Source organism: Crotalus tigris, unplaced genomic scaffold, assembly GCF_016545835.1.
Source record: "Crotalus tigris isolate CLP2741 ecotype Arizona unplaced genomic scaffold, ASM1654583v1 scf7180000018011.1402602, whole genome shotgun sequence".
Taxonomy (NCBI): Eukaryota; Metazoa; Chordata; class Lepidosauria; order Squamata; family Viperidae; genus Crotalus; species Crotalus tigris.
Window position 1 is genome coordinate 96,935 of NW_024096774.1, and position 144,179 is coordinate 241,113.

The window sequence follows — 144,179 nt, forward strand, 5'->3', positions numbered from 1 at the left end:
CACACCAATCCAGCAGAGCCTGGCTCTGATCCCTTCCTCTGGCATGATTGATTTCACCACATTAAAAAAGATAAGGAAATATTCTTGCCAATTATTCCACAATAACTCATCCAAAGGACTGGAACTTGATTCCTCACTAATGTGTCCTCTTTCTCACTGAATTGAAACAATTCAATCTCCTCTTGAAGTGAAAACTCACATCAACACAATTAACTAACAGCACATGCTAAAAATTAAACTAAAAGATATTTACATTCTTTATTGTGTGCTGATTTAAAATCAAGATGGCTAACAGATTAATGATAGATTAAGAATAGATTAAGAAGCAAGAGCACATAAGGGAGATGCTTCTGGGGTATAGAACTCAGAGCAATGTATTCAAGACCTTTGCCAAATAAAGTAACAGTTCAGATGAAAGATTCCTTGTGCATCTTTCCAAGTAGAATTAAGAGTTCCAAGTATATTTCACCCTCCTATCTTCCTGCAAGTGCCTGAAGACCTGGCTCTCCCAATTGGCCTGGGACCAAATAGGGGAGTACACATCGCTGTAGGTGGTTGCTGGACTAACTAGCTGACCTCATCTCTCCCCTGTACTTCTTGCTGCCCCTCTGCTCATCTTTCATTTTCAGAAGGGCATTTAATAGGCTTCATGAAGCCAAAGAACTGAATACAGGAATACCTTAACCACTTTTAGTACAATATTGAATTACATGTGAGTCTTCCATTTTAAAAGAAAAATATAAACACACAGTTTTTCAAGAACTTGCAAGTTCTGCAAGTTTCAGGTTCTAGGTACATCATACAGTGTAAATTTGTTTCTGAAGATCAACACGAGTCTCCCTTAATAATCAATGGGGGGCTGCCTTCCTCCATGCCTCTTCCTCACTACATCATAGTACTTTTACAAAACTACCAGGTATTAATGCATTTATAAAAACAAGGAGGATGTTCATACCTTGCTCAGGCTCTGGGGAATTATAGATGATATATAGGTCAGACCCTCCCCCCACCTTGTCTTGTTAAAAGAAATCGGGAGGGGGGGAACAATAAATGTATTATTCAAAATGCTTAAACATACCTGTAAAAAATAAAAAAGGAAAAAAAAGCAAATTAAAAAAATTCCTCCAAAAAGATCTAACAGGCCATCCTGTAGCAGAAGCTGTTGAGCTGCTTGTGATAAGACTACAAAAAGGGAAGATACAGGTAGAGAATAAACAAGATTCAGCGAAGCTCCAAAAATCTTTATAAATACCGCCATTGGAAGGACGATCTTGAGTCAGGAAGGATTTATGCTCGGTGCAAGCTAATTATCATAATTGTCTGTGTAAGAGCTTCCAGAGTAACGATCCCCATAGCCTCCCTGATTTCTGCTGCCATAATAGTCTCTGGATCCACCATATCTGCCACTTCTGTTGTCATAATGGCCACCTCCATATCCACCGTCTCCTCTGGAAAATCCACGTCCATGCCCTCTGCCTCCAGAAGAGCCATGGGAAGATTTTCCAGCCTGATCAACTCTGATCTGACGTCCATCCACAGACTCTCCATTCATGGCTCGCATGGCATCCTTGGCATCTTCAGGATGGCAATAGGTAATAAAACCAAATCCTCTGGATTGTTGGGTCTCTCGGTCTTTCACCACAACCCCTCCTGCAATGTCACCATAGGGCGAGAACAACTGCTCCAAATTTTGTTCATTGGTGTCGAAACTGAGTCCTCCAATGAAGAGCTTTCCTTGTCTGGTTTGAGAGCAGAACAGCCCCCCTCTGCTCATCTTTTTAATTTTATATTTAATGTCATATTTCATTGTACTTTCATTGTTTAATTGTATTGTTTTATTACTTTACTATTTTTTCATATGTTTTATTAGTTTTTTATAATCTCCAGTGCCTAAAATATTTTCAGCAACGTATTGTCTAGGTTTCAATGTCTAGTTTACTAATATATATTAAGTTCTTTTCTCTCTACCTCATTTTTCTAGCCAATTATAAAAAGTATCCCATGTTCTAGAATAAACTGAATCTTCTTTATCTTTCATTTTCAATGTCAATCTATCCATTTCTGCATACTGTAAGATTTTTTTAATTAATACTTCCTCCACTGGTAGATCTTCATTTTTTCAATATTGAGCAAATACAATTCTTGCTGCAGTTAATATTTGTAAAATTAAATATATACACTCTTTCTCATAATTACCTACAATTATGCCTAACAAAAATAATTCTGGCTTAAACTCTATGTTTTTTCGTCATTTTCTCTAATCATGTAAGTAATCTTAACCAAAATCTTTTAGCTTTAGAGCATGTCCATCAAAGATGATAATAGGTGCCTGTTTTTTGTTTACATTTCCAACAATTATTTGATACATCTTTAAACATTTTTACTAGCCTCATAGGTGTTAAATGCCATCTATAAAACATTTTATATAAATTTTCTTTGTACGCTACTACTTTTGTTATTTTTGTTATTTTAATCTTTCCCAAAGGCTTTGCCATTTTTCTAGTTCTATGTTATGTCCAAAAGTTCTTTGTTTGTGTTAACATTGTTTCTTTAACTTGTTCCTCTTCCATCTTTAAGCTTAGCATATATTTATAAAGTTTCTTAATCAATTTTTTATCTGATGTCAGTAATATCTTATCAAATTCTGTCTGTTTATAGAACCCAGATATTTTAACATCTTTTTCATATCTTGTTTGAATTTGCAGATATGGCCACCATGATAAATCAATACCCTGTTCTTCTTGTTCTTATCTATTTTTTTAGTTTTCCTTCTTTATTCAAAATGTTTTTATAAGTCTCAATTTTGTCATAGTTTATTAAGTTTGGGTGAACAAACGCTTCCATTGTTGAAAGCCATCCAGGTATTTTCATATAGATTTTCGCTTTTATTTTTTCCCATTCTAGCAGAAGTGCGTTTCTTATGTAGTGATATTGAAAATACCTGTGAAATTTATTTTTCCCATACCATAGAAAGACATGCCATCCAAGTTGTAGGTCGTGTCCCTCTAAGTATAATAATCTTCTATCTCTAAGAGTTATCCACTCTTTTAGCCATGTTAGAATGGCTGCTTGATAATATAGACTCCAGTCTGGCAGTTCAAATCCTCCATTTTCTTTTGCTTCTTGAAGCATTTTCAATTTTATTCTAGCTTTTTTTCTTTCCAAATAAATTTCAATATTGATCTGTTTAGTTCATCAAAGAAGTTTTCCCCTACTTTTATAGCTATAGTTTGAAACAAAGAAAGTATTTTTGGTAGAATATTCATCTTCACTGTTGCTATTCTCCCTAGCACTGAAAGTTGTAGATTTTTCCATTTTTCCAAATCTAGTTTTATTTGTTTTAATAGTTTTATGTAATTATCTTCTTTTATTGTTGCTGTTAGATTCCCAGGTACTTGACTTTTTTGACTATTTGAAGACCTATTTTTTCTGATAGCTGATTTTTTTGTTTTTCTGTAACATTTTTGGTTAACATTTTGGTCTTTTCTCTGCTTATTTTCATACCTGCCAGTTCTCCGAATTCTTCTATCTTTTTCAGAAACTTAAAGCTTGTCTCAAGAGGTTCTTCTAGTACAGGGATGTCAAACTGCTGGCCTGCGGGCTGGACGCATCATCCGGAAGCCATGCCCACCCCATTGCCAGCAATGGCAAAACCATACTGATACGTTGCGCAACGTCCCGTGATGTTGCGAGTTTGACATGACTGTTTTAGTATAAAAATTAAATCATCTGCAAATGCTTGTTTTATATTTTTCATTTTTCATTTCTAGTCCTTTAATTTCCATATCTGATCTAATGTTTCTATTTAATACCTCCAATGTTAGTATGAATAGCAATGGAGATAGTGGACATCCTTGTCTTGTGCCTTTTTTAATATTAAAATTTTCTGTAAAATCTCCATTTATGATTACTTTTGGTTTTGTTTATAATAAATTGTTTATATTTCCCAAATTAGGAAAAATACAGTGCAAGTCCAACAAAGACATGTCCATGGCCAAAAACACAAATTCCACAAGCCAAAATCCACTTCCAAGCTCCACAAGGCAATGTCCAAAGTCCAGAAACAGAGTCAAAGGCAAAATTCTAAGGCAAGGTATATAGTGGCTGAACAAATGCACAATCTGAAATGGAAGAGTTGTTCTCAGTGTCACTGTTCTCCACTTGCAGGGATAAACAGTCCCTGGCGGGTACAATTCATTAGAACAGGCAAGGCTGCTTCCTTGCAGGTAACCTTGCAAACCTCTCTTGGCCTATGTGCCCTAGGACTCAGCGGAGGAGGCAGTTCCTCCTCATCCCTCCTCATTGGTTGCAGCTGTGCCCCTTCTCCAACGTCTGCTTCTGGCTGGTCTTCTGAGCCTCTTGGCTGCAGTTGTGTTTCTTCCTTCCTGTTGTCAGCCAGCTGCTTGTCCGATCAAAATTCCTGGCCTCTCCTCCTCTTTTTTTCCTATTCCCTCCTGGTTCAGAGACCCCGCCAGAGTCTTCCAGATGTTTTGCCACACCCTGCTCCCATGTTCCTGAAGCAGGCTGTTCCTCATTGTCTAAGCCCGCTTTAGGGGCATCCATGACAAAAACTTTGAAGGGATACTTTGTGTTGCTGCAAGTTTGTGCAAAGTAGCCTTATGAAGTTGCTCTCCAAGCAATGTGGTCCCGCATGACTGAGGCCTCCTGTGACAGTTCCAAAAGCTGAAAATAGAGGTTTTTATACATGCACAAGCAGAAACCCCTCCAGTTATTGAATGTGGCAGTTAGATCTACAATAGGATGCAGAAAACTTCAGCAAGGTAAAATGTATATCTCCTCTACCTCAAGTAATCTCTATCAAGTGAAACTTCTCATTGTGGTGAATTGCAGCCACCTCACAGACTTGAAACAAAAAGGACATCTAAAAAGGAACATAAAATGCCCGACTATTGTATGCATTCATCCTATTTTGACTGTCATTTAGGATTTAATACGGCTTTAAATTATCATCTAATTAGAGTTCAATTAAATTCACAATAACATAACTAGAAATCATGGTATGGTAGACTGTTATAAAAAACAGATGGCATGAAAATTAGTTTGGACATTCAGCACAGCAGTAACAAAACATGTAGACTCTGGAAAAGAGATTGTGTAATTTGGAAACCCTATGTGGATGTGGTTTTTAAAATCTGTTTATAGGTGCACACATAACTTAATCCATGCATTATGGGATACGTATCCACACAGAAGCCTCCTCAAATTGACTACTTTTTAAAGATTCGTAGCTGCTGGTGCTCCACCACCCTGATAGGAAGCATATTGATACTTACCCTAATGTCTGTTCCTGGGGGAAAACTAAATAAAACATCAGGCCAGATGTGGCCTTCTTGGGCCATTGTGGAATATTAAAATGATGGTGCATATAACTGAATTGCTGTTATTCAAATCTGATATATCCAAGGCAAAGTGAATGGAAAGAGCAAATTGCACAAAGTTCTAATATTTTAAAAAGCATTATAAATAGACCCATAAAGAAGGAATAGGTCAGAACCTCTTCAGTTATAAGCTTGCTGCTCAAATGAAGGAAAAACCCTGACCAGGAATTTGAGTGTGCCATGATAAAAAATATATATATCCAAAGTTTATGTATGTGCCAATGAAAATACTTCTTTTTTATTATTCTGAGGCATGCCCAAAAATACTTTATGGCACGGTTTTGTGAAAAGCAATGACATTTATTTCAGTTTGATGCTTAGACAATGTTTTCTTTGGAATTCAGACAAAGATGCTGAGAAATGTCCCTTATAGATTCCTGACAATACTGCTAGTTAAAACATAGTAAAAAGTTAAATCAGCAATGAATTCCCTAAATATATTGCTAATATAAGATACAAACACACACAAAACACCAAATATGGAAATATGAGTTAGTAAGAAGGGGAATGGATTACAAGAAATTCCTGTAATAGAATCAGAGAATAATTCTTCAATTATGTAGCTAAAGTTGTGTAAAGGACATCTGGGCACTAAGTCTTTCTACTCAATGAAGGAATCCAGATGAAGGTATCTCCAGCAAATGTCCTTCTAAACACATGAACATAAGGGGAACATATTTCCCATATCTTTTCTTTGGATTTTAATTGCTCTTTTTAAAAAATACATTTGCCAAATAACCAAGACATGTTAAGCAATGTTGGACAACTGTTTTTTCCCCCCCACAAACAGAATGCACCTAATTTTTTTTTTTTTTTTTTTTTATTGAAATTTTTCAAAAGTTTTACAAATAAAAATCCACCCCCCCCTCCCCAACCACCCCACCCCCCCCCGACTTCCCAGAAATGAATATAGGATTATTTAACAAATATTTTAAAAATAACATTTGCAATTTATAAAATAATTAATAATAATAATAAAAATCACAGTAATAATATATATAGAAATAATATACATAACATAAACTTTAAAATGAATAATATATACTAAAAAAGAAAAAAAATAAAAAATAAAAAGAGAAGAGAGAGAGAGAAAGAAGAAAGAAGAAAGTAGACGAAAAATAAAGCATATATATATATATAAAAAAAAATATATGAATAATAATACATTAAAAATGTATATATATAAAAAAGAAAAAGAAGAAAGAAAGAAAGAAAAAACAATCATTACAAATTATAAAAAGGCTAAATAATATTTTTCCATATCCAAATTATGTTGTATAAAATTTATCCATTTTTCCCATACCGCAAAAAATTTTTCTTGAGATTGCTCCTTTAAGAAAGCCGAAATCTTTGCCATTTCTGCCAAATACGAAACTTTATGAAACCATTCTTGTAAAGTAGGCAAAGATTCCTTCTTCCAATATTGTCCTATTAACAACCTAGCGGCTGTAATCAAATTTAACATCAATATAACCTCCTTAGCATCACAGTCAATAACAATACCTAGTAAAAATAATTGCGGAGTAAATTTTACCCTTCTTTTAAAAATTCTTTGAATATTCCACCATATCTTAATCCAAAAAGCTTTTATATGCTTACACGTCCACCAAATATGGTAATAGGTAGCATCCAAATATCCACATCTCCAGCATTTCGGCTGTAGATTAGGGTACATAATGGACATTTTCTTTGGGTCAAGGTGCCATCTATAAAACATCTTATAAAAATTCTCTCTTAAATTTTGCGCTTGTGTGAATTTAACATTTCTTATCCAAATAAGTTCCCAAGTATCCATTGAAATCGTTTCACCAATATTCTGTGCCCATTTAATCATACAATCTTTAACTAGTTCAAGTTCTGAATCTAATTCCACTAAAACCCCATAAACTCTCTTAATATGGGTTGGCCTTTGATCTCTTACTTGTTTTAAAAAAATTCCATCTTCTCTAAGCCAGCCCATTTTACAATCCATCTTCCATCTATCCACTATTTGTCTATATTGGAACCATGAATAAGTTAAGTTTTCATGTGTTAATTCTTCCAAAGATTTTAACTGCCAGTCTTGGCCATCCCATCTTAATAACTGTACGTAAGAGACCTTGTCCATATTTACCCCTTTCCTTATACCTTCTATGGCATGCCGAGGTATAGCCCATAATGGTATTTTGAAGTCACTTTTATAATACTTTCTCCACACTCTTAGCAAAGAGTTTCTTATAATATGAGACTTAAAAACCCAATCCACTTTTTTATTAAATATTAAATAGGCATGCCATCCAAAAAATAGGTCCCAGCCTTCCAAATGAAGTATTTCTGTATTTGTTAAATTCACCCAGTCGCTAATCAATGTCAATACTACAGCATCATAATACAATTTCATATTTGGTACCTTGAGTCCACCTCTCTCACGAAAATCTTGCATTATTTTAAGTTTCACCCTTGGTTTTTTCCCTGCCCAAACAAATTTATTAATACCTTTTTGCCATTCATCTAAATTACGTTCGTTCTTTAAGATAGGTAACATTTGGAACAAAAAAATAAACTTTGGCAGGACATTCATTTTAATAACTGCAATTCTGCCCATAAGGGATAACTGTAAATTATTCCAGTTTTTTAAATCCTTCTGTACCTCCATCCACAGCTTTTCATAATTATTTTTATACAATTTTACATTAGAAGCAGATAATGTAACCCCCAAATATTTTACCTTATCAACAATTTCAAAGTCTGTTAAGTTAACTAGAGCCTGTTTATCACCATTAGTCATGTTTTTAGCTAATATTTTGGTCTTATTATTATTAATTTTAAAGCCAGAAACACGTCCATATTGTTGAATCAATTGTAATAATTTCACCACCGAAGAAACAGGTTGAGACAAAGTAACAACCAAGTCATCTGCAAAGGCTCTTAATTTATATTCTTTTTTATTAATTTCTATTCCTTTTATTTCTTGAGACTCCCGAATTTTAATCAACAAAATTTCCAGTGTTAAAACAAACAATAACGGAGACAACGGGCATCCCTGTCTTGTTCCTTTTTCTATTACAAAAGCCTCTGACAAACCCCCATTTACAATAATTTGAGCAGTCTGTTTTTGATATATATTGGATAATACTTGTAATATATTTTGTCCAAAATTCATCTCCTTGATTAAACACAGCATAAACTGCCAATTCACTTGATCAAAGGCTTTTTCAGCATCCAAAAATATCAAGCCTGCAGAGACTTGGTTATTCTTTTCTAAATACTCTAATAAATTAATAATTTGTCTAACGTTATTCTTCATATACCTTCCAGTTATAAAACCCGATTGATCCCTATGTATAAACTGCTGCAAGATCCCCATAAGCCTGTTAGCTAAAATTTTTGCAAAAATTTTATAATCCACATTTAAAAGAGATATAGGCCTATAATTTTTAGGCAAAGTAAGATCTTGACTATCTTTTGGAATCAATGATATAAATGCATTACGCCAGGATGGAGGGATCTCTAACCCCTGTAATAAATTATTAAACAGTTCACACAACGGTTGGATCATCTCTTCTACTAAAGCTTTATAATAAATAGATGTCAACCCATCCGTACCCGGCGCTTTGCCCAATTTCAATTGTTTAATAGCTGTAACAATTTCTTCCTTAGTAATTAAACCGTTAATCTTTTTTTCCTGATCTTCTGTTAATTTAGGAAAGTTGACTTTGCCTAAATAATTATTTATATCTGTAATTTGAATATTGGTACCCTTATATAATTTTTGATAGTATTCTAAAAAAGATTTCTTAATCAATTCTTTCTGATAAACCAATTTACCATTATAATTTATTTTATCTATATTCCTCTGTTTCTGTTTTTTTCTTAACTGATAAGCCAACCATCTCCCTGGTTTATTAGCATTACAAAATGTATTTTGTTTCATAAATAGCAAATTAGTTGCAGCTTGATCAGCCATCAGCATGTTAAATTGTGTTTTTAACAATTTTAAAGCTCCTTTAATCTTTTCATCTAAGGGATTTGAAATTAAAAGTTTCTCTTTTAATTTAATCTCCTCTTCCAAGTCTTTCCGTTTCTGAATCTGTTTCTGTCTATGCAAATTATTCATTTTTATCAAAATACCACGCATAAAAGCTTTACTTGCATCCCAGACCATTGACATTGATGTTCCCTTGTTCATATTTAAAGTAAAATATTCCTTTAAACATTCCTTTAATTTATGAACATTTTTTTCTTGTTTAAATAAATTCTCATTCACCCTCCAGGATCTCCTATCTTCCTTCTCTACAAACAGTTCCATCCAAACTGGACTATGATCGGACAATGTCCTAGGAAAAATTTTTACATTCTTCACCCTGTTGTATAAATCTGTTGTGATCAAAAAGAAATCAATTCTTGAGAAAGATTGGTGTCTATCTGAGAAAAACGTAAAATCCTTTTCTTCTTGATTACGTTCACGCCAATAGTCTCTCAATTCCCAATCTTCTTTCATATCAAAAAAGGCTTTAGGTAATTTAGCCTGTTTAAAAAAGGTAGAAGAGCCTTTTTTGTCCATTTGTATATCTAAGACACCATTCCAGTCTCCCATTAAAATCACGGATCTATAGTCCAACAAAGTTATTTTCTGATGTAGTAACCTATAAAATTGCTCCTGTTGCTGGTTTGGTGCATACAACCCCACAATAAGAATTTTCTTGCCATATAAACCAAGTTCAAGCATAACATATCTTCCATAAGGATCTGATTCTAACAAGGTAGCAGATAAATTCTGTTTAACATAGATTACCACACCCCCTTTCTTCCCAGGGGCGGGAGATACAAAATGAGATCCCAAGCGAGGATTATTTAAATATTTTTGATCTTTAGCTGTAATATGAGTTTCTTGCAAGCAAATAATATCATTGTTGTGTTGTTTCAAATAGTGGTAAATTTTTTTTCTCTTTTGAGGAATGTTTAATCCATTAACATTCCAGGACAGGAGCTTTGCCATCTCCCTTGGCCTTCAGCCTGGAGAAGATCCGCTCAAATTCTGCTGCTGATGAATATGTAGCAGAGCTTTTGGGTCTTGCTCCTCCCACCGGCACTGAAGCAATTTGCTGAGTAGATTCTTCAATTTCTTTTTCTTTTTCTTTTTTCTGTTGTTCTTTTTCTTTACGTTTATGTGCTGCACGGGTCATTCTCTGTTCTTTAACCTCTGGTTGAGACATCCATACCACCTGTCCAGCAGTCATCATCCCTGTACCTTCAGATTTCTGTTCCATCTCTTTGTCACTCAAGACTTTATGCATCATGGGCAAAGGAGAGCCTGCTCCCAGGACCGTTTTATAAAATTCCTTAGCTTTAGCAACTGTATTAAGTCTATAACGTGTCCCCGCATGGCTCAAAACAATGCCCATCGGAATCTCCCATCTAAATGGCATTTGTCTTGCTTTAAGTTCATTTACTAAAAAAGCAAAATCTTTTCTGCTTCTTAAAATTTTAGGTGGAATTTCCTTTAAAATAATAATATCTTGGGCAGCAATCTGAAATCTTTTATTATAAAAAGTTTGTAGAATCTGATTTCGCAAAGACTTCTTAGCAAAATATATCACCACATCTCTAGGCAAATTCCTCTGTTTTGCAATCCAAGAATTAACTCTATAAATTCTTTCCACATCCCCACGTAACTCTTCTTTATCAATATTCAAAATAACAGCCAAGTCATTAATCACCATTTCCATCAAATCTTGAGTTTTATCTTCTTTCAGACCCCTTATTCTCAAAGCATATTCCATCTGTCTATACTGGAACATAAGAATATCATCTTGTGAAGTCTCCACTTTTTTCTCCATATCTTGAAATTTATAATCCAAAAGTTCAACTGTTTCTTCAATTTCCTCTACTCTGGAGTCCAGCTTCACAACCACTGAGGCCATTCCAGATAGAGCTAGAAGTATATCATCCCTCAAAATAGCATTATTCTGTTCTAAAAGCTCCTTCATCTCTTTCTTCATTTCCTCCTTAGTTTCAGATTTATTCTGATCCAAAAGTTGTTTCATTTCCTCCCTAAACTGTGAGACAGCACTTACCATTATTTCTTTAATGTCTTGTGCTGATGTGCCAGATGGGGGAGGTGAAGGTGGAGTAGATTTAGGTTGCTGCACTGAGGGTATTATTTTAAGTTGTTGTTGCACAGTAGAAGTAGCAGGAGAAGAAGTTACTTTAGAAGCTGCAGTAGCTGGTTGTCGTTTTGAAGCCATTTTAATTTATCTTCCTTTCTTCTTAAAAATACCAATAAAAATAAGTAATCCAAAAAAAAATTAAAAATAAGATAAAATAGAATAAGATAAGATCAATCTAAAAGTCCCCAAGAATAAAAAAGTAAAAAAAGTAAAAAAAAAGCAATATTAAACAACAATTCAGCCGATCCGTCTTTTAAAGGAAAAAAAAACTTTCAAAACGCCATTTTACTTTCACTCTCACTTTTCCGCCCAAAAAAAAAAGAGAAAGCTCAAAAAAATAAAAAAAAAATCAGCAGATACTAAATAAACTAAATAAACTAAAAAAAATAAAATAAAGCTAAACTATAAATAAAATCCTTTAAACAGTTCTGTCCGGTTTAAGATTACTCACGGTTTCTTTAAGTACGGAGATGGTAGCGGCGTCTCGCTTTGTTTCCGAAGAAACAAAGACAGCTGAGAGGCGGAGAAGGCAATGAACTCCGAGGGAACCCTCTTTCTACCCCCCTAAAAATAAAAATCCAGGGAGAGTTAAGAGGTTCTACCTCTATTCATGCGATCTCTACCCCTTCCCTTCGCCCGGGAAGGGGATTGCGAGCCGCGGGCCAGCTGATAAACGCTGTGCTCCGCGGATCTGACACCTTCTCAGGAGGACGGCTACAAAGTAGCCGCCATCTCCACCGCTTTGACCACCGGAAGTCCAGAATGCACCTAATTTAAGATGTAGCTTTGGCTTCAACCAGATATATAAAACTTTCTCTCTTGGCAGTATTCTGGAAGAATTTTTATGAGGCTAAAATGCATATTTGGTGTTATGAATCACTGTTTAGGAACTAATTCTTTCACTAGACACCTCTGTTTGTAAACTCATTATGAAAGATTTTTAATCCCAAATGAAGAGCAACGATAACAAGATAAATTATTAGTTCTCTACTTTGTGGCAGCCCCTGAGATATTGGAACACTGCTATCATGTCCCTCCTCATCCTTCCCTTCATTAAGCTAGACATACCCAGTTCCAGCAACCGTTCCTTATATGTTTTAGCCTCCAGTCCCCTAATAATCTTTGTTGCACTTCTCTGTACTCTTTCTAGAGTCTCAACGTCTTTTTTACATTGTGGTGACTAAAACTGGATGCAGTATTCCAAGTGTGGCCTAACCAAGGCATTGAAAAGTGATATTAATACTTTATGTGATCTTATTCTATCCCTCTGATAATGCAGCCTAACACTGTGTTGACTTTTTTGGCAGCTGCAGCACATTGCTGGCTCATATTTAAATGATTGTCCACTAGGATTCCAAGATCTCTCTCACTGTTACAACTATTGAGTAAGGTACCACCTATACTATACCTGTACATTTGGTTTTTTCTTGCCTAAATGTAGAACCTTACTTTTTTCACCATTGAATTTCATTCTGTTAGATAGTGTTCTGTTAGATCAGTGGTTCTCAGCCTGTGGGTCGGGACCCCATTTGGGGTCGAACGACCATTTCATGGGGGTCGCCAAACAAGGTGTCCGCCATTTTTTACCCCTTTTCTTTGGCCACACCCCTGGCACCCAGTGATGTATAAGTGGTTGGGGGTCAGCACAACATGGGGAACTGTATTATGGGGTCGTGGCATTAGAAAGGTTGAGAACCACTGTGTTAGATAGTGTTCAAGTCTGTACAGATCCTCCTGTATCTTAAGCCTATCTTCTGGAGTGTTGGCTATTTGTGCCAGCTTGGTGTCGTCTGCAAATTTGATGAGTTCCCCATCTATCCCCTTGTCCAAATAATTGATGAAGATGTTGAAGAGCACTGGGCCTAGAACAGAACCCTGGAGGACCCCACTACATACTTCTCTCCATGTAGTTGCGGTTCCATTGACGACCACAGGCTGAGTATGGCCGGTCAGCCAGCTACGAATCCATCTGGTGGTGATGCTGTCTAACCCACATTTTTCTATCTTATCAAATAGTAGGTTGTGATCTGTCAAATGCCCCATTGAAGTCCAAGTAAATTATATCCACAACATTCCTCTGGTCCACTAATTTTGTCTCTTGGTCAAAGAATGCAACAAGATTTGTCTGACATGATCTGTTTTTGACAAACCCATGTTGGCTTTTAGTAATGACTTTGTTTGCCTGTAGGTGTTCGCTGATTCGTTGTTTGATTATCTTTTCCAGAATCTTCCCAGATATCGAGGCCAGGCTGATAGATCTATAGTTTCCTGGATCTAGTTTTCCTCCTTTTTTGAAGATGGGAATTACATCAGCTTTTTTCCAGTCCTTTGGTAGTTCCACAGTGCTCCAGGATCTTTGAAAAATATAATTTAGTGGTTCTGAGATCACATCTGCCAGTTCCTTGAGAACCTTGAGGTGGAATCCATCTGGTCCTGGTGATTTGAACTCACCTAGGCTGGATAGGTGCTCACTTACCATTTTCTTGCCTACCTTAACTTGTATTTCTAATCTGTTTTTTGTAGTACTGTTTTTGATAGATTGGACTGTTTTTTTCCCTTTGTGTAAAGACAGATGCAAAAAACGAGTTAAATAGTTCTGCTTTCTCCCTGTTGCTTGTCACCTTCTTGCCACGTTTACCCACCAATGGGCCAATCATTTCCTTAACTTTTGTCTTGGTTTTTTACATGTTGAAAGAAGCTTTTTTTTGTTATTTTTGACTTTGGTTGCAAGCCTTAGTTCATTTTGAGCCTTACTTTCCTCACTTTATCTTTACAGGCTCGGGCTATTTGCTGATATTCTGTCTTAGTTATGTGCCCCTCTTTCCACTTTCTATACTTGTCGCTTTTATCTTTCAATTTATCAGAAAGTTCTTTGTGCAGCCATGCTGGTTTCTTTTGAGAGCTGTTATTTTTCTTCTTTGTTGGTATTATGCTAGACTGGGCTTTTATTATCTCACTTTTCAAAATTTCCCAAGCTTCTTGAGTTGTTTTCCCCTTGAAGATTCTCATTTATGGAATCCTTCCCAAGCCCTCTCTAAGTTTATTGAAATTAGCTCTTTTAAAGTCCAAGACTCTAGTTTGACTGTGTTCTATTGCTTGTGCTTCCATAATTTTGAATTCCAATATTGCATGATCACTTCCCCCCAAGGTTCCTATGGCTTCATCACCTTCTATCATTTCATCTCTGTTAGTGAGAATTAGATCCAATATGGCTAATTCCCTAGTTCCCTTCTCTACTTTTTGGGAGACAAAGTTGTCTGCTAGGTCAGGAATCTATTTGATCTTCCACTTGGTGCAGAGTTTGTCTCCAGTTGATGTCAGGGTAATTAAAGTCCCCCATTGCTATTGTGATGTGCTTCCTACACACCTTAGTTAGCTGACTAGCAAAAAGTTCATCTATTTCTTCTGTTTGGTTGGGTGGCCTATAGTATACATATTTATATAATGCTTATTTAATGGATGCTTATATTAGAGTTGAATAATAAATTTTATTTTTCAGAAGAAGTATTGTATATAGTCCAATTATTGGAGTCATTTACTTGCATCTATTTTAAAACATAAATTAATGCAAACCTAATGTGTAAAGGCTTCCAGTAGCAAAAAAAAACCATAATAAATTCCAACATTTTGTTTTAAATATGATTATAATGGGTAAGAAGACTCATGTTCTGATCAGGATTTGCCCTTTATTTACCTTTACAAATCTTCCAGAAAATTGTTAAAGCATAAAAGATATCTCACTTTGACTCTTAGAAGTGACTTCCTGAAACATCTTTAAAGAAAAAAAAACTGCAAGGCTTCCCAATGCATGTGAATGTGATTAGAAATATAATCACATAATGTGTGCAATAAAACAGCAAAATATAGAATTACTCTTTTCTGGTGTTTACTATTATTATAAGTAGCATCACTGATAATACAATTTATAAAAATTTATATAATGCTTTCAAGTGTTTGACTTTTTTTTCTCCAAAACATAACCCTATGTAAAGCCAGCTTTACTTATGGTGCTCTATCTCAAATATTCTTATACTCACATAAAAGTTTCTGCATATCTCAGCTGATTTATTTTCTTACTGAAAAGAAGATTCAGTATTGCAAATTTTGATAGTGGCTTGTGATTTCCATCTTGTGGATAAAAGATAGCATGCAGATAATATTTCAGTCTTTTGTTGTAATGTTCAAAAATAGAATTATTGAATTTCATGGAAAATCAAATGGTTGGAAGCCATAATGATGGCCATTAGTTGGGTGTGCTAATTTTGAATATTTGTAAGGTTTGAGAAAACAATCCTTTCGTCAGATTGTAATGCTTCATTTGAAGGCAAGGAAAAAAAATCTTGATGAAGTTTGTACACTAAAGCTCTACTATTCTACCAACTCTTACAATATTAGACAATACAGTATAAACAGTAGAGACCTTCAAGTATCTGGGTTCTATAATCTCCTAAGATTTGAAATGGACACCTAAACATTAGAACCATCATTAAAAAGGCACAACAAAGAATGTTCTTCCTGCATCAATTCAGAAAGTTCAGACTGCCCCCAGGAGTTGTTAATACATTTCTACAGAGGCGTTATTGAAGCTGTCATTTCTACTTCTGTAATTGTCTAGTTTGGTACAGTAACCAAACATGACAAGTACAGACTTCAACAGATAGTTTGGATTGCAGAAAACACCAATTGCAAGCATGTCTTCCATTGAGGAACTGTATACTGCAGGCAGTGGTGGGATTCAGCCAGTTCGCACCACTTTGGCAGAACCGGTTTTTTGTTGCCCAGCCCAGAATGGACTTCTGGAAGCAATATCCACACAGAGAACCAGTTGTTCACATATCTGAATCCCACCACTGCTGTAGGGGTCAGAAAGAAGGCTGAGAAAATATCCACAGACCCCTCACATCCTGGGCATAAAATGTTTCAACTCCTCCCCTCAAGATGTGGCTATAGGGCATTACATGGCAAAATATCTAGACAGGGACAGTTTTTTTTCCTTTTGCCATTACTTGCTGAACCCCTAATTCCCACAGTACTGTTTTATATCTAAGAATATTTATCGATGTAATATGGCTGCTTGCTATTATCCATTTGGTATCTTATGATTACATATTTGTTGTTGTATATATGCTGAGAGCTTATGCACTGGAGAAAAATTCCTCGTGTATTCAATCATACTTAGCCAATAAAGTTTTCTATTCTATTCTGTTCTGTTCTGTTCTACCCCGTTCTGCCCCATTCCGCTCCATTCCACTCCATTCTATTCGCCAGTGTATGTGTTTGTGTGCTTGTTTAAAATAACTGCTGGAAATCAAGTGAATGAAAAGTCTGACAGAGATTTATCTCTGCTCTTTTTTCAATCATGCTGTATTTGGGGGGGGGAAGGGATATAAAAATAAAATAAAAGATTCTTCCAATACTCTTGCAAAACACATTTTATGTTATTTATTTATTAAATTTTTATGTTACCCATCTCTCCTATAAGGCCACTCTAGGCAGCTTACAGATTATGCTTCATCACACAGTCAGCCAAATGTAGAGACTGGATTTGGCATTTTTATCCACCTATTGAGTTCTTTCCAAAGACGTGGGATAGGCAGATGTTCATGTTTGATGGTATTAGAGGTATTATCACAGGATGTAAGCTGTTATGGGTAAAGCTGCCTTTTACAATTGATTAATGATGAATTTGTCAGTGCTGATGGTGTTCAAGTGGTGCTCCAGTTGTTTTGAGATTACACCCAAAATTATCATTATTATCATTATTACAGATTATTATTTATTATCCAGGAATTTTCATCTAAACATAAATATGCTTTTTGTATACTTCATAATTCATTTTTTTCATGCTTTCATTTGATTCATCTCCTTCCCTTCCTTTGGCTCTTTGGGAGAGGGTTCTCCTCTTAATTTCTTCTGCTCTACCCATTTCTTATGGCCTGAAAAAAAGGTGTGCCAGCTGCACTTGGAAATCTTTTTTTTAATGACACCCCTGTCCCCTTTTTTTTTTTTTGCAGTGCTTATGTTGTGTTGCATCTATAGAGATATGGGTCCAAAAGCATGGACTTGTCAAGGCTGCAAGATAGTAAGAGCCAGACAGCGACATTGACTGTAAATAGAAAGAGCCATTTAAGGTGACCATCTAGCAGTTTAGAAGCATGCAAATGTGAGTAGATAGGTGGGTATCACTTCAGCTGGAAGGTAACAGAGTTCCATGCACCATGGTGTATAGTCATGCTGGCCACATGACCATGAAAATGTCTTCAGACAGCAGTGGCTCCCTTGTATAAGAAATGGAGATGAGCACTGTCCCCTTATGTCAGAAACAACTGGACAGGGGAAACATTTACTTTTACCTTCATTAAGGGTACAGGTAGACAAAACAGAAAAAAGGAGGGGGGGGAGCTTACAATCTAGATCAGGGGTGTCCAATCTTGACAGCTTAAAACCTGTGGACTTCAACTCCCAGAATTTCCAGGCCAGACATGGGAGTTGAAACTGAAGTCCCCAAATCCTAAAATTGTTGAGGTTGGACACCCCTGATCTAGATAGTAAGCAGAGACCATCAAAACTGTGGAACAATTATATCCTGAAGAACCATTCAATAGGAACAGGAAAATTTCCCCCAGATAAAAGAAAGATGGGGCCACTCCATCTTCTGTTTTCACCAAAGCTCTTTCTCCCAGGTGCCATAGTATCAAATACAATAGCAATAGCACTGGGACTTATATACCAAGTCACAGTGGTTTATAACCCTCTCTAAGCGGTTTACAGAGTCAGCATATTGCCAACAACAATCTGGGTCTTCATTTTACTCACCTGGTCAGAATCAAACTCCTGGACTGAGCAGTGAGGTAGCCTGCAATATGGCATTCTAGCCACTGCACTATCACAGCTCTTATGGTACCATAAGTATCAAGGTCCAATCCATCACGAGTAGCTGGTTGAGGGAACATTTTCTGAATTATTTTCTCAATTCTTCTTCTTTTCTTTTTTTCCTGTTTCCGTATGTGCCTCTTAAGAAAGTACAGAAGGAACAAGGATGATTTCAAAAATAATCTTCAGTCAAGATCCTCTGAAAGAGAAAAATGCCTCTTATGAATGGAAATTCACAAAAAGTAGCTTTCATACAAACACTTCTGTCTTCAGCCAGATTTAATTTGAAAAAAGCATTTGCAGACCCTATGTGCCTATGGAAAGGTAAATGTGCTTTTTTTTTCTTTCTGAAGGAGAATTCGGTGTGATATTTTTTTGATTAAAGCTTTGAGAGGTGGATTAGATGAAGAGACAATAATTTGTTAAAGACTAGCCAGTTTTTCCACGAGTTATATTTCTCTAGCCTTGAAGTACAGAAAGAAGGCTTGATTTTATTTACTGAATCTGCCTCTCGTTCTGAAAAGTTTTTCATTTTAGCACATCACCTACCATATTGACAAAAAAGCAGAGGAAGTTGCCACTTTTCTCTTGATGAGTAAATTGATACACAGAAATATTTTTTTCTTGCAATAAAGTACTTGGTGATCCTAAATACGTTCTTCCCAGCAGTGTGGGAGAGGACAATACAAGTTATAGGAGAAAATGCTTGAGGGAAACAGAGGGCCAATGCATCATAAACCAATAAGCCTATCCCATTTCAAAGTTAATGGAAAAATATTTTAGAATAACTCAGTGCCTAAAATCTTAGATAAGAAAGGTATCCTTTTATTTCTCCAGGGCTCAAGAAAATCATTCAGAAATAATGGAAGTAAGGTTTAGTATCAATTTTTCAAAATATGACAAACATTACCAAAATAATATTACATGACTTGTGAAATAGCTATAGGAGGTATCCATTTTTTTTAAAGAAACCTCTAATATTTCCAGTGTTTGTTTTCAAGGACCATCTGGACATGCCAGGAGCAATATTATACTCCTGCTTTTTACAGGCCTTCAAGACAATGAAAAACAAATGAGAATAAATCCATAAATACAAGCAATGAGTTTGGAAACTGCCAGAGAGAATTAAAAGTATTACTTTCTAGGTCTTGGTTGTTGCTGCTTCTGGTGCAGATCTATAAAATTTGTATGAAAACCAAATAATGATAAAGCCATCACTTCTCTGATACAGAAACTACCAATAATATAATACCACATTTTTTTTTTTACTTTGGAGAAAAAGGGGTATCTCACATGGACAAATAGATATTCTGTAACTTCTTGTACTTTCCTGTGCCAGTGGTGAAGACTATGGTATGTTGGATGAGGATGGTAGTGGTGGTGAGGGGGCAGTGATAGAAAATTATTCTTCAAATGTTATTTTTTTCCAGATTGTTAAAAAACTTGCCAGCCACTCAGCCAGCCAATCATGTTCTAAGGCTTGCTAACCTACACTGAATGCCACCTCATCCACACAAAGATCCAAAAAGATCTGGGAATGAACTTTGCAAAATAAGCAACTGGATGACCAGAGTCCATTTCCTTCCAATGTATACTTCCTATATTTTCCCAATTATCCCATTTTTTTGTTTACCACCATAAATCTCTTTTGAGAAAGAACTGTTCAGGCTGCACAAAACCCTTCTGATTAAAGGTGAACATCTAAAAGCATCTTGCATCATACATAATCTCTGATGTAAAAGGTTGCATACCTTCATTGGCTTCAGTATGTCAATAACATTTGACAAGAATTTATCAAAATGGCACAAATCAGAACAGCATCAGATATTTAATTATTTAGTCACATCTATACATCACTAATTGGTGCTTTTTAAGAATGTACAGATGCATTTTAACCATCCCATTGCATAAGAAGCTTTTGGTTTTTTCATGCTTCATCTATATATTTGAGTAAGTACTTTTTATATCATTGATGATAACAATAGAGTGCTGCTATTTGGATAAAATTTTAATTACATGCCTTGTTTGTTAGATACAAGTTGACTGGATTTTGTTGCCTTGATATATTTCCATCAATTTAATCTGCTAAATTAGACAGTTATAATGCAGTTGCCAAGCGTCCACCTGAATTATCCCTAATATACATTTTAAGGCATCGTAATATAATTTTCTGCTGTGGGATCCATGGGCCATTCCTTACCAATATAGGTTTAGATTTTTGAAATGTATAAACTTCATTGTATATTCCACTTCAATATTTATAATTTTGGGATGCAGCTATAAAACACAATAAATGCAGAGAAATATATTGTGCAAAGGGAAGTCCAATGAAAACCAAAAATTAATTAAACAAACAAAACAAGAGTCTATCAACCATTCTAGACAAAGACTTAGGAATAGGAAAATATCTTTAAAGGCTCATTTAAATAGGAGCAGGGGGAAAGTCGTATGAAATTTGCACACAATAGTGTTCTTGAAGGCAGGTACTAAAAGAGATGCCACCGGGTAACATTACTTAATCAGTGAGATCTGGAACATGCTAATTCTGTTGACCATGTTAAACAGTCAGAAATCCAGAAATCTTTTTGTAACAGAAGAATCAACCATCCAGAAGAACCAACCATCCAATACATTAAAAAAGTGCCTAAAAGAAATATTGTCTAATGAAACAATTCATAAACTTGTAATCACAAATTATATTCTCCAGATAGCCTCACAAAATCCTTTCTTTGTCATAATCATGATCTAAACAGTGCAACTTTCAAGCAGGCTACATCTGAATATTATCAGATTTTAGACAATATTTAAAAGCTTGGCAATAGCAATAGCATCCTTTTGAAGTTGGTAAAATGAGGACCCAGATTACTGGGGGCAATATGCTCTGACATTGCAAACTGTCCAGAGAGTGCTGTAAAGTGCTATGGGGTGGTATATAAGTCTAAGTGCTATTGCTATAGCACAGTGATTCTCAACCTTTTTAATGCCGCGACCCCCCAACCGGTCGTAAGTCGAGGACTACTCAACTGGTCGTAAGTCGAGAACTACTCAACTGGTGCAGCACCGTTTGCAGAATGGGCCTTTTGGCAGGCTCAGCAGGGCAGAGACAGCCTGGACAATTCCTATTGGCTTTTGAAAGCCAATAGAATTAGACTCTATTCAAGAGAGTCTATTCTATTGGCTTTCAAAAGCCAATAGAATAAAAGGCAGTAGCACAGCTAAGGAAAAGGGGGAAAAAATGGCGGACTGCCTTGTTTGGCGACCCCCGTGAAATGGTCGTTCGACCCCAAATGGGGTCCCGACCCACAGGTTGAGAACCACTGCTATAGCACTTAGACTTATATACAACCCAATAGCACTTTACAGCACTCTCTGGATAGTTTGCAGTGTCGGCATATTGCCCCCAGCAATCTGGGTCCTCATTTTACCAACTTCAGAAGGATGGTAGGTAGAATTAACACTGAGCTCTGTGAGGATTGAACTGCAGATCTGGGCAGTGTGCAACCAGGGCTCCTTACCACATTGAATTAAAAAAAAAATCCTTTAAAAATATGGAATGAATGACTATTACTAAAATCTATGTTAGTTAGAAAAGAGAATGATATTCTAGGCCAATGTTTTTTTTTTCTCAGTATTTCAAAATTTGGGATTGTTTGGCGAGGCATTGTTTGATTGTTTGACAAAGTGTAAACTAACATCCTTTGTGATACTGATTCATCTTTTAGGTCTTTCAATCATCTAAAGTACTAATGTCTTTCCTTAATGAAATCCAGAGGAATTATGACATATTTAGAAGATACATGAATAGATGTTATGCATAAACCTGGGAAATACAATTTTGCATAATTATATCATTGGCTTAATGTCGAATTTTAAAACTGGTAACTGTTAAAGAAATATTGGTTGTTCTATATTTGTATAGACAGTGGATTCTTCTTCTTCTTCTTTTTTTAAAAAAATCCAAGGATAGGAAGATAAGCCAGGAATATGAGTCATGCAAAGGTGAGTGGGATAAGCTTTGTGACATGATTTTTTAAATTTGGATTCGTATCTATTATGTGGTCTATGAGTGTAAATACAAGCCTGTGTTGAGAGGGCCATCATGTGGCAATTGAATAAAATATTTTTCTATAGAATCAAAGTTCAAGCTTTGTAATAGACATATGGATTAAGCATTCAATACCTCTATGGGTACAAAACGTGAGTGTGATAAGTTTCCAATAATTTTTATATTCATATTCTGTATATATGAAAGACAAAAGCTGAAACAGTTTAAAGTATTATTAAAGGGCATCAAGCAACTTTTAATTTAATAATTGCAAAATCCACTGAAGGAACACATCTCACTCAGCTCTGATGATTTTTTTATCTGAGGACTCATATAAATGAACTGCAAGCTTATATTTCTTTAAGCATGTTGTTTGCACTTTATCCGGTCTGTGATTCGGAAGACTAAATTTACACGTAGACTCGTGCATTATATACATTACTTGCTGATCAATAATTGCCAAAAGAAAACAGTATATTAAAAACAGTGGATTGTAAGATAAAAACACAACATAAGGTTTTATACTTGGTAGCTTGAACAAAAGTGAAGAACTAAAGACGCAGGACACTAGACATCCCCTCAGAAATCTTGAATATGGTTTCAAGAAACTTCCAAAACTGGTTGCCAAATTATAATGATGTGATAACACTAGAAAAATATTGTATGCATGATTGAGGAGTAGCTGAAGAATAACCATATTAAGTAAATTTAATTTTATATACATTTAAATTTAAGTGTAAATGAAATGAAATTTTTGCTTGTTGTCCAGGTTGGGGGCCATATTTGGCCTTTAATGATGTATGGGAAGACTGCATTCAATCAGTCAAAGATTAAGGATGGTTCCCTAGGCCACAAAGTAAGCAATTTATAATCTGAAATGTGTGACATATAAGACTATGGCAGCAAAATGAATTTTGAGCTTATATTGCTGAGTTTATTTCCAGTTACTTAAACATACAGAATCTATTGTGGATTTATTCCCCTTAGAGCCAGAATATAGAACAAGATCTAATGAGGAAAGTTTTACAGAAGAGATCCAAGTTTGAAATGAGAAGTTTTAGAATTATGATAGTTATTAAACAATAGACTAGCTTGCCTCTTAGAGTCATAGGGGATCTGTTGAGTCCGTGGCGGGAAAACAGACACGAGAAGCAGCTGGAGTTCTCAGTTTCATTTATTCAGCGTTCAGCTTACAGGAAGATGGCTTCAGCCTCGCCCAAACGCCTCGCAGCCTCTTATATAGGCAACTCCCGGGTAAATGGGTTACTTTTCCCGCGCCAGCACCCGCGCATGCGCACGCGCTGGCGACAGCCTGTCTGGTCCCGGGCAGCTTTGCACCTGCCCGGGACTGCCTGCAAACACCCGAGCCGTTTGCAAGGCTCGGGACATAACACCCCTTTCCCCCGGGCTAAAACTACTACCAACATACAACATTTATTTTATATGACATTTGCTCCCCAGTGCTCCCACTGTTTACTGGCTTTTGCCTTGCCAGCAATGTTATGTAATCTTCTAGATACTTAGGAGATTTCTTTGCTCTCTGTGACCTTCTTAGCTCTGGGTTACTGGCATAAGTCCCCTGACTGGAGGGAGGCGTGAGCCTGTTCTCTCTATTGTGCCCTGGTGTCTTCCAAGGACTGTGCCCCGATGCCTAGCCTGCTTGCTTGCCCACCGGGCTCGTCAGGCCAGGGCTTCTGTTACTTTGTGACCTGGTTGACCTACCTAGCTGTAGACCCTCAGGCCCCTTGAAGTGATAGCCGCTGCTGGGCGTCTCTGTAGAACCTCCTAGGTCAGTCCAAGACCTGTCAGGAGGCTGTCCATTCCCTGAACCCCATTCTGTGTTCGGGCTCGTGTGGGTTTCTGTACTTTCCCAAAACTCAGGTGTTCCCTGATTTGTGCTAGGGTTGTTGTAGTCGGGACTTGGTTCCTCGACTAACTCTGTGTATGTTTGACCCCCTGTAGGATTTGGGGTAAGGTCAGGCCAACCTTGGGATTGTGTGCCAGCTCTCTTGCGGGGAATGATTTGTTGGGATGCCCCCGGGTATCCTCCGTTGCTGGAGTGCTGTGTGATGTGTGTGGAAAGTGAGTATGCCCCCGGGGTGACTCCCTGGCTGGAGTAGGCGTGAGTGCCTGTTGTGTGGGTAAGCTCCATGACTTTCTTTTCGGAGCAATTGCAGAACCTTGGGACGAGCCGTTTGTGGCTCCCTCAGTGGAGATGGGCAGTAGCTCTTGCCCTTCCCTTTGCTCCAAAGGGTCCCCCTCCCCCCCTGGAAAAGACCCAGGAGTCTCAGCAGAAAAGTCTCGCCTAGAGCGAAGTTGGTCGATGTGCCGACGCAGGACACGACCGTTGTCCAGGGCAACCTCGTAGGAGAGAGGACCTGTGATCCTGGACACAGAAGCGGGGACCCATGTATGACCAGGCCCGTAATTGCGAGCCCAAACCGGGGCACCCACAAGTAGTTGTCTAGGTGCCCTAGGATGTGAGGTAGATGAAGGCAGTCTGTCCGGATGCAACCGGTCAAGTCTAGTAGTAAGTTGGCGCCCCCAACGAAGTTCAGCTGGACTTCTCCCTGTAGAAGTGGACGGTGTGGTGCGATAAGAAAGGAGAAAGTCAGCCAACCTGTGATGCCAGTCCCCGTAGGTGAGTCTCTTCAAGGCGTCCTTTGCGATGCACACCATGCGTTCAGCCATACGTTGGTGGACGGGTGAAAAGGCGCAGACGTGGCATGACGAATCAGGTTTGCCTGTAAGAAAGCTTGGAATTCGGAGGAGGTGAATTGAGGGCCGTTGTCGGACACAATGACATCTGGCAGCCCGTGTGCAGCAAAAATCCCCCTCAGTACCTGAATAGTCTTTGCAGTGGTGGTGGATGAGACAGGCACAACCTCAAGCCATTTTGAATGGCTGTCAACAAGGACCAAGAAGAACTGGCCCTGAAAGGGCCCAGCGTAGTCAATGTGCACCCTAGACCATGGGGACTGTGTTTCCTCCCATCTATGCACAGGAGCTTGGGGCATCTCTGGGCGAGATCGTTGGCACAGGTGGCATGCATGCACCTTAGCCTCAATATCTTTATCTAAACCAGGCCACCACAAGTGGCTGCGTGCAAGAGCCTTCATACGAACAATGCCAGGATGACCCTCGTGGAGGGATTCTAAGACCCTAGTCCTCATTGAGGTGGGAATGACAACTCTGTTTCCCCAAAGCAGACAACCCTGAGAAAGGGACAGTCGTTCCTTTTGGACCAGAAACTCTGAAACTCAGGACTAGGGCAGTGCTCAGGCCACCCGGACAGGACCCAGGAGCGGACACGTGAAAGTGTGTGATCTGTACCTGTTTCAGCGGTAACATCCCTGGCACTAAGAGGGAGCTCGGGCAAGGCTTGGATTGATAGAATGTTGACAGCTGGCGCGGGGTCAGCTTCTACTACTGGCAGAGGCAATCTACTGAGGCCATCAGCATGGCCCATTTCTTTCCCAGGCTTGTGGAGTAATGAAAAATCATATGCAGACAAAAAATAGACCACCTAAGCATTCTAGGGGAAATGATGTGGGGAGTCTGCTTACGTGTGGTAAACAGTCCCAGCAGAGGCTTATGGTCAGTGAAGACCGTGAAATGCCTGCCATATAGAAAATCGTGGAATTTTTTAATTCCAGCAACAACAGCCAGAGCCTCCCTGTCTATCTGAGCGTAGTTGCGCTCGGCAGAAGACAGTGTTCTGGAGTAGTATGCAATAGGAACCTGAGTTCCATCAGACCTGAGGTGACTCAGGACAGCTCCAACCCCGTAGGGGGACGCATCACAAGCGATGCACACAGGGAGAGACTCGTTGAAATGTGCAAGAACACTGTTAGAAGTGAGCAAGGCCTTGACTTCTTTAAAGCAAGCCTCATGCGCTTGTGACCACAGCCACACAGCCTGTTTGTCTAGTAGCCTGTGAAGAGGCTCAGCTACACTAGCTTTATGTGGAAGAAAAGAATTGTAGAAATTCAGGAGGCCTAGGAAGGCCTGAAGTTCGGCCTTAGACTTTGGCCTGGGTGCATCTAAAATAGCAGTTAGTTTGGATTCAGCAGGATGAATCCCAGCAGCATCAATTTTGAATCCCAGAAATTCAGTAGAAGGTACCCCAATCTGGCATTTGTCTTTTCTGAGCTTGAGGCCTGATTTCCTGAATCTTAACAGGACAGCCCTAAGCCTTTCAGCTAGAATGTGTGTGGAGTCTCCTGCAATCAAGACATCGTCAAAGTAGGGGCAGACCCCTGGTATACCTCGTAGTGTGTTTTCCATTACGCTTTGGAAAATCCCAGGAGCGACATTCACTCCAAACTGTAGCCTTTTTACTTTAAAGGCTCCCCTGTGGGTCACAATGGTCTGAGCTATGGCAGCATCATCATCAACAGGCAGCTGTTGATATGCTTGAGCTAGGTCAAGCTTTGCAAAAACACGCCCCCCCTTGAGAGAGGCCAGGATGTGACTGACCACAGGAACAGGATAGGCATGTTGCTGCAATGCCTTATTGAGTGTGCATTTGTAATCAGCACAAATGCGAATGTCCCCATTTGCCTTTAGAGGCGTGACAATGGGGGTCTCCCACGGGCTGGAATCAACAGGTTCTAGGATTCCCTGTTGGATTAGTTTGTCTAGTTCAGTGTCAATCTTACTTTTTAAAGCAAAAGGGACCCTTCTTGCTTTAATCCTAATGGGAGTGACAGTGGGGTCTAGCTTTAAGGACACAGGTGGTCCTTTGAATGTGCCCAGCTGGGGGCTGAAAACATCTGCAAATTCTTTGCAGACTTCCTGTAGGTCGAGTGTTTGTAAGCTATTGAGTCCTGTGACGTGTATCCCCAGGGCCTCAAACCAATCGAGTCCTATGAGACTCGTTCGTTCACCCCCTACTACTAATAAGTCTAGTGGACCTTCAAAACTCTTGTATTGCACGTTAAGGGTGGCCTCCCCCTTAACACACACTCTTGAGTTCTGAAAATCTGTTAATACAATATCAGAAGGCCTTAACTTGGCCTTAGACCCACTTCTGGAACAAATCTTCCTAAATGTATGCAATGAAATGATGGACAGGGCAGACCCTGTGTCTAGTTCCATAGATAATGGAACCCCTTGTAGCTTCACGTTGAGTGACAGCTTTTTCTTCATGGGCTTGTGTGTGCCTGTTCTACAGATGCTTCTTCGCGAAGCGCAAAAACCTACCCTATTCTGGCTGGGGAATCTGGTACCCTTCAGGCGTTCTTCTTGGGGTTGTGCCTTTCGTCGGCCCAGACACACAGCTGCAATGTGCCCTTGTTTACCGCATGCCCGGCAGGTAGCGGAGCGGAACTTGCAGTCGGTTCTCCTGTGGCGACCTCCACAGCCGATGCACTTGAGCGGAGCCGAAGAGCTTCCCTTCTGGTTCTCTTCCTTCGCGGGGTGTAGACGGTCGACTTCCTCGTCCGGATCCTCCTCGGAGTTTCGTCGGACGTCTTCCTGGTGCACGGACGCACCCTCTGCACTGTTTCTGATCGGCCGCATGTTTTTGACGGCGCCGCCTGCTGCTTCTTCTGCGGTGACTTCCCTTAAGGCGTCTTGGAAGGATAATTCTTCCTTTGCGAAAAGTCTCTGTTGTAGCTCGCGATGCCTTAACCCGCACACGAATCGGTCCCTCAGTCGTTCCTCGAGGTCCTTGAACTCGCAGGGCTTGGCGGCCTTCCGTAACGCGGCGATGTATTCCTTGGCTGACTCACCGGACCGTTGATCCCTTTGTTCGAAGGTGTGGCGCCATGAGATAACGGACACCTTGGGGTGGAAGTGCTCCTTCAGCAGCTTCTTCAGGTCTGCGTAGCTTACAGACTCTACTGGGACAGGTGCTGCAAGGTTTTCTGCGATTTCGAAGGCGTCTTGGCCGCAAACGCAAAGCAGGGTGGCCGCCTTCAAGCTATCTTCCCTCACTTGGTTTGCCTTGAAGTAGTTCTCCATTCTGGATACGTAGGACTCCCACCGCTCTGGATGTGAGACGTCGAATTCCGAAAGCCTTCCGATTTTCGCCATCTTCGGATCTTCAGGAGACGGGTCTATCAGCCAGCCTACCCCCGAATGCGCACCGGATTGGCGGGCAGCTGCCGAGTCGACGCCGTTCCTCTTTCGCCGCTCAGGACTCCTTGGGTAAGCTTACACTTCTTCCTTTCCAGGTAGTGCAAGGCATCCCACCTTCGTCGCCAGTGTTGAGTCCGTGGCGGGAAAACAGACACGAGAAGCAGCTGGAGTTCTCAGTTTCTTTTATTCAGCGTTCAGCTTACAGGAAGATGGCTTCAGCCTCGCCCAAACGCCTCGCAGCCTCTTATATAGGCAACTCCCGGGTAAATGGGTTACTTTTCCCGCGCCAGCACCCGCGCATGCGCACGGCGCTGGCGACAGCCTGTCTGGTCCCGGGCAGCTTTGCACCTGCCCGGGACTGCCTGCAAACGCCCGAGCCGTTTGCAAAGGCTCGAGACATAACAGGATCCATGACAGATTTTTATCTGGATGGCATTCAGATTCCTGCCCTGGGGAAGAGGGTTGGACTAGAAGACCTCCAAGGTCCCCTTCCAATCCCATGATCCTTTGGTTCCAAGTAAATGATCATACTAGTTTATTAAAGGTATGTCCTTTCAGAATTGCTTTCCTTTTTTTGCTTGATTATTCTCTGAAAGTATTTTATAGAAAACATGAAACATATTGCCAGTGGGTCATTTTGTAATGGACATGAATGATCCAGGAAGGAAAGGTGGAATGGTAGGAAGGAAGGAGGGCAGGTTATAGTCAAAGTGCAACAAGGCCTTCTTTTGCCATTTTCTCTTGCAAAAGGTTCTGGGACATGGTGTCTGCCCTCTCCCACCAAGTCCTTTTTATTCCAAAAGGGGTATATTTTTGCTGGAAATGTGTGTGATTTTGAGAACACAAAATTACCGTAAGAACCGTTCTTGATGAGGAAAAAAAATGGTTTGAGCAGGTAATTGCTACAGATCAGAAAAATGACTGCCAAATTCACAATGCTCAGAGTCGATTGGATAAATGGTGCAACTATTTTACACAAGCACTCTTGTTCTTTCTCTGTGAAGAATAGCTATTTTGTTCTTTTATATTCCCTGTATATAAAAAAAGTAATCACTCTTGGAGAAGGATATGTGTGATTATCCGAGCCATGGATCAGAGATGTGTGATTCTTGAATGTTCTGATGTATGTTCAAGGATCAGGAACACACTGTCTCTAATTATTACTTTGGAGAGATGGGACACAGAAGTGGGTGAATAAGCCCGAGAACAGCACAAGGAAAGGAAAAAGAGATAGCTATGGGGCCTTGTTCCAAGAGGACATTGAAACAAGTGAAAGCAGAAGAAATGCATCATCTACGTGATAAAAATGATGCTGGTGTAGGGAAATATAAAAATGTAACATAATGGCCTCAATAACACCAGTATGCACTGTGGCCTTAGACTTTTCTTCTAAATGCTACACATGTCATTCTCAATATCTGTTTACTGTACCCAGGAATTTAGAAATGAATTTGTCCTGAATGTTGTTTATATTAAGGTTTTCTACTGAACTAACAGAGCAATTCCACGAACTAGACTACCATAGAATGAGTTAGATAATCAAACAATCTTTCTCAAATATCTTGTCCTGGATGAGTTTGTTGAACTGGCTGCATATTTTTAGGTTAAAAATGAAAAATGTATCTACTGAATTGAAATCTCATTTCCTTTCACATGCCCATGCCTGCTTATTTTTCTTCCTAGTGTATTGTTTTTCAAAAGCTTCCTTGTTTTAAGAGAAGGTGATGCTGCTATAGTAGCATTGTTAGACTGTTATGAATATAAAATCCCTATTGATTTGTGATAAATAATTCAGAAATCGCTCCATAGAATTAAATTCCTTTTTTCCCCACTCTATTGTAGGATAGATTCTTGAAAAACTGACATTTTGCAGCTCCTTCCCATGCTTTGGTGTTTAATGTTTTATGAATAAATTGTAAAGCAAATATTTTGAACCTGTGCTTGATTTTACAGATTGATCATGAGCACCATAACAGTCATTTTGTGAGAATGCACTTAGCATCCTATAGAATGCTTGTTGCTTTATCAATCCACAACTTGGCATGGACTACACTAATTAAGTAATTTCAAGAAAGATATAGGAAATAAAAATATGGTTGTTTTTTTCATTAGCTTTTGGAGTGCAGTCCTTGATAAGTGAGATGGTTATTTTGGATAAGAAATGGCAAATTAAAGATTTAACTAACAGCAACCTACATATGCTGTAGTATTTAGTTCAACTGAATTTACTCTGTTATTTCCTCCCCCCTCCAGCTTGATTGCAAATCAGGATATTTTTCTCCCAAGAAATCTTGTTGACCGGTTGTTCTAACCTTTCTTTCTTACTACAGATTGATTTGCTACATATTTTCCAAAACAAGCAACACTGTTTATACCAGTTGACCTTTAGAGATATAAATAAGAAAGACAAGTGGATGGAAGTATACTTTATTCTGTTTAGTTCTATTGAAATAAAATGGCAGGACCTATTGCCAATTAAAGACTGACAATGATAGAAAGCTAGTAGTACTCCTAATTTTCAATAACACTATAGGACACTAGAAGAAAAGCAAGGAATGGGTTTAGATATTAATGAAGCAGTCAATTTTATGAAAAAGTCTTATTCCTCATAAATATCAGGTAGGCTACATCATCAAAAGCTCCAAAGTACTGTGCAGGGCTAATTCTTCAGTGTTAGCCTATATTGAAAGTATAATTTAGACCAGAGATTCCCCAACCCCTGGTCCGTGGACTGGTACCGGGCCGTGGCATGTCAGAAACCAGACTCTGCAAACAAGTGAAGCCCCATCTGTGGGATGCAGGGAGCACGTGAAGCCATGCTCTTTCTGGTCTATGGAAAAAACTCTCACCATGGAAGCAGTCCCTGGTGCCCAAAAAGTTGGGGGGCTGCTGATTTAGACCTCAGTTTGCGTTTGCAGTGGGATTTCTTTTTCAGTCCTTCACATTTTGATTGAAATGCTTTATTACACTATGGTCTTGAGCACAATGTTCTGGGACCTTCACAAGCATGCATGAAAATAGAAATATATCTTTAGTCAGTGTGCAGCTTTCTTTTCTTATCCACCCTTCCCTTCTTTTTAATTTAATTCTTCCTGAGCCCAATCCACTTCACTCAGAATCATGCCATCACATAAAATTTTGGAAATCAGATCCTGCCAGAGGAAGGTTGAGCAAAATCACTAGCCATTGCAATATTCTGTACAATATTGGCAGAAAACACGGATTTTGCTGGTGACATGGTGTACTTGAAAGCAAATTCTCAGGATTAGGTGTAATTTAGATTATATCACCTTGAAGTATTGAGAGTTGATTAGAGGGGGGAAAGGCCTCTCTGAATACTGCTTAAAACATGGTTTTAAGTACAATATGGCCTGCCTGTCATTAATTGCATAAATTCCCTCATCATCTACATTTACCTCACAGAAACTTGAGTGAGGCCTATCTCACAATCCCTTCAGGTTATCACTGATTGCTGAATGGCTTGGCCTTGGTGCTCCAACTAAAGAAGATGAAGGTGGCCCAGTTTCTCACTCTTGTCTTAAAGCTTGAATGACCATATAGCACGAACAGATTGAGAAGACTATAGTCAACTGTAAAATTATTAAAATAAACATGCCATTCAAATCAGTAGACATAGTTCCATGTTAATATACATCATCTTGCATGGTTACTTTGGTATCATTTCTGGGTATTTTTTGCTCTTTTCAATTTCTTCTTCTCCTCGATCTTATCTTAACTAAAATTTAAAAGGCAGCCACATACCTGTACTGCCTGGAAAACATCTAATGTTTTCAAATCAAACAGTTTGGGGGAAAATAGGAGGAAGAAGTATTATGTATATGTGCTACCTTGAGTTACTTATAAAGTGATAAAAATGGGATGAAATATTTTTTAGAAGTGTTGAAAGAAAATCATTGTTATGTTCTATAAAAAATCAAAACAGGATATATTTCCCACAAGAAGCTGTTTACACTTTTAAATGATTTCTAAAATCACTTTTCTATTTTTTGTAATTTTATTTTTATATTATATGTACTGTAATTCAGTGCATATGTGAATTATACTGCTTACAAGGTTTGTAGAACCGTCATTCCAAACAGCAGTAATAGTGAAAATTATTTAATAAAAATGAATATATCATTTTAAAGGTATAAATCAGAAGTAAAAGGCAAACAATGTAGAAAAGCCTTTGGCCATTTAGGAGGGGAGGGAGGCAAGGAAGGAAGGAAGGAAGGAAGGAAGGAAGGAAAGGAAGGAGGGAGGGAGGGAGGCTGTTTGGTTTACTGAAAAACTATGATCTATCACTCAGAATAATATTTAATCAAAAGTTACATGTACCCATGAAAAAGCAAGGAAGTAGATAGGCAGCATATAATTAAAATAAACTAGTTTTCAATTCTCCTTGTAATGCTACCAATGGCTTTTGAATTCTGAAACTACACAGCCTTTTGGGTGGTATCTGCATATCAGAATGTATCCTAAATGAATGACATTCAGTTTTTGCTACTAAGTCATGTTAAAGTGCATAGTACATTCACAAATGTTACAAAAAATAATAATTTGATAATAGCAACAGTTCCAGATTATGTCAGGGTGCAGTTTTTCCTGGAGCAATACAGCAGGAAAATGCAGTTCTCTTGATAGCAAATTATGCTTTATTTTCTATACAGATGCACTTAGCAGATAGTTCTGGTTAAAAACGACTTTTTAGAACTGAAATTCAGATATCAGATATTCTTGGCAGGGAACCAGTTTCTGAGTTTTGCTAAAAACTGCCGTGATAATTTTCCTTTAGTTAAATATTGCATGCTGGAGACTTACTGTGACAATCAATTGTTTGTTTCAAATTAGCCTTTTTTTTTTTTAAAAAAAAAGTGAAAATATTAAGTAAAGTGACCCCAGCTGTGAACTTTAGATTTTATACATTTTTATAGTTAAAAAAGTATTTTGTGCTTTAAATACTTTTGCTATTTCTGGATCCCTTCAATGCATCATTTGCTCAGTCTTTGAAGAGAAACATGGTCTGTCTCTCCAGAATACTTCTGGATCTCTTCAATGGATACAGAAATATTCTGGAGAGACAAGCCATGTTTGTCTTCAAAGACTGACAAAATGTATATCCTCGTGATAGTGAGGGCTTAATACTCACTTGCTGTATATAATTATATGTTGTATAGAGTAAGAGAAGCTCCCATGAAAAAAGTTTTTAAAGTAGAGGACCATTGATTTATTATAGTTGCATTGTTTAGTATCAGATTTATTTGAATTCCCTAGTCAGAATATTGCTTCCCAATGATGGAAAATTAATCCTGATTCACATACCAATGCCTTCTTTGAAATTATAAAATTATAGCCCTTGAGAGATGATGGATATGTATTGTTTAAGTGTGATATTTAAATAATAATAAAAAGTAAAGATAGTATCAATAGTAATAGACACTTGGGGTGCAATGCCAAAACATCTGGAGCACCACTTGAACATCATTGACAAACTCACCATCAGTCAATAGCAAAAGGCAGCTTTTCTTGGAACAGCTTACATCCTGCAATGGCACTTTTAATACCATCAAACAATATCTGCCTATCCCAGGTCCTTGGCAAGGACTTGATATATGGATAAAAATGCTAAATCCAATCTAATCATCTGTGCTCCCAGCCATAATAATAATAATATTCAAAACTTCCCCAAATTATTATTATTTGAAAACTGTAGCTTTGATTGAAAGGCAGATTTCCAATTATTCTATTCTTCTTCCATATATGGAGAAGTGCAAATAAAGGAGCACATTTGTGTCTGAATGTAAACACATGCATTTCACATTGGTGCAAAATTATCAATGTGATTTGATGGTGTTATTATCAAAGAATTTCTGGAAGCCAAACTTTGCTCCTCAAAGTCCTCAATATGAGTTTGTTCATTTTTGCTCATGTGTAAAACATTTCTGTTTTCTGGAACAAAATAGTCCATTAGATTTTTATTTTGTTTTCTATTTATATAGGAAAAAAATAGTGAGATGACTTAAAAATATGTAAAAATCAAATTTTATAAAATTGCAACTAATGAGTATCTTTGATCTCCTTTTTGTTAAAATAAATGTTCTTAAATGGAATTGGACTTATTTTTCAGTAAAGATCTATACATCCAGCATCCAATTGTTAAGTCCACTTTAGTATCTGTATAGCTAAATAGAATAGAATAGAATAGAATAGAATCGAATAGAGCTGGAAGGGACCCTGGAGATCTTCTAGTCCACCCCCCTGCTCAAGCAGGACAACCTACACCACCTCAGACAGGTGATTGTCTAGTCCAGGGGTAGGCAACCTTGGCTCTTTTATGACTCATGGACTTCAACTCCCAGAATTCCTATGCTGGCTCAGGAATTCTGGGAGTTGAAGTCCACGAGTCATAAAAGAGCTAAGGTTGCTTACCTGTGGGCTAGTCTCTTCTTGAAAATCTCCAGTGATGGAGCATCCACGATTTCTGGGGGTAAGTTGTTCCACTGGTCGATTGTCCTCACTGTCAGGAAGTTTCTCCTTAGTTCCAGGTTGCTTCTCTCCTTGATCAGTTTCCAACAGTTGTTTCTATCCTTCCCTCTGGTGCTCTGGTGAATGGGAGGAACAAAAGTAAAGGCAAGCAAATTTAAACACTCTTTGCCTTTGATATTAAGTGACAGTGCCCAGGATTGTAGCAAGTCCCGAAAACTAGATTTTTGCAGTTCAGTTGCTTCTTCCCTTTAACAAAACATGTATAGATTATTAGGTCATTGTTATCAAAAGCCTGATAAAAATCATTATCAAAAACCTGATAAAAATAAATCAGCTGACATCAGTGAAAAGCAGTTAGATATTATGAGTAATAAATGCAATTGCTCTAAACTGGGATCTCTATACCAAGTAAAGTCTTTCAAATACCTAGGAACATTTCTAGGAACATTTTTCAAGCTCCATTTTCACTTAACAATAGATAAATTGTTTTGAAGACTGATGATCTTTTGGATGACTCATCTTCTTTGGGAGAGAAATTTCCAATAATTTATGTTAATGAAGAGCAGATGGAGAAGTTATTATCTTTAGAAGAGGCCTACCATTCAATGCAGCAAGCTGCTTTTTCAGCAAACCCCTTTTTGCAAATCTATGCCTGTTAACTGTGAGAACTCTGACTGATGTTTTTGAACAAATCATTTTGTTGCTGCAGAAAAATAAACTTATAAATGACATTACCTGAGAACTTTGTCCAGAACTTTGCTGAGCACAATTTCTGTAATTCCTGTGAGAAACCCATCTGTGATCAATTACCATGAAACCCAGTTCAGATAAGCAGGAGAATCGACCTACTGTGACCTTGGAATCCAGCCAGTCTTCTTCTGATCCTAAAGCTGCTAAGAGACTGGGGACTGTGGGTTGTAATGGGACACTGCAAGTGAATCAGTTAAGCTCTTTGCTTACCTGAACAGTATTAACAGAAGCCATTGGGAATCTTGCTGAGAAATAATGTGCATTCTGAGTCAATTTGGTAAAATGAAACCACGATCTTTGGATCTAATTCTATTATTTCATTGCCCAGCATATTTTATCTACCATTCCACAGCTGTTATTTAAACAGATATTCTGGGGGATATTTTAAATCACTCTTATCCAAGTTGCTAATGATATAAAAGCTGCAGAACTAATAGCTCCAAATCAATTTATATATTTAAAGGTAACTGCTGTGTTTTCACTTTATAGTTTTTATGAGGTTACCCGACTGTGCGAGAGTGTATTTTGTGTATATCATCTGGCTGCATGGAGTAAGTCTGATTAGGACTAGTAACCTAATCTATATGTTTTTTAACTTACCAAAAATGCATTGCCAAACTGAGATGGCCCAGCTGGTAGCTATATATAAGTGGGAAGGAGGGAAGGAAGGAAAGAAAGAAAGAAAGAAAGAAAGAAAGAAAGAAAGAAAGAAAGAAAGAAAGAAGGAAGGATAATGTTACCTTGGTAGAAAGGTAAGAAAATGGATAGACAAATGTGAAGATGTTCAAGTCCTAGTAGAAAGATAGTGACCATTATATGGTCATTTGCAAAGAAGAAATGTTTGTTGAAGTAAAATCGGCTATATAAGTGGTATATAAACTTTTGCTAACTTTGTTATATGGAAGTAAGCATATAAGCATCTATAGTAGAAATATACTGTAATGTAGAATGCCTTTAAAAGTTATGTGTGGTAAAACAAGACAAGATGTGGGTAAAAAGGGAAGGATATTGAGTGATTATGGGTGAGATATAAATCAGTATGAAACAAGCACATTATTTTGTTTTGGATATATAAAGAGAATGAATGAAAACTGAACTTCAAAAGAATACAGGCTACACATGTATACCTTCATAGTTGTCATAGCACCATTCATGATCATTTACATAGTTATCACAATTTTCTAAGCTATAAAGGATTAGTGGTGTTGATTATCTTTACGTACCTATTATTCGTATCAAGGGTCATTTCCTTACTATTCATACTGAACCAGAATGTGAAAATTTGCCACTAACTATGTTCTTATATTTAGATACTTGAGATATATAACAACCTAAATCAGAGGTCTTCAAACTTGGCCCTTTTATGACTTGTGGACTTCAACTCCCAGAATTCCTCAGCCAGCGTGCCTGGCTGAGGAATTCTGGGAGTTGAAGACCACAAGTCATAAAAGGGCCAAGTTTGAAGACCCCTGGCCTAAATCTTTACATCTGGAAATTGCCAAATAAACTGCTGAATTTTAAAAAATAATAATAGCCAGAAATAGCTTAGACTTTGTATTAAAAACTAAAACAAACAAAGAAAGAAACTTGGAAATTCTGATAATTGTAGTTTCTGGTTTGCATTATAGGACAGGGAAGGAAGAGAGCCTTCTCTGCAGCTGCCCCGGCATTATGGGACATCCTGTCCCCAGAAATGAGATGAGCCCCCCACTCTCCTGGCCTTCCACAAAGGGGTCAACATTTGGCTCTGCAGACTTATGTGTGAGGCACAGAAGACCACACATATATTTTCAATCTATCAACTAAAGCGAGAATGGCTGTAAAGCATCCTTTTCAAACTTCTTTTTTGCATAAAGAGAGATGCTAAAGAGGACTATTTATTAGTCACATTTCTATTAGCACGTTTGATAGAAGCTATGGGAAATACAGAAATTGTGCCTTTTGTCAGCAGAAAATTGAGCTTTTTAGAAAATGGACTTTTTAGCTTAGCAACTGGAGCAATGCCTTCTTTGCTGTTGTGTTACATTCCAGAAATCTTTCTTCTGAGTTCTACCTGGAGGTGACTTTAATAACTGACGTAATTGTGAAGATCTTTTTAAAATTGTTCTGGACCTTAACACCTTCTAGGTCAAATAAATCTTTCATCTGTTATTGGGGAAAAGTCCTGAAATTGGAATAATTAAGGTGGTAGCACAGCTGTGGATTTGTAGGAGGAAGAATGAAGATTTACCTAGGCAAAAGGGGTAAAAACATTTTAAGTCTATAAAAATAAGGTAACATTTGATTTTTTTTTAAAAAAAATAGTAAGACATTAGCCGGTTTCTTTTGGATTTCCAGTGTAATGTCATTTTCCATGTCATTCTTGTTGCCTGCTATTTTTAAATCCACTTTCAAATCAATCTCAAGATGTGGCATGCAGTTTATTGATTTGAGGGATAGTCACAAGTATCTTCCAGTTATTGAACCTGTTGGATGGATTCCTAGAACACAAAATAAACTAAGATGGTAACTTCACTTTGATGTTCAGAAGAAGGTGGTTACAGTTTTTGGTAAACCACCTTTAAAGTTGTTTGAAGACCATTGAACTGAAATAGCATTGCATGGTTTTATTACATTTATATTGCATATAGAGTAGCTTATGCTAAAAAGATTAGTAAATATATATAAAACTATACTTTTTAGGTATTTTAGGAGTCATGTATTTGAACTGTCCTTCTCTATGTCAAAGAGAAGGAAGAATCTGATGAGAGAAGTAAAAACCTATAAGCTGATTTTCTTAGACCAGCTGGAGGTGGCAAATTAATTAATTTAATTAATTAAATTCTGTGACTTTTATTTTTCAAAGCTATGTGAACTCATAGGGAGAATTGGATTCCAAACTTTGGTTATGTCATCAGTTAAATTTATTTCAGTATTCTTATATAGGCATATACATCATAAAATAAATACTGAGGTAGTCAAAGTGGCATGGAATTATTCAGGCAACTCCAAAAGTGTTTCTCAAAAGGGAGAGAAAGCCACAAAATGGCAAATGATAACAAATACAAAGCTCAAGAGACATTCCTTGAAACAAGGATGATATAAGAATGATGTTCTGCAATGATAAATTGGTAAAATATTTTCTATGTTCTGTATTCAATTCAGGATTAAACTGAGTAGCACAGTTTGTACATTAAAAATGTTGGAAAACAGAATTGGAATACCCTTTTTAATTTGCATTAGTAGATATATTTATTAATGACAAGATAAGGAGAAGGAGATAGAATATATTGTAATATCATGCAGGTTTCTTTTTTTAAAAAAATAGCACCAGTTCAAAATGGAAGTGATGGAAAGCCACAACCCATCATTTTCTGTGGCACTGAGAGATTGGAGGCAATCTGGCTGTTGATGGAATACCTATCCCATTAAAAGATCACATTCCTAATAAATTCCAAGTAGAATCCATCATTTTAATGCTCAAGCTTGCTTGAGTTTTTAAAATCTCTTATTTATAATTTTAATTTATTTGTGCAAGAAAGCTGATTTCATTGTTTCATTGTAATGGCCTCAGTGTTTTAATGTTACATTTCACTTATGCTTTTTAGTGTAAAAGAGTTTCACATCAGTAATTCTAGGACAGGGCAGCTGATGAAAATACAGATGCACAAAAGTTACTCCAGGTTGCAAGCTATTTGTTAGAAATACACCTCTCTGTAGTCAGTTTCCTCCATAACATCTATGCTCTTTTTTTTTTCACTGTGGATGATATTCAAGTAACAAAGTTCCTGGAACCATTTGAAACCATAATAACAATGCACAATATCATACTGAATTGATTAATGAGCCATTGATTCTTGAGTGAATTTGTTTTACATAATCTATCAGTATAATGTTACCAGACATATTTTGAGTTTTTTGAAGTTTTCTGGGTGATATATTTATTTCTAGGATTTAAAGTCACAATATTTAACTTTAAATCACCAAGGCAAAAAGAGTCTGTACAGTTACTGTACCTGTAACAGCAATAACAACAATAAAAATAGTTGTTGAGTTGGGTTCGACCCTTGGATGGCCAATATGGTCAAATTCTTGCCATCTTAATTTATGATGTAAGTCTTAACTCTGATGACTTAGTCCAATGACATTCCAGTATATGCTTCAAATCTATCTTATCTGTTGATGTCTTCTCCATTAACAATTTTTGCAAGTATGATACATTCACTTCACATACGCAAAGTGAGTGAATTTTTCCTTGTAAACTATCTTCTCAACATGCCTACATCAACTATGCATGATCAAGAAGAAACTGAATCATCCACTTAGATATCATAATACCAGCTCATACTAATCATAAAATACCCTTGTGTGAAATACTTTTAACAAAGTCTCTATCCTTGAAATGACTTTTGGTAAATTCTGAATATTGGGAATATCTAAATATTGTCTTATTTAATGTATTTCTGTTGAAGAATCAAACAAAGAATCAAGCAAAGAATGGCAGTTCCTGTTTGTAGTTCTGATATTGTGTCCCTAGATATGAAGATCAACATTATGTTAAAGGATACAAGACACTTTCTATTAATGTAAGTCAAGGGTCTTCAAACTTGGCCCTTTTATGACTTGTGGACTTCAACTCCCAGAATTCCTCAGCCAGGCACACTGGCTGAGGAATTCTGGGGGTTGAAGTCCACAAGTCATAAAAGGACCAAGTTTGAAGACCCCTGATGTAAGTGTTACATTCTAGAATCCTTTAAGTTCATTCAAATACTTTTCTGTCACAACCTGACCATCAATTGTTACCATCAAGTAACAATTTGCACCAGTGATATGCATGTAAGGCTATACAGTGAATTTGGTAGGATGTTGCTGTTGAAATTAGAAATTTGAAGGGTTCACAGGCATCACTGCATCTTGCTATACTGAAGTCTGTACAAATGTTTTAACATTCTTTCAAGTTCAGTGCACTCATTTCAGTTGTTTCAGTTAACATTATTGCATTATAAGTATATGTTTATTTTTTTTGATGTAAGTTGTCTTGAAAATAATTTGCTTTAGAAAAGTACTCTGAATTCCATTAATACTATTAAACTTATTAATATAGAAAAGAAGCCAATTCACTAAATTTGGATTATAGCAAAATATTTATTTTAATTTTATAACCTCAATATTATAGAATTTCTTTTCAACTACAAATAGCATTATCCCATCTGGTCTGTTCTTGGAGAAAGGAAGATATGTGAATTCAAAATACTTAAAATGGATGGGTTTTAAATTTAACTTGTTTTGTAATTATTACAAAATTAGCCTAACCATTTTTACAATCTTGCCAAGAAAACTGTAGGGACTATCCAGGCAGATGCCAGGAGCCAGCAGAGACTCAAACATAATAAAACAAAAGGAAATAAAACAAACAAAAACTGGATAAAAATTCAGATCTGCTCATATCATCATCATCATCATCATCATCATCATCATTATCATCATCATCTTCCTAGTGTTATTCTCTCAGGTGCAAGGTCCACTTTTTGGATCGACGAATGCAGTCTTGCATAATCAAACACAGTATCCAGGTCACGTCTGCATTTTGACAGAAATGGTTTTAGATCCATAGGTTGTAACAAAAAACTGATGACCAACTTGTCGCCTGGGACTGATGCGGGTTTGGTCTCTATTCAGCTCAGCACTGCCCTGGTAGCAGGCAGTATCCAGTGGCACCTCTAGGAGGAGAAGACCTCACCAGCAGATCTGCTCATTCCATGAAGAAAAACTAAAGAATTAGTTGTTCTCCTACTCTAAAAAAGAGTCATTTTGATAAAGTCTTATACAACTACAGTATTACCAGTTTGAACTCACAACACAACCAGATCTGTGGTCTGTTGGAAATCTAGTTCTCGTAGAAACAGATGTTTCTATTCCTTTCGGTATGGAATAGATGTAGACCCATATTATCATCTGAACTAAATGCTGGAGAAATTCTGGCAACAAGGAATCATGAAATCAGATGATTTGCCACCTGGCTCTGATTTACTCAATAAACGTTGGGTTATGCTTTGACTTCAGTGGTGCCAGAGAGGAAGTGTCTTACATAGCGGAAAAATCATTCTTCTCAAACCTTAGTAACAACCGAATAGATTCCAAAAGATAAACCAGCATGAATTTGCTTTAGGCCTAAAATTAAGTGGAATATGCTTTAAGACAAAAATGATTGAACCTGTGAAAATAGCTGACCTTGCAAATTAGCTATGTAACTTGTTTAGGAAAGAAATTGTGGTCTGAAATCTAATATAATGTTCCTTTCAAAAGAGTGCTGCATTTTAAAGTGCCATAGCAAACAGAAGTAGATGCTAGGGTTTATTAGAGTTGTATTAGGCTATTTTATTTCATTAAGAATGGGTGGGTGGAAAAAAGGGACATGACCAAGTTTGCCCTGTTGTGTATGTGTGTGTGTGAAGGGGAATTAAGGGCTCCCATATGTTAAAATAATTTCTTATAAAATAATAATAGCTATAAAATAATATAGCCTTTTTATATGTATCAGAACAGTTTGGCAGGGTGATTCCGGGTGGAAACTGGAAGACCATGAGTTCTAATTATGCCTTGGGCACAAAGGCAGCTGCGTTACTTTGAGCCAGTTACGTCCAGCCTTTAGAAGGAAGCAGTGGCAAACCACTTCTGAAAAACCTTGCCAAGAAAACTACAGGGACTTGTCCAAGACCTGGACATGACTGAACAACTTTTTATTTTTATATCGTTCTATAAAAATGATAACAAAATACTAATACTTTTATTTGTGGAAATAACTATAACTATGGGATTTAACCTGGTTATGTGGCCTGGGCGCCTCCTTGTGGCAAACACTGGATACAATACATGTTCTTAAGTCTGGGTTCTTTGTATTGTATCTGAACTAAGACTCCCACCCTCCTTCTGTTAACCACAGTGGTGGGATCCAGCCATTTCACACCAGTTCGGCAGAACCGGTAGCTAATTTTTTATTGCCCAGGCCCAGAATGGACTTCCGGAAGCGGCATTCACATAGAGAACTGGTTGTTCCCATATTTGAATCCCACCACTGGCAGAAGGTCCCTGCTGGTGATTTTCAAGGAAACAAAAAGTGAAATGTCTTGATCCTTCTGGAATCCAAGACTACAGTGAGATGGAAACAAAGCATGGATGACCTGTCTGCTAGCAATGAAACTGATTCTAGTCAGTTTCTCTGCTTTGGTGATGAACAATTCCTATCTAAGTGGAGTCTTAATATAAATAATTTTCACCACCATCCTGAGGAACTGAATGCTGAATGAGTTGTGGCTCTTGAATCAAAAAGACAGAATTAGTCTAAAGAAGGTGATGAAGCACTAATAAGACATGCAAATCAGCTCTGACATGAAAGTATGCTTAAAACAGAGCTCTTCCAACTGATGTGTTTCCTGGATTCTCTACAGAAGCCATCAAGAAACATATTTAATATTTCAAATGGCCTCCTTCAGTGCAAGCTTTGCAAATCTCAGAACCACCTTGCCAATGGACTTTACACCACCCACACCTTGCTCCACATCTAACGGGAGGATCGCTGTTTTAGATTATGCCGTTAACCATCTTCAAGAGCCTAAACTGGGAGCAGAAACTCTATACTGCATGCACCTTCTATTCTTGCAAATTTACCCTGCAGAAAGGTGCAGAGCTTTGGAAAGATCATGTCAAGCAGTTTCCTCATAAATGGAAGCCGACCAGAATATGACATCATACCGTCTAATTAGACATTGGTCTAATAAATTAATATAAAAGACAAATTATGGTACCATACAGCACCCGAATGAACTCCAGTGAATAGATGCTGCCTGCAGTGTACTATCTATTCTGATGCAGAAATGGAAAAATGCATGTCTTGGACCTAAGAACATCACACATTATTCAGATCGATAATGCTTGCGCGTGTCTGTTTTTGCATTCCAAAACAGTCAAACTTATTCTACTTTTTTGTGTTATCTGCAATGATCATCTGTTAATGGCTTAAGATTATCTTTAGACTGCAAGATTCATGCCAAGTTATAATTCAGTACAAATCATATACTGTAGGGTGAGAGATTGAGAGAGGGGATTGAAGAGGGATGGGAGAGATTGAAGAGGGGATGGGAGAAGTATTTTGGGGGGAGGGAAAGGTATCGGTGGACTTTGGGATCCTCCACCCGCCACTTGCTTTGCTTTGATCAATTATTGACACATGATATAATTGTCCCCAACAGATAAACCATACAAAAATTCACAGGGAAAAAGAAAGTTCACTTTTGATCTTACGCTGTGGAAAAATAGGAGCCACGAAGCAATCTCTAAAGTACAGAGAACAAGAGAACAGCAAGTATATACATACTAAAGTTTTTAATGTAGGGTCTTGAAAAGCTTCATTCCTTTTTCAAAAAAACTCTACTCCCTATTACAGCAGAAAGTAATCTATATCCTATCCAAAGTCATCTGATTAAGGAATGCCTTTCTCTAAATATGCTTGCAAAACATCACGGTTCAAAATGTAGTGCTTCTGAACTGGAAAGTATTGGAGAAAATATGTATCAAGTTACCTGAACTGCTTATAAATCTGTTTCTCAACGAGCAAAGGTTTAACTAAAAAAGAAGAAGAAAGAAAGACCGCTAGATGGCATTAGGGGTTCATGATTTAGTATTTAGAAAAAAAGAAAAGCATTGCCTAGCTTCCCCTAATTTTGTTCAATGCACTGGTGCTTTGAAAAATGATAGCAAGTTGGATATTGCAAAATATCCTTGTCAACCAGTTCCCTAAGAGATACGTTTGTGAAAAGGCTAGACAGCCATCCGCATGGATACTTTAATTAGGATTCTCACACTGAGCAAGGGGTTTGACTTGATAGCTACAACGACCACTTTAATTCTGTAATTCTGTGGCATTTCTCTTTCACATAGCCAGCCAAATACTGCACATGACTGTGTTACAACATCAAACTCAGTTGTTTTAATTTTTTTCAACTAGCATTGTATTTTGTAAGCTGCCTAGAGTCCACTGGAATAGGCAGGTATATTAAATTTAAGTATTACTACTGCAAATACTACTCATGATTTTCTCTGGATATAAAAATGACTACATATTTTAAAACCCTTAGCCTTTCTCAATATGGGTGACATTTAACATTAACTGAGTCAAATATTTTATTGGCTCTGCTGCTACAAGGAAGATTTCAGGGCATCCCTATTGTTTCACATCCTTGATGCCATAAGATGAGTGAGTCTGTTTAAACATAGCTTATATTATCCTGCATATTTTATTTAAATGTCAGACTGAAATCTTTGGTAGACGTAAGATAGTTAATCGAATATGGAAGCTGGCAAAAGATTGAGAAAGTATTGTTTATTCAGTGTGTTTGGAATCTAGAGCTAAAACTAAAACTAATGAAGGAGAGAGCCAGCCTAGAACTAAGGAGAAATTTCTTGATCTTTAGAACAATTAATAAGTGGAATGACTTGACTCCAGAAGTTGTGGGTGCTTCAATACTGGAGGATTTTAAAAAGAGACTGGACAACTATATTTGTCTGAAACTGTATAGGGCTCCCTGCTTGAGCAGGAGATTGGACTAGAAGAATAACTCTGTTATTCTTTTATTCTGCTGTTCTGCAAGGATCTACCTAATTGTCATGACCTCCAATCTTCATTAGCTTTTAGTAGTAAAATGTAAAGAACAAAAAAGTGCTTCTGATCTGATCTCATTTCACCTGTTGATCCCTCTTAAAGTAGCTTTTTCTAGAGTTGCACAATAGCTTCATAGTCTCATGGAGTTTGAGATAAGGAGATCCAATATCCTTTCTCCACTTCTTGAAGACAGTATTTGCCTCATCAGTTCTCTAAGATTTCCCAACATGAATGCATCAGCTTTTGGCCAGCCAATCACCAAGTTTTTTTCAGCATCCCAAGATGCAACTCCTCTGGCCTGGAAGGTGAGAACTAATTCAAGATAAATAGATATAGTTTGACCACATTTCTGTTGGTCCCAAGCTTAAGCCTTCTTTCTTTATTCTGCATTTTACAGTTCTCTACAAGCCATCTATCTTCTTGTTGAGAGAAATTGAACCAAAGCTCTGCTTTTTCTTCCTTCTATTCCTCCAAAGCACCAGAGGGCAGGACAAGAAACAAGGGCTGGAAACTGATCAAAGAGAGAAGCAACCTGGAATCAAGGAGAAACTTCCTAACAGTGAGGACAATTAACCAGTGGAACAGCTTGCCTCTAGAAATCATGGGTGCTATATCACTGGAGGTTTTAAAGAAGAGACTAGATAGTCACTTGTCTGAAATGGTATAAGTTCTCCTGCTTGAGCAGGGGGCTAGACTAGAAGACTTCAAGGTCCTTTCCAGATTCTATTCTATTCTATTCTATTCTATTCTATTCTATTCTATTCTATTCCACCTCCTATATGTGTCTTGTCTTTTTTCCAAATCTTCACTGAAATTGTTGTTAGATAGTCACTACCTTTCAGTGTTTCTGTTACTTCCAGTTGTTAGACTCAGGCATTCCCAAGTGAAGCACAGCTAAATTTCTTGTGCCCTGTACAACCCTCTGAAGAAGAAAGTTGCCAGCAACACAAAATGGGAACTTACACTTTAGCAAAGATTGTGTACCGCCAAATGCTGACATAGTTAAATATCTACTTTTTAAAAAAAGCATCTTATTTGATGGATGGATATTAGCATACAACTGAATTATTTTTTCTTTGCCATGTATTTTTTTTTCTAAATAGACATTGTTTACAAGATTACAGGAGTCAGCCATTTGGATTCCTGTGAATGTGTGCTTAATCTACAATGAAATTCTTTTTTAAAATATCCTATATTTTTAAACAATTTCCACTCTTCAGTACCTATTCTAGAATAGGAATTATTAAATTATATTTGCTTTTTTGTATTAATGGTCAGGACTGGGATTGTTTATTTTTCAGGACATTATGGTAGAAACAGTAAAGGGCTTGGATATTATGAACCAATATTCTGATTCATTATTAAGTCATGTTATCGATTCATTAAAGCAATCTAATGTTTTCATAATATGACTAATTTTGGGACAAATTTTTGCAAACTATGCTCTTTGTATCCCTTGACCAATTTTAAATGACAATCAAATGTTCCATGTAATATAGTGCGGTGCTGATCCTGCAATAATCACAGTGCAGGCAAACTAATTTGGTTGTGTTAATGTTAGCTGAGAGAAAGTAATATCAGAAAATACGATAAGCTATTATTACATTCAAATGTGACAGAGTAAATATAAAGAGAAAGTTTAAGAAAATACACCAAAATAAATCAACTTTATGAGAAAAATACGATCTGAATACACACAAACACACAGACACAGACTCACAGACACACACACACACACACAGCCAGCCAGACACACACACACACACACACACATACATACATACATACATATATATATATATGCCAATTAAAACACCAAAACCAGCATGAGGTAGTTTGTATCAACTATCAATATATAAATTGGTTAATTACCTAAAAGTAATAAGATATACTGTTCAGTTATTATAGTTTAAAATTGATTTTTAATAATATATCAGTAATACTTTCCAACTACTTTATTATTTATTTTATTTATTTATTAGATTTATTTATCTATTTTATTTTTTAGACTTTTTTATTCCACCTTTATTACTTTACAAGTAAGTCAAAGTGAAGAACATATATAATTCTCCTTCCTCCCCTTATTTTCCCCACCACAAGGACCCTGTGAGGTGAGTTGGGCTGAGAGAAATTTAACTTTTGAATGTTAGACATGTGATTCAAGGAATGTTTGTATAGCATATTAAGAAAAAAAAAGATTTTCATTCCAGTCTTGGTTGCAGTGAGATGGACGCAGGAAGGCAAGGGCTCTGCCTTCTGTGCACGATTTCACCCTGCTGGGGCCCCTGAAAAGGGCCTAAAGTTGTCCCAAAGAGGCAATGAAGAAAAAGGGGTGCCTTGTTGATCATGGAGAGATGGCGGTCTTTCCGTTTGATCCAAGGAAAGACCTCTAAACTGGCAGGGGAAAGACCGGCCACACCTCTGCGGCCGGTCATTAGCTGCTGAAACCAAAGAACAAAAACTTCAATTAGCACATCGTAAACAGCATGTTTGGAACTGGGTAAGAATATCGATCCTTTCTTTACTATTTTACAACTGAATTTCCTAGGAAAGGCTCCCAAGAAGCTAAAACCTCTGGATGTGAACAGAAGTAGTGTTTTAATTTTTTTTATGGGTGACAGAAATATACAATACAATTTATCAATACAGTTTTGATAAATTTGAGAATTGAGATAATTATTAAGATTTTCTCTTTGGAAAAAAATCATTGAGGTGAAATGTAAGAAAACAAACCCTTTGCTTTAAGAGTAGAAAATAGACTTTGAATGACATCTAGTGGTGGATTTGAGTATAGCACTATAACTAGCTCCTTGGCTGCTTGGTGACTTTCAGTTTAAGGGAGAACAGTTGGCAATAGAGGAAAATATTTTGGCATATTTATCATCCTGACCTTCTTGGACTATACATAGCTACTGAGCTTGGACTTTTAATCTCAAGAGCTAGTGGGAGAGAAAGAAAAAAATGACTTTTGAATACATCTGGCTGCAGGGAGGTTGAACATTTTGAATCCTTGGAACATTGTGGATTACAACCTTGCCTGACTGATAATCTTCAGGATACTTGAGACAAAAGATTACTATAAAATATAGTCTTTATGACTGGATTATAAAGGCTACATACAAAGATCAGAAAACTAGAGGAAACTTTATTCCCCTTTTATTGAGACTGGTGATACTAGAGGATTTCTAGGAATGATGCCTCAAGAAAAAACAAATACCTTTCAGAAGGAAATATTCTCTATGCTACAGCTAATTCATCAAACAATTGTTCCACACAAAGCAGACATAAAAAGAAACCATAATGAGACTAAAAATAATAGATGATATAAATGACCAAATCTCCAAATTAAAGCTATAACTGGAAAGTTCCCAGACAACGACTACAAAGTATGAACAAATAAACCAGAAATCAGACACGAAGCAGAAGAAATGGACCTAGAGATGGAGGAGATAGGAGAAGGGAAATATGGACTGCGATACACGAATAAAATACTGCAAGATCTACCTATAACAATGAAAATACAAAAGACCCTTTACTCCTTTTTCCAAAATACACCTGATGACAAGGAAAAAGATTCTAGAAAATGGAACATGCAGCGGCCAGGAGAAATGTTTAGGGAATGCGGATGGGCGGAGTTCCCCCCCCAAATACTCTGCCTAAATTGTCTTCCTCATGCCAAGCAGCTTTCACAAAAATAGAAAGAAAATTCTTGGATGATTTAATTGCCTTGGCCTGGAAAGCTACTTGGCAAAGAAAGAAAGTGAGAGTTAGATTTAAAAAACAGAGGATTTGATCTATCAGAGAGGGCACTATCTGTTTAATATACCTGAATATGATATGATTAAAAGAACAGATGACCCTTAGATATAACTAGATTTTTATAATGGAAGATATGATTTAGAATTAAAATAGCATTTTTTTCTTTTAATATGGGAAATTTGAAAATAAGAGGATTGGTATGAATACATTTTTTTAGCTGTATAAATGTAATTAATATTGAGAAAATCATAACTGGCAAAGATACTTTAAATATTGATGGGAAATCAAACTTTAATAAGAACACAAAAAACAGGATATTGACTTATGAATTGATATTATTGTTATTTGTATAATATTAGAAAAATATGATGAAGATGTATATATCTAATTTTGTATACATCAATAGTACCAAGAATCGTAATTGTCTAATGAGGGAAAATGGAAAAAATATGGGGAAGAAAGGAAGATCAAGGAAAAAATGCTGGATTGTGCAGTACTGAATAGATTTATATTGAAGAAGTTAATGTTAAATATGTGAATCCAGACAAGATGTTTACTAAGCTCTAAAGACTGTAATTTTTAAAAATTAATAAAACTTATAAAAAAAAGAAAAAAGAAAAAAATGATTTTCAATATATTGATGATTCCAGCTATCCAATATAAATTACAACTTTGGGGGAAGATATTTTCTGTATTCTATGTGTGTGTGTGTGTGTGCCTTTTGTTTCTTGTGTAGATCAAGGTATATTACTAGATTTTACAATGTGTGCTTTCATAGCCAGTAGCCTTGAGAGGATGTTTTCTGTCTCTGAATAGATTCTCAATTATCTCACAACTGGACGGTAAATGAATACAAATTGTTTTCTTTAATAAGAGGGGGGGGAGAGCGGGAAGGAAGGAAGGAAGGAAGGAAGGAAAGAAGGAAGGAAGGAAGGAAGGAAGGAAGGAAGGAAGGAAGGAAGGAAGGAAGGAAGAAGCTCTCTTTAAAAATGGAAGTAATACATTATACAACATACCTAATTTCTGTCATTAAGGAAATCAAAGAAAGTGAATTGTCCTACTCTTCCCCCTCTCTCCCTGAAGAGAGTCTTATTATATCTGAAGCCACTTTGGGAGCAAAACTTTGCTTGACTTGGAATGAATAGTCACTCTTCTCTGTGCTACTAAAGATAAAAAGCAAGCAACTGCTCTATCCTTCTTATTTCTTTTCAACATGTTGGATGTCAGTTCTCTTCTGGAACTAGTGGGTTGCAGCTGACAATACCAGAATACATTCAATTCAAATGTACCAGTTAAGTCTTTGAATGCACTATAAAGCTGGATACAGGTTCTCTTGATGTTGGAAAAAAAAAAAAGAATTGACTTGTCCTCTCTCACTCTCTTTTTTTTTTATGGCAACTAGGAAAAAAAATAAAATCAAGCAGAGAATACTTTTTGCCCTTTATGATTGCATTTCACCTACTTTTATGTTATTCTGTTTGGTGGGAGATGAAGAAACTTGTGGCCCATTTCTAAATTACAGAGAAAGAATGCTTTGAAAGTTACAGCACTAGGCAAAAGAAAAAAGGAGAGGAAAAAAAAGAATTAGAAATCTTCAGCTGATGTGAAACAGGGCATGGCATCAATTGAACATGAGGCTTAGGTAAGGAAGAAGATACACACTTTCATTAAAAGAGTTATGTTTCAGGAGGAACTGAACTTTTCACAATGAAACTGAAGATGCTCAGTATATTTTTGGAGTTATAGCTGGGGTCAGGGTGTGTTACCATGGCTTAACTGCAGGCAGTCTGAAAACTGCTTAAAAATATACCTGGCTTAATTAGATCTATCATTTCTGTTACTATAAGAAGAATAGATTTAGAAGGACTGGAAGAGGTTACAATGATCAAATGACATATGTATTTGCAATTTTAACAAGAAACTGTGTGTTCGAGACGCCGGTGCATCAGAAATATTGAAATAGGGATATTTCTGTTATTTCTGCTGCTCACTTTAATTAAAGCCTGTCCAATCAGCAGCAGGATTCTAAGAAGTAATTCTTCTCTCTCCTTTTGCAAATTCAATTAAAAGAAAATAAAACCTTTAACTGTGAACAAATAAAATAGCTTTACTACTTTCATTAGAGAAATACAAGCGAGATAGATGAGGTACAAGGATAAATTTAGCAGCTCTGAGCTCTTGAACACATTGGGGTGAGTCCTCATTTTCTGATAAAGAGGATTTATTGAACCAAGCAGTCTTTATTTACTGCCCATTTTAAAGGTACAGTACATATCTAACCCTAACCATAAGGGGGTGGTGGTAGCCTAGTGGTTAAGATGCTGGGCTTGTTGGCTGGAAGGTTGGCAGTTTGAGATCCAAATACTGCATAACGGCGTGAGCTCCTGTTCTTGCCTCAGCTCCCGTTAACCTAGCAGTTTGAAAACATGCAAATGTGAATAGATAAACAGGTACCACTTTGGTGGAAAGGTAACAGCATTCTTTCTATGGGCCTCGGTTTATAGTCATGCTGGCCATTTAATCAGAGAAGCTGTCTTGGACAATGCTGTCTCAGCTAGGAAAAGGAGATGAACAGCACTGTCTGGAGTCAGACATGACTGGACAGAGGAAACCTTTACCTTTACCATACCAGTTCTCTCCTTGTCCCTTTGCAGTAGGGTCAGCAAAAGTCTCGTGAAGCCAGTTTTTTTATTCTTCCTGCCTGCTATATCTTTCTTCTGGGCTGGATGTCCTCTCTGACCCAATCTGCTTCTCCTCCTGGCTCTTCAAAGCTTGATCTCTTTTCACTAGGCAAGTTCCTCACATGTGAAACTGCCAGGGTCTCTCTCCCTTTTTTGGCAAAGCTCTATAAACTTAGTCTCCCCAAGTTCTCTTTCTTTCTTATTGGCTTCAGGAATGGGACACATAGTTGGTCAAACAAGAAAAGCTTCCTGTTTTCTTCCTTTTATCTCTTGCTTAGCATAAGTAGCCTTTATTTCTTTAAAACTTCATCTCTTATTTCCTTATTTCTCAGTCCATCTCTCTCCAGGCTAATTTTTTCCTTTTCCTTTTTTCCCCTAGCCTTGTCATTTTTTCTTTTTCTCCCTGGTTATGGCTCTCTTGCACCCTAGCAGCACAATTTTTAATACATTTTCTAAGTCTTCCAGGTTTTGTTTCTGGCTTCCTGCTCCTTGAAACCACACAAGTCCTTACTTCTAATTTCCTTCACTGGCCCCAAGCTATCTAGCTGCAGTCATTTTATCTCTCTCTTAATTGTCTCCTAATTACTTTTTCTCTCAAGGTTCTTATTCCTCTGATTCTGACTTATTTCAGTTTCCTGACTTATTCTGGCCAACTTCTACCAGCTTGCACCAAACCTTTACTCATGTAATTATTTTTCAAACCTACTGCAAGCAAGTAAGTTGCTTGCTATGTTGCATCTAACATAGGGGTGTTCTCAATATAATTATCACACAAAATTGGAGAAACAAAATTTCTGTAGCATTTCTTTCTTGCCCTGCTTTCTCAGTGCATTAAAAACCTCTCTGAGGCTTCAGTCCCACATCTGCTTATAGACAAAATTCTTTTTCAAGTCAAACCCACCTCCTAGTGACTTCCTGGCAACATAGAGCAGTACTTTAGTGCTGTATTTATTGAAATATTTCCTTACATTCACAGACTATAGTCAGTGGTGGGATTCAGCTGGTTCGCACCACTTCTGCAGAACCGGTAGCTAATTTTTTGTTGCCCAGCCCAGGCCCAGAATGTGGCATCCGGAAGTGGCATCCACACAGAGAACTGGTTGATCACATATTTGAATCCCACCACTGACTATAGTCTAGTATTGTTAGAAGGTTACCCATCAACACACTGTTGAGGCCTGACCTACTTAGCTACTGAGCTAAGGTAAGTTGGAAGCTACAGATTCTGTATTTATATGCTTATTCATGGTTAAATGCAATGGAACTTTCTAATTATGAAATAGATTCATTGGCCATATAATCACAAAAGGTCATTGAAAGACAATCTAGATTAATCCAGATTTAAATATGGCAGCACTGATATTAAGGTCTGGTGTTCATTGCCCCTAACCTTACAAACAGAACCTTTTTCTGAGGTTAGGTCTCCATCCCCCCCCCTTAAAAAAGTCTGATGGGAACATGACTGATATTTTGCATTGTTGATATGTTTGCTTTCATCTGGGATAGGCTGGTAGAATGCATCAACATATTAGGGACTTCTGCTATGATGTACGCAGTGATTCACATGTTAACTTACTTCAAAACTTATCGTTTTGACAATCTGTTTTAATAATTGAGTTGGCTTCTTGCTAATAAATAATGGTGGTATTACTTTATTTTCAGCTGTATATTTTCTGGGGATAAGAAACAATAAGAAAGGCTATGCAAATTTACTTAATATGATATGCATTTATTGAGACTATCCAGGAATTAGCACATTTGATTTTTTTATTTATTTCCAATTAGCATAAAATATTCATATTATATAGGACTTCCACATCCCTCAATTTATTTAGTTCTTTCCTATCTTGAATCAGATTTTGCTGACAAAATCTTCTTGAATCTTTTTGGGTCTTCTTGGGTTAAATCGAGTCTGTTGCAGTTTCTGTCACAAAAAACACAATCAATATGAATAAATAATAGAATTCAAAACAAATACATTGGAGGAAAATTTTGTAAGCTTTTTGATTATATAAAACAATATCATTCTCCATTTGAGTTAGTAATGAATGTCAAAACAATTTTTGAACAGGTGTGGGATTACAAAAAGCTAGACATTTTATTTTCATGATTTTATCTATAAATACAATTTTCAAACAATCAACTAATTATTATTTTTAGGGTGATTTTTTTTAGCCAGATACAAATGGTGTCTGTCTACAGATTCAGCATTATGTGGACATTTTAAAATCAAAAGCACTGTTATTTTAACCAATAGATGCTGTTTCAAACATTTACAATTATTTTCTATCTCTAAAATGTTGAAATGTGACAAGCTTACCTAAATTCTGCTGAATTAAAAAAATCAGTATTGCTCAGTGCCAGCTTGATTTGGGATCAGGGTTTCACGTTTTATTTCTCCATTGTAGTCGCCACAAAGTCCACAGGTATTGCCTTGTATCTTTGGAGAAGTTTTTATCTACATGAATAAATGAGATGTTACCATATAAGCTGAAGTGAATTTTCTTGCAATACCATTTTTTAAAGAAATTCTTGCTCAAAAACAGAAGTTTGACTTACTCTCAGTGTCATACCATCATATGTCACACTTTCCAGGCCATATTCGGGAGCCTTGACATTAACGTTGTTGCTTGTTTTCAAAATTTCAATGTTTGCTGAAAAGAGAAAACATCGCTTTAAAAGGCTGGCTGTTTATTGCAAGAGTTTTCAAACATGCATACAAACCCTTAATTCTATGTGGTTCTTGCTTCAGGATGTGATTCTTTCCATCCAATCATGTTTTCTATCAGATCTTTGAAATTCTGGGATGCTAATTTGCCCGAAGTGCAAATATGCACATCCAGTTTGTGGGCAGGATACTCAGTCAACCGAAAGGAGATACCCCATTTTTGATAAATGTTTCTTTCCATTCAAATGCATTTTGCTACATTCTTATGGTATGTAGAAATTACTACTAAGTAATTCAATAAATAATTATTAAAAAAATAAAGTAACAGAGCCAGACTACAAGGAGTATATGAACTGATTGCTATTAACTAAGATAGAATAGGGTATCAGATACAGTACCTTCTTTGTTTGTTGGTATTGGTGCTTCTTTATGTAACACAGTCAGCATCCCTGGGGTATCTTGGATTGTGATTTCTCTGCCATTGGGAAAAACAAAAAATGCATTTTGTTAGAAAGTTAAACAAAGGAACAAAGAATAATAATTAGCAGAAAAGAGTCAGCCTTTCTCTGAAGAAATGCTTTTGCTATAACCACTATGGCTTGAACAGATGAAATTTGATCCAAAGTACTAAAGTTGCAGTGGACTTGTAGCTTTGGTAACATGAAAACAGATGCCATTTTTTCTTCTTTTTATGACCCTGTATTCCCTTTTATCGGGATGGAGTTGGGACAACTGAATGGAGCTGATGTTTACTGGCTGGATGCCTTTCCTGACACCTATGTGGAGTTTGCGGCAGATATTTTTTCTTACCACCCCAATAGAGAAAGATCTGGTGTTGCCTAGGGTTGAAAAGATGTCATGTTCTTATATAATTCAGATTGGCCTGAAATTTTTTTCCCACAGATGATCTAGCTATAGGAAACTGATAAATAAAAAACTGTTTCATTGTCACCAACAACACACACTGAGGGGTCCCTGGTGCTTTCCAAGCTTGGTTATTTTCTTGTAGATATTTCATTATCAAACTAGGTAACATTATCAGTGCACAAATATTCTCTTTTATCGGAACTCATACTGAGTTACTTCAAATCATCTAGCGCACTTCTCCTATACCATGACTGATCCTTTTCAACTAAAACTAAATGTCATAAAGAAATAAAGATTCTTCCCCTGTTCATGGTACCTTACAATGTCTCTGTTGTTTTCCTTATTTAATTTTTGTTAATAAATTTATAATATATTATTATATTATATATTATTATAAATAATTCATTAACTCTAACCCTGTTGTTTTACAGCTGTCCTCACATTGTTTGAAAAATGCTTGTATGTAAATGACACAATAGGTAATAGTAATTTCATAGACTTTAATGTAACAGTATTTATGACAAGTCTATCGATAGAAGGTTATCAAGCACCAGGCATGTCAAACTCACGACATCACGTGACGTCGCGCGACGTATCGGAGTTTTTTCTCCATTGCCAGCAATGGGGTGGACACGGTTTTGGGATGACGTGTCCGGCCCGCAGGCCAGCAGTTTGACACCCCTGACCTAAGCTATCTGTGTAAGAATTCTAGAAACTCTTTCTTTTTCTTTATTATTTTCTTTACTATTTAAAAGTAATTCTCTGCAACTCACATTCATGGCTATAAGCTTGTTCAGATGAAGGCTGTCCTGTAATTCTGTCAAGGCTGGAAGCAGCCATATTATATTCTAGAACAGGGGTAGTCAACCTTGGCTCTTTTATGACTCATGGATTTCAACTCCCAGAATTCCTGAGCCAGGAATTCTGGGAGTTGAAGTCTACAAGTCATAAAAGAGCCAAGGTTGACTACCCCTGTTCTAGAATATATGTTTAGAGAAGGCAACTAATTATTGATATCAGCACTTTGTGCTGTGCTTACTTTTTTGCAAAGTAATTCTATTATTGCCTTATACAGTTATGAAGTAAGAAGTATGAGATCCAATGATTTGTATGGATCATATGTTTTCCAGCTTTAATTAGAAACCAAAACAGCATGACTACCAGATGATGGGAAGTACATTTTACTCTTTACCCCTAAAGACTCAGAGGTTTAGGCTTGCTAGGAATTCCATGAACGGGCCAGGTTTTGAACTTTGAATGATCATGTTGAAATTCATTTCTGTAAGTCCCTGTAGGGCTGCCTTAGTTGAAATGTTCAAACTCAATGGATTTTGTGGCCTTCACTATTCATAAAACCTGGCCATCTTTGCATGATTTTTTTTAAATTGATAAATTAAAAGCCCAGATTATAAGAAATCCTTTTATCAAGAATGACAGAATAATTTCTAAAAAAACAAAAAAAACAAAACCTTATCTTGGACACAGAAGCTATTTTTTAAAAACACTATTAGAAAAGAAGCTATTGGAAAAAAACTTGAAGCAACTTTCCATTTGGTTAAACTTACGTTACGTTAATGGCTATGTGAATTTCTTTTGGGAAACCAGGTGTGGGATATTGGATCCATATTTGGAAGTGTGGTTTATAACTGTCAGATGTGGTGCAATCCTTAACTATCAGAAGGTTGCCTTCTCTCTTGGCAATAGTCGTGTTGAATATCTTGTTGTCGAAGGTCTTAATTATTTCATCTTGCACCTCACATACAGCTGAGAAGAGAATAAATAGCAGGGTCAGAGTTAAACTTCAGTCCTATCTATTGGAAAGTGAAAAACCTAAACAAATTCTCAACTTTTGCCTAATAATTACATTAAGCATGGCAACACCTATAAACCTATCTTGCTACATAAACAATTAAGGTAACAATTTCAAACCATGTTGCAAATATTGCTTGCTAATATATTTACCTAGGAATAAGGCTTACTTAAGAACCTCTAGTTGATATGAATGGAACTAGATGTTAAGGAGCAAAAGCTCAAGATAATGGGCTGAATCATTATTGATTATATTATTATAACTATTATATCATTAACTCATATTTAATCATTGTTATGATTAAAGTGGATCTGCTGAAATCAACCAGACTTAAACAACATAATAATTACCTTAAGTCTCATTGATTTCAACCAGCCCAGCTGAAACCACACTAAAGCTAGATTCAGCTCTATGCTAACCAAAAAGTTGCCACAAAAAGATAAACGTAGGTAATACTGATCAGTCTACTAGGTACTGGCTTGGTGTAAAAGCAGCATTAATTTACCTTCAACTTGTCTGGACAGCCATAAAGCTACATTAAATCTGCTTAATTTTGGATTCTGATAATATGAACTTGGGATGCCAGGGGAAAGAAATTCAGGATCAAAATCATCATTGTAAAAGGTTCTCTGGAAAGAAAATAATGAAGACATAAAGATCAACGATGCTACAAATGCATTTGGATTTAACATTTCACTAAGTAAAGAGAAATGTTTATCATCTAAAACCATTATTTTATTTATTGAGCCATAAACAATGGATTGAAACAAAGTACAAGGAAGGAAAACACATTTTCTTCCATTCACCCAGTTCTACTTGATCACAATAATTTTATATGGATTGTAAAGCGGTTAAGAATACATGCATGAAATAGTCCCTACTATGCAGATTAAAAAGCAAAATATAGAGAATTGAGCTGTGACCATTGTAAATGTGTGATCATCACCAAACACCTGATTCACAATCATTTGACTGCAGTGGTTGTAAGTGGCAAGGACTGCTCATCACTTTTTTTCAGAGTCATCATAAATTCAGTTGCTAAATGAATAGCCATTAGTTAAGGACTATCTGTGCATGTTCATAATGCACCTGTAATGCAGTATCGTTCTGAGTTCTTGTACTTTCTTTGCTAAAATAACTGAGAGAAAATGTGGGTCTTTCCATTGAGATGTCTCCATTGAAAGAGTATGTGTTTCTTATCAGACTTTCTCCCTTGCTCAATAGCGTTATGTGCCAAAAAACCCTCAGTCTCACCTATCTACCGTGTTTCCCCAAAAGTAAGGCCTACACCAACATAAGCCCTAGCTTGATGGGGGGGCTAATATAAGCCCTATCCCAAAAATAAGCCCTAGTTTTGGGGTGAGGCACACACCTAAAAATCAAGCTAGAGTGGGGGTAGGGGTGTGGAGCTGCCCCACCTGCCCCGCACCCACTTACCTTCAGCCAGGCCTCTCCTTGCCAGCCCACTTCTTCTTCTAAGGCCTCTTCTGCAGCCAGGCCTCCATTTCTCAGTCACAGGGCCTTATGGAAGGTCTGTGCAGCCAAGAACTGAGCTACGGATTCAATCCATAGCTTGATTCTGCAAGATCTCAGCAGCTGAGCACCAAGCTATGAATTGAATCCATAGCTCGGTACTCAGCTGCTTAGGCCTTCTGGAAAGGCCTGACTGCAAAATGCAGGCCCGAATACAGCTGCAGAACTTCAGCCCAAAAGAAGTGGAATGGCTGGGTAAGGTTGTCGGTACTAGAGGTGAGGTAAGACCTACCCGAAAATAAGACCTGATGCTTCTTTTGGAGGCATAAGAAATAAATAACACCCGGGGAAACATGGTAATAGTTGTACTAAGTAGGAAGCAAGGGAGGTGGGTTTTCATAAAATATGTATAAGCGACTGAGTGACTGTAAGCAGAGATCCACATTATAGTACTGTTTTTCCATATTCTCAATGGTAATAAGGATGAATACATTTTTGAAAGTCTACCTCAAACTAAGAAGAGTCAGATATTTATTTCTCTGATCCAGTTTTCTTACTTCATAAAAATCTTCCCAAGTCAAGTAATAGATAGTATTAGGATTTTCAACAATAATTAAAGCATGTTTAGTTGATAAACCTGCTCAGATAGGTGACCAATAGATCAACAACGTATCTTCAGAGGTTAGAATTAGTGGGGAAATGGCCTATATTTATGTCTCTTACTCTAGAAAAGCATACACACAAAATAATTAAGGATGGGAACTGATATAATTTACACCTTGAACTTTTAAATGATCTCAGTATTATATTCTTTGAAATACATGCCTGTAGCTCAGTCTATCCTTTTCACTATACCATTCCATTAATTATTCAAATTCAAAAGTGGAACCTAATTAGTAATTTGAGAAAATGGAAAATGATCACCTACATTGGGAATTTTAATGATAGCAACATAAATTTCTGGAGTTTTTTCAACAACTCTGAATATAATCTCACGCTCAGGATTCTTCTGATAAAGTGTGGAAAAGCCCAAATGATATGCAACTGCAGGAAGTAAATACATAAACCTAGAAAAAAAAATAAGTTATGAATGTGATTTATTTCAAAGAAAGGCAACAAATTTCCCACACCCTAAAACCAGCCTCCATAATTCAGCAATGTTCACTCCTTCCCAAAATTAAGGGTGGGATTAGAAGCCTTAATTCCCTTTCCATAATCCCAAAATGGCCTGAAATTGCTGCTTAGGTATATTTGTGTTTATGTTTGTACGTGTGTGTGTGTGTGTGTGTGTGCATGTGCATGTGAGCGTATTGTGGGGATAATGGATAGAGATTGTGTATTTTTTCTCCATTTTTAACCATGAGACCCTTCCCCCAAGTTTCAACCACATTTCTTCCCAGTCATCAACTTACAACAGTTCATTGTTTGAAGTCTGAAGTCACAACAGCATTGAAAAAGTGACTTAAGACCATTTTTCACACTTATGACCGTTGCAGCATCTCCATGGTCACATGATCAAAATTCAGATGCTTAGAACTGACTCATATTTATGATGGCTGCAGTGTGCCAGGGTCATGTGATCATCTTTTTGCGATCTTCTGACAAGCAAAATCAATGGGGAAACCAAGTTCACTTAACAACTATGTTACTAACTTAATAACTGTAGCAAGAAAGGTTGTAAAATGAGGCAAAATCCACTTAACAACTATCTCACTTAGCAGTAGAAATTTTGGGTTGTAAGTCGAGGACTTCTTCTGTTTTCCACTAGGAAATTTAGTCACATCCATTGAAAGAAACATTTTAAAAATTCACCATTGGAAGAATAGGAAGTTACAGAGATCTTACCCAATATAATGTTCGTGTCGGAAAAAAGAAAGCTTGGTCCATTTCATTTTCAGTTGGATAGCTTTATAAATTGCAACTTGGCCCTCGGACAACTTGACTTCTATTTTGTAATCCTTGCATTCATGTCCCCAGCTCAAAGAATACTTGAAGAGGATGTAAACACACACAAAATATGATAAAAATTGACAGAAAAATGGTGTGTAGGGATCATCATTGGGTTGCATCACTTCATTAATGGACTTTGTGTCACAATGTTGTGTAACCTATGGCTGTTAGCTGTGCCAGACTGTTCCAAATGATTTGGAGAAATATTTTCTGCTCCATCATAATCAAGCCTCCTGAGTAGTACCAAAATGGATAGGGGTATGGTGAATGATTAAATAAAAATAATATTTGCCGTTTTTGCATTTTGATTCTAAAATTTCTTCCTGCTAAAGTTTTGATTAGCATTTCCCCTTTTACTTTGTGAATCTTAGAGTATTAATCTGGTACTAGAGTCCTTTCAAGAGCCCTATTTGAAGATGCCATTGATTTTAAAATGATTTTGATTTAATATAAAAATCTGGATTAATTTTAGGCTATACATTTAGCCCAACAAAGAAAGTTTTGGAATACATTGGCTTCTGTAATGGAAGCTAATCATTTAGTAAAAAAAAAAATAAAAATAAATCAGAAAGTAAAAGAGAAATAATAAAATAATCACTACAATGATTTATTGTTAATAATGGAAGAATTTAAATTCTTCAATATTTTAATAGGTACCTATTTACCAGTGAAGATTTAAAATTGGAGCTCATTCTTCTGGATGTACAGTTTGACTGACCAGTTAAGATACTATACAGAACCCTCAAATTCCCAGGCCGCTGTAGAGGCCTGAGGTTGAAGAAGACATATTGCACAGGGGTAAGAATGATTTTTAAAAATATGTTGTTGTATAAGGCAATGAAGTTTAGTTACAAAGCAACTTTGCCATTGGAATTTTTTTTTTAAAAAAATAATACCTGGAATCCAATAGGTTGTATAAGGCTGTCAAGACAAGCTCTCCATTTAGTTTGGTTGAGGTTATTTGCAACAATTTTAAAATAGGTTTTGCGGTAGTCATGCTTTTCATACAGGGAAACACTGTAGCCCTGATTTTTGTTGTCACTCCTAACTGCTTCAAGCACAACAGTGACATATGGCAGAAGCACACCTCCAGGGGTTTTTGCCTAAACAGAAAAACAAAAAGATGAGATTTTAATCTGTACTTTGATTAGGTAAGATTCCAAAAGTATTTCTTTGGTGAATTGTGCAAGCAGCAGATAAGGAAGAGGGATTTTAATCCTTCTTTTGTTTTGTTTTATTAAAATGGGCTTCTAAAACTGCTCATTAGATATTCCAACCAGAAAATGATACTGGAGTAGGAGCTTAGATAAGTGGCTACTAATGTTAGCAAAAGAAAGGATCTTTGGTCTCTAGCTACCTGTATAATTTTGATCATTGGTATTTCAATTCAATTGTATTTTTAGGAGTTCTGCACCTTTATGGTTTATCCTGGCTAATTTTAGATTGATATATTTAAACTGTAGCCCAACACAGAAAGGTTTGGAATACACTGGCTTCTCTAATGGGACCAAATCATTTAGTCAAATAAAATTAAACATAAAGCAAAAGAGAAATAATTTAAACTAGGCTAAAAATAAATACATAAGCAAAATGCTCAAGCTAAGCTCATTCCTAAAGTTGGATGTATCTGTGTATGTCTGGGTATGTACAGTAAGTGTATGTATGTATATATGTACACATGTGTGTTTATGTGTATGTTTCTCTGTATTACCTATTCTTTCCAGGGAGGATTACACACACACACACATGACAACCCGTGACCCATTGCTGAGGGGAGGGGGCCAAATAATATGTGGATTGTGTGGAAACTCTACCCTTGCTCCCCACTTGGTGTGTTACCAAAAGCCATCTCTCTTGCAGGGAACAACTGAACAACCACCAGCAGGCCCCAGCCAGCCCCATCTCACTATGCAACCTTACAGATTTCTGGGATGTACACCTGGAAGACGTGGTGGTGTTGAAGAGCCCACAATTCCCCTAAATTTCATTCCCATGGCAGTCATGGGTCCCAGCATTGTGTAAGTTAGCCTATTTGAGTTACCTTGGTTCTATAGTTGTTGCCTTTACCAGGGTAGGCAACCTCTCTTTTATGAGTCATGGACTTCAACTCCCAGAATTCCTGGGAGTTGAAGCATAGCCAGCTATGCTGACTCAGGAATTCTGGGAGTTGAAGTCCATGACTCATAAAAGAGCCGAGGTTGCCTACCCCTGCCCTATACTTTCCAATTTTGTCTAATTGTTTGTTAAAAACAGGGATAAAAGTTTTAGTACTGCATATGTGCCTATCTATTATCTGTTATCTCTCTCCTATATCTGTCTGTCTGTCTGTCTGTCTGTCTGTCTGTCTGTCTGTCTGTCTATCTATCTATCTATCTATCTATCTATCTATCTATCTATCTATCTATCTATCTATCTATCTATCCATCTATCTATCTATCTATCTATCTATCTATCTATCCCAGGCTAGAAACCAGGAGACTGTGAGTTCTAGCCCTGCTTTAGGTATGAAAGAAGGCTGGGTGACTTTGGGCCAGTCATTTTCTTTCAGCCCACAAAATTAGGCCTGGATGACAATCCACTTGGTAAATTTCTGTGGTAGCCAATGGATCAACATTCAGTCGATCTGAAAAGTGGACCCCGCACCTGGAGAAAGTGTTAAAGTGTTAAAGTACTTTTCTAAAGTGAAATTGGTTTTGTGCAGCCCTCTACCATCTGCCAGAAGAAAGCCTGAAGCAAGATATAGGTTGATTATTTTAGCCAATATTTTAAAAACGTTGGATGAATAAGAGGCTGAAATACCAATTCCATTCAATTCAGTTCAGTTCAGTCCATTTAATTTTGTTTTACTTTTTATAAATAATCGGAAACCTATAAAAAGGAACTGGGGTTAATACGTTTTCGGATTCATACACATGTTGCCTTTCCTTTCAAGGTAGTAGCCAGGTTATTAGGGAGTTTCATGGAAGAGAGAAAATCTTTACTTTGGTCAGCCCAGTCCTAATTATTCTCTCTGACCTAATGAGTTATCAGCATAATGGCATCATAATCCTTATCTCAACTGGTACATTATTCCTTACCATTTTTTTCTGAAAATACATATATCACTTGATATATCAGATTCCTTACAGTGATTCTTTTTAGAAGCATATCAATTTATTTACTTTCCTATTAATTATATAAAAACGTACCTCCTCTTGCCAGCTGGAGTCATTTCTGCTGCTTGCTTCAGAATAAGGCAGTGGATTGCCTGACTGCACCATGTAATACAACATTTAAACAGAATTAGGGATACTGAGTGGCAGAGGACAAAAGTAGAAGAATGGAAGGGAATGATGAAGGTCTATCAAAACACAGGAGTAAATATTTTTCTGTTTCTGTGCCCTAAGCATTAATTGTTGAAAGCCATTTTCAGTTATGTTAGAAAGTTGTTATATCTGTGCAAACAGCAACATTCTACATTTGTATGTATTGGGGGACGGGAGGGCAACAAAAAATTAAAGCAGTCATATCTACATGCACTATCAGATATTGTGTGGATGTAAGAATTGGTTTGTCCATTCCAAAGTACCATCTAAAATAATATAGGCTTAGTTTTAGAGACCGGACCCCCAGATTCAGGTCTTGTACCTTTTGGAATGTCCTTCAAGAAGCTAAAAGAAAGAAGCTTGGGACATTTTAAGACACAATTCTGAAAGTCCCCATGAAGCTTGACTGATTTTATCTATATCAGAGGAGCATGCGTGCTTTGAAGAATTACTATCTCGTAGACTGATTGTATCAGCTTAGGACACATGGTATTGCTTGTCTCAACCAAATCAGGTGAGAAACCTGTAGAGACCATCAAATGGAAGTTTGGTGAAATACATGAAACAGGATGAAAACAGCTGTATTATTGAGGCAGAGATTAAAATCTATGAAGAAATACAAATATCCACTACAGGCTAATTTACACAAAGAAGCCTGGCTGGTGTTCATTGGCTGAAACTACAATGAGATGATGCCTGGTCACTCAATCAACATTTCGGATAGATGTGGGGGTGGCACTCTTTTTTTTAATGAATTTGATTGAAGGGAGACCACCACTCATTCCAGCATTTGGAATTAGGTCTTTCTTTGCTTTCAAGCAGCACTATTCTGAAAGCTTCTCTGCAGCTTCAGAGCTCTGCCCAGCCTTCTAGACAGATTGACTGGCTTATTTATTTATTTAGACAACTTATATGCTTGCTTAAATATAACAGCAGTTACATGAAATACCTTGCTGGTAAGTCATAAAAAACAGTCTCTGCTGATTAATTTATGAGTGTGAATGGGGAAATCTGATCTCCATTCTCTAGCCAACACATTTGCTTGAGTTAAATTATTTTTGCATCAGCTTTGCCACCCCGCAGCATTCCACAATCATGTCTTATTTGGATTCCTTTTCTCCAAAGAAGGATGGAAGTATCAAGCATTGTAATCTATCCATTTTAATCTAAAGAAAGTTTAATTGAAAAACCACAATAATATTGAAACTCACCTGATCGATCTGGCTTTCCCTGAAGTGAAGATTTGCCAGTTCTTGGCCTCCAAGTTCCTGCAAAATGTCAAAGAAGAAAAAGCAAAGCAAGAGTTACCCAAATGCACACTGCTGCATGCATGCATTCATGTTGGAAGCTCTGAAGCACTTCTGGGTTGAAAGGATTAGTGGGTGACGTCACCCTTGTCCAGGGAATGCCCAGTTGGGGGTTCCTTTCATGTACCCTTTGAAGTGGTACCTATTTATCTACTTGCAATTACTTGCTTTCAAACTGCTAGGTCGGCAGGAGCTGGAAAAAATGACGGGAGCTCACCCCATCACACAGCAGCAGTTGGGTCTCAAACGTGGTCTTGCTGATTGTCAACCCAGCATACTAACCACGGGAGCCACCATGCTCCTAGATACTCTAGGAGTGCTAAAGGAACAGACAAACCATATCCCAGCCAACAGAGATTTTGAGTTAATGCCCATTGCAAGGAAAGAGTTCTCTCAGTTAGAATTGATGGGTACCTGCTCATCATAGTCTTCAGCTGGCCTCTTGGTGCGTTTCTTTTCCGCCCCATCTTTCTCCCTGCTTGGATGACTCTTCTCCTTTTGCTGTCTTCCATTAACATGCTTATTATTTTGGGTGCTGTCACTGTTATCGCTGCTGGTATCACTGCTGCTGCTGCTGCTGCTGCTGGTATCACTGCTGCTGCTGCTGCTGGTGGTGGTATCACTACTGCTGCTGGTATCACTGCTGCTGCTGCTTCTAGTATCATTAAGTTGTTGCTTTTTTTCCAGATGATGATTTTGTTGGAACTGAGGCCTTTTCTGATCCTGTTCCTGTTGTTCATTATCTTGCTGCTGGCTGGTAGGAACTTGTTTTAGACCTATAAGTTTCTTTAAACCACTCTCCTGAAAATCACTGCTTGATGAACTTTCAATGCTCTCACCAGAGCTATCTGGAAGGATCTACCAGAGAGAAGAATATCTGTCATCTCATGTAATCTGAAGGTTTAGGCAAAATTGATATGCAGAATTAATGTTCCAAGAGCACAGATTTCTCTGCACAGTTGTCTTATTATGAAGCAAGCAGAAATGAATCCAACATATTGAAAAAGTGAGGATTAACTTTCCTAAAGAGCAAGATTCTTCTGAAGATACTGATGGGTTGAGCAGAAGATAATATAATTGCATTTGGCTTAATGCTAAATGGTCATGCTGAGATTTCCAATCATATGTTTCTGACTTGAGTAATTAGCACATAGGAATGGGCAGTGGGATTGTGGGAGATTGACTCATACATGGGGGGTTGGACTAGATGACCTCTAAGGTCCCTTCCAACATCATCATCATCATCATCATCATCATCATCATCATCATTATTATTATTCTTCATTTCATCCAGATTTGAATTTATCTGTGTAAATGGACTTCTTGCAGAAGGTTGCTCTCATGGAATCTTATAGGCCAGGTGTCCCCAACCCCCAGTCTGTGGACCGGTACCGGACCGCGGCATGCCAGCAACCAATCTGCACAAACAAGGAAAGCCCCATCGACCAGGATGCAGGCAGCACACAAAACCACGCCCTGTCCAGTCCGCAGAAAAACTTCTCTCAATGTAACTGGTGCCCTGGTGCCCAAAAGGTTGGGGACTTCTGTTATAGGCCACATTCCATGAACTGTAAGCATTGCTCTTTTATTTAATGGCAATCAATAATATTCATAGTCCTAACTATGCTGTTCACATTAGTTGGCAACTTGCCTACACGATGATTTATGGAACTAACTGCATAGTTCATAATAGGAGTGAATTTTGGTGCTGGCAATATGAAATTTGGGAGTGTATTAATTTAGGGTTTATTTATTATTGTTAATCACTTGAACCTAATAGCCTCTCTCTTCCTAAGGGATAACAATCTGTTTTTGTGGAATAAGGCCATGATTTTCTTGCATCCTCACATATAGTCTCTGTGTTTAAACAAATGTTTCTCAGGTCCATATAAATTTTGTTTATTACTCTGCAGGGCAAAGCATTTGATGGATTTCTTTCTCAAGAAATTAGAGGAGAGAACGCAGTTAACCAATGCAGCTACTTGCATAGTAAAGCCCTAAGAATCCACATTGTATTTTCAAAGTCAAAATAACTTGGTATCTATAAAGGAAAAGCATATCATCCTAACAGTATATAACTAATTATTTATGTAGTTCTCTATGGGTATCTTTAAATACCATAAAATTTAAAATAACACCATCAAATGTTTGCCTAAAGGTCCTGTATGATGGTGGGAGGGGGACTTGAATGGTTGCTAAGTTACCTTCCCCTCAAAAATAAATACCTTTTTCAATCTTTTAATTAATAGATCCTTTTCTTCATTTCTTAACAAATGCACCATCTGTTCGGCAACACGAGCACCTCCCCGAATGGTGAATCGTAGCTTCTCAATTGGGACATTTGGATCAGCTGAAATTATTTGAATTATTATTAGTGGAACTATTGATACAATCATTGTTTTACTTTTAATATACACACACACACACTTATATGTACTGTATGTACAAACACACACATATATGTACTGTAGTGACATAGCAAGACATAGAGCCATTCGATAGTAATATAAATTTAGCAATAGAAGGTAGCAGCACCTATCTGACTTTGGCTATTCTTAAAGTAGTCATAGAATTGGGGCTGCTTAATACTCGTATAGGAAACCCCCAGGGATCCTAAGACTTTAGGCAAGAATGTAAAGTAAAAAAAAACATATTAAAGAAGGTATTGGCTAACCACCACCATATTGTTGCCAAGAATAATGGCTATGTCATTATCAGAGCCAACCTTGATTTGAGGACACCTTTATCTTTGTCTAAAATCCTACTGTTCCCTCCTAATGTTATTTTTATCTCTGTGTGAAAAATAACAATAAATATAATACATAATGCTGCATTACTAAACATTAAAAAGAGTTCTGAATTAAGGATCAGAAATTGAGCACAGTAATCCAGAACAGTGGATAATTTAAATTAGTAAGTGGTAAAAGAATTATTGGTAGGTTAACCAGTAAAATTTCATCGTCTTTTTTGAAATATACTGTTGAATTTATGTCATTATTACATCATTTACTTAACCTAATTACTAGGAGCAAGTGTCATGTATTCTACATAACACTATGTGTCACAGTGAGATTTTCACAGATTAGAACACAACGCTTAAAAGCTCCATTTATATTGCTTTTTCCTGTAGCTTTTAAGTTTTTGGTGTGAACTAGAAACCCAAAAAAATAAAAATAAAAATAAATAAATAAATATGACTTACATTCCTTGAGGGAAATTTTGAAAACATATTCTCCAATGAAATTGTATATAGATCTTCGTACAATACATCCAGCATGCATATCTGCCCAGTGGAAGCAAGACTTACAACCAAAAGTACAGGCTTCAAAGCATTTGGTTTGGTGAATTGATTCTAAATACTTTTCCAGCTGTGCATTGGGATTTTTAGCTGATTTCTTTTCTGATGGAAGTGTGTCCTGGTTGGATAATGAACGTATTCAGACACATTTTTTTTCCTCACAGTTTTATTTATTTCCCTGAAGATGGCCAATACTACTTTTTTGAACAAAAACAGCAGTGTAAGTGATACCTTACACGCTTACTATCTATCTAATTATCACATGACATGATATTACATTGGTTAATCTTTAAGGTACAATTAGATTCTTTTATATTTCACTCCTTTGGATAAGGATAAATAATTCAGCTGTGCCATAATATTTTAACTTGATCAAATATTACAGTCACCTTCTGGATGCTCTAATAAAAGAAATGCAGCTATTGCTTCAACAACTTAAATGATATCTAATTTTCTGTTCTTGTAGCCAATAACGGTTAATCCACTGCAATCCATACTAGTTAGTTGTCATTAATTTCTTAACATGATTAACTCTGAATCAAATTTTGTAGCCTTTAATCACAATTAACCTTCGCTGGATCAGAATGCATTCAATTTACTTCTCATTAGATACTAGATACCTGGATTCTAGATATAAGAGAATAAACAGGCGGGGTGTTCCTAGAAGTATCTAGGTTAATATTATATTATATATAATACAGATAGTACTCGACTTACAACGGTTCATTTAGTGATTGTTCAAAGTTATAACTGAAAAAAGTGACTTACGATCATTTTTCAACTTAAAATCTTTGTGGCATCCCCATGATCATGTGATCAAAATTCAAATGTTTGGCAACTGGGTTCATACTTACGACCATTGCTTATGACCTTTTGCAATCTTTTGACAAGCAAAATCAACGGGGAAAACCAGACTTATTTATATTAACTTATCCACTGCAGTGATTCACTTAACAACCGTGGCAAGAAAGGTGGTTAAAAACTCACTTAACAGATGTCTCACTTAACAACCAAAATTTTGAGCTCAATTGTGGCTGTAAGTCGAGGACTATCTGTATAGTATAATGACTACTTAAGTTATTGCTAATATCTTGGTGGGAGAGGAGGACAGGAAACAATAAAAATAAATTATTTTATGCCATTTCGATTGCATATAACATCAGCAAACAAATAAACAACCTTGGGAAATCCAGTGTGGGTTACCTTTCTTTTATCCCCTTTTTCTGATGACCTATCAAAGGATTTTACTATTGTTCTAGACAGATTTGCAGGGAGGAAAACGGGGGTAGATACAACAGCAGGTGCCTCTTCAATATTGCTTGTGATAGCAGATGTTTTTAATCTGCAGGAGAAAAAGAAACATAGAGAACGTTGCTTTAGAAACACAAGCACGGTGAAAAAGAATTGAGATACGGCTTGTAATACTGAACTGATGACAAACACCCTTTCCTTCCATTTTGCTCCACCAAATCTTAACATGATGAATCACACAAAATTAAGATGGTATTGCCTGAAGCTGTTTCCACAATTAGGTACAAGCCTCTAAGAGAGTCAGTCTTTGCACTGGGGTAATGCTTTTGTAATTATAAAGCAGAGACTGTATAGTCCAGGCAGAAGAAAAAAAAAAGAGATGAAAATATTTTGTTTGATTAAAAAAAAAAGACATTGACTCATCATAGAATTCCCTATCATAATTCTCAGAGAAGTTCCATTCTTGCAAATTAGCTAATCTGGTTGCTTGATCTGCAGAATCCCACAGAGCAAGTTCTTTATTCTGCTGTGGTAAATGACTCTCTGTTAATTATTTAAATAGCTTTAAATAATTAATTCTGATGTTGTCCAGATATATTAGGACTCTCAGAATTTTTAGCCAGAATTGGTCAATTCTGTAGCCGTGACTGTATATGGTTTATATGCTCCATATGCAGACATGGTTGGTTAAAGCTATCTAAAATTTTCAAAAATAGAGGGCAAAAACCCATAATATATTCTGTCACACCCTGCCCCAAAATTACTCTATAGATTTGAATGTATAATGTTAAAGATTTGCAAGATCAATTTCAGCCCCACAAAGAAGAAATCAGCTTCCTGAGAAGTTTCTTTTATTAATATTATCTATAGTAAGAGACTCTAGTAAATCTGACTGTGATTTCTTTCTCCTCCAGAGAAAGAATGTGCCTGAGTCGCTAGCATATTCCTTCATCTTGTTTTGAATTTAAGCCATGTTTCTCTCTCCTCCCCCACTGCTTTGGTAATGAATGTGGCCTATCTCAGTTATCTTCCTTACTTAGTACCCACATGGACATATTCTCTTTGTCTCTGTCTCTTTCTCTCTCTCTGCTTATGGTGTATCTTGAAAGCCGCTGATGCCATTGCCTTGGGCTTGTTTTAGGAACACAAGCTGATGTTACCTGTTCTGGCTGTGAACCAAGAGGCGATCCTTGTTCCCATGTTGAATGTGAAGCTTTTCAGCATTTCACATTCAGGGAAGGAAACCCAGAACACCTCATCCTTTCTACCTGAAAAGTGGCTTTGCATTCCTTTCATCTCTTCCTTTTCTCTGTGCCATGCTGCTGAATTCATAAGGTGTGCTGCCGTTGCAATAAATAAACAACAGAGAACAAATAAGGTTTATTTTCCCCCCAAGTTCTCTCTTATTCATAATGGATATGATAACCACATCCTGAGGTAAGCTTAGCTAGAATGTTCAGGAACTAAAAACAAAAAAAAAAACAAAAAACCCTTAACTAGATATACTTGAGGACAAGCTGAAGGGATCAACGAAACTACAAATCAACTTGCATTATATGATGGCTCATCCAGGCAAAATAGATTAAAGGGAAGTGGATTTCACATTTTTCACATTCAATAATTTAAATCATCCTCAAATCCCAGGCTGTATATCTCTAGACACAGATCATTGGCATTCCCACCTCTTTATTCCTGCTGCTTTTTTTCTTAGCCCTTTCTAATTTTTTTTAAGCCAATAGCCTAGCTTTATCACCTTAATGATCAATTCTTTCTCACTGAGCAATGGAAGCCAGCAAATCGAGTTGCATCACAGGATACACATTTGGTTCTCTGCCAAATCACATAGCACAACAAGAAGGAGATGCCTGAGAGTGGGGTATTACTGTTTCTTTGTGCTTTGGCATAAAGAAAAAAGTTACAAAGAAGGCCTAAAGGTAGAGTATGAAAGTGGATTTGTGATCTGTGATTCCCTACTTGAGGGAGAAATAAAAACAGAACAATTGTACACTTCCTGACTACAAGAAGTGATTCTTTTTTTAAATCGCAGCAACATTTTACATAGGTACATGTGGTATAATTGTTTATTTTGCATTTATTCAACTGACTTGGTGGACCTTCAAATGCTTAAATAATCAGTTCAGACTAGCATGGATGCTATGGATGCACTAGATTATTTTTGCTTGATGTGCAAATGACAGTCTGTACCTCAAAGAAGTGGCAAGATGAATAAATTTAAAAGAATAGTCACTGAATTTTGATGAGCCTTTATACGTTCCATATTTTTGACAATGGCTTGAAAGCTACAACTGGCACATCATGCAATGACTGTAGAAATCTGATAGTGCCAAGTTATGGCCTTTTAGTAGTCCCTGCGGGGATTACCAGAAAGCTTTCAGGACCAATTTCTAGTTGATTATTAGTTTTAAATCTGCCTCAATATATACTGTATATGAGCTGTGGTGTCACAGTGGTTAAAATGCAGTATTGCAGGCTAACTCTGCCCATTGCTAGGAATTCGATCCTGACCAACTCAAGGCTGACTCAGCCTTTTATCCTTCCAAGGGTGGGAAAACTGAGGACCCAGACTGTTGGGGGCAATATGCTGACTCTGTAAACTGTTAAGGAATGCTGTGTAAAGCACTATGAAGCAATATAAAAGTCTAAGTGCTACTGCTATTGTTATAAGCTAAGATGTATAAAGGACTGCTGATCCAAATCAAAACTTTCTGCTTTGTGAGGATGCCTAGAAATGGCTTGCTCCAAGTTGTACCCTGACATGAAGTGAGAAGAGCCCAAAGTTTTAGTTGGCTCCCTCTTTAGTGGCATTCCAGAATATCTTGAAAACTTGCCTTAGAGAGGATTTTGGTGCTTCAGTTTTATTTAGGAGTCACCATGTATTATTTTAGCTGTGTTTTACTTAGTATTCCAACTACATAGTACATAAATTGTTATTTAAAACAAAATATAATATGTTACCTGCTTAAATTACATTTCTTGCAATACACAACATTATGCTTCAAATGCCTAAGATAAGGGGGAGGTATTGGAGAAAGAAAAAAACACTCGTAGAGAGAACAGCTGCATGGATGTGGATTGGGGGAAAAAGAAAAAGGGGAAATGCAAATTATCAAACAAGCCTGAGCGGGAAAGTGGAAGAGGGGGTGAGAACAACCAGGGAGATAGGGAGGGTGTTCCACCTATCCTGGAATCCAAGGAAAATAAGATAAGTGATGACATACACGTAGATAAGTGGTGCAGGAAGAAATGGATCACCGGAGTGCAATCCACCCAATTAGGTCCGATGACAAGATCGAGGAGCCGGGCACAGACCTTGGCTTGCTTATAAGGGACTTCCTCACTTCCTAGCGTTTTAAGCCCTGATGATGCTGGCAGGTGACGGCGAAAGCTTGGCGTTTTTTAATTAAACTTTTTATAGTTTTAACTACTCTGGTGCTCATCTTATTTTAAACATGAATATACCCAGGGTTCATATTTTTAATATTATTACTCATGGATATGACAGAGCAGTTTTGCTCAGAGCTAGGAAGTGGGAGAAGTTTGCGCATCGTATTTCATCAACTACTGCAAGCTAACATTTCTACACGGCTGCATTAAGGAGAACCTACCACCAAGGTTGCTGAGGAGGAAACCGACTGTTGACTCCTTGGAATGCCGACAAGCGGTTCGTCAGTTTCAGTGCCGTACCATGCACGCGCTGATTAACGACCAACACAGGCGCATAAACAACTTAAAAGCATAGGTCCAAGATCATCGAAATTACTGCAGCACTGAGTTGACAAACCAGCATTTTTGGATGCTGGATCAACATATTCAGCTAACTACAGAATGGACAACCTGGCATACGACGGAGGCACTCCAACAGAGAATGAACAATCTATGTAACTCCTATAACAGCACCTACCCAGGAAGATTGGTATGCAACCTGTCTACTAAAATGTTAACCCAACCACAACTTACCTTATTGCAACGGGATGTGGGCTAGAACCTCATGGATGCAGGTACGCTTGACTTTGTAGCAGCACTTGAACCTGCTCTGTGCCACATTGGAGCGGGGGAGGAGGTTAAGAGTTCCATTAAGCAGCAAGTCACAGGCCTTATAATGAATCATAGATGCTACCAAACGCTATCTAGGAGTGAAAGGGAAGCCCTGAGCCAACTTAAAAACGATGACACTATTGTCATACTCCCAGCAGATAAGGGGAGGGCAAATGTCGTCATGGACAAGGCAGTATATATAAACAAGGCGCTTGAATTGCTCAATGATAGAACAGCATACAAGGTGGTGAATAAAGATCCCACGACTACACTCAAAAGCCATACTAACAAGCTTCTTGATGGCTTAAAATGGAATAGGAGGATGGGTGATGACGTTTTGAGAAGGGTGTGTCCCAGCGACTTGGCTCTTGCCAGGTTCTATGGACTACCCAAGATACATAAGCCTGATGTCCCCCTCCGTCCTATTGTCGCATTTAGGGGCACTCCTACCTCTGAATTAGCCAAGTCGCTGAGCATGCGCATCAGCCACCTGGCCGACAATAGTAACACCACTGTGAGATCGGCAGACGAATTCCTAAAGAAAATTAGAGCCCTGAAGGTGGAGCAAGATGAACTTATGGTTTCCTTTGATGTGGTTTCTCTTTTTACTTCCATCCCACAAGACCTTGTGGTCATGGTCCTGAGGGATCGATTGAATCAAAGAAACCCGGAACAGCAACAGAACTCCCTCCAGACTGAAGATCTTATAAAACTAGTGGGAGTCTGTTTAAAGACTTACTTCACCTTTCAGGGCACTATATTTGAACAAACTAAGGGAACACCCATGGGGTCTCCGATCTCTAGTATAATAGCAGAGGTGGTGCTCCAACAGTTAGAACACATAGTGATGGCCCAATACCAACCAAAGTTTTGAGCCCGCTATGTGGATGACACATTTGTAGTCATCAAGAAGCAGCACAAGACTGACTTTATGGGCATCTTGAATTCGGTATACCCAGACATCCAGTTCACAATGGAAGAAGAAAATGAGGGCTCATTAGCATTCTTGGATATACTAATTCAACGCCAACTGGATGGGTCTTTGAACACCAGGGTATACCGAAAGGCAACTTGTACGGATAGGATTCTCCATTATGAGAGTAATCATCCAATAGCTCATAAAGTCAGCTGTGTCAAAACCCTATTTAAATGAGTGGAGTCACACTGCAGTACTGCCAGAGCAAAGAAGGAGGAAAGAAACTATCTTTTCTGAATATGCAAACACAATGGGTATCCGGTAGGATTCATTAATCATTATAATCATCTGAAACCCGGAGTAACCCATTAACTGATGAACCAGGGCCACAGACGACACGGGTAACCCTCCCCTATATCTGCAATGTCTCAGAGGCAATGGCAAGAATTCTAGTGCCATATAATATAAAAGTAGCACACAAACCTAATCAAACGCTACGTGCTGCTGTTATGAGCCCCAAGGACCCGCTCCCCAGCATGGAGAGATCGGCAGTCATATACAAGATTGATTGTATGGACTGCCCATGTAACTATGTTAGGGAGACCTCTAAACGAGTGAAGACCAGGGTCCATGAACACAAATTGGCAGTAAAAAGGGGCGAGCAGCACTCCCAGATATGGGCACATATGGCGGAATTTGGCCACCACTTTAACTTCAATGAGGTATGCATCTTGGCAAGTGACAATACAAAGGGAGGCCGGCTGCTCAAAGAAGCATGGCTCTCCAATAGGGACTCTATTAACTGGCATATTGACCTCTGCATGGCACACTTGGCATTAAGATCATGGAGTGTGACCGATCACCCACCCTGTTACTGGCAGCTTGATGGCATATTTAGCAGAGAAATCAAGGAGGATATGCCAACCCCCCGACAGATTGTGGATAATTTAGAGGGGAAGGAGCCCCCACCACCCCTATAGTACAGACGTGCCTCCAAAAGACCAGGGAGGCAGTAAAAATCGAAGCCCGGACTCTCCATGTTATGAACACTGGGGATATCCCAATTAGAATGCAGGAAAACATCGCAGATGGAGAGGTGAAGAGGCAATTAAGATTGACATCCCACTTGCAGCTTCTGAGAAGGAAGGCGATCGATCCGAAGAGGACGAGACGGCTCCCCCGCCCAGCGACGCCATCCGAATTAAGAGCGTATGGAATGCGGGATGACGTTGAGAGTGACGACGTGTGGATGAATAGCCCGAAGAGAAGGGAGAAGAGCGAACCCCGATGGGAGGATGTGTGAGGGGGCGGTGCTTGTGAAACCAGCTTGCCGTGTCACCTATTGACTTTAACGATCCACAGCATACTCATATAAAAACAAGAAACGTTGGAGGGAGGAGGGGGTGGAAGAGGAGCGCGATGACGTCGGATGAGACCAAAATCCCACCTCCCCCTGTACCAATGGTATCGATGGTAGCGTGTGGAGGAGAGATGCAGAAGAAGGGGGGGAGAGACATGATGACTGGGCATGGACATACTTATGAGGTTTATCATACGGACAAACGGCTTACCGAATCACCCCAATTCACCACTGTAACCCAGATAGCTCAGAATGTCACACAAGACCACCCTAGTAACAACTGTGCACGAGGGGGAAGGTATTGGAGAAAGAAAAAACACTCGTAGAGAGAACAGCTGCATGGATGTGGATTGGGGGGAAAAGAAAAAGGGGAAATGCAAATTATCAAACAAGCCCGAGCGGGAAAGTGGAAGAGGGGGTGAGAACAACCAGGGAGATAGGGAGGGCATTTCACCTATCCTGGAATCCAAGGAAAATAAGATAAGTGATGACATACACGTAGATAAGTGGTGCAGGAAGAAATGGATCATCGGAGTGCAATCCACCCAATTAGGTCCGATGACAAGATCGAGGAGCCGGGCGCAGACCTTGGCTTGCTTATAAGGGACTTCCTCACTTCCTAGCGTTTTAAGCCCTGATGATGCTGGCAGGTGACGGCGAAAGCTTGGCGTTTTTTAATTAAACTTTTTATAGTTTTAACTACTCTGGTGCTCATCTTATTTTAAACATGAATATACCCAGGGTTCATATTTTTAATATTATTACTCATATTATATATGAGTTTAAAGTGGCTAATGATGCACAAACCAGAAGCCAGACCACAGCTGCATCATTAGCCACTTTAAACCCCTCCAATCCATACATGAAGCAAACTGACACCCTCCATGAAGAGGAGGCACGACCACGAACGCGAAGCCAAAAAATAACAAGGCAGCCCAAAATCTCAAACCCCTCTGCAACTCAGACTAACCTGAGCACAACCAAACAGAACACGCCCCCAGCCAATCAGAGCACAGCCAAGCCCCTAACCATTCAGAACACACCTCCACCCAATCAGAACACAGCCAAGCTCCCACCCAATCAGTTCATACCCCCACTGGCAGTTAAAAGGAAGAAACAGCTAAGACCACACATTGCTGCTCAAAGCACGAAGCTGAAAACACCAGCCTGAAGATGACGAATGGGACTTCGTCAAAACGTCGCCAAGACACTTCCAATTTTATGCGGGAGAAAACCCATATATATATATATAATGTCAATGAAAACACGATTCCTTGGTATATCCATATCATAAAATAAATCAATCACAACCACCAGGAAAAATCCAAACTGGAAAAATTTAATAAATACCGAGCTTTCGTCGGAAACTTCCGACATTGTCAGGGTTAAAAGCTAGTCAACAGGAACAACTTATATAGAATTAACCAGGATGTAAATGCTTAAATTGTTAATTCTATATAAGTTGTTCCCGTTGACTAGCTTTTAACCCTGACGATGTCGGAAGTTTCCGACGAAAGCTCTTTTTTCTGAGGTTTTCGCGGGTATTTGTATGTAGGTCTTTGGTTGTTCGGGTTTTCTCCCACGTAAAATTGGAAGTGTCTTGGCGACGTTTCGACGAAGTCCCATTCGTCATCTTCAGGCTGGTGCTTTCAGCTTCGTGCCTCGAGCTGCAGTGTGTGGTCTTGGCTGTTTCTTCCTTTTAACTGCCAGTGGAGGTATGAACTGATTGGGTGGGAGCTTGGCTGTGTTCTGATTGGGTGGAGGTGTGTTCTGATTGGTTAGGGGCTTGGCTGTGCTCTGATTGGCTGGGGGGTTGGCTGTGCTCTGATTGGCTGGGGGTTGGCTGTGCTCTGATTGGCTGGGGGAGTGTTCTGTTTGGTTGTGCTCAGGTTAGTCTGAGTTGCAGAGGGATTCAAGATTTTGGGCTGCCCTGCCATTCCTTGGCTTCGTGTTCGTGGTCGTGCTTCCTCTTCATGGAGGGTGTCAGTTTGCTTCATGTATGGATTGGGGGGGTTTAAAGTGGCTAATGATGCAGCTGTGGTCTGGCTTCTGGTTTGTGGTCGTGCCTCATAGTCAGTGTGGCTTTGGGTTTGTTTTTTGCGTGGATGTTTGGTGGTGACATCCTGTGTGGTTTTTGTGAGTGTGGGTCTGGTATCATTTTTTGTGTTAGGGAGTCGTTTGTCAATAAGGGCGGGTTTCCAAATGGCTGGTAGGCGGGAGGTATCATCTCGCTTGTTCATGCTGTGTGGGCGTTTTTCTATCTCGATGGCTTCTCTGATTATTCTGTTATTAAAATGTTCACTTTTGGCAATGGTTCTGGTATTTTTAAAGTCAATTTCATGTCCTGTGGCTTTAAGGTGTTGGACCAGGGAAGATGTTGGTTCCTCTTTTTTGACTGAGTTCTTATGTTCTTCAATGCGTGCACTTATTCTTCTGTTGGTTTGTCCGATGTATGTGGTGGGACAAGTGGTGCATGGGATTTCGTATACTCCTTGATTTTCTAATTCAATTTTATCTTTGGGGTTTCTAAGGATGGTGGATATTTTTCTGTTTGTGCAGAATGCTGTTTTGATGTTGTGTTTATGGAGGATCTTACTGATTCTGTCTGTGGTGCCTTTTATGTATGGGAGGAGGGCTTTGCCGTTTTCTTGTTCTTTGTCTTGGATTTTAGTGGGGGTTTCTTTTTGGATTAGGTTTGTAATCTTATTTCTATGGAATCCATTGGATGTTAGTACATTGGTGAGAGTGTGTAGTTCGGGTTTTAGGTGTTGTTCGTCAGCTAAGCGTTTTGTTCTGGAGATGAGTGTCTTGGCTACAGAGTTGATCTGTGCTGGGTGGTGGTGTGAGAGAGCGTGCAGATAGCGGTTTGTGTGTGTTTTCTTCTGGTAGATGGTGTGTCCTAGGGAGCCATTGGATTTCTTGTAGACTAAGACATCCAGGAAGGGAAGTTGGTTGTTAGCTTCTGTTTCCATGGTGAACTGTATTTTGGGGTGTAGGCTGTTGAGGTGTGTGAGGAAGTTGTCCAGTTTTTCTTTCCCATGTGGCCAGATTATGAAGGTGTCGTCTACGTATCTGAGCCAGAGTTTGGGTTTGTGATCCGATTTTTCTAGAGCTTGGGTTTCAAAGTGTTCCATGTAGAGGTTGGCAATGACAGGTGAGAGGGGTGATCCCATGGGTGCTCCTTCTGTTTGTTTGTATTTTTGTCCATTATAGATGAAGTATGTGTTGGATAGGCAGTGGTTGGTCAGATCTAAGATGTGTTTGGGGGGGTTATATTTGTTTTGAATAGCTGTCAAGGCTTCTTTGATAGGCACTTGGGTGAAGAGGGATATGACATCGAAGCTCACTAGTAGGTCGCTGGGCTGTAAGTTTTGTTTCTTTATGATCTCTATAAACTGGAATGAGTTTTTTACGTGTGAGGTGATGGATTCTGCATAGGGCTGTAGTTGTTTGGCGAGAAATTTGGCTAGGTTTTGTAGAGGTGAGCCTATGGAGCTGACTATAGGTCTGAGTGGGGTTCCTTCTTTGTGTATCTTGGGGAGACCATAGAGTTTGGGGCATCTGGATGATTTCTCTCTGGGAATGATTCTTTGCTGGATCTCTTCGCTAATGGGGGAGGCTTTTATTTTGGATCTGGTGGTTTTTTCCAGGTAGGTGGTGGGATCTGTGTTTAGGGGTTTGTATGTGGAGTCTTGGAGTAGGTTGGTTAATTTGGTTTGGTAGTCAGATGTGTTCATAACCACCGTGGCGTTGCCCTTGTCTGCTGGTAGGATTATTATGCTGGTGTCTTCTTTAAGGTTACGTAGTGCTGTCTGTTCCTCTTTGGGTAAGTTGCTTTTGGGTGGCTTGCTGGTGCAGAGGATGTTGGTGATTTCGAGTCTGATTCTGTTGGCGTCGTCGGGGTTGATTTTAGTCAGGCTGGTTTCAACTCCACATATAATGGTTTCAGTGGGGATGTGTTTGGGAGCGACTGCAAAGTTGAATCCTTTGGAAAGGACATTGGTTTCGGCTTTGGTGAGGATCCTATCTGAGATGTTATGCACTGTTTGCTTCATGTGTGGCTGTGAGGGAGGAGGGGTTTGTTTCTGGCGTTCTTGTAGTCTTCGGAGTTTGTTGGTGTGTGTATCTGTCTTGAAGGTGGTCTGTGTTTCGGCTCTCCAGACGGCAAGTTGTTTGGATTTGTCCCAAAGTGCGGGGTGGATCTTGTTGCTGAGTTTGATCCTCCATAAACACAACATCAAAACAGCATTCTGCACAAACAGAAAAATATCCACCATCCTTAGAAACCCCAAAGATAAAATTGAATTAGAAAATCAAGGAGTATACGAAATCCCATGCACCACTTGTCCCACCACATACATCGGACAAACCAACAGAAGAATAAGTGCACGCATTGAAGAACATAAGAACTCAGTCAAAAAAGAGGAACCAACATCTTCCCTGGTCCAACACCTTAAAGCCACAGGACATGAAATTGACTTTAAAAATACCAGAACCATTGCCAAAAGTGAACATTTTAATAACAGAATAATCAGAGAAGCCATCGAGATAGAAAAACGCCCACACAGCATGAACAAGCGAGATGATACCTCCCGCCTACCAGCCATTTGGAAACCCGCCCTTATTGACAAACGACTCCCTAACACAAAAAATGATACCAGACCCACACTCACAAAAACCACACAGGAGTCACCACCAAACATCCACGCAAAAAACAAACCCAAAGCCACACTGACTATGAGGCACGACCACAAACCAGAAGCCAGACCACAGCTGCATCATTAGCCACTTTAAACCCCCCCAATCCATACATGAAGCAAACTGACACCCTCCATGAAGAGGAAGCACGACCACGAACGCGAAGCCAAGGAATGGCAGGGCAGCCCAAAATCTTGAATCCCTCTGCAACTCAGACTAACCTGAGCACAACCAAACAGAACACTCCCCCAGCCAATCAGAGCACAGCCAACCCCCCAGCCAATCAGAGCACAGCCAACCCCCCAGCCAATCAGAGCACAGCCAAGCCCCTAACCAATCAGAACACACCTCCACCCAATCAGAACACAGCCAAGCTCCCACCCAATCAGTTCATACCTCCACTGGCAGTTAAAAGGAAGAAACAGCCAAGACCACACACTGCAGCTCGAGGCACGAAGCTGAAAGCACCAGCCTGAAGATGACGAATGGGACTTCGTCGAAACGTCGCCAAGACACTTCCAATTTTACGTGGGAGAAAACCCGAACAACCAAAGACCTACATATATATATATATATATATAGTTTCTAATAGCTGGGATCCAGCTGAGATCTCCCATTTCTCCCAAGGACTTCAAAGACATAGTTAGTTTAGTCAAAACTAACCAAAAGGAAAAATAATTCAGTTTGGTTTCCATTCAGTTACTATCCCTGAATATGAGATACTTTTCTAACATTAAAAGGAGTTTAAACTCCTTGGTCAGATCTTGGAAGTAATCAGAGGCAGAGATGAGGGGGGGATAGGTGAGTAAGGAGAGTTGGAAGAATACCCTAATCTTGCTGATGCCGAAGCTAGGAAGACCAAAACTGATAAAACTTAGATTGGGGTGCGTAGTCACTTAATAACATGAAATTCCCAGTTAATGACTGTAATGTAGAGTGCTAAGATTGCTGTTGTAAATCATTGTGGTCATGTGACATCTTCTGTTATGATTTAAAACTAAAATGAAAGCACTTCTTAAGATGTATTCTTCAACAGTCTATATCAGGGGTGTCAAACTGCCAGCCCATGGGCCGGATGCATCATCCAGAAACTGCACCCACCCCATTGCCGGCAATGGCAAAACTGTCCCGGTACATTGTGTGACGTTACGTGATGTTGCGAGTTTGACATGTCTAGTCTATATACACTGAATTTATTCTGGATAAATTCTATAAATCTACTTTATTGAAATTGATTTAGTTTTCTAAATCTGCAAATAAAAACTAGAAAAGCAACAAAAAAAAAACTTTACTCGTAGTGTAACAAGAGCCTACCTTAGAGAAATTATGTCTGTTTCCTCCTTGCATGGTGGAAGTTCAAGTTCGAAGGTCTTTTCTTTAATATTCATAGCAACATCCATATTTATGGGGATGTTTGCTGTGAATGTGGCCTTTTTTTCCAGAAGGGCATGAATTTCGGGTGTAATAATTCCCATGTTTAAGATCATGTCCTTCTTTATCCTGAAACAGCAAAGAAAACAACAGATTGTCCGACATTTGGTAATTGCTGAGGAATAAATGATACCAGGCATTTTTGCACGATGTTCTTTTTACATGAGGACTTTACATTGATTGTACTTACTGAAGTCTCAGTCTGGTTTTCAGTTTGATATCACTGTTAATTATGTCAGGCCAAGTGATTTGGGATGTTGGTTCTGGGGTCATCAGTAACTGAACTGTTTAAATGAAAGAAAATAAATCAATGCATACATTAATGTTTGTTTTTTATATATGTATGTACATATACATATGTATATATATGTAATAATGAATAAAACATATTGCCCTACCATTTCCAGCAACTTCTGTGTGAGCAATATGGACCAAACCTATTTGCCAAGGTAGCCCAGTACACGTTGGCACAATACGCTGGATTTCTGCAGACATGAAATATTTCTGCCAGTGAATATTTGGAAGATTTTTAAGGACATCTATAAGATATTTCATCCAAAGAAGATGTCCTTTTTCACGATTTGCCTGGAAAAATAGATTTGATTCATTTAAGCAAATCTGATAATCAGATACAAACTTTATTGGAATAATTGCTCCCCAAAAGAAAAGCTTGCCAACGGAATTACATCATAAGTCAACAATATTTTGACATTATTAAAATATGACTGTTAGATAATATTTAAAATATGAATGTTCGAGACCTTGAGGAGTAGATAATAGTTTAACAGTAAATATGAAAACAGTAGGTAAAAAAGGCACCTGTAATATTTGTCGAATTCTATCCATCTTTATGTACTCAGTTACGATCTCCTGGTCAAATATTTTGGCATATACTTCTAGAGCAATAGACCCACCTGTTGTGATTTTCTGGCCAGAAGGCTGTATAATAAGAAGTAGAAATTAGAATGTTTACTTGATTATGCATCCTGATTCTGCATTTATGTATACCGAGCATCATACAGTAGTCTTTTTTAAAAAATGAAGGCCAGTAGAAATTAAACAATGTGCAAAAATAAACATCACAATAAACATAGATATTTATAAAAAAGGACCTTTATGGAAAAGCAAACTGAAGAAAAACATCTGTGCTGCCTTGCTTGGCTCCTGTTTGAGCTTCTCCTCAGCGTCAACACTACAGAATTGCTTATACCTGTAAACCTGAAAGAGGTGGGACAGAAGACATGGAGAACAAATGGAAGACACATATATTTGGGAAGTTATGCAGCAGTAGAACAACAAGAAATAGAAAACAGCCAAATAAAATGAGTTTTGTTGATAGAAGTAAGAGGGTCCATGAATGAATGAATGAATGAATGAATGAATGAATGAATGGAGAAGCACAGCCAAGCCAAGTCCAATATAAGGTACTTTACTTGCTGTTCATTAATAATGGAAAAATTGACAATAGAAGAAATTGGGGGGGGGATGTAAAGGCAGATCAGGGTCTGTAAAAGTTAAAACACTGTTATATATAGTAATAGTAGAGTTGAGTTGAGTAGAGTAGTAGATTAAAGAACCAGTTTGGTCTAGTGGTTAAGGCACCAGGCTAGAAAGCAGGAGACCATGAATTCTAGTCCCACCTTAGCCAGGAAAGCCAACTGGGTGACTTGGTTCAGTCACTTTCCCTTAACCCACTGTGCCTAATAAAGTTGTTGTTGAGGGGAAAATAGGAAGAGGAAGATATGTGGAATATCCCCGCTGCCTTGAGTTATTTGTGCAAATAATAAAGATGGGATACAGATAAATGAAGTATAGTAGTAATAGTGATAATATATTTGCAGTAGAAATAGTATAGTAGTAGCACAGAAGTACAAATAATAGTATAGAATATAGTATAATAGAAGTAGTGCTAGAATATAGTATAGAAAACATTGTATCATATAAGTAGAATAGAAATATAGTATAATGCAGAAGAAAGACATAGAAAAAAATTGCACATATATATTTGTATCTTTCAGTTTTGTACCTTGGATATTTTTCAAAACAGAGCATTTCCTCAATCCTTATTAGGAGCTATAAGAATCCAATAGTCTACGATCTAGTCTTTTGATGAATTTTTGAGTTTGAGTCAATCAAACAAACAGAGTATAGTTTAAAAAGAACCCATGACAACCCCCTCACTAAAGAACTGAAAATGGAGCTGCAGAAGGCAAACTTTACAGGATTTTTTTTTTTTTTAAAGAAGTGACAAAAAGGAAGAGACTGGTGATTTTGGAAGTTCTGACTAGTCTGGAAAATTCCATAGCTCCCCTACACATTTCAGGTAGATTAACATGGAAGGTATTATTCTCAGAAAAAACATTTATGGCATAATTCACTGCTGCCCATTTACCGTTTTCTGAAGTTGCTGTGAATCGTGACCTTTGTTATCTTGTTCTTTTATTCTTTGTATTTGAACTCCTATCTATATTGGAAAGAAAAATACAGTTGGGACAAAGAATTGTATGCCCTACATAAATTTGAACACTGTGTTGTTGTTTTTTAAAAAAGATATTTAAATAATTCTAAATAAATTGATCCATAGCCTGTAGTATATTTAAAGACTCTACAACAGGGGTGTCAAGCTGCTGGCCTGCGGGCTGGATGCATCATAGCAAAACTGCACCCACCCCATTGCCAGCAATGGCAAAAAAGTGGCGATACATCATGACACAACACGTGATATTGCGAGTTTGACACCCCTGCTCCCATAAAAGGAGTCATTTTTAATTAAGAATGGCTTAACAGAGAATATAACAAAGAAAAGCTGTCATGTGTAGCTTTTGAGGGCCACATATCTCTTGGCCTGCTTTATAAAAGATCAAATGATGCACAAATGCTAATGGGATTTTTTTTTAAAAAATAAATACATAAAGAATTCATTGGTAATGTACAGATCACTTAATGTTCACTTCAGATGAGTACAATTATCAGTATCAGTTGAAAAACAAGGCACATCTAAATAAAAACAACAGTATTTTCAGTATGAATTTCAGTATAGATTATACTTTTATGCTTGCATTCCCAATACATTAGATAGAAGTGTGGGTCAGAAACAAAAGCACCCCGGAACTTTAATTTGTAATTCTGTTCAGCCGATAATTATGGTTCAATATTTAAATACCTCCAAAGGAGAAAATATGCTGCCCATGAAGATTGCCTTGAAATTTTTCATTGTAAATGTTGGCTGTGTATTCATTTCTTCATGAAGAAACATTGAATTCATTCCCAAACGACCCTTATAAAATTCTGACAAGATAGATAATCCAGTAAGTCCAATTATTTCAAAACAAAAAAAAAAAAAGAAAAATTTTGATTTTCAATTGCTTAGTGCAATTTATGAAATAGCCACAAAGTCTTCAGTATGTATAAAACAATCTGTTATAGCAATACTGGACAAGTGGGATTTCCACATATATTTCACACTACTTTACCATCATTGGCAATACTATAGTTATAATTCAAAATGGTCAGGGACAAATTAGAGCAAATTCAAAGTAGCATTGTCAAGATGGTGGAAGACTTAGACCAAGCACTATGAGAAATAGTTAGAGGATCTGGGTATGGTTAGAAAAAGTAGGGGAGATATGAGAACAGTCTTCAAATAACAGAATAAGAGAAAATGTTGAATCTTCTAATTGTTGTCTAAGACTCTGTGCCTGCAACCCCTTCCACCTCTTCTTTAAGGCATTTAAGAGAGTCAAGACCTCCATTAGAATATTCTATGTGATCAAATTCAGATACTGTATTGGGAAATAACAGTATAACAGAGTTGGATGGAACCTTGGAGGTCTTCTAGTCCAATTCCCTGCTCAAGCAGGAATCCCTATACTTTCAGACCAATGGTTGACCAATCTCTTCTTAAAAACCTCCAGTGTTGGAGCACTCACAACTTCTGGAGACAAATTGTTCCAATGATTAATTGTTCTGTCAGGAAATTTCTCCTTAGTTCTAGGTTGCTTCTCTCCTTGATCAGTTTCTATCCATTGCTTCTTGTCCTGCCTTCAGGTGCTTTGGAGAATAGATTGATCCCACCCCCTTTGTGGCAGCCCCTTAGATATTGGAACACTGCTATGATATCACCCTATTAATTAAATGGTCATGTAATGTCACCCCAGAACATCTATAATGTTGCCTGAAATTGCACTAATTGAACTACTTGAATTGTACTAATTAATTCCACTTCTACTCCCAAAAAAGGTAGGGGGAAGTTTTTTGTTAAGCTATATGCACAAAGTTTTCAGGTATGGTTTGAATCTTTTCTTTCCCTCGATGTAGGGTAAATTTCTAGGATTTTCTCAGCAATTTAAAGATGGAAACATTCAAGTCACAAAATGTAAAAGGCAGTGTTATGAAAATTCTTTATATGCCTGCAGTCTAGTATAGACCCCTCTTCTATAAGTCGGTCGTGTCCATACTGTGTAGTGCACTGGTCTGAAATTGGCATCTTGTGACCTTGGGTGTAGCCTGAGAAGCTAAACAGTTAACTAGGTGGTCAGTCTTGGTTCTACTCAAAATGATTATTCACCCTTGATGTTCCCTCTGTAGCAAGAATTCATTCCTCATCTCAAATCATTTGAAACTCAAGGAATTTCTATCATGCTTTGATTGTCCTGATGTCCACCAATGGCTTGGAGGTTTGCAAAACTCCTGTTTGCTGTTATTTTCAAGTATTATTATTTTTTTCTGGAGACAAAAAGCAAATGTAACAAGAAAAGAGATTGGCTATTTAGGCGCCACTCTTCCATTGAATGAGTGCTGGCTAGTGATATTGGAGGACAGAATGGGCATGGTCATGCAGAAAATGATGTGAGAGACCTGATTGGTCATTGTGTGGAAGGGCTTTGTCAATGAGTTTATAGCTTTATGTCTAAGAAAAAAAAATCTAGAACTAGAATGCCTTGATATTACCCTATGGTTAGAAAAAGAAACAATTTTAGTAAATGTTGCCAGGACTGCTACAGTCCAGTGTGCAAATTGTACAAGGGTCTCAGGGGGTGGGAGAGTGCCAGTTGCTAGTTAAAAAAAATCTCTCTCTCATTCAGCAATGGAAACCCATTTTTTGAAACCTTGCCAAGAAGACTGTGGCCACCAGGGGCCAAGATTAATTTCAAGGTGGCAAAACAAAAACCAAAACGCTACAGACAGGCATTTTAAGTCACTGTTTGGTTATAAGTAATATATAATAGTAGAAGACAATATGTTACTTACCATCAAAGTATTCCATGAGGGAATATCTGCTGACTGAATAACCTGCCCATTTTTGACTTTTTTCAGTTAGTACTTTGAGAGCCGTCCTGTAAGCAGAAGCCCTGAAAGAGAAAGGATGGATTCACCAAGGTTCATGTTGAAGTCTACTCTTTGTCATTTGTGGTTAAAAACATTTTTGTGAGACTTACATCACTTGGAATTCAGGAGATCGGCTTCCGGCTATTGTGCTGAGGTACATGAAGACAAAGTTTTCAACCTGTATACTAGGTTCATGTAACATTGCATTAACTAAGGTCATCAGAATAGGGAAAGTAGGCTTTGATTCCAGAAGGACAAAGGCAGCACATGTTCGGACTAGAGGATCAATTTTGTAATTCTTGATTATTGGAAGTAAAATTCCTTGTACCTGTGCAAAATAGATAGGAAATATTAGAGTTGTGCACATACCATCTGATACATTTGTGGCCTTGAAAAGTAATAGATTGATCTTATGTTAAACTAGGATTGGGAGCCTATTCTTGCTTGTTCCTGATTAAGAGCTTGAACTGGAAAAGCCAGATTTGGGTTCTCCTTATCTAGAATGGGGAAAAAAGACACAGTGTTGCTGTACTGGAAAGAGAGACAACTAAGGGCAATAATATCTTTATTTTCATAATCATTAGGTTGAGATGCCACTCTGTGTCTCTTGTTAAGAAGGATGAATGTAGAAATCAAATAAACAAACAAACAACTACATTTTTCCCAAGAAAGTTGTCCATTTTAGGCAGGGGGATAAGGGTGTTAAATTTCATAGAAATAGGTTTTAAGAATTTGTGATTCATTTTTTTCTTTTCTTCACCAGAAAGATGAAATTTACAGGGATGATTAGTTATTACAAGGGGATGAAATAAGCTCCATGTTGCACCATTTTTGACCATAGCAAGGATATTTTTACAGCATGAAATGAAGCTTTTTTATTTGATTCAGTCTCCATTGCCACCTGCCAACTCTACAATTTTGTACAGTTAATAAGAAAAATAAACAAAGTTTACCAAGCAAGAGAGAATTCAGCAGCAACTAATACAATGAAGTAAAAAATTGACTTCAATCAACATAAAATAGTGGCATTTAATAGAGGCATTTAATGCAAAGGGAAGGGAGGAAGGGAAAAGATAGGAAATGAAATCAATGGTTGGAGAAAGATCATGCTGATTAGACAAAAGGATTGCTAGTCCCTGAATTCAATATTCCCTCTTCTTTTCTTTGCCAAAGATTTATATAAACAAGTGCTTTTTGGCTGCCTAGTACCATTCTTCACATCTTTTAGTATACCTGGTGTGAATTTTCCCACCAGGCTGAGCTGTTAAACTTGCTATAGGAAGTGAGGATTTTGAATGAGAGATGAGTTAGGGAATATTTTCTTGTTGCAAATGAGTTAAGAACTATGTGAATAACCTTATTCCATGTCTGGCTTAAAGCAAGTATATATCCTATTGGTAAAGAACATGGAGCTGTTTTGGATAAGAAACTATCTGTGTTCAAAAATCATACCCAGCTAATATTTAGGTGCTTATTCTCTGATATTTTACTGAAAAGAGAATCTTCTGGACATTTCTGAATTATGGAGAAAATAGCAGAATAATTCAAAGTGACTGCGTTGCTTCCCTCCATTGCAATTTTTTTTCTTTTTTGTGAAAGCAGGAATAACAGCTTATAACTTGTACAAGGAACCCCAAAGGAGAATCCATCAGTGATTATGTAATTATTTTCTCCATTCACTTTTTTCAGGAAAGTTCCTTGGCAATGTGAAAAGTAGATTCTTACATGCTTTGTTCCTCTCTACTGGAAAATATTTTGGCCTAATACAATAATGGCACATAATTATGGTCAGCTTATGTTAGTCCAGCAGTTCCATGATACTGTTAATGTAATAAACAAGCAAAAATGAGCCAATTAATCATCCTCCCTCCTAAAAACAAACAAACAAACAAACAAAAATACTACTTCTTACCCGCATAGGGTCTTTTTTGGCAGGATTTCTTAGAGCCATGATAGCATTCTGTTGAATTCTAATATCAGAGGGATCAGCAGTTTGCAGATACTTCATAATGGGCTTCAAGACAATTATGTGTCTCACGTTGCCAAAGGTTTTCAAAGCCAAGACACTTGCATCTATGTCAGATGATCTTATGGCTTTAGTTGCAAAATCAGTCAGAGGCTGTGGGGAAAAAAATATGTTATATTAAATATGCTACAGTATTATGAACAGTCAGTAGTTCCAGTCAAGAATGCAAATGCACAGGATACTCATGAGTATCTCCACAAGTGGAAAAGGCATGGCCATTCTTTGTAGGACACTTGGATGGAGTGATATATAAAATAAGGGGTATCAGAAGGAAGTGCAGATGTTCCACTCCTGGTTTAAATGAGTTCATTTGGCTAACTGTAGATTCATGACTCTAGATTGCTAAGTTGGCTAATATGGGGTAACCTTACAAAAATGCAATATGGTTCTTGAAAAGTAAAGGATTTAGTTATATTAAATCTTAACTAGATTTTTACAATCTAGTGAAAACTGTTATAGATGCCCATAGCTGCCTCTTATCATAACTCTAAAAAATATTTATATATGTTTACAAATTAGTTTGTACGTATGTATATACATATATGTATATATGTATGTGTGTGTGTCTATACACATACATATATTCATATCCATATAGGAGTATTTGTAAACATATATAAAATCATACATATATCAGTATGTTTCCAATGCTAATGTACAATAACATAATGCTTCCAATGCTAGTATACAATAACATAATCTTCAATATAAATTAAAAAAAAATGTATGGAAGACATTGATAATTATTCAAACTGTTGTTCTACAAAAATTGGTAAAATTCTTCTTCAGAGGCCAATATTAAGGTACATATAATTGGCACATTTACCATTGCTTTTAATTAATCTATGGAATCTTAGAGTTAATTTTTTAAAAAGTGACTTACAATAATAAAAGCTTCATAAAAATGCTTTATAAAAGAAATGAACAAGTCATATAAAACTATTATGAGACCTATTAGGCAAATATGTCTTATAAATGTTAAACATTTTCTGCTGTTCTCATTTTTCCCCCAGTTCCGGTTGGCATTAACAATTCTGATGTCAGTGAAGCAAAAATCTCATTTTAATGTTTTGTAGCAACACCTGCAAACTATTCAACAGAGATATTTTCATTTGAAAGTTCCTTCATCTGAGCTGAGTTAGTACTCTGGAGTTTAGGGATTTTTAGGTGAAGAAACAGAATTGAAACTGGGCAATGTACCTTGAGATATTTGTCAGGGATTGTCTCTGAGATGGCATAGAATCTTGAAAGTAATGATCCATAGGCCAGACAGATGGTAGTACGATAGAGACTCCGTGAACCTTTAAGAACGTCTATCATTATGGCCTGTGGAAAGAATATTTGGTTATTACTACCTAAAGGAGTTGCAATTGCAAAGCAAATGGTTTGCTTATATTTAACATGTGGCTCTGTAACATTGAAACATGTACACACGAGATCACAGTCAGAAATTAAAGATCCAAATATAAAGCAATTACCCTGCTTAGCATCTGTAAAATTGTCTATAGTGTTTATATCTTACCATGTAAGATTTCTTACAATGTATTAGCCCAATATTTCCAATAAGAACTGATCAGGATCGCTTTTTCCACACCACAGATGAGTGGCTTGCCTAAAGCCCTGATTTATGAGTTTATGACAAGGCTTCATTTAAACAAAGAGACAAAAGGATAATCCAGCTCAGTTTCTTGAGCCAACACAGATATTACTATTCAAGTCAGCAAAGTATTTCCAAGATCTGATAATGAGACTTGAATACAGTAAAGACAATTTCAGGACAAATTCTCTGCTTATATCGGCAGCATTTTGAAGATTTCAGGTAAGAATATTCCATTAGATGGGGTCAGTGTCCCAGGCAAGCTTGCCAATAATTACAGACTTATACATAGAGGATCACCATAGTTTATTTGCAGAGTATTATCATTTTAGAAAGAAAAATATGAGTTTCTTTAAAGCGGCAGATTTCAGATATGTTAGAATTGCAGCTCCTACAGTTTCCATTCAGCATAGTCAACAGAATGTGCTAATGCCAATTTAAGAGTAAAGCAGAATAAGCTCTAACCATATATTTTCTTTTTTGTATATTGTATACTACTCAGGTTTCTGTATTTCACCTTGCAGTCTGTCTTAGCTTTTACACAAGATAGAATTCATGATTTGGTCTATGATGATGGAAATGCAAATTGTAATCGAGTTATTAGGAAAGTTTGTTTTAGATGAGTTGGTTGACCCAGGAGCTTATAGATCAGTGGTTCTCAACCTTTCTAATGCCTTGACCCCATAATACAGTTCTCCATGTTGTGGTGACCCCCAAGTGGGTGTGGCCACCAATAAGAGAGAGTAGGACAGCTAGGGAAAAGGGAAAAAAATGGCGGACAGCGTGGTTTGGCAACCCCCGTGAAATGGTCATTCGACCCCAAATGGGGTCCCGACCCACAGGTTGAGAACCACTGTTATAGATGATCCACTGCAAAGACTGGGTAAGGAAGCTGGGAAATTTGGTTCAGCAACATCTTCGATGCAACAGCTTTGACATCTGCAGAATTTCAGCCAGGTTAATGTCACTCAAGATATGGAGAGTGAATTTAGAATCTAGAAGTTATTTGTAAATCTGTGAGATAGCCAACCTGCATGCATTGCCATGTTTTAGAGTTCCCTTCAATTATTCTATTCAATCTTCCACAAACAGAGGATCGGTTGGAAGAGTATTACTGCTAATAACAACAGTTAACAACTTTAATATTATCATAATAGCAACGGCAAAAATGACAGCAGTATTTTACCATAGCTTCTTCAACTACTTCTTCAAATGCATTGGAGTAATGGAAGAAGACAAGCAATATCTGGGCTGCTTCAGTTGTGGTGATCTCTTGTTGAACTATTTTGTGCCTCACATATCTTAGTCCCATTGAAGTCCCCGCAGCAGAGATCAAATCCAAAACAATGGCTCTGTGGAAAAAGGAGAAATCATGCTTGAACTGTGATTATTTGGATTTAAATATCCAATGTTGTCTTTCAATAATAAAATAACTTCCTGTTTTATCTTACCTATACTTTGGCTGGCTATAAAAGGGGTCAAAGACTTCAGAATAATTAATTTCTTTTTCTGTGCGCAAAAGGTTGACCAGTTGCAAAAATCTTTTACCATCTTTTGGAACATTGTCATTTGCCAGGTAATGCAATCCATCCTCAATCTGTTGGATAAGAGTTTTTTTTGGGGGGAGGGGGGTTAATAAAAGCAACCACAAACTCCAAAACATTTTCAGATATTGTTTTGTCACTGAACCAAGAATAGTTACAAAATATGGAAGCAAAAAGCCATTTGCCTTCTAACCTTTAAGCTTACCTCCTTGTTTCTGTTCTTGATTTTTGATAATGGAACAGGAAGTATTGGATTATCTTTAAAACTATATAAAAGTGAGCCATGTTTCTGCAAATGAGAAGGTATTTGTGGCAAGCGGCTATGGGCTTCAATGAATTCCAGTTTCTGCCTAAAGAATAAAGATACGATGAAATGAAGAGAAAACAAATTATGAACACTGGTCATGGTTTTGGCCTTGATTACCAGCTGGTTTTTGTTTTGATAAAAATTAAAACAAAAATCTAAGCACTTTGATATTGGGCTCATCTTTTAATTCAAATAGTGCTTGATCTCCGGGTCATAAAATATCGCTGAAACTTCAAAACTTTGTTCTTATGAGAAACTTCAAAACTATGTTATTATGTTCACACAACATTTATAATTTTAGTGGGTCTATAAATGAACATTCCTCTCTTTTAAAAACTAATTCTAACCCTTAATTAACACAGAGCCAGTTTTGTGTTATTTTATATTTATTAAAAAAAGAAGTAGATGTGGTATGTAATAGGGTGGCTCATTATTATTATCCTTTAGTAATCAAAATCTTTGTACTTTCAACATTTAAAGTTGGTTGAACAAAATATTCTGTATAATATTTATAAAGTTTTCAGGCCGATACCAGTGAATGTTAACTTGTCCTCTTTGAATCTGGACATATGGTGTCAAAATGACTCTTCCCATTTTACTGACAATATTTATTATTGGATAGATAATGATACAATAAATAAACAAAATATTTCATATTTATAGCTAACCATGATGCTCTATGATAATTTGGGATTTAACAAATACAATTCCAGAAACCTAATGGAGTAGATCTTAAAGATTAGGGGTAGGTAACCAGATACTATCATAAAATAAAGACATTCATAACTTTAGAGCAATTATAACAGATTGTAAGACCTGGCCTCCATTATGATAGTTTCACCAGTTTCTTCTCTGAATGGTGTGAATTGCTGAATTTCTTGAGCAGTGGCGTGTAGGATTATTTTTTCATTCCTTTCCTTCAAATCCTTCATTCTGTAGTTGTATATACGTGTGCCTTGAAAATTCCTATTTTTCTTTTAAAAATATGAAAATGTCATTAGAAAGCAATTTATGCAACAGAAGTGGTAGAATGACTACTTGTACAATCAAATAAAGTAATTTTGTTTGGATACAATTAACAATAAGAGTTGACACTGGGCAAGTTACATTTCCTCCTCCTGCCTTTTATATGACAAATAAATTGAATTTTTATATTGTCACTTGCTTGAACATGTGAGGAATAGGAAAAAAGCCTTTTATCTGATCTGCTTTTGTGTTATCTGTCGTGATGATCAATAGAAACAGTGGTGAACAAGATGGATATGGAAAATCAATAAGCAGGCATGAATGGAATTTTTTTTAAAGAAATAGATTTAGAATATGGTAAAGAAAAAAAGTCAATGAAAAAGAAACCCTGCTTGATTAAGATGTGTGGTTATCTTGAATATGATAATCAGTTTACTATTTTTGTACTAAAATTGTCCCAGCTTTTACATGTTTACATAATGATTGATTATGTGTCATCAAGTGAGTGTCATCTCTTGGCACCCAAAAAATAGATCTGCTCCAGGATGATCAATCCTAAACTGCCCTTCAAGCCTTCCAATGGGATAAATAGTACAGGTAGTTTTCAACTTACAACTGCTGAAAGTTTCAACCACATTGTATTGTCTTTCGTAGCAACAGAATTTTTTAGCTCAGTCGTGATTGTAAGTCATCACCACTGTAGCAACTTGCATTTGCCTAATGTTAAAGTTATAGCTTGGAATTGATTTTAATAGAAAATAGAAATTTTAATTTGGAACACTTCTTGTATAGACATGCAGAGTACGTCATACTTAGCAGAGCTCAGTGAATTAAATTTGAGACAACTTTCCTATGCTTTAAAAAATAATTTTGTATAGTAGCATGACTGCATTGTGTCAAATTAAGTGAACTGAACTTATAATTTTCAAAGTTTGAACTGTACATGGAGGGTATGGGAAATTTATTCCCTTTACATTGTATCTGCAGTTTGCACTGATAACAAGCAATCCATTTATTCAATGGAACATTGAATATTGTAATATATCTTGCAGGTGCAAAGTGGAAATCAAAGGAGAATTGCTAGGACTGTCTTTTGAGTTTAGTGAATCATATAATCATTCCTCTGTAATTTAATACGGACAACATAGTTATCTTAAGACATAGACTTCCAACTTAAGAATTGATGTTTCCCATGGAAACAGCTGCATGAATAACTCTTTCAGGATGCCAGTAATGTTTCCTTTCGATTAGAGAAAAGACAGTATGTATGTTGATTACTGTCTGGAAACACCTTATGAACTTATTGCATAAAACAAACAAAAAAAATGAACATGATCTAAAGTTTTAATGATTAGGTGAGATAGATTATAGTAAGAAGAGTCATGATATAACTTTAAAGAAAGAGGTAAATTGTATTTATAACTGCTGTAAAGAATATTGGAAGCGATTTCTGTATATATATTTTTCTTTATTTTCTATTTTTGTTCTACTTTTTTCTTTTTGCCATTTAGCTTTCTTTTTATGTCTTCCTTTTTATTTTTTCCTTCTTACTCTGTTTTAGTTTACATTAATTCTTACTCTTGTTTTTCAAACTTTCATTAAATTTATATTAAAAAGGGATCCTAGTAATATTTAATTGACATAATTGCTTTCTCTCTCTCTTTTGCAATATGTGACTATATGTTAAAACGGGCCAAACCATATGATGAATTGCAGCAACCAAAATCTAATATAGCGGCAATTATAGAATTGTGTGTAAATAAATAGCAATGAATCTGCTTGCATACTTAAAATGGCTTATCTATTTTACATCTAAGTATTTATAAACAGGTTTACTAGGACAGCTATGCATGTTAGCAATAAGAGAGATAGAATTAGAAATGAATTGTGTAATAGAAAAAATGAGTTTGCAAACGATCCAGGGAAAATGTTTTGCTATGAATTATGAAAAGAAAAAGATACTGATATAAAAGGGAGTTACTGTATTAACAGATAGTGTGGCTATGTAAAAAACATTTCATCAATATTGTTTTAACTTGTATAAAGTAAGTGACATCTCTCTGGAGATGAATACCTAGAATTTTGACAAGGGGAATACAAAATAAAACCAAAGGAAAAATGGGTAGCAGAAGGACATATTTGCCAATGGTTTTCTTATTTACAGTTATTAGAAAGGTTTAAGGTAGATAAAATAGTTCATCATTTTGAACATTGTAAGGTTGAGTCTGAAATGGAATTATGCACAAATGATGAATATGTAATTGCTAAAATGTATCAACATCTATTGAAATATAACTTGGAAGAAGAACGAGTGAAAGAATGTATGAAAAAATGGGCTAAACATTTTGGTTACAATATACAAAGGGATGGGAAACGATATGGTTGATGACTGAAATTTACATTATGTTGTAACCTTAAAGAGGATTTTTATAAAATGATAAATTGTTGGTACTGTATCTGTTACCAGAGAAATCATCTAAAATATATAAACACATTTGAAATTCTTATTGGAAAGGTGAAAAGCAAGAAGGGATATTTTATCATGCTTGATGGACATATAAAAAAGCTAGAAAATTCTAGATTCAAATATGTGCACTGATTTGCACCATTTTAAAGATTAATGTACAAGAAATCTTCTTTTGGGACAGATGAACAAACAGTTGGAAAAAATCTTGGAACTTTTTTGTGCATGATAATTACTACAGAATTATTGGGTGCCCAAAGATGGAAAGATTTGGCAATGATTTTTATTTCTTACTTTACATTAGTTTGTATTAGTTTTTATCTTCCTTTTTAAAACTTCGAATAAAATTATAAAAATATATAATGTGTATCTATATCTATAGTACAGTGGTGGTGAACCTATGGCATGGGTGCCAGAGGCGGCATTCAGAGCCTTCTCTGTGGGCTCGCACGTCGTTACCCCAGTCCTAGGCCTTCAGCTGGGTTTTATAAAGCCTTTTCACTTTAGGCCTTTGCCGCCATGTGCAAAAAAAAAAAAAAAGGTTCAATCAATCAGTCAATTTCAACTTCTTACGGGGAAAAAACAGATCTTGCAAAGTTGGAATTGATTGATTGAACTTTTTAGTCCCACCCAGTCTGCCGTTCCACCACAGCCATGCCTACCCAATGGGGCACACCTAGCCAATGACCACACCCACCCGGCACCTGTCAATACTTAAGTGGGTTTTGGGTTGCAGTTTGGGCACTCGGTCTCTAAAAGGTTTGCCATCACTGCTATAGTATATCTATGTTTAATAACAATCATTTACTAAAAGTGTTTGCCTTCTTCTCTGTATCTCTATATCTTTAACATGTCTCTAACATCTATCTCTCTATAGCACACACATCCATTAATAGTACTGACCTGTCTACAGAACTCACATGGAGTCACATGTGCAGCACCAACAATCTGTTTAGCCTCGTTATCACAATTAGTTAAATCCTTGGATTTGGTCACCAAGAATTCATCTGGTTTCTCGGTGTTTTGAAGGAGGTATGTTGTGTCACATCTACCTTCAATGCCATTCTGCAAAATAAATAAATACAATATTAATATAAACAATACATTAAATACAATATCTGAGGGACCATCTCTTGCAGATCACATTTACCTGACCCACTCCCTCCCCTAAGGAGATACTTCAGGTGCGACCCAGAAGAAGGGCCTTCTCTGTGGTGGCTTCCTCTCTCTGGAGCATCATCCCTGCAGAAATTAGACTGGCCCCCATTTTAATCTTCTTTCAGAAGGCCCTTAAGATGTGGTTCTGCCATGGGTCTGAGGAAACCAGAGTGGAATGGAGCCCATTAAAAATGCCTGGTATGAATGTGTGTTGTCACCAGGGTGTGGAGGGTTATTTTTTATTATTTTTATCTTGCTACTTTTATTTTCATTTCTTTTATATTGTGCTTTTAAGCCTTGTAAGCCACTTTTAGCCATGTGCAAGTAGGCAGCAATATAAATTTTCTAAATTAAAAAATAAAGAAAAGGTCCCTATGAAAAGGATCTATTCACTTGGGGAATTGCGGTGTCCTTTCTAATTCCTAATGCCTTTGATCAAATCCTCCTCCTCCTCTTCTATCATGTCAAACCTTAGTAAAGACCTGGCATGTTCCGGTGGGAAGTTCTTTATTCATTTGCAATTAGGCTTTATATAAAGCATAATTTGGAATTTTTAAATAAAAAACATGCCCAAATAATCTGATCAATGAGAGTTAAACCTCAGAAGCAAAACATTTCAGGGATAGAACTGCCGTATTATCCCTAAAAATCCTATTATACCTAATCTACAATTCACACATTCCTATGTTAGAAGCCTTGGAATTGTAGATGAGCAGACCGGCCATGAAAGCAGCAATAATTAGCTCACTTGCTAAAGCAATGAGATCTTCCTTTCTTATATTAGCAGAGTTAACTCAGCTCTCTAACATTATATCAATTTTTTTTGGGTATTCATCAAAAGTGAAACCCCAGTAAGTACCTAGAATTTCTACCAAGTTTAAATTTGTTTTTCTCTCCCTCAAGGCGCTTTCAACCTAGACATTTTCATGTGCTTTATACTTGCCATTAGCTTAATGAACTGCTATTCACTGTTCCACACTGTAGCAGTACCTTCACATAATTAGCCCGATATGAAATGAAAGAGGAAGAATTTACATGGCAAGGCTGTTATTAAAAAAACAACAACAAAAACCTATTGTGACCTTCCATGACATTTTTTTTTCTTTTTCTTCCCTTCCTAAAAATAAAAGGTCTGAAGATGAATTCTTATAAGCAGGAATGCCGCAAAGCAATATGAAATTTAATGTGGAGAAAAGCAAGGTTTTACACTTAGGCAAGAAAAACCAAAGGTACAAGTACAGATTAGGTAAAACCTGGCTCAAAAACAGTAACTGTGAGATGGATCTTGGAATCCTAGTGGATGATAACTTAAACATGAGTCAGCTCTGTGCTGTAACAGCCAAAAAAACTTATACAATCCTTGATTGCATAAACAGAGGCATAGAATCAAAAACATGTGAAGTATTAGTACTGCTTTATAAAACTTTGGTAAGACCACACTTGGAATACTGCATCCAGTTTTGTTCATAACATTACAAAAAAGATATTGAGCCTTTGGGAAAAGTGCAGAGAAGAGCAACTAACATAGGAAGAAAACATTGCAGGAATTGGGTATGGCCAGTCTAAAGAAAAGAAAGACAAGGGGTGACATGATAGCAGTATTCCAGTACTTGAGGAGCTGCTACAAAGCAGAGGGGAGTCAACTTATTTTTCAAAGCACCAAAAGGCAAGACAAGAAACAACGGATGGAAACTAATCAAGGAGAGAAACAAATTGACATTATGGAGAAACTTCCTAACAGGGAGAATAATTAACCAGTGGAACAGCTTGCCTTCAGAAGTTGTAGGGGCCTCATCGCTCAAGGTTTTTAAGAAGAGACTGGACAGCCACTTGTCTGAAATGGTATAGGGTCTCCTGCTTAGTCAGGGGGTTGGACTAGAAGACCTCCAATGTCCCTTCCAGCTTTATTCTGATTCTTGGCAATCAGTATAATAGACTATTTTATTTGTTTATTAGATACTGTATATGGAATGATATGCTAGATAAGTTCGATACTGTAGAATATAGCCACCAATACAAACAATGACCCCGATTTCAACTGATTTGGACTGATTTAACCAGAGGAAGATATGAGCTAAAAAAAATAGCATGGATAGTAAGTAAACAATTTAGATAATTCAGAGATCAAATATGGTCAGGAGCCAGTGGGGTGCCAAGTAAATTCCCAAAGTACAATATTCATATATTCAGATAGTTGCTTTCTGATTTAAATTAGTTATATTCTGAATTTTCTACAAAAATAATTTTAACTATTTTACCAAATCAGTATCCAGTTGAGATATTTAATTTACATACATAAATAAAACTAATTTAGGATTTTATAGAAACAAATTATAATTTTGCAGATTCATTTTGTAGAAGTTGAAGAAGAATTGCTTACTTTTCTTTTTGCTCTACCAGCAAGCTATTTCAAATGTGTACGTATGTACGTCTACAAACAGTATGTCTATCTCTAACGTACACACACACAGAGTAGGATAACAGTTCAATACAGAGGCAGTCATTCAAGGTCGCAACCTTGTTAGAAAATTCCATTGAACTTAATAATCCTCTATTTCTATCCATGCCTTAGATAGGCATAAGGTTGCACTGCTAAAAGTTCTGAAAATTGGATAGATGTATTATGCTCTGGGCTGTGCTCTAAATATTGGTTTTCAAAACTTTTCAGGATGTAGAACTTATACACTTCTGGAATCTTCAATCATGAAGCAAAATTGTAGTGACACAAAATGGGCTGTTCTTAAGTGAGTCTTGTTAGGCATTTAGCCTGTAGTTTTTCATGGACCCAATCAACTGTTTGCAGAACCCTAGAGCAGAAAAACCTTGCTCTCTATATATATGATTTGAAGGTGCAATTTGGAAATTCTTGCTGATGGTAATATCAATGACTATACGGTAACTGCTGTAGATCTTCAGTGTGGGGCAATCACTTCTATCCAAACGCAGTGAACCTAAAGTTGGTTGCAGATAAAATCATACTACTGAGACATCATGCTCATCTTCAAAATTCTTCCCTGGCACCAGTAATGTTGCTTACAACCCCAACTGTGTTATTGGACAAAAGAGAAAGCAGAAGGTCATAATGCCATATCACAAATAAAATTGGAATTATGATTTACCTCTTTTAAATTATAAGTTTTCTGGTCATTCTTGATGGTATTTTCATATAAATTCAAAATTCCTTTGCAGACGTTTAGAGCAAATTCTGAGACATTTTCTGGAACCATTATGTCATCGACATGCCCATTTCTGTATTGAAATGTAAGAATTAAATTCTTCAAGTGTTCCTGAAACACTGCAGTTAATTTGGGTGATGAAACAAAATTGCTCCAGGGGTAAATGCCATTGTAATCCAGTCCTTCAAAACAATCAACCTGTCACACAAAGAGATTAAGAAAACGTACATAGTAAAATTTTATTCTTCCTAAATTTCCCATCTGAATTTAAAAGGCCTTTAAAGAAAAGAAACCATAAATTCTTTTCTATGTGAGTATTAAAAATAAAGTGATGTAACACTACTTTAGCATTAAAATCTTAGTATTTAAAGTAATATAAAGTGGTAAAGAAGTTGTGTAAGTCAGGAATCCATTTTTCCAAGATAGAGATAAATCTTATGTCAGGGTAGATCATATGTTTCCAAGGTTCTCAGAAGAATGAGCTGTTAATTTACAATAGCAAGAGAAAAGAATTTGAAGTTTAAATCCTGTAGCATAGGTAGACCTATAGGAAGGCAGGAGACAAGGCTCCTATGTAGACAGGACTAAATTTGCAAAAGAGAGTTACTTTGGTCTGGTAGTTAAAATTTCAGATTAGGAGACTGTGACTTCTAGTCCTGCCATATATATGAAGCCAGCTGGATCACCTTGGGCCAGTCACTTTCTCTCTGCCCTAGGAAGCAAGCAATTGCAAACCACTTCTGAAAAACCTTGCCAAGAAAACTGTAGAGACTTATCTAGGCAGTTTACCAGGAATCAACAGTAACTCAGAAGCATAAAAAAAGAGAAAGGTTGCTAAGTAAAGCCTTAGTAATAAATTTCATCCTGCAAATAACAAAATAGTCTCATGAATTTAAATATTTTTGTTTGTCCCAAATGAAAATCATTTAATGAAGAAGTAACTTAGAGCTAACATTTTGGAAAAATAAATAAGTAAATCCAGCAAAAATAACTATGGATCTGAAATTATACCTTTAGTTCTGTTTAGTTTGATTTAAGTATAATTATCTGATAATGTGATAAGGCATTTACTGTAATATATATATATATATATATATATATATATATATATATATATATATATATATATATATATATATGTTTTCTGAGGTTTTCGCGAGGGTATTTGTATATAGGTCTTTGGTTGTTCGGGTTTTTCCCGCGTAAAATTGGAAGTGTCTTGGCGATGTTTCGACGAAGTCACATTCGTCATCTTCAGGCTGGTGTTTTCAGCTTCTGCTTGGAGCAGCAATGTGAGCAGCATTGCTGCTCAAAGCAAGAAGCTGAAAACACCAGCCTGAAGATGACGAATGTGACTTCGTCGAAACGTTGCCAAGACACTTCCAATTTTACGAGGGAGAAAACCCGAACAACCAAAGACCTATATATATATATATATATATATATATATATATATATATATATATATATATATATATATATATATCTGTGTATGTGTGTATTCTAAGTTGGAAAAATGAATCCCTTTTTTGCCTCTTCCCAAACATGAAAATAGCACAAACTCACTTTCAATGTGGATTTTTTCCCCTTACCTTTAGAAACTTCTGGTCTTGAACAACATTTCCAATTTCTGCTTTACACTTAACTTTTAGTCCAGCACTTGAAAAGCCATTTTCAGACATTCTGTTCTGAACTTCAAATTCATAATCATACAATAAAATTTTATCAGGAGTTAAGACACTTTCTGTGGAAATTCAAACACATGTTAAGGTAATGTGTGGAAAATATATTGCTACACATCTATAGACACATAAATTGGCTTTTAAAAATCTATATGATTAAATAATGCTACTTACGATCAATTTTTTGTTGGCAACCTGGAAGATAAAAATAGAAGAAAAAATGCTTTTATTGCTGTGAAAAAAATATTTTCCATTGTTTAAAATATAGTTGGAAGGATTTTGGGTTACTGTTGTTATAGTCATACAGAACTTTTAATGTTTCCATTAATGTGTAAAAATGTTTCTCTTATTTGTTCTGATGAAAATGGACAAGTCTTTAAGGTTCAATTTTTGAAAGATTATAAATTAAAATGCTTACTTACCCACAAGGGTCAATGCTAGTATTAAAATTACACCTTTCATTATGGGAAAGGAAGGTCAACAAGAAACTGCAAGTACCTGTTTTATAGAGAAACATATTTAGTCACATGACCATCCTGGAAAAGTTTTTTGGATGAGTAAGCACATGTTTAGTTCGGTATTGATTGGCTAAACAAGAAATATTTCTTGATAAGAGATACTAATATTACACAATCATGCAATGGCTTTAGCCAAATCAATATTTAAATATTCAGCAATTCTAGTAGCTAAATGCTAATGCAAATCTTTAAGAGTTCATTTGTAACAAACATTGGATTACAATGCTCTTAAAATGGCCATTTTAGAGTAAAATATAGAGAGCAATGCTGTAATACAAATACAAAGAATGAAAGAAATCCTAGCGGCTTTACGAAACTCTTATTCTGAACCCCTTATTGGGGACCCAACAAAAATCTGCCTTTCCTTTTTTATTATATTATTCCATTTAGTTGGAATTGTGTCACCTAACTTTAAGAAAAAAAGAAAGTTATTTTGGGGTTCTTGATAGTCTTTGAGCTTGACTTCTTCCAAGCACTGTTTCTTGCTTATATGGGTGTTATATGATATGTGTAGGAAGAAGAATTACACTTATAGTGTATTTTAAGTAGGTAAACTGTAGATATTTTAGACCAAGCCAGACCCAAATTTGCTATAAAATTCCTTACAGGCTTGGCATTCTGACATAGAGGTAAACTTGATCTACAAACCATTTTTTTTAAAAAAATGAAGCAACTAAAGGCAAGAAAAGGGGCAAATGGCCCTAAGCATATTTTCTTTCATCATCATATTCTCTTAATCAGCAGCCAGATTGGTGTTTTCTGAGTTTGGTTGTTTGCTTGCAGAGGTTTCATTACCCAATGAGGTAATCTCATCAGTGACCTGATTAGGTCACTGATCATCAATGATGATTCATCAGGCAACAGTATCAGGGCACTGATGATCTTAACTCATTAATTAATGAGTAATGTCTGCAAGCAAACAACCAAGCTCAGAGAGCACCAAAGACTCAGACAATTCAGTTATGAGCTACAGATATTTTCAATAATCCATTCAAGACTGGTAGGACAAGCTGACATAGGTGAATACCCAGCAAAGCCATCTCCCCCATAAACTGATAATAGTACCTGCCTGGCAATGAAATGTCTGCAGGAAGAAAAGCATGCTCACAGAATTGACATTGACTCGTTGGCACAGAATTAATCATTTGTAAAGCATTCCAAACCTTCAAAAGTAGGGCAGTATGTAAACACTTCTACTTATTGATACTTAGCATTAGAATGCGATGCATTAGAATAGAATAGAATAGAACAGAAAAGAACAGAACAGAACAGAACAGAAATAGAAATAGAAATAGAATAGAATAGAATAGAACAGAACAGAACAGAATAGAAATAGAAATAGAAATAGAAATAGAAATAGAATAGAATAGAATAGAATAGAATAGAATAGAATAGAATAGAATAGAATAGAACTGGAAGGGACATTGGAGGTCTTCTACTCCAGCCCACCGTTCAAGCAGGAGAATCTATACTATCTCAGACAAGTGACTGTCCAGTTTCTTCCTAAAAACCTCCAGTGATAAAGTGCCCACAATTTCTGAAGGCAAGCTATTCCCACTAGTTAATAATAATAATAATAATAATAATAATAATAATAATAATAATAATAACAGGAGTAAGTAGAAACATCAGAAAATTTGTGCAAAAATCGATGGCACAATGGAAGACACAGTTGCAGATCAATGGTGAAAAGCTGGGAGAGGTTAATATCAAGAGAGGAATATTTCAAGGAGATTCATTATCACCATTACTATTTGTTATTGCACTGTTTCCTCTGTCAACAATACTAAATAACTCAGGACATGGCTATCAAACATCAAAAACATCTGCCAGACTATCCCACCTCCTTTACATGGATGATCTGAAGCTGTATGGAAAAACATCATCTGAAATAGAATCGCTGCTCAACACTGTCCGTATATATAGCCAAGATATTGTTATGGAGTTTGGCTTGGACAAATGTGCCACACTTACTATCAAACAAGGAAAAGTAGTGAAAACTGAAGGAATCAAGATGCCCCACGAAAATAACATTAAGAGTCTGGATGAGGAAGAGTACTACAAATACTTGGGTATCCTTCAAGCTGACAACATCAAGCACACTGAAGTCAAGAAAAAGATTAGAGGTGAATACATCAAGAGAGTGAAGAAGATCTTAAAGTCCAAACTCAATGGAGGAAATACCATAAAGGCAATCAACACCTGGGCAATCCCAGTCATTAGGTACAAGCTGGAATAGTGGACTGGACTCAAGCAGAACTAAAAGCAATGGATAGGCAGACCAGAAAAATAATGACAATGAATCATGCCCTTCATCCACGCAGTGACATTGATAGACTTTATCTACCAAGGCAAATAGGTGGGCGTGGAATGCTACAAGTACATCAGATGGTTGAAGAAGAAAAAATGGCTTTGGAAGAATATCTGAAGAACAATGATGAAGATGCACTGAAATTAGTATATCAGGAAGGCTTACTGACTACTGGAGAGACCAAACTGGCCTACAAGAAAGACCAAATGAAGAACAGAATAGAGGCATGGGAAGACAAAGCACTACATGGCCAATACATGAAAAAAATAGCTGGGAAAGCAGATAATAATAAAACCTGGCAATGGCTAAGAGCAGGAAAATTGAAGAAAGAGACCGAGGGACTAATTCTGGCTGCACAAGACCAAGCCTTAAGGACAAATGCATACAAAGTCAAAATTGAGAAGACAGCAACAGACAGTAAGTGCCGCCTATGCAAAGAAGCTGAAGAAACAGTGGACCACTTGGTAAGCTGTTGCAAGAAGATTGCACAGACTGATTACAAGCAGCGGCATGACAAAGTAGCAACAATGGTGCATTGGAAGATCTGCAAAAAATATCATTTGCCTGTAAGCAAAAACTGGTGGGATCATAAAATAGAGAAAGTCATAGAAAATGATAAAATTAAACTGCTCTGGGACTTCAGAATTCAAACAGACAAGCACCTGCAACATAACACCCCAGACTTAACAATTGTCGATAAGAAAGACAAAAAAGTCTGGATAGTGGACGTGGCAGTGCCTGGAGATAGCAGAATAGAAGAGAAAGAACTGGAGAAGATAACAAAATACAAAGACCTACAAATAGAAATAGAAAGACTGTGGCAAAAGCAAGCAAGGGTAGTACCAATAGTCATAGGCTCCTTGGGCGCAATCCCAAAACAACTGGAGCACCGCTTGAACACCATAGGCATTGACAAATTTGCTATTAGTCAATTGCAAAAGGCGGCCTTATTAGGAACTGCTTCCATCCTGCGACGATACCTGTAATACCATCAAACATCTACATCTGCCTATCCCAGGTCCTGGGTAAGGACTCGATAGGTAGACAAAATGCCAAATCCAGTCTGAACATCTGGCTAACTGTGCGATGATTGATAATAATAATAATAATAATAATAATAAAAGCACCTGCAACATAACACCCCAGATTTAACAATTGTCAATAAGAAAGACAAAAAAGTCTGGATAGTGGACGTGGCAGTGCCTGGAGACAGCAGAATAGACGAGAAAGAACTGGAGAAGATAACAAAATACAAAGACCTACAAATAGAAATAGAAAGACTGTGGCAAAAGCAAGCAAGGGTAGTACCAATAGTAATAGGCTCCTTGGGTGCAATCCCAAAACAACTGGAGCACCACTTGAACACCATTGGCATTGACAAATTCGCTATTAGTCAATTGCAAAAGGCGGCCTTATTAGGAACTGCTTCCATTCTGCGACGATACCTGTAATACCATCAAACATCCACATCTGCCTATCCCAGGTCCTGGGTAAGGACTCGATAGGTAGACAAAATGCCAAATCCAGTCTGAACATCTGACTGACTGTGCAATAATCCATAATAATAATAATAATAATAGATGACAAGCAGCGGCATGACAAAGTAGCAACAATGGTTCATTGGAAGATCTGCAAAAAATATCATTTGCCTGTAAGCAAAAACTGGTGGGATCATAAAATAGAGAAAGTCATAGAAAATGATAAAATTAAACTGCTCTGGGACTTCAGAATTCAAACAGACAAGCACCTGCAACATAACACCCCAGACTTAACAATTGTCGATAAGAAAGACAAAAAAGTCTGGATAGTGGACGTGGCAGTGCCTGGAGACAGCAGAATAGAAGAGAAAGAACTGGAGAAGATAACAAAATACAAAGACCTACAAATAGAAATAGAAAGACTGTGGCAAAAGCAAGCAAGGGTAGTACCAATAGTCATAGGTTCCTTGGGTGCAATCCCAAAACAACTGGAGCACCACTTGAACACCATTGGCACTGACAAATTCTCTATTAGTCAATTGCAAAAGGCGGCCTTACTAGGAACTGCTTCCATCCTGCGACGATATCTGTAATACAATCAAACATCCACATCTGCCTATCCTAGGTCCTGGGTAAGGACTCGATAGGTAGACAAAATGCCAAATCCAGTCTGAACATCTGGCTGACTGTGCGATGATCCATAATAATAATAATAAAAAGTTGGAAGGGACCTTGGAGGTCATCAAGTCCAACCCCCTGCTTTGTCCTCACTGTTAGGAAGTTTCTCCTTAATACCAGGTTGCTTCTCTCTTTGATCAGTTTCCAACCCTTGTTTCTTGTTTTCAACCATTAAGCTGAGAAAAGGCTGAAAAAGAGGCAAAAGTTTGAATAATGAAAAAGAGCTGTCATTCCTCTCCCTTATTGTACCATTAACTAATATTTGTAGTAGCTTCTACCTTGGTGGATCATAAAGTTTCCACACTAACATGACCTGCTGAATGTTGGAAAATGTCAGACCAACTCAACCCTTCTGATGGCTGAGCTGTGGCACCATAATATTGATGGGATTCAAATGCCTAAGCTTGGAGTCTTCTCCGTGTCTCACTTGGATTATACCTGAGGTTTGAAACAGAATTTGCCTGTTCACTCTACATTATTCCCATTGATGATTCAGTGCTGAGAATGTTCTCTTATGCTTGAGTGGCAGAACTGTGAGGATTTCCAGGATAGTTTATTCAGCCCAGGTTCTCTTTCTCTTTTGTGATTCCTCCTTTTAAGTACAGGCAGTCCTTGATTTATGACAACCATTGAGCCCAAAATTGTTAAGTGAGTTGTTTGTTAAGTGAGTTTTGCCCTATTTTACGACCTGTCTTGCCTCAGTGGTTAAGGCAGAGCTAGGCAACCTTGGCTCTTTTATGACTCGTGGACTTCAACTCCCAGAATTCCTGAGCCAGCATGGCTGGCTCAGGAATTCTGGGAGTTGAAGTCCACGAGTCATAAAAGAGCCAAAGTTGCCTACCCCTGGGTTAAGGGAATCACTGCAGCTGATAAGCTAGTAACCTGGTTGTTAAGTGAATCTGACTTCCCCATTGACTTTGCTTGTCAGAAGGTCGCAAAAGATGATCACATGATCTTGGGACACAGCAATGGTCATAAATAGGAACTAGTTTGCCAAGCATTTGAATTTTGATTACACGATCATGGAGAAAAACGGGCATGTCATTTTTGTCAGTGCCGTTGTAACTTTCAACAGTCACTAAATGAACTGTTGTAAGGACTTCCTTACAACAGTGAAGGACTTCCTGTATTCCAGACTTAATTCTCTTCTATTACAGGAACTTGAGTTTTCCGCCTCTTGTTTTCCAAATCTATAGAAAAGGTCCACAGAAGTGTCCAAGTCCATTGTGTGAATTATATGTACATAGATGTCAAGAATGATACATGTATACTAATCTCTGACTAATTGGCAATGTTGATGCTTCCAAGGACATGCTTTGAGCTTGTCTTTTTTATAACTTTTGTGGGTGTGAGGTTTTTTTTTTTGGTGGGTGAGTGGGGTTTTCTGTTTGTATGTTTTTTTTCTTGCCACTTGGCATAACCAGACCTAATTTCTATTTATTTATTTGTTTGTTCATTCGTTCATTCGTTCATTCATTCATTTATTTTGATTGATTTGATTTCATTTGATTTATATGCTGCTCATCTCATCTAGAACAAGTGTTTCTTTGCTGATCCTATCTCTGATTCCAGCATCGTAACACACAAGCTTTCCCCACAAAAAGAGTTCTATAGTGGTGTTATATATTTTATTTAAAAATGCCTGGAAGCCAAAAAGAAGCTTATCAATTCATAAAAGGCAAAACTGAATGTGGAACTTCCTGATGCTGATGGTTGAGAGATAGCTTTGAATTAATTTGCACAAATACTTTATGCTATATGAAATTGCAACCCATAAATAAAGAGCCGAGGTGGCGCAGCAGTTAGAGTGCAGTACTGCAGGCCACTTTAGCTGACTGTGTTCAGCAGGTCAGCGGTTCAAATCTCACCGGCTCAAGGTTGACTCATCCTTCCATCCTTCCGAGGTAGGTAAAATGAGGACCCAGATTGTTGGGGGCAATGTAAAATATATATATACATTGCTTACTGGTGTACACCGCTTAGAGAGTGCTTGCACTTAAAGCGGTATATAAGTCTCATAAATAAATAAATAAAATAAATAAATAAAGGGCAGAGTGAGAGAAAATTACCGCCTTCAAATGTTTAGTGGACTTTAGTGTAATTGGAGTGGATACTTTGAATTTGCAAGATCTTTTCTGTATAAATGAAACATGGAAATTAACTTTTGGAGAATGATTGTTTGTATTTGTATTGTCTCTCTCTAACACATTCTTTCTGGGTAATAGGAAGCATCTGATCCATTGCTGGGGTGTTGCTGATAAACTCAATCTTGTTCTATATTCCTATTGTTAAATTATTGTGCAATGAGACCATTTTCATACTGAGATATATTGCCTTATTGTAAAGCATGGTTTAGTGAAACAGTTCCAACAAATAACAATATCTTCACAAAGTACAAATAATAATCCTGTTCTTAAGAAGAGTTAAGGATTAGATTTTTTAAAAACATATGTTGTCACTAGACCTTAGAAAAGTTTAATACCAATCCTTCAGTGGCAGAGAAATACTTTTACAATTCTGAGGACAAATTCTAGGTAACAGTTAGATTTCTTTAATTGTATTCATAAAGTTTGTAATTTTTACCACATTAGACATTTGAGAATAAGAAATCTGATCTGTTGGATTTAAAGAGTGAATGATAGCTGGATGTGCAATTTATATTCAAGAAAATGAATTCATTTATAGAAACTAATGAATATATACATGAATCAACCTAAAATGCGATTTTTTTCTATTATAATATGGTTATTTGTATGCTATGCTTTTATGACATATCATACTAAGGATAATTTATAAGAACATTGGGGGGGGCTTCATATTTAAAGTTGATTCACTAATAATTACAAACTGACAAAAATTTTAAAAATGAGGATGGTACACATTTTAAATAATCCTTGACACAGAATAAGACCTACAAAAATAATGATGCAGCATATTCTAAACAGTAATACTAGAAAAAAAAAACCTGCTGGAAGCTCTGAAACAGTAATATTGCTAACTTAAGTAAAGATACTATAGTAACTAAAGATACTATACGTTAGTTGTGCTTTGATGTCAACCCTATAAGTTTAACCAGACTAAGAAATCAATGCCACTAGGCCAGGACTACTCTTATTGTAACAGTTATAATAACAGAAACTTGCAAGTCTGAATGTAATTGCAATGATTGGGTTCAGCCATTAAAGCAAATCATGATTTATTTAAACATGGAGGCTAAAGCATATAAGGAATGGCTGCTGGAATTGGGTATGTCTAGTTTAATAAAGAGAAGGACTAGGAGAAAGTAGATGACCTCCAAGGTACCTTCCAACATTTTTTTATTATTATTATTATTATCATTCATCGCACAGTCAGCCAGATGTTCAGACTGGATTTGGCATTTTGTCTACCTATCGAGTCCTTACCCAGGACCTGGGATAGGCAGATGTGGATGTTTGATGGTATTACAGGTATCGTCGCAGGATGGAAGCAGTTCCTAATAAGGCCGCCTTTTGCAATTGACTAATAGCAAATTTGTCAATGCCAATGGTGTTCAAGTGGTGCTCCAGTTGTTTTGGGATTGCGCCCAAGGAGCCTATGACTATTGGTACTACCCTTGCTTGCTTTTGCCACAGTCTTTCTATTTCTATTTGTAGGTCTTTGTATTTTGTTATCTTCTCCAGTTCTTTCTCTTCTATTCTGCTATCTCCATGCACTGCCACGTCCACTATCCAGACTTTTTTGTCTTTCTTATCGACAATTGTTAAGTCTGGGGTGTTATGTTGCAGGTGCTTGTCTGTTTGAATTCTGAAGTCCCAGAGCAGTTTAATTTTATCATTTTCTATGACTTTCTCTATTTTATTATTATTATTATTATTATTATTATTATTATTATTATTATTATTATTATTATTATTATTATGGATCATCGCACAGTCAGCCAGATGTTCAGACTGGATTTGGCATTTTGTCTATCTATCGAGTCCTTACTCAGGACCTGGGATAGGCAGATGTAGATGTTTGATGGTATTACAGATATCGTCGCAGGATGAAAGCAGTTCCTAGTAAGGCCACCTTTTGCAATTGAGTAATAGCGAATTTGTCAATGCCAATGGTGTTCAAGTGGTGCTCCAATTGTTTTGGGATTGCACCCAAGGATCCTATTACTATTGGTACTACCCTTGCTTGCTTTTGCCACAGTCTTTCTATTTCTATTTGTAGGTCTTTGTATTTTGTTATCTTCTCCAGTTCTTTCTCTTCTATTCTGCTGTCTCCAGGCACTGCCACGTCCACTATCCAGACTTTTTTGTCTTTCTTATCGACAATTGTTAAGTCTGGGGTGTTATGTTGCAGGTACTTGTCTGTTTGAATTCTGAAGTCCCAGAGCAGTTTAATTTTATCATTTTCTATTATAATAATAATCTATTATTATTATTATTTATTTTCATAAACTATGATTGGCTAGATTGATATATGCAAACTATGGTTTGCAAAGATGGAAGAGCCATTGTTTAATGAAAAGCTAGAAAAATTATGGTGAGAATGCTGTAAGTAGAAAAGAACTGTAATCATAAATCTGTTATTTCACCTTTTAAAACTGAAAAATTAATATGTTCCATCTGAAATAATCAGATAATCTTTTAACCAGGGTGCTTGTCAGATTGAATTTAACATGCACAATTCTGATTATCTTCCATTAATTATTCCAACAATAATTATTTCTGCTTCCATTTTTTTCTAATTTCTGATTGAATTCTAATGGAATTAGAGTATCTCCATATAATCAATTACCTGTTCCTTTTCTATTGAACTGTTACATCTTCCATTAAGAACTTTGAAAAGTCTGTTCAAGAAAAAAGCTTTAATCACATATTTACTGGAAGTTGCTTTTAGCTTGATGTTCTAGTCCCTACAGGCAGAATTACTGTCAGCAGCAAATAACATTTGTGCTTACCAGCATTTTTGTTGCAGAGACTTTTAACTTTACACATTATCTGTTTTTATAATTGTTAACGTATGCCCAGTATGATTGTTTTGCCTAAAGGCACCATATGATAAATAAACTTAGAGCATTAAAGTGAAGAACAGATAAGAACCAAACAATTATATGCATGTTTTTTCAGCCCCCAAGGAAATGTTAATACATACCCTCAAATAATAAATGGATTATATATGATTTTGGTGAGTTTAGTAAATAATCATCGAAAGCTCTGAGATTCAAGCTTTCTGTCTCTTTCAGAACTTTTGTTAGTTTTGTAACAAGAGTTGGAAGTGGCACAAGTAAATAAAAGTTGATATGATTTCCTTTAATAAATGCCCCTTTTCACTGAGATACATTCCCTCCCTCCCAAAAAACTTTTAAAAAGTATTCTGTTCAATTATTAACAAATGGGTGCAACTCAAACACGACCTGGGTCAGAGCTTGCCCCAAATCAAATCTGAATCAGGCTTTTCCTAAGCAAATTTTGAATCCTTCTGTCAAGTCGTTTTTTTCCCCTTCTTCTAATGAGTTTAGCAGGCCTATTTTAAGTACACACCGACTCAAAGGTGGCAAATATTCTTCCTTTCTTCTAAAAAGAAGCTGGGATTACAAAGCTTTGCAGCGGGAATGGTACATTAGGTGCAGTTTCCTCTGTCAATGAAGGCAGTTTACATTGGGGTTTTCTCCTTGCAGAAGAGAACCTTCTGCTAAACAGCTGAAATATCCATTGTTTCCATCACCACCCTTATATGCTTCTGGTAAGTTTGGTGAGATCTTGTTGGAGCAGAGGAAAAGGAGGACAAAAAAAGGACAAAAAAAAGAACAATAGTAGGTTTTTCTGTTAATGTTCTGTTGTGAGAAATGGTATATAACATCTTCATCCGAAGGATCATGGTCTTTAGGGCGTGATCTCAGGAAAGTCACTGACATAAGACAGAAATATCCCAATTTCAGCCACAACACACACAAGTGTGAAATGATGAAAAACTGCTGATGATGGAAACCTTAGGTTTTCTTCTTCAGGAATATGTCAAGAATAATTGCCCCAGCCCTGCAAGATAAATTTAAATCACTTCAGGTCCTCCAAACCAATATTAAACAGAATTTTAAATTTCTCCCTCAATTTTAGTGAAATGGGGGAAAAAACCCATAGGGTAAATAAACTTCATTCTTTATCAAGTGTAAGTTGGCACTGATATGGAAAGAGTGGATTCTCCACTGTTTTATTCATGGGACCTATTGCCAACCCTAATATGAATCTTTCTCTTATTTATGCTCTCTTAACTGAATATTCACCTAATGAGAAGGAAGGACTCACTGGAGAAGGGCCTAATGCTGGGAAAGATTGAGGCAAAAGAAGAAGGGGACAACAGAGAATGAGGTGGCTGGATGGAGTCACTGAAGCAGTAGGTGTGAACTTAAATGGATTCCAGAAGATGGCAGAGGACAGGAAGACCTGGAGGAGCATTGTCCATGAGGTTGCGATGGGTCGGACACAACTTTGCAATTAACAACAACAACAACAATTGAATATTGATTGCAATAGTTTCATCAATAAAATCTCCTTTAAGTCAACCTCATTTTTTGATTTCAGGGACACACTAAAAGTAATTTTCTTATCAACAGTGCTGAGGCAATTTTCTATCTTCTAAGATGTGGGATGTTCTTTGGTAGTCTCATACATGGTCTCCTACATAGCTTTCAGGAACAGACATGGCCAGGTACTGCCTCCATGTTTTATTTTACTTTGCAAGCATTTTCTTTCTAGAAGGTCAAACACCAAAGTGATTCTACACCGACAGGTTAAATGTTCCTTTTAAATTTACTTACAGATAAGATATATTATAAATAAACTTTTGATCAGGTCACAGTGACTCAGTTGATAAGAGAACCAGGTTATAATATCAAGAGAGAAACAAATATATTTCTGCCAATATAAATAATGAGCACACTACTTGTAGGCGACAAATCAGAGAAGACGATCAATGTAGATTATAAGAAAACAACCTGAACATTATGCACTTTTACATGGGTGTGATATGTATCACCAGGCTTATTGAAAAACAGTTAAAGGTTTAGTACAGTGCAGTAATAAGTGCAGGACTCAGAGTGTTATAACTTGTGATGGCATGTACACCTGCATGAACAGGGGGCAGAATTTTGGCAACTCAGAGCTTTCCCAGAGAAAGGCCCAGATTAAGAGACTGTACAATCCTGAGCTGGAAGGTTTCAGGTAGTCACACCCTAGAATTGCTCAGAATATATGTGGTAGGTTAGAAGGTTACAACTTCAGTTTGGAAAGATTCTGTCCATTAGATTCAAGCAAATAAAAGATTGAACTGTGTGGAATATCACCGTGTCGTCTCTGGGCTTGGAACCAACATAGTTTCATATAATGGGACTTTATTAATGGCTGTCTCTCAGTGGCTAATCCATGTTAATTATAATGTATGCTAGGGGGGAGCTTCTGAACATCATCATTATTTCTTTGTTTCTTAATTCTCATTGTGTTACAACCAGGATTACACATACTTTTCCAAATAATTCCAGACATTACTTGTAAAAGTAGATCTTTAATAATTTAATAAATGCTAGGAAATTGGTGTGTGTGCAGGGTGGGTAGGTGTTATTTTCTTCCTGTATTCCCTAACCCAGAAACCAACTAGTGGAGAAAAAAAAATCATAAAATGAGTTTTTTCCAGGATTTCCTACATTATCCCCCAAATCCTATGCTGAGAATTTTCTAGAGCAAGTTTTTTCTCTCCTACCACTTGATTGAACTCTCTCTATCAATTTTTTACTTTTCTTGTGTTTTAGACAGGAGAAATGTAGGATGAATTAACAATTATTCTCCTGCTTTCATTTCAGTTTATAAAGGAGAATACTGGAAAATTTAAGCCCCTAATTTTTTCTTCTTCTCAAGCTTGGCTTGGAAACACTCTAATGGCATCTCAAACATGTATTCTATTCATATATTGAAAGTAAGTGAACAATCTGAGTTGAATCATGAAAAAAAAAGAAGTATGTCTATGTTTAGATCCTTAGCTGGTTTAATCGGTTTAAGGCTATCATACTTCCCAGAAAGGAATTTCAGAACTGTGGCAAAACCAGAAAAGGTAGACTGATGTATCTGTTAGGTAATTTTAGTGCAGTGGAGATGGAAAGGTATGGAACCATAAATTGAAATACAAGTAAATTTCTATTTATTAATTTATAATTCAGTAATTTGATAGCCGCAGGATTTTTCTACCTTTCTATACCTGTGCTTTCCCTGCTAGCAGAACTCACTTGGCAATTGGCCTCTTATTATCCCCTACTTGCCTTTGAAAACCATGCAATATTACCAAGTAAAATCATTTTAATGCAATGTTTGGAAAAAGCAAAATAACATTTTGCTATACGGGTCCATTTTTCTTACCATTTAAAATAGTATTTATTATTGAATAGTATGACTTGGTGGGTCATCAGGTGGACCTTCACTGCTACTGTTTGCTGTAATAGCCAAAATAAGGTGGAAAAGGGTGTGTATTCCCTTAAAGACACTAGCACCAAATAATTCTGTTCCTCTATAAAAACACTGTCAAAACTGTTTTTTCTTTTGAACAGTGAACTGAACCGACAATGTAATCTTGTATTTGGCAGTTCTATTTGTTTCAGGAGTTTTATCATGAAAACTGGTTTTGTGCAATCTTATTTTACATTTTATTAGTGGGTAAATGAAACTTGGGAGATAGGATACTCTGGATCTCACAGAAGGAGTCACAGATAAGAAAATGATTGGGCAGAAATATTGAAATTATCAACACTGGTTTTAACTAAGAAAAAAAAGCATCTTGCTGTGTTTCATCACAAGTGAGATTGGCAGAACTTGTTTCTTAATTTCATGGATGTTTGCTTAGAATAAACCTCAGCTAGATAAGATGCAAGTTCATAATACTGCAATTTCTCAGCATGATCCTACGTATGCTTTGTTGATCGTTAATTCACTCAGGATATAATTCAAATCTCACTAGTAAAAAGTTGCATCAGAGTACAGTAGATTCTGAGAACTGGGATCCATGTTAGATAATATTAATCTTTAAGGGAATGATTTGACCAGATGCCTCCAAGTCAGGAAACAGGAAGATAAAGTGACTGGAATGTTACCCTTCTGATACGTCACCTATGACTTGATTTCCAAAGCCATTCCTCTCATTTATAAAATACAGCCTTCCCATTCAAAATAGTTGGAATTCAGTTCATTGAAGACAAGATGGAAGAATAAATGTTAGTAGGAGGAAAAGAAGGAAGACAAGAATGAAAACAATCAAGCAGCATGTGAGAATATTGATTGAGAAAATAGAGAAATAAGAAAGCAATATCATTTCTACAATCATTTATTAGCACTGGTGATAAAATATTCATCTTTTTTTATGGTTTCAGACAAGCAGGGTGATTCCAACAAAATCCAGCACATAAAGTAGTTATGAGCACTTTCATTCCAAAGATGAACTGTATTTCTATGCGGTGCACATGAAAAAAACTGTCTATCTCATAGAACAATCTGGATATAAATTAGGCATTGCTAATATTAAAATAACCATGTATCATAAGAAAACTGTACATAATGCAAAAAATATACGTATAAAATAAAAAATAATGATGAATACCCTTAGTACAAATGGCACAAATAACTATGAATTTTATTTAGATTTCCATTACTTTCTTTACAACTCTCTGGAGTGAACTCTAGCGCTTCCTCCATTAGACTAAGAGAGCAAATTCCTCTCTAGTTATGTATATCATATAACTCAATTTCTTTTTACTTGTTTCATCCCAGGAGAAAAAATATCTGAAACAAGTAAACACACACACAGACACATAGGGATAGATACAGACACACACACCTGCATGTGCGCGCACGCACACGTGAACACATACACACACACACACACACACACAGATACAGAGAGTAATTTGATTAATTTGAACACTGCTGTCAAGTAACTGGAATCTTATTGGTTTTAAGCTGTATGGATGCACCATTATATGGTTATAGCTTTCTGTAGTTGTTCAAAGTAAGAAAAAATGTCAGTATTGGAAATCTGTAAAGCTTTTTCAGATTTTGTTGTTACGTTTCTTGTGAGGTCTCCTGAATTATCCCCTCCTGTTTATATCATGTGCAAATGAATGAAAGATGCTGGTGTAGACTCAGTTATTGCCTGAATGTTATAAGTAAGATGGTGTCACTGTGTCTTCCCTCCCTCCCTCCTTTTCTCTCACTCTTTCTTTGTCTCTGTCTGCCTCTCTCTCCACCTCCCCCTCTCTCCCCCCTCTACCTTTCCTTCTCTCTTTCCCTCTCCCTTCCCCCCCCCACACATTTACATGGCCAAAGGTTTTTCAAAAGTTCCACATGTTATTCTGTAATGGCAACCTTATTGTTCAGAACCGGCTATTTCACTAAGGAGTTAGCACCAATTGTAATAAATAAATGCTTTATAAACTGTTTACAGGACAATGCTCTTTTATCTTTTTATCTGCATCACCGATAAACTATGCAACAATAATTTCTTAAATCCAGAAGTGGGATATGTTCAGCGTTTGCTTTGATCCATTTGTTACCACCGCATTGTTCAGAATGTAACTGGAAGCTACTTAGACGATAATCTTTCATTCTTGCCTTGCTATGCAAACCATAAAGAAATGCTACTTGAAAAAAAATGCCCAAGGCATCTCATCTTCAAGCTGAGAAGTCACTGCAACTGACTGGGGAAAGAAAGCCACTTCGATGGGAAATCTCTCAATCTTAAACAAGATCTGCTTTACTTGAAAGCACATCAGTAACTCCAGCCATAAATTTCCATTCACCTATGGGAGATATATAGAAAAAGATAAAAGGGAGTGATCACAGTGCATATACAGGTACCTAGATGGCTTCTGTACAAAGAAGAGGAAATGATGCATGTTAACGAAGCTTGGAAAAGATAGTTATATTAAAAAATCATTTGGCAAGCCAGAGTAATCTCTTGAGAAAAGAGAGGGGGTGGGTGGGACGGACTGAGATTTCAGATGAAACTTCAAGAAGTATTCACAAGATTCCATGTATTTGTATGTTTGTACTTAAAAAGCTTTAAAAGTATAAGGTAATCCAAAAATACATGAGAAAAAAAAAGCTGAGATTCAAGGATAAAGTTAGCTAAAGCTACAATGGTTATTAAAGAGTGAAGGAAGAGCAGCATTTTCTATGCTTTAGAGAATGAAACCTTTTCCCCATGGGAACTTACTTCCAAAGCAGGATTGGGGTGAAGTAAATAAGTACAGATTTATTTCTGGATTTCCAGAATGCAAAGACTGTCTAATCTGCTACACTGTTAAAATCTGGGTTGAACTGCTGCTGGTTTGGGGTGAATACATCCATTACAATGTATTCAGAGAACATGGCTGTTTCAATGATTAAACTCTGTTTAGACATCCTTTCTCTTTGAAAGAGGAGATTTTTTTATAAGGCCAAATCTCAGCACATAACCACAACAATCCTTCCTTCCTTCCTTCCTTCCTTCCTTCCTTCCTTCCTTCCTTCCTTCCTTCCTTCCTTCCTATCCATCCATCCATCCATCCATCCAACTTTCTCAAATGCATTACCTTGCAAGTAGGGACTCATGGCAGAATGTGCTTTCCAATTTGCTGTTTAATTTTAAAAAGGTGCTCTTTAAATTGATTTTTGGGAAACCATCAGGAAAGGAAATTAAAGAAAGTTTAATGCATAGGTAATAAAAAAGTGGGGCTAGGAATAGTAAATCAGAGAAAGATCCTTAGGATGACCAGTCTTTCCACATGTACCTGTTTCCTGGATAATGGTTGTATTAAAAGAACTTGTCATTACACTTGATTGTCTTCCTTCTTCTTTTATCTGTGAGTTCCACCCTCTAACTCCCAGTTTATGATCTCAGATCTACATTTTTCTCAATTGAAATAGGTTATCAATACTTTTTTTATTCCTGAGTGCAACAGGTTCAGCTGATGTTATTCCATTCCTTTTTTTTAATCCTTGCCATTTTTGTTCTTTTCTCTTTATTTGGTCCTGCCTAATCTCCTCCCTCCTTTCCCCCTCTTTCTGTTCCTGAAAAAGCATCACACAATTCCACATTTGGAGCTCATTTAAAAGTCAGAATAACTTTCCATGTAGAGTTGGATTTAGTAGTTCCCAGGCAATACTTTTCTTCTGATCAGAACGGCTCTCAGATAACAGGAACATTCAGCTTCTGTTGCACACACAGAAATATCAGAGTTGTCCCTTCCCCTTTTTGATACTATTCCTGTGCTTCCTGGATTTCACTATTGATCAACTATCATACATTCACGGCCCCAAATTTCAATCCTCAGGGTCACATTGGATATATACAACACATGGCAGTGACACACTGGCTGCATGGCAATGTTCTCACTATGGTAGTATGATGGAAAATGAAGGAGCTAGGCAAGTTTCCAAATTGGTAAACTGGCAAGAAATTTCTTGGGGATCAGCATCAAACACCAGGCTGTGTATTATTCCAATTTGCGTTCCTCAGACAGGGTTTCAGCATGGGCTTACTTTGAGAATCTGGGAGTTAAAGGCCACACATCTGGGATGTGCTGATGAGAGAAGGTTTTGAGATCTTTTGTCTGGCAATGAAAATGAATTATCTGATTTTATTTCTCTGTTCTTTTTCCCTACCCTTAGCTTATGAATAAGAAGCTCTCTTATTATGCCGTATATTAAAACTTATTACAGAACAGGTAGGGTTTCCCCAGGGGGGGCTTTCTTATTTCAGTTGTTCGTGACCAAGAACGATGCAGCTCATCTTTCCTCTCATCTGATTTTATTCAATTTCATCAAAACCTGGCATTGAGTAATGAAGGATCACTTTCTATGAACTCATTGAAGGAGAGCTAGATATAGGAACTTTATAGTCTTTCACCTCTCACAAAACGCAACTGGAACCTTTGGGGCTCACTCTCTCCCCCTCCTCCTAAAATAGAGGCCTTCTGAAACCATTTCCTTCAGGCTGGAATCAAAGGGTTGAAGTAGAGAAATTGTCTTTACTCACATAAAAAAAATGAAGGATTTCTAAAAGGGATTGATAGCTACACGACAGCAAACCTGCATTTTTATTTTTAATACCACAGGGAATCTTTTAATAAGTCGCCAAAAAGTTCCGTTTGATGAGTGGAGCCTTGAATCTTTTCCAGACACATTATAGCTAAGGAGGGGCTAACCCAGTACAGTGGACAAGGATGTACAATGGCAACTCAATAGAACAGACTGAGTTAATTCAAATGCTGGAAAGAGAGGCTCGTCATGCAAACAATGAAAGGACTGGGGTGGGGAAAGAAGAAGCATGCTCTATTATAAGTGATATTTGGGATTCCTAGATATCTTAACATTATCCTGGTACTTTAATCAAAGAATTGATCTGTCAAAAAAAAAATATTTACTGGCAAAATTAACAGTGTATATTCAGAACAGAGGTTTGACTAAATTTAAATAAGAATGGCTTCCTTATACATCTTATGTCAAAAAACAAGGTAAACCCAGAGATTTAGAGTTATGGTTTTAAGCATGAGATGTTGTAAAGATGGCAAATGGAAAAAAGAGTTAATATTCAGTCAGGTAAAATGGAAGGCAACTTAAATGATGTGGTTTTCCAATAGTATTTTTAGTGATTTCTTTTTTCTTTTTAAATTTAATTTCCCCCTTTTCCTTTTATCTCTTTTTTCATTTCCTTTACATACTTACATGCAACTATCTGTGGAACAATGAGAAATAGTGGTGATATCAATATTATAATTTTGTAGTTATTTCTTAAGATGCCATAATGAACTTAGTTCTATACATGTAATTAAGCAATTAATGATCTTTTAAATTTCATGATAATTGTAAAACCTGTTATCTACAAGTGTTTTTTTTTCCTGTTTCTGTAGCTATTTATTCTGTTTCTTTAAAAGCTTTATAAATAAATTATAACAAAATAATATTTACGTTCATGGCTGAGTCCATAAAACATCCATATTTCAATGTATGCTTAATATGGATGTTTTCATGCAACATCTACTGCCAGTCTTCAAACCTACCAAGGAATTAAAGATGAACCAAGTCATCATACAGAATTATTAGAGATTTTTTGGCTATCATCATATACCATGATGTTCTTGCTGGAACAGTGGCTATGTGATCTGAAATGAGGGTCCACTGATGTTTCTCTTGTCATGGTCAGTTTATGTCCTGATTACAGGTAGTTCTCGACTTATAACCATTTAGTGATTATTCAAAGTTACAACAGCACTGAAAAATGTGACTTATCACCATTTTTCATAGTTACGACCTTTGCAGCACCCCCATGATCATGTAATCAAAATTCAGATGCTAGGCAACAGATTCATACTTATGAACATTGCTTTGTCCTGAGGTCACGTAATCCCTTTTTGCGACTTTCTGACAAGCCAACTCTATAGGGAAGCCAAATTCACTTAACAACCAGGTTACTAACTTATCAACTGCAGTGATTCACTTAACAACTATGGCAATAAAGGTAATAAAATGGGGCAAAACTCACTTAACAAATGTCTCATTTAAGGACAGAAATGTTGGGCTCAATTGTGGTCCTAAGTTGAGGACTAACTATACAATGGGATTCTCTAGCATTATTATCCACTGCAGGGAGGCCAGACCCATTAGATTAGTCCACTCCAGCAACTGGTGGACTCTTATGTGTTTCAGACTGATTTAAGACTGTTTCTGCTGTTCTGCTGCCCATTCCATCTGAAGCCTTGGGTATTGCTTGGAATAATAGAGGTGGCTGAGGGCTTGGAGCACATTGCACCTATGCGTCCTCTCTCATCTCATAGATTCCATCACCTCTTGTAGTTCACAAAGGATCTGAAGGAGATATAATAAAAGTAGAGACAACTAGAATATTGCTGGCAGTCAGTAAGGCATGAACTCAACCAAACACAGGCTAGAGCCATTATTAAGGCCTACTTTGTGGTGGTGAGGACGGCAAAACAACAGTTCTTCTCTGCCCTTATTGCATCTGTGAATATCTGTCTTGCAGACCTATATCAGGTGACGTGTGCTCACTGGGATAAAGGGGGCTTGGAGAACTTGAAGGGTCAAATGGAGAACTGACTCAGCATCTGTCAGAGAAAGTGGACTAGTGTAATGCATTCTACATGTGGCTTAAAGAATATTCAGAAGCTTCAGCTGGCACTGAATCCAGCAATGCAACTAGTTATGTGTGGCCTCTAGAATAGTTACACCTCTGCTGTGGGAACTGCATTGATAGATAAACTTTATTGTCATTTTTTCCTGTAGGCACAACGGCACACATTAAAAATGAAATTTAGTTACTTCTTCTCGAAGTGTACACATACATAACACACATTTAAAACATACTATATACAACATATGTATAGATCTATACCCTTACATATAAGTAACATATAAATATTAATCCCAGTCTGCTGGATTTGACTTTTAAACTCCTTCATGAAATGGGACTGGTTTATCTGAGGGATCACTTCACCCCAGTTATATCTGCCTCTTCCATCAGACCTTGCAGAAGAGCATGCTGTGGGTTCTGTCTGTTAGGAAACTATACGTGGCAAGTCCCAAGAGACAGGTCTTGCCTGCTATGATATTTTCCTTATAAAACATCCCTGGCATCACAGTGAGCTTACTGTTGATTTCACCCTGTTGATTTCCTTCAGTACCTGGTTATGTCACCAGGCCTGGTAGTCCCCCCCCCAAAAAAAACCCCAGGAGTTGCTGAGATGGCTCCAATTACTGCTATTAAGATGTATTCTCTTTTATGCCTTGTTAGTTTTTAAAACCTTTTAATAATAGCTATTTTTATATATATTTTCTTTTATAATTTGTTGTATGCTCCCCCAGAGTAACTTTTTGTGAGAAAGGTGGACATATAAATTTAATAAACAAACAAACCAATCTATTTTTAGCCATTGCAATTCACTGAATAGTCATAGGTTGGTATCTTTCACTTAACCTACCCTACCCAATCCTACTGGATTGTTGTAAGAAAAAGAAAACAAACAGACAGACAAGGAAGACAAAGTGTTGTATTGTATTCTGACTTCAGTTCCTGGAAGCAAGATAGAATATAAATTTAACAACAACAAAAATACATAAATTTAAAGATTGGAAATTAAGAATGAGTTTAAATGTAAGAGAAACAGTAGCTATCTCTTCCAAATATATTGCATTAAATTTCCCTTAATTTATTAGGCATTTTTGGTTCACAGAAATTATAATTCAAAAAGCCAGGACGAACCAAGGCCTAATATTGCTGGATCTTTAACCTCTTCTAGCTGTTCTGATATTGTTGACAAAAATCATTAATGAGTTGAGTGAAACTCTAAAAGAACAATACCATTTGAAATCAAATCATATATCTAAACTACTAAAAAAACCCCATCCATATCTTGTCCTCCTGAGTTATTTATTTTTCATTATTGCAAATAATGGTTGAATGAATTTTTCTTTATGCACAACAATAAGCACATGGTACATTTATTAACAGATATAACTCAGCCATTACATTTCATAAACGCACAGGTAATATTGGAAAAAGCAAATGAACTTTTAGGGATGAAATTATTTTTTAAAACATCTCTGTAACTGTTTATGAGCTCAGCATCCCTTGATTCATGTTTAATTAATTCAGAGATATATATGCCACAGAAACATTCCCTTCCTGCAGAAGTTGATAAATGCTAGATATTAGAAAAGGATAGAGAGGGAGGGTGAAAAATGGGTAACATTTTTCTGAACAGTGCTATGCAGTCACACATTTCAGATATATAAGACCCTTGTCCGTTGGAGTCCCCATTTCCATTGATAATTCAGGCAAAATATATTCTGCACATTTTGTGGGCTTGACTTCATCACAGATGGACTTACTGCCAGCTTACAAAATTATACAACCTTCTGCTTATTTTTGATTTAAGGCAGTACCTTGCTCAATAGCAGTAACTGTGAGAGGGACCCCGGAGTCCTAGTGGACAATCACCTAAATATGAGCCAGCAGTGTGCTGCAGCTGCCAAAAAGGCCAACACAGTGCTAGGCTACATTAACAGAGGGATAGAATCAAGATCATGTGAAGTGTTAATACTACTTTACAATGCCTTGTAAGGCCACACTTGGAATAGTGCATCCAGTTTTGGTCACCGCAATGCAAAAAAGATGCTGAGACTCTAGAAAGAGTACAGAGAAGAGCAACAAAGATGATTAGGGGACTGGAGGCTAAAGCATATAAGGAACAGCTGCTGGAATTGGGTATGTCTAGTTTAGTGAAGAGAAGGACGAGGGGGGACATGATAGCAGTGTTCCAATATCTCAGGGGCTGCCGCAAAGAAGAGGGAGTCAAGCTATTTTCCAAGGCACCTGAAGGCAGGACAAGAAGCAACGGGTGGAAACTAAGCAAGGAGAGAAGCAACCTAGAACTAAGGAGAAACTTCCTGACAGAACAATTAACCAGTGGAACAACCTGCCTCCAGAAGCAGTGAATGCTCCAACATTGGAAATTTTCAAGAAGAGACTGGACAGCCATTTGTCTGAAATGGTATAGGGTTTCCTGTCTAAGCAGGGGGTTGGACTAGATGACCTCCAAGGTCCCTTCCAACTTTACTATTATTATTATCATTATTATTAAAATTATTGGCAGGCAACCCAAAAAAGAAACAAGATGGGATGGGAGAAATGGAAGTGAAATATACTTAAGTGTCAAATTCAGTCAGTACTAAGAGAAGATAAAGCATGACTTATTCCCTTCCTGGCTGCTGGAATGGGGGAAAAAAATGGCATCATCAGCCCTAAATTTGGTATTCAGCCTCATATTAATGCACCCTAATATCATTTAAACTATTGCAAACTATTTTGAACTCTGAAAAAGTGAAGAAAAGATAGCTATGGATCTTCATAATTAATGAACAATTTATGCAATGATAGTTCACTTTGTTTATAGCACCCTTATGTGATTGTGGAGCATACAGAACTTATACACCAGTGATGGCAAACCTTTTACTGACGGAGATCCCCAAAACCAGCCTGCCCTGGCTCGTCTCCACTCTGTCCCCTTCCCCACCTGCTACCCCCAGCTCTGCCCTCACTCCATCCCACTCCGCCCCCTGCTCTGCCCACCCATAGGGCCACCCACTGCCTCCATGGCTTGCCGCAGCAGATCACCCAGCGGCCCTGCAGTGCCATGGTGGCCATGCCCTCCACCCATGCCCCGCAGCATCATCTGCACACAACAGGGCGTGAGGATGGAGTCTTGTTTCTGCTGCCTGGCTGCCATGACCTTGGCTGTGCTGCTCTGTGTGGGCCACGCCCGGGGGTGACTTTCCTCTGGGGGCACTGCTGATGAGGAGGGGGCTGTGGGGGGAGGTGAGGCTGGGGTGATGGCATGCGTGCCCACAGAGAGGACTCTGAGTGCTGCCTCTGACACACGTGCTACAAGTTCGCCACCACTGCTATACACTCTTGGAAAAAAGGTAATAATTATATATTGCTGTCAGGCATTCAAGCCTATTTTGCCTCCTGGCAACCACCTCGGCAAGTTATTTTGACAACAATTTCAGAAGTGATTAGCCATTGATTTTTTTTCCCTAGGACTGAGCTAGAACGACCAGTTCAGGGTCATCCAGTTGGCTTCCATATCTAAGGCAGGGTTAGAATCCCATTTTCCAGCTTTTATTTTAGTGTTTTTGTGGTTTTGTGCTATTCCTTAAATTCAATGAATGCCATGCAGTATTATTGCTGTGATACTGTTTTCCTCACATAGCATTCTTGTAATGTATATTACACTTTGATACAGAGAAAGAGGTTTTATTTTAACTGAACTGAGTTTTACAACTGTGATTTAACTCTGATAATTCTAAACATTAGCATTAGCTTTGCAATGAATCAGTAAGAACCCAGATCTAATCTTATATTTTACTTTCTTCTGTATGATTATTTTATTGCTAAATGTAACTTATAAAGAAGGGTTCCTGAGATTCCAGTAGGAAATACCTATATCAGATAGAGGTAATGCTATAAAAGGGCTTTTACTGCCAAGAATTAACTTTTGGTATATGATCTGATTACTGGGAGAAGAGTTTTTATGCAAAAAAACAAACAAACCCCTAACTGAAAGCCATATTGAATAAAACAAGTCAGTAAGTTTGTCTGATAATACATCAAAGTGTTGGCTTTCATAGATAGGACAGAACAAATGAGAGTTAGTGAAAAATAAAATTTGGGGTGTGTGTGACATCAAAAGTGTAGTAATCAAACTATCATGAAATTCCAGACGTATCTCACTGTGTCTACAATTTTTTTTCCCAAGATGATATTGTATTCTCTCTTTGCTTTTCCTGAGCTAATCCAGAACTGTTTTCTCTTCAGAGCTTCTTTCCATTATTTGCTTGCCATTTTTTTTCCTGAACTTGAAAACTCTCAAAAAATTCTGAGTCTATTGGAATGATAAATATTAGGGCTGGGCAGAATCAAATACAAAAATGATCCCTCGGGCAGTTACCTACAGAGTTGTCCATTGGGGTCCATAAAGTCAAGATAGTGACTTGACTGCACTGTCTAAAGCCTACCATTTTTATGTACAAGCTACTTTAAAAAAGGGCAGCCACTACTGCTGTTGATATCTTTCAAACAGTGGTGGGATTCAGCCAGTTCGCACCACTTCGGCAGAAACGGTAGCTAATTTTTTGTTGCCCGGGCCCAGAATGGACTTCCGGAAGCAGCATCCACAGAGAGAACTGGTTGTTCACATATTTTAATCCCACCACTGCTTTCAAAGCATTTGAAAATGCTATGTCAAAGGAAGCAAATTTTTCCTAATGTATTTTATTAAAAATTGGAATTGTACAGTATCATGAATTGGGTCCGTATGGGCCACTTTATGAATGGGTGAGCAAGTTCCATGCATGAAAAAAACATTGGGATTCCACAAAATTCCCTGGGTTAGAGAAGGATGGATTAGATTATTAGATTGTTAAATTAGATCTGAAACACTGGTAAGTATAAAAAAAAAGACAGTTTTTATTCCAATATTCTTTTTCTGAGACTAATGAGATGTTTATGTAACTCAGACATTCTGTTATCTTCACAGTTATTTTAACTCTGAATTTGCCATCCAATGTAAAACCAGACAGCTGAACTTAAGTGATTCACTCTACTTTGCATGAATCTTAAACTGTGTGAATCCTTCTAACATCTTAGAATGCAATCAAAACATTCAACCGGCACTGTTAAGATTTACTAAGCTGATTTAAGAGTGAGGAAGATTTCATGGTAACAGGGCTTTTCCTAATGCAGAGTGCAAACACAGACTGGAACCTTGCCTGCATCTTTATGCCTTTTATCTTGTGATCTTTCGGAACATTTTTTTCAATAGGTTAAATTAATAATTTAGTATATCATACTACACATTAGCTGTGGATTCATATCCATGATATCACCTTGTCTCACCAATAACTCATTTTGTGTCCTGAAGGGCAACTCACACTTTATCCATCAGTTATCTCCTTGGAACAAAGCAAAGTATATAAATGGTGGCTTGCTTTCTGTTGCTTTCTTTTTATTTCTTTCTCTTTCTCTTTTTTTCTTTTTACTGCAGGCAGTACAAAGCATGAAAATTGCCAAACGCCTAAGAGTTCCTGTTGGGTTATGCTGTATGAAAGCTAGAAGCTATAATTTTGGGATAAAAATAAGCTTTTTTATTATTATTAACCAGCTAAACTGTCAAGGATCCAAGTACATAGCCAGATGGTATAGCATCTTCTAGAAAAAGATACTCCTTAGATGTGAAAGAGGACCAAATATTACATTGCAACTAAAGATGGTGAGGATATCAGAAGATTGAAGAATGTAAGATGGCTTGGCTAGAATGAAAGGCAGTTTCATTAGTAGTTTAAGAGGCCAGACCTTCTTAAGGCCAGCTTTGTTCAGGTGGGATTAGAAGTACATATTTTTAAGGAGTGACTTGGACTCAGTAAAGTCCCTGAAACAATGTCAGTCTGTACAGGACTTTATGATTGCCTATTTGTAACATATTTTATTGCTTGGGTGAATAAAGAGGGAGGGGGGGGGAAGGAAAGGAAAACAGCATAAAAAAGTCAGAAAGCAAAAGCTTATTCTATTACACACTGAAAAGAAATAGCTCATTTTTAAAACATATCATTAAAACTTGATTGCACAGAATGGTATTGATTAATCTTTTCATTATACCAATAGTGAGCCAGCTCATAAATGGAAAATAAACACATATTGTAAAGATCTCGCTATCTTTGCAACCTCAGAGGATAATCCTTTTGGCTGCTTTTACGCTTCTCCATATAATAATAAATTTAATATTTTGGGTGGGTGGTGGATTGTATAATTCCAAAATGCAGTCAATCTCTATTAATCTTTCTAACACAATATTAACAAGATTTTGTGGAACAAACTCATATTATATGGCATCAGCCCCTAAAGAAAGTTGAAAAAAAATTTATGTGAAAAAAGCATCATTATAAACCTCCAAAAATATCAATATACATCTTATATCACTCAATGGGATTGGGTGAGGATTAAAGCTTGAAAAGTAAGAAATTAACAGCCTAAGATCAGCCAAGACAATTTTTGCAGCTATCAAGGATATATATATCCTTGATAGCTGCAAAAATGCGCAGCTTGGAATGAGCAGGAGGGAGCGGTTAGAGAGTACACCGGCAGCAATGGTGCTGGGTGGGAGGAGATTGAAAAGGATGAGAGAGGGGAAAGATGTGGAATTGGAGTGCAAAAAAGAGAAGGCGGGACAACCAAGGCAATTACGATTAGCCAGGAAGGATGGCCCTATCATACAGGCAATGAGTAAGCAGTTAGGCCAGCAAGGTGTATAAAAAGAATCTCCCCACCCCATATACATACTAGGACTAGGACTTTAAACCTTGAGACTGTTGACATGGTTATAGAAGTTACGTGTCTTCACCAACTTACATGTCAGAGAAGCCTACATTCCCAAGAGAGTCATGAATATGAATATTTGATTGTCTTTCCAATCTGATATGAAAACACTGAATTTATGGCCATGTTATTCATGTTGTATATGTAACGCTACCTCTGAAAGGCTGCTGAAGTCTGGTTCTCCTGGCCCTCTTGGTATGGTTGCTGGTCCACAGTGGTCCCTCATTCAGGCACCTCTGATTGTCTGGGTCATGTAGTGCAGTGATGATCAGTCCCTTCCAGCAAGTGGATCACATGATGGTGTGCTGGTCAGCCTCTCTCAGCAAGCAGGTCACATGCAGGGAAGGTATTCAGGTGGCTGATCAGCTGTTCTTCTTCTTCTTCTTCTTCTTCTTCTTCTTCTTCTTCTTCTTCTTCTTCTTCTTCTTCTTCTTCTTCTTCTTCTTCTTCTTCTTCTTCTTCTTCTTCTTCTTCTTCTTCTTCTTCTTCCTTCTTGCTTCTCTCTCTCTCTGGCTTGCCCCAGAAACCTCTCCTCTTCTATCTCTTTCTCTACCTCAGGTTTGCCCCACAGAAGCCTCTCCTATCCTATCCCCTTCCCTCCCTCACACTTGCCCCTTAGAAGCCTTTCCCATTCTATCCCTTCTCTCCCTCAGGCTTACCCTACAGAAGCCTCTCCCATTCTTCCCTATTGCCTTCTCCCTGGCTGGCCTTGCTTTTTTATCGCCCTCCTCAGCTGGAGCTCATGCACCCCCCCACCTGAGCCTCCACAGAGTCCCAACTACTCTCTGCCTCTCACTGATTCCTCTCCCAGGCGTTTCCCAGCACTGCCTCTTTAGCTCAGCCCACCCTGTTACATGTAATATTCATGCAATTTATTAACATTTTTTCAAGTTTGTAATAATTGACAATGAAGAACTGTATACCCACATTGCAACCATGCAAAAAGTAGGCCAGTAGCTTAACCTTTTTGCTTCACCTTAGTTTGGCACACCTGGAGGAGAAGAATACTCATGTGTGAATGCTGTTTGTTGATTTTAGTTCGGCGTTCAACACAATCATTCCTCAGCATTTGGTGAACAAACTGGGCCTATTAGATTTTAATAGTTCTTTACGTCACTGGATACTTGACTTCCTTATTGATAGGCCTCAGTTTGGGTGAGTTGTAAGGAAAGTTTCCAATTCCATCTTTTTGAGTACGGGTTCCACTCAGGGCTAAGTCACCTTGATGACCTATGATTGCTGTGCCAAATTTGCTAAGAATCATATTGTGAAGCATGCAGATGACACAGCAGTGGTGGGTCTTATCCTAGATGATAATGAAGATTCATATAGGGAAGAGATGAAGGCTTTGGTGAACTGGGGCAATAAAAATAACCTAGTTTTGAATGTTAATAAAACAAAGGTGACCATTGTTGATTTTAGAAAGAGCCGGCATAATCATACTCCATTTTGTATCAGGTCTGCAGCTATGATGGTGGTCAATAGTATTAAGTACCTGAGGGTGCAGATAAGTAACAATCTGACTTGGCCTCTTCATATGTTATCCTTAGTGAAGCGTGCAAACCAGCATTTGCATTTCTTGCATTGGATGAAGAGAGCACATCATTCTCCTGGCCACTTTTTACAAAGGGACGATTGAGAGCATTTTAACAAACTGCATGACTGTTTGGTTTGGCAGTAGCAGTGCCTCAGATAGAAAGTCCATACAGAGAGTGGTAAGGACAGCTGAGATGATCATAGGAAGCTCGCTTCCTGTTATTCAGAATACTGCTTATAAGAGCTCAGAGCATTGTTAGAGACCCCACACACCCACTTCATGGTCTGTTTCTGTAGCTCCCCTCAGGGAGGGGGTTTCAAAGTGTTTATAGCAGAACTACTAGATTCTGTAACAGCTTTGTTCCTTATGCCATCTGTCTTGTAAATTTGCAGGATTCTTTCCCCCCCCACCATGTATATGTATACATTCGAACTAGACTGTGATGTTTCTCAGTGTCATATATGTATGGGTATGTGGGTGTATGCATAATGGTATTTTTTGAGAGCTCAATGCAGTGAAAATTCATTTTAATGTACGCTGATTAGTGTACATTTAAAGTGACAATAAATTATTCTATTCTATTCTATTCTATTCTATTCTATTCTATTCTATTCTATTCTATTCTATTCTATTCTATTCTATTCTATTCTATTCTACTCTACTCTACTCTACTCTACTCTATTCTATTCTATTCTAGTTATTCTATTATACTAATCTGAAACAGTGTGCTTCAGTTTGCTTATATTTAAGCTATTGCATTTCCCTGGTTGGGAAGCCTGGGTGTGAATAAAGTGGAGTCAGTTTTCTTTGGGGACTTCTAAGGGAGTTACAGTATTTCGTTCTATTGTAAAATTGTTCCTTTTTTCTCTGGACTTACCAAGCTATTCACACATTTTATCAAAATAGTTATTCCTGGTGGGTGACAGTATACTACCACTTTCGTCCTCTTTGAGATTTTTTTTAACATACATAGTCACAGATCTTTCTACAGATCTATTCAATTCTAGTGAGAATCGAATTAATGGATTGTTGCACTGTAGGCGACTATGTACAATACATAAACTTTAAGAGCTATCTTGATTCCATTGTTTAGGATCATTGCAGAATGGGCTAAGTAGAGTCTTTCTATTTTTAAAATCATATACGCAATCCAACTTTTCTTAAGTTCTCAAAGCATAAAGATACACAGACATTATAGAGAAAAGTTAGGAAAAACAAACAGACAAAAGCTGAGAAAAAGTAAACAGAACAACGCAAAAACAAATTAAAAAAAATGAAATTACAAAAAAAAAATCCTAACAGGCTCCTCCTCTCATCTACTACTACAGATGGGACTTATTTATTTATTAAGAAAATTTATATTGAAAATATACATCCAATCATTGATAAGGACAACTTATCTCCCATTAATAGTGGACAGATAAGCAGGTAGATGATTTTAATTTGGAAAAGATCTAGAGTTGTAATTTTATTTTCTCACATTATCAACTGGAAATTCATATGTGGAAATTCTAGCTGCAAAGTTTTCATAACTTTTCTCTCACTTCTCTCCTGCTGATGAATCTGCTTATCTATATATGACAGTTGGATTAAATGTATAACTCCAAGATAACCCACTTAGATTTACTACATTATTAGATACTAGCAGCCATTCATGAGACCAGGAAACATGTGTAGCAAGCCAGTCATGATGATTAAATTCTTACTCTGCTCCACATTCTCAACTAAACATAAGAAGGTAAAAGAAATAGAATACTGCACAGTATATTTGTCAGATGAAAAAAAATAAATCCTGCACATTTTTCTCTCACCTTTTCAATTCAACAGTATTTGTCAAGTATTTTGTCAAGCTACCCAGAATCCTCTGGAATGGGGCAACCTACAAATCCATCCTTCCTTCCTTCCTTCCTTCCTTCCTTCCTTCCTTCCTTCCTTCCTTCCTTCCTTCCTTCCTTCCTTCCTTCCTTCCTTCCTTCCTCTTCTAGTCATCTTTTTTAGCTTGAAGGTTTCTGCTGCTTATCTCTTATTTATAAAACATCTTTCTCTCTTGTGAGAATGATTCCTGCCTTACTAGCTGAAACCTTTTGACACACAATCTAAAAAACACTATGAATCAGCAAATTTACCTGGAGATAAGTTTGATTATATATATATATATATATATATATATATATATATATATATATATATATATATATATAATGCACCACTTGTCCCACCACATACATCGGACAAACCAACAGAAGAATAAGTGCACGCATTGAAGAACATAAGAACTCAGTCAAAAAAGAGGAACCAACATCTTCCCTGGTCCAACACCTTAAAGCCACAGGACATGAAATTGACTTTAAAAATACCAGAACCATTGCCAAAAGTGAACATTTTAATAACAGAATAATCAGAGAAGCCATCGAGATAGAAAAACGCCCACACAGCATGAACAAGCGAGATGATACCTCCCGCCTACCAGCCATTTGGAAACCCGCCCTTATTGACAAACGACTCCCTAACACAAAAAATGATACCAGACCCACACTCACAAAAACCACACAGGATGTCACCACCACACATCCACGCAAAAAACAAACCCAAAGCCACACCGATGACGAGGCACGACCACAAACCAGAAGCCAGACCACAGCTGCATCATTAGCCACTTTAAACCCCTCCAATCCATACATGAAGCAAACTGACACCCTCCATGAAGAGGAGGCACGACCACGAACGCGAAGCCAGAAAATAGCAAGGCAGCCCAAAATCTTAAACCCCTCTGCAACTCAGACTAACCTGAGCACAACCAAACAGAACACTCCCCCAGCCAATCAGAGCACAGCCAAGCCCCTAACCATTCAGAACACACCTCCACCCAATCAGAACACAGCCAAGCTCCCACCCAATCAGTTCATACCCCCACTGGCAGTTAAAAGGAAGAAACAGCTAAGACCACACATTGCTGCTCAAAGCACGAAGCTGAAAACACCAGCCTGAAGATGACGAATGGGACTTCGTCGAAACGTCGCCAAGACACTTCCAATTTTACGCGGGAGAAAACCCGAACAACCAAAGATATATATTATATATATATATATATATATATATATATATACATATATACGTTTTCTGAGGTTTTCGCGGGTATTTGAGGTTTTCGCGGGTATTTGTAAGTAGGTCTTTGGTTGTTCGGGTTTTCTCCCACGTAAAATTGGAAGTGTCTTGGCGACGTTTCGACGAAGTCGACGTTTCGATGAAGTCCCATTCGTCATCTTCAGGCTCGTGCTCAAAGCACGAAGCTGAAAACACCAGCCTGAAGATGACGAATGGGACTTCGTCGAAACGTCGCCAAGACACTTCCAATTTTACACGGGAGAAAACCCGAACAACCAAAGACCTACATATATATATATATATATATATATATATATATATATATATATATATATATACATACATACACACACATACATACATACACATACATACATACATATATATCTGTGTGTGGTGTGTGTGTGTGTGTGTGTAAATTATTATATTTTCCTATTGGGCAACATGATTTCTTCTATATTTTTCCAACATACATATGCCTGAGGAATAAAAATCTGCTATGTAGTTTCATTATGTCTATTTCTATTTTTGGTTGTTATCCATGTTTATCAAGTTTGAGCAGAGACCTTGATTAGGAAATGGACATAATAAAGAATAGTGAACTTCAATTTAAATTCGCGTAAGATGGGATTTGGAAGATAAATAGTTGTCTAGTCTACAACTACATTTATAGAATTATGAATGATTTAACTCTTCATTTACACAAACTTCTTTAAATCAATAATAAAATATTCTGTTCTTTTATCTATGAACCACCCAAAATACCCTGACAGATTTTTGAATAGATACAAAGTTAAGACTAAAGTACAAATTCCGTATAAATTTTAATAGATATTTTGGCATGGGTTCCAAGTTAATGGTGCCTTCTTTAAGGCATTTAAGAGAGTCAGGATCTCCACTAGAATATTCTAAGTGATCAAATTCAGATATTGTATTGGGAAATAACAGTATAACAGAGTTGGAAGGGACCTTGGAGGTCTTCTAGTCCAACTCCCTGTTCAGGCAGGAAATCCTATGCCATTTCAGACAAATGGCTGTCCAGTCTCTTCTTAAAAACTTGGAGCATTCACAGCTTCTGGAGGCAGGTTATTCCATTGATCAATTGTTCTAACTGTCAGGAAATTTCTCCTTAGTTCTAGGTTGCTTCTCTCCTTGATTAGTTTCCATCCATTGCTTCTTTTGTCAATGAGCAGAGGTTCCCAATTTTGGCAACTTTAAGACATGTGGACTTCAACTCCTAGAATATCTGAAGGGTGCTGGGGAATTCTGGGAGCTGAAGTCCACATGTCTTAAAATTGCCAAGATTGGGAAGCCCTGCTATACAGAATCAACCCTCTCTGAATACTTTTTCAGGTAAGTAGGATTATCCACATTTTCATGGTTGCTCAGCAGTATAAGTAGACATGGGTAAGCAGGACAGATAAGGTAAGCTCTGATAGATTTAACATAAACCTCTGTGTTAGATTCATTTTAATAATTTTGGCCAGACCTTTCAGATCCGCCACAACTGAAAGAAAGAGAAGGATTTTCAAAGTTCAAATGCTGGTCTAAGGCAAACTCCAATAGTTTTCAGATTGGACAATGTTTATCTGGAGGAGTTTATCTTGAAAAACCATTTGAACAAGAATAGTTGATCACAGGATTAAGAAGAACATCTGCCTACTCTCTACTTCCCTCTTGAAAATATATAAACTAAGTTTCTTTTTGTGAAAGGCCACTTACCCATGAAATGCTGGCTTTGCCTTCATTCACATTACTCTTTCTTCTGGCCAGAAAAAAAACACTGGATTGTAATAAGTAGCTGACTGCTTCCTGGGGAATTTTCTTCCTTAACATGTGAAGGAAGGAAGTTCTTAGCTGTTTTTAAAGGCAGACCTGAGAAGCCTGCTCATAAAATTCCGCCAATGTTCTCATCTCTAAAAATCTGCACATTTTTTCCCCACATAACTGAACGGTAGTTTTCCCAAATTGTGCATATGGGCTTGTGTGTGAAGGTTACTACTCCAGCTTTGTTTGGAATATTCTCCAATGATATGATATCTTTCTTGTTTTATATACAATCCAGTAGATGGCACTACAATATTATGCCATGAGTTTATAAAATTGTAGAAAAAATTGCATTCAGGAACAAAGAATCAAACAGAGAGAGACACAGAGAGAATATATGTATGTATGTATGTATGTGTGTGTGTGTGTGTGTGTATGTATGTATGTATGTATGTATGTATGTATGTATGTATACAAGTTGCAGATATTAAAGATTTTAATGTAATTCTCCAACTTATCAGTTGTGGTGTAGGTATTGGAGAAGAAAAAGAAAAACAACAACAATAAATAATGCTTAGAAAATGATGTTAGATTGCATTGAGGATGCATGTATACTTTTGCAAAAACATCCTGTAAAGAATTTGTGTGGAATCAGAAATAATAAATGTATAACTTGCTATTCTCAAGTAGAAATTTATTTCTTCCTGATAGGTTGTGATTCTGTGTGTGAGGAGAAGGTGATTTGCAGGCATTCTAAATATACTCACCAGTGTTGATGGAAATTACATATGCATATTCCAAATTCCAGATTGAGAGGATTGAATTAAAAACAAGCTGCTGAATATCCCTCTGTCTGCAGCAGCTGTATTCTTTCAAAAGTGTTATTCATCTGAAATGAGCCCTAAGTTTATGTATTTCAGAATTAGTTTCTTTTTGTGTATTGATTCATACTCAGATATTATAGCTTCTGGTTAAAACTTACAGTAAATATGGATTGTAAATAAGCAATAATACCTAGGGTCTAAAAGCTATGTTTTCAACCTTGGCAGCTTTAAGCTGCTTGGACTTCAACTCCCAGAATTCCCTAGACAGCATTGCTGGTGGGGAATTCTGGGAGTTGGAGTCCCTACGGCTTAAAGTTTCCAAGGTTGAGAATCACTACCAGAATGTTTTAACTATGTAAACTGTGGATAGATATACAATTTCTTCAAATATTTCCAGTTGGATACATTGTTTAAGTAAATATGCTATACGTGTGAACTATTTTTTTGTGTTGTTTCGTTGCCACATCTAAAATACTTCAAATTCTACTGATCTGTGTAGATCAACTGTCTATTTCAGCTAATGTATAGATCTGAATGTAGATCATACATCTGTTGGTATATCTTTGAGATGTTGATATAATCTAAGTGATCAGTCCATCAACCCATTCAATCCATATGCTACTCAATCTTTCAAAAACACGCATTTGGAATGTTTAATATGGAATATGTTAATATGTTTTTGAAATCAAATGTGAGTTATAATTGTTTCCTCTATGATCATTCCCGATATTGGTCAGAAGTGGCAGGAAAGAAAGTGCAAAAATATATATCTCAGGCTCGTCAATCCCGATTTGAGTAGTACCTCTAATTTCTATTAATTTGGGAATGTTGTGGGTCAAATCTCTTTAGGGGCAATTTTTAAATAATGAATGAAGAATAAAATATAGTCAGTTAAGTAAGGGGCAAAGCAATACTTGAAGTTAGACCGTGCAAACGTTACCCTGATCTGAATTCTAAAAACCACCCTGCAATAGTGGCAAATATCTGTGGCTCAGGTGTAGGATGAGGGCGAAGGTTCATTCTCCGAGCTTGTGGGTTGGTTTTTGAATGTTTCGTTACCAGGCTAGGTAACATCTTCAGCAGAGTTTAGGAGTTCAGCACGTGTGGGTCAAGTGAGGGTCTGTGATGGGTCTTGTGATGGGTCATCAGTGAGTCTTATGAGGAGTCTTGCGATGGGGAGGTTACCTCAGATCAGCGTCATTGGGAGGTGAACTGCTGATGGGAGAGGCGCTTGTATGGGTTGGTTGAGTGTGGTGCTGTTTCTGATTGGCTGTGTGGTTGATTTGGATTCTGAGGGGTTCATAGGCTGGTTGTAGGTCAATGTGTCTGTTGATGGAATTGCTTGTGGCGTGGAATTGATTTGGCCAACCAGAGACAGCACAGACCCTCAACCAACCCACACAAGCTCCTCCTCCCACCAACAGTTCACCTCCCAATGACATTGACCTGATGTGACCTCTCCATCACAAGACCCATCACAATACTCTCACTGATGACTCATACCTGACCCATCAGAAGACCCATCACAGACCCTCACTTGACACAGCCACACCTGAAGCCCTTATAAACCAAAGAACACTGACATCCCCTAAACTCTGCTGAAGATGTTACCTAGCCTGGTAATGAAATGTTCAGAAGCCAACCCACAAACTCGGAGAACGAACCTTTACCCTCAACCATCCTGCAGTCTAGCTAAACTTTTTTAGGGGAGAGTGGGTGGGTAAAACAAAATATGTATCTAACATTATTTTTTTGCCAAGTTTTTCTTAGATGGCTTTAGCATGCAGTTTACTGTTAATTCTACTATGTTCTCTTTTTAAAATGTTATTAGACACTTTGAATGCAAGGTATGTAGCAAGCAAGCAAACAAATAAATATTTAAAGTAAATAATCCTAGGTTGCAGTTTTGGTAGGGAGATTTTCAATCCTCCCAGCTTCTCACACACTCTGCTTCCTGCCCAGTAGAGATAAGAGGATGAAGTTGCATTGGTTCAATTTATTCCTACCAATTATTTATTGAAAATATGGACAAAAATGTAGTAAATTGAATATGTGGGACCAGTCACACATATTCTTAAAAAGTGCCAGAGAAGAATCACTGCTATAGATTTGCTGAGTTTAAAGGTTAATAAAAGATGACAGTGGTAACAGAATAACAGAGTTGGAAGGGACCTTGGAGGCCTTCTAGTCTATCCCTTGCTCAAGCAGGAGACCCTATACCATTTCAGACAAATAGCTGTCCATATATTTGGCCATTTAGTAGTCTCCAAGTTCATTTTAGTGTGGAACTTAGCAGTATTTTCTGACCTTGCAGCCAGAAACCCTGATGGCATGGCAGAAAGTATGGATGATCAAATCTTCCATTTAGTGTCACTGTGTCTGATCAAAGGGAAAACAAAAAAAAGTTTATTGCCCAGGGACATTATTGAACAAAATATTTGATTGTATGCTAAGAGTATAGCTTTGTGTGTCTGCATTAAAAGATTGCCTCCATTGCTTGTAGTAAGATTTATACCCAAGGGAATAAATGTAAATCTTGGGAGGCAAAATGTGTATAAATGGGTATGATTACAGTATATAATCATTCCTGTTGCTCCTGTCTTATAATTTTTTATAATAGGACAGGGCACTTCAGATTTGCTTTGAGTAGAGCTCATCAGATTGAAAGTGTTAGGAGATTATCTACCTATCTACTTACCAAACTAGCAATAACAATAGCACTTAGATGTATATACCACTTCATAGTGCTTTACAGCAGTCTCTAAATGGTTTACAGAGTCAGCATATCACCCTCAACAATGTGGGTCCTCATTTTACCAACCTCGGAAGGATGTTAAACTGGTCAGGATTGAACTGCTGGAAGTTGGCAGAATTAGCTTGCACTACTTCATTCTAACCACTATGCCACCACAACTCTTACTTACATATCTATATACTGTGCATACATACATACATACAAAGAAAGTTCGGGATATTAGAATTTGCAAGAAGAGAAAAGGGCTTTTATTGGATTTCCATAGAAAAAGTTCTTCTACCTGTGCTACAGCAAATCTGGATCTTGTCCATGCTAGGGATGTTTTCAACATAGCTGTAGCTATTGCAGGTTCTTTCTGCCTGAATAGACAGTCTAGATGGCCACAAATACAACCACATGCAGTTGGGTTCTCTCCACATTACAGTGAATTTATTAGGTCAGTGGCAACGTTTTATTCTCTGTGTTCCCAACATTCACCATCTCTAGTTCAGTGCTATGAGAGGTCTTCTTTATCAGCAGTGAAAACATTAAGTACTTTCAAGTTATAACCCAGTCAAAATGACACATTCTTCCTAGCATATTTCCAGTTAAAGCAGCCTGACAATAACTTGATGCCTTGGATGAGAGAAAGAGAAAGAGAGAGAAAGAGAGAGAGATATATATACTCTGCATGTGAAGGACAAGTCAAATGAAGTAGGATGTCAAAGAGTTATATCTGAAGCTGATTTTCTCAGTAGTTTACATTGAGGACAGCAGAGTCTATTTTGCTAACTGCCCAAGGCAGGAAAGTTTCCCAGGAAAAAAAAAAGTGAAAAGAGAAGCTAGACGAAACCAGTTTCATGTGGTTGATGAGTTTATTTTGAAGAGAAATAAAAAGGCGAGTCATTTGACCCTAGTCTGTCCTCATCTTCCTTTGTTCCTGTTTTTAATGTGAAATAAGACAGCACTTTTAAACAACTAGATTTTTCATAGGCTGATATGGTGATTTCACATCTGAAATAAAGCATAGCTTGTTGAGACTATTCAGACCATTAAAGACACTGTCGAAACAGGGAACACAATGAGAGCCAGTTTGGTTTAATGGTTAAGGTACCAAGCTAAAACTGGGAGACAATAAGTTCTTGTCTTAGTCATGAAGCTAGACTTGAGCCAGACTGTCTCTCAGCCCTTGGAAGAAGGTAATGACAAACCATTTCTGAAAATCTTTGCCATGAAAGCCACTGGGATTAGACCAGGTCATTACCAGACAATTCAAAGGGACCAAAAATGAAATAAAAAAGGGAACATGCATATTTACTTCTAGCTAGGTTTTTGAGACTTGCAAATAATGTTTCCTGTATTGTTTTACTGTTTTCAGTGCATTTTAATTCAATATTTATAACTCACTTTAGCCGGAGCAGTGACATATAAGTTTGATGAATTAATAAATTAACGAATCTCTGTCCAATATAAATGCCCAAGAGATCTCAACCAATCATTGTTCATATGGACAATAATGCAGAGTACTACTTAGCTTAGTTTATTATGGTCATAGATCAGAACAGAATGTAATGAATCATCACACTTTTTCACTTTTGTTCCAGAAAGCTAATTTCTTCTCTTTCAACAACAACAGCAGCAGCAACAATAGAAAGTAAAGTGCTAGTCTTTCATCTTCCCACTATAACAGTGTTTCTCAACCTTGACAATTTTAAGGCATGTGGACTTCAACTCCCAGAATTCCACAGCCAGCAATGCTGGCTGTGGAATTCTGGGAGTTGGAGTCCACATGCCTTAAAATTGTCAAGGTTGAGAAACACTGCACTATAATAATGCATTTCCTGGTTTGGCCCCTTTTATTAGCCTTGCTGTCTGATCATTGTATTGGAAGCTAGGAATTGGGAGGCAAGGAAAGACAGTAACCTCTTCAATTTATATGAAGACTATCCTGTACAACAGAACATTATTAATTTCTTTAGAAAATGTATATGGCCACCTATTTATCCTAGATGGCCCACAATGTGTCATAAAATAAAAATAACTCCAAACCCTCAAAATAACATCACATATCCTGTCATAGTACCACAATATCCTATGAATTGTACAGTTACATTTGCTGGGTTCACTTCCAACCTAGCCCAATGCCTGAGTGAAAAGCCCTGACTTCACAGAAGACTAACAATGTGAGGGCCCTCCAAATCCCAGGATGGGGATTGTTTAAAGGTTCTGGGCATTCACAGAAAGTATAAGTCTCTAGGGTCTCACCAGATAGCAACAATTAATGGAGGGAACCCAGATTGTGCCCACCCTATCAAACTTGATGGGACATGCAGTTACTTTCAGCGAAAGCTGGTTCCACAAATAATGTGTAGGGCTTTAAAGGTGATAACTAGATACTTTGGCAGTACCATCTGTTGCTAGCAAATGGAAACTCTTCATTTGCCCAGGATTTCATATCTGTAATAAGGGGGAAGCCATGAGCCAGTGTGATAAAAGCTAGGATTGAGTATGCTTTGAAGAAGGTTTGAAAGAATTTCTTTGGACATCACACTAGCATAAAACCAGCACTCTGCTGTTCATTAAAAAAGTGTAAAAGACAAGAGAGAGGAAGGGAGGGAGGGAGGGAGGGAGAGAGAGAGAGAGAGAGAGAGAGAGAGAGAGAGAGAGAGAGAGAGAGAGAGAGAGAGAGAGAGAGATATTGCTGCTTTGAGGAATTTTTTTTTCATTCAAGTTAATGTGAAGCTCAAGATGGTAGCACCATTTTTTAAAGCTTCCATGAAATCCGAAAGACTACTTTATTAAATAAATTCTGCCCTTGTGCCTGCACAACATCCAGAGTATTTCTTTCAAATAATTTTTAAATAGGCACAATCCTATTAAATACCCAACAAATTGGCAGTTCCATTTGCTTCATGAGTAGTTCTAAACCAACAATTAGTAATGTGGAGTAATGTAGTCATATCCAGAGTAAGTCTTCCATAAAATTGCTGTACTAATTATTTTTCATATTCTTATTAATCCTTGATAGATAGTAGATTTCATCTTCATACAAGACTCATATATATATTTTGACTATTAATTGCTGAACCCCCAAGAGGATCAACTTTAATTGGGATTTCAGATCTGAAACAGTAACAGAAGCCAACTTCCAGAAACTGGAAAATAAAATAATTATTCAAGATAGTATCACCTTTCCTATTAATTTTCTGAACCTCCTTTGCTACTGATATGCATCTGATATAGACCTTTAGATCTGCCAAACTTAAGAGCACAAAATCAACAACTAGTTTATCATTTTCTGGAACAAGAAATTAATTCCACAGACTTTAAATTGGAAATTGTTTCTTCTAAAATTCTAAAACATGTTTAACTTTAAAGGCTGCAAATGTATTGTGATTTTATTACAATACACCCATATGAATATTGAAATATGTTTTATGCAAATGTTGGAAACAATTTGAATTTGGTGTTCCTCTGAATATAGATTTGTCCTAATAGGAGGGTTGAATGAAAAATAATACCCCAATGTTATTAGTCACAAAGAACTGAGGGTATTGATACCCTATAAGCTCAGAATACTTTACAGTATCTGTTCTTTCACTTCAGTTGGCAGGAATTTGCTGTGAGAAAAGCTATTTTTCATGAAATTAAAGTCTGCTGTGAGTGCACTTTATGCCATAATTGATTTTTGACTGCCAAAAAAGTCCTCCAGTTGAAATCCACTGCTAAACACAGGTTATGGTGATGATTGCATTGATGTGAGTACTGTGAGTCACTGGGCCAAAAAATATAAAGATGGTGAACCAGGAAGAGTGTGAACAAGAATGAAGTGAATGACCTGTGATGGCATTGGAATTTACATGAGAAAGGCTTATGAACTAGTTAAGGACAATTAGCAGATCATGTAAAGGGAAACTGTCAAGCTTGATATGTTAAAGGAATGTGTGTATCATATTATGGACTTCATCAATATCAGATGGCAGGTGTGGTGGCTCAGCAGAAAGCCAGCAGCCCAGGTTTGAGATCCAAGCTCCATGTGATGGGGTGAGCTCCTGTTCTCACCCTAGCTTCTGCCAACCTAGTAGTTTGAAAGCATACAAATGCAAGTAGATGAATAGGTACCAATTCACTGAGAAGGTTACAATGCTCAATTATGTTATGCTGGCAACATGACCACAGAAATGTCTTTAGACAGCACTGAAGTAGAGATGAGCACTGCCCCGATAGTCAACAATGACTAGCAGAGTAAAATCTGCAGTTTTTTGTAAAATCGGTTCCTCACATATTGATAACTATGAAAACTTCAAGACATAAGATTTGCCAGTAATTGCTATCATACTAGGAGAATAAAAATGAGAAAATTCTTCAAAGCATCATGTCACTCAACAAAATGTGGTCTCATCATTTTGATCCAGTAAAAAAGTGCCATTAAAAGGTTTTACCAGAGGGAGAGGAGAATGAAAACCCAGGCTTCATCTAAAAAGCTCATGTTTACAATTTTTTGAATATGCAGATGGTATAATTCACTAGAATTTCCTTTTACTTGCCAACACTATCAACACAGTGCTACATTGCAATGATTAAACAGATTTTGGAAGCAAAAGAAGAAATTTTGATGCAAGATAATAGCACTGGCATCATATTTCAAGATGTAATTGTGAAGTTGTATCTCATCTTGTTACCCCATCTGACATATACTCTAGATTTGGCATCATGTGACCTCAATGTTTCTCCAAAATGAAGGAACACTGTTGTGGACAACAAATGAAAATCAAATCAAATCAAAA

At 37.2% G+C, this 144,179-nt stretch overlaps 2 protein-coding genes across 2 annotated transcripts; both read right to left on the reverse strand.

The window, feature by feature from the left end:
- Nucleotides 1-601: 601 nt before the first annotated feature.
- On the reverse strand, nt 602-1,774 carry LOC120309388 (cold-inducible RNA-binding protein-like). The gene has a single exon (XM_039346561.1). The coding sequence runs from the start codon at nt 1,772-1,774 to the stop codon at nt 1,304-1,306; it is 471 nt and encodes a 156-aa protein (XP_039202495.1). The 3' UTR covers nt 602-1,303.
- Nucleotides 1,775-45,553: 43,779 nt separating this feature from the next.
- LOC120309390 (vitellogenin-1-like) lies at nt 45,554-102,963 on the reverse strand. The gene is given in 35 exon segments (XM_039346562.1): nt 45,554-45,721; nt 53,440-53,536; nt 54,184-54,231; nt 54,233-54,321; nt 54,423-54,517; nt 54,930-55,006; nt 56,964-57,162; nt 57,714-57,837; nt 59,610-59,748; nt 60,527-60,669; nt 61,528-61,734; nt 63,820-63,882; nt 65,148-65,204; nt 65,658-66,101; nt 67,469-67,593; nt 68,446-68,659; nt 69,745-69,883; nt 82,137-82,322; nt 82,444-82,537; nt 82,652-82,838; nt 83,073-83,192; nt 84,646-84,717; nt 85,417-85,541; nt 87,504-87,604; nt 87,692-87,909; nt 89,494-89,700; nt 90,808-90,933; nt 92,391-92,556; nt 92,656-92,801; nt 92,954-93,098; nt 93,872-94,029; nt 97,389-97,550; nt 100,763-101,017; nt 102,412-102,563; nt 102,924-102,963. Coding segments are annotated over 35 exon segments (5,088 nt in total).
- Nucleotides 102,964-144,179: the final 41,216 nt, after the last annotated feature.

Excerpts from the sequence above, each read along its gene's own strand:
- LOC120309388 (XM_039346561.1), bottom strand. The coding sequence starts at position 1,774 with ATGAGCAGAGGGGGGCTGTTCTGCTCTCAAACCAGACAAGGAAAGCTC.